The sequence below is a fragment of the Kogia breviceps genome, chromosome 17 (assembly GCF_026419965.1).
Source record: "Kogia breviceps isolate mKogBre1 chromosome 17, mKogBre1 haplotype 1, whole genome shotgun sequence".
NCBI lineage: Eukaryota > Metazoa > Chordata > Mammalia > Artiodactyla > Physeteridae > Kogia > Kogia breviceps.
The window spans coordinates 26,892,863-27,037,041 of record NC_081326.1 but is presented as its reverse complement, the minus strand read 5'-3'; the positions used below and the strand labels follow the sequence as shown (position 1 = coordinate 27,037,041).

Sequence of the window (144,179 nt, the reverse complement as noted above, 5' to 3'; positions counted from 1 at the left end):
CTTCAGTGGAAATAATTTAGATGTTTTAAAATTAAAAGTGACTAATATACGTTTATACATGTATAAAAGCACATAGGAGAATTCTTATTCTAGCACATTTTTATTCTACATTGCAGTTTACAGTGATCAGCTTTTGTTAAGTTGTTGGTTAAAAGAGAGACATGAGGCTTTAGCGTAACCCTTAATAGTAGGAATAAATTTCTTCACTGTATCATCTTTCTATCTCAAGCATTCCCATCATCACTGTGGACTCATCGAAAGAGATGATGGTTCCAGTGACTTTCACTGTGGTTATCTGTTCACTCTGGAGGATAAGATGGCTACAGATATGAGCCATTTCACTTTTCCAGAATATTTTCTAACATGACCCACCTGGGATTTCCTTTGCCAGTATTCTGGGGATTCGCTTTACCTTCCCCTGTTTCTTTTGTCCCATGTATTTCTCTTTTTCAGCTTATTCTTTTGTTTTGGAAAGGCATATTATTTTGTAACTTCAAGAAAAAGGTAATGGGAGGCAAATATCATGAGTTATTGTAAGTATGTAAATGTTTATTTTATTTCCTCACTTAAGTGATAGCTTGCAAGTAATAGAATTCTTTGGAAATAATTTTCCTTCAGAATTTTGAAGGTAGTTTTCCACTGAATTCTAACTTCCAATGTTGCTGTTGAGAATTTCAAAATCATTCTCATTTAAGAAATTTCTTTTTCTTGTTTAATTGCTCTGGCTAGATATTGTAGTATGTTCTAATTCCTAATCCTATATATGTGATCAAACACCTGCTTTTCCTCCCATCCTGAAAATTTTTAGGTTACTTTTTTGGTCTCCAGTATTTTAAAAATTTAATGGTAATGCATTTTTATGTGTCTCTATTTTCACTTACTGTGTTGGTTCTTCAGTAAGCCCTTTCAAAATGGAAAATATTCTCATTTGGTTTGAGGAAATTTTCTTGGGTCATTTCATTGATAAATTCCTCCTTTCTATTTCTGTTGCTTTTTCTGGAATTTTTATTATTTTTGTGTTGAACCTCCTGAACTTGTCTTTTGATTTTATCTCTTCTCACCTATCTTTAATCTCTATTTATTTGTTTGTTTTTACTTCTACTCACTGAAGATTTCCTTATGCCTCCCTCCTCCCTTACTTTATTTATTTTTATTTTTTTGCGGTATGCGGGCCTCTCACTGTTGTGGCCTCTCCCGTTGCGGAGCACAGGCTCCGGACGTGCAGGCTCAGCGGCCATGGCTCACGGGCCCAGCCGCTCCGCGGCACGTGGGATCTTCCCGGACCGGGATACGAACCCGTGTCCCCTGCATCAGCAGGCGGACTCTCAACCACTGCACCACCAGGGAAGCCCAATGGCTTCTCTCTGTTGTGGAGCCCGGGCTCTAGGCACATGGGCTTCATTAATTGTGGTACGCAGGCTCAGTAGTGGTGGTGCACGGGCTTAGTTGCTCTGCAGCGTGCAGGATCTTCCTGGAAAAGGGCACGAACCCGTGACCCCTGCATCGGCAGGCAGGCTCTCAACCACTGCACCACCAGGGAAGCCCTCCTCCCTTACTTTAATTATCATGTTTTTAATTTCTAAGGCCTTGTTTGTATTAATTTTTGGTACTGTATTGTTTTTGGTTCACGAATGCAATATCTTCAAGTATATTTCTATTTTTCATGTAGGATTAGAGGCTTTCCTCAGATGTCTTGTAAGCATTAAGTGTCTGCTCATAATTAATAATAAGGGACCAGAAAGTTTATGGAAAACTCCAAATGTATGCATGAGGTTTACAGACTCTACAATTGACTACTATATATATGGTGATGTGGGTGAACAAATTGTTAAGGAACCCTCAAAGTCAGAACCTGTAGATCTTTCATCTTGGGCTAGTCAGTTTCCCCAGAGAAGTCTCCTAATCTCCTTAAAGGGCAGGACTCTGACTGCTGGGTACTGAGAGCTGAGCTGGGGACTGGGACTAGAGTGTGCAGTCTCGGCATTTAGTTATCAGTGTATATAAACTCATTAAATCTCTTATTTTCACATGGTACTTAGAACTTCAACTATGCTGGTGTCTCCCAGAAATTAACCTGCAGTCTTTTGCTATGGTAGCGCAGGAGCAGTTCCCTAGGAGTTAAGGGTAGAACTGGGAATCTAGAAAACATTTCCACTTATGGAGTAAAGTGATCCTCTTTACTCAAGTGCTGTAACTGCCGCTGCCCCAACTGTGCTTAATTCCATTAATTTATATGATTCTTTTGAGCATTCTGTGGAGTAAATCATCTTGTTTCTCAGCTTCTTCTACTTTTAGTTCAGAGACCCACATCTGCAATGCATCTTTAATGCATTTGCTTTCCAGTTTCCAATATTTTGTTCCTCTCCTCTTTTCCCCTTCCTCATGAGGTTATTTATTTTAAAATTTTCTTTAGTGTAATTTTACTGGGATTCCAGAAGAGGGGCTTAAGTAGACATTTCTTCAGTGTGACATCTTAACCTAAGAATTAAAAAAAATGTGTTGCAAAGATTTTTTTTTAAACAAATAACATGTCAGTCAAGAAATCTGAATTGATAAGACAAATTCTGAATAAAGTTTAAAGGAAAGGCATTGAAAAAGATTTAACTTAAAAATCTTTGTCTCAGTGATTGTTTTCAAACAAAAATAGAATTAGTCTACATTATCTTGTTTCATGGTGTAGCACAATATTTTCTTCCCTTTTAATGGCTGGCCTCATTCTCAGGCTAAATTTGGTGTCAGTAAATTTACATATGGCTGACAAGGCAAAAATCTAACAAGATGTCCTATAGTTTTATCACTCTCCAGTTCCACATATTTACGTTAATGGTGCATTCAAAATTTCTATCTTGGTTAAAGTCTTATGGAGGATGATGTGTCTAGTAAGCAAGTTAGAAAATTCTTTATTACCTGGAATCTATGAGTACTTTAATGTACAGGGGAGATCCAATAGGTTGCCCCTTTCTCCCTTGCTAATCAAAAGCTAATTTTATTCAGTTAAAAGGCAAAATCATACTCATCTTCAGGGAATGAATCATAATTGTTCTTGGCCAATCCCTGTAATTTCATGCTTCTTGCCTGTGATTGTTTAGGGGTGGGTGTGAGAACCTGGTTTTGCCAATGAAATGTAAGGGAGAGTCTGATGTAGAGTTTATGAGAAAGATTGTTCTCCCTGATTAAAAAACAGAAACCAGAACAAGTTCTCTGTCCTTTCCTTTCTTGGATTTTGTCATGTAAATGTGGGATGCTTGAAGCTGTGCTGGTCATCTTGTAACCCTGAGGTGAATGTCAGAACATGGAGGAATGGAACACTCATATGGTAAAGCTGAAAAATTAACCAGCTCTAAGAACTGCTTGCCTCCAGACTTCTTTTTATGTGACTTAATTTAATACGCTGATGATTTAACACAGTTTTACCCAGTTATTCTACTTTAAGCCAAAAATATTTTAACTGGCAAAAGTGGTAAAATGCAGGGTGTTTGGTGGTCATCAGATGATGAGGTGGTAATCAACATCTTTAAACCTGTTTTATCATTTACAAATTGGAGTTAATACCCCCCACTTAGGTTTTTTTAGGAGAATTAAATGAGGTAGTACATTTAAAATGAGATAAGGTGATTTTTCTCGGTTACTGGCACTGGGTAAACTCTAAATAAATAGTAGTTAACATTATTTTAAATTCATTAAGACCTTTACCTCCTTTCATTTTAATAACTTTCTTAATAATACTCATTATTTGGCCTAATGAGACTATACACTTTGGAGGCAAGCACAACCTTATATGTATTTTTTCACGTCCAGTATGAGGCACATGATAAATGCTCCAAAAAATTAATAAAACAAGTGAACATAGTAGGCGTATGATACATTCATTAAATCAATGAATCATTCATTAAGTTAATGAATCATTCATTAACTTACTGAATAAAAGAATAAATGGGAGTGAGTAAGCTGGTGAGTGTCAATTGTTCCCAGTGACTATTGGTTGCCCTAAAATGTTAGAAGAAATGGTGACGTGGTATCCAAATAAATTCTGTGAAAAATTTGATAGATATAGTTCCTCTAGAGAACTTTGGATAGCATGATAATGTGAACTCTTCATAGAACACTGTGTCATGTCTCTTACGACTGATAGAGTAGTTCACTGCATCATGGGAAATTATCCTGGAACTCCTCATGGGAAATCTCTTTGAATTGTGTTAAGGACAGACCTTGTCTCTCACTCTATCTGGAATTTTATCAGAGAATCTTACAGGCTTATGTAGCATCAAATTTTAATTTATATAATACACATTTAGCATTTTGCCATAAACAGAACTCCTAAAAACAAATGGAATATACCAGAGAGGTTTCCACAGAACAAGGTGTTCCTCATAAAAGCCTGTGACCTCTGTAATTCTCTTCCCTTTCTGAACTAATGGGCTCATTCTGGGCACGAAGCAGAATTTCAACTCCAATGCCATCATCTGCTGGTCCCAATCTTATCACAACAGTTTGTATTTTCAAAGGAAATACATAAAATTGAAAGATAATATTCTTTTCTTTTGCCCACAGGAAACATGTACTGTGTTTTTCACTGAAAAATTCTCGCTCACGTAATTCTTGACATCACAACCGATCTCAAAGCCCATTCTTGTTTTGGAATTTTTTAAAAGCTTGATTGCAAGTTCTGCAGAAATCATAATGTAAAAAGCAAGAACTCAGAACTTCATGATGTTTTTGATGCTGGTTCAACAGAATCCAAGGTACCACAGGTCAAAATAAAGGAAATGACTTAAACCAATGATTAAATTTGTGTGAAGTCTCCTGGAAATAAGTAAATGATTTATGTCTAAATATTTTATGAACCTAAAGGCTAAATCTGAGAAAAATGCCTTTGAAAGGCCAACGTTATCAAAGAATTAATGCTGTAGTTTCTTTGGTCGCTCTTCTGGAAAGCCATTGAAAGATTATGGGCATACATCTGTGGTTAAGGGGAAAAAGCCACTAATGGGACAGTGTCAAACAATTTCTTCATCTTGTAGATAAGCTGAAAGATAGCCCTTGTTAAGTCTTTAAGCCCCAGTTGGTGGAAGACTCATCTTGTGGTCCGATAAGGACAAATGTCTATTCACAAACTTGTGAATCAATAATGACAGAAAGCAGAGTGTGGTTGATTTAGGCAAAACCGGACTGCATTGAGGAACTTTTCAGCTGTGGTAAAATTAGTACAAGGAGGGCTTAAACTCTAGTGTGAGAGAATACTCAGCTGAAGAGTTTGTGAAGCAGGGTATGCAAAAAGTATGAGAATGACAGTTTCACTCTCTGTATTGTAGTTGGAGATTTTGTTTGCATGTTCATGATGGAGGTGTGCATGACAATATCTTATCCTCGTAAAATTGTTGCAAAGCTTTAAGTAAAATTATGTCTATCCTAAAGACTCAGTAATTGTCATTATATGTGCAGCAAAAATAGTTATTCTACAGAGGCAATTATTTAGATTATCTTTGGATCAGACAGCTATGAAAGGAGCAAGTCAGCCATTCTATCTCAGACATCGAAGATTTACTGATTCTGATTTTTATAACAAGATAGAGTGATGCAAGAACACTGACATTTAAAGAGAGAATTACCTTTCATTCCACATCTATCAAGGCTTCTTTAAAAGCACTAGAAAATATTCACCAAAGTTGAAGACAACGCTGATCATTAGACTTAGAGTTCATTGCCATATAGTGTGTCTGAGATTGTGCAGAAGTTACCTGGTGGCCTAGTCTGTCTCAAAAACTCTCCCTTCCACTCTTCTCCTCCCCATTACATCTTGCCAACTTTAAATTGCATTCTTTCAAAATTTCCAACAAGGATTAAGTATGGTTGGCTACTTGAGAAAAACTTGAATATATTAAAAGACATATTATTTTCAAAATTTGAAGGGTGCACTTTAGACAGAACACAGAAAAACAGAAAGAAAAGAAACTCTTTCAAAGTTGCATGGAGGGGCACAGGAAGATATGAACCCATCTTCAGAAACAGGAATATAATTAACATAGCACAAAGACAAAAGCATCATCTGGGACCCAAAGTCAAAAATAATACATTTTCTGAAAAAAATATAAAGGTAAGTCTTTCAAGGACTCATTTAAAATTTGTATTTTCTTCTTATCTTGGGAATGACTATTTTCTCAACTTGCTTTCTTAGTGGTGAAAATGATTTCCAAATGCTTGACTTTCTTTTAAAAGTTATCTATCTGATGGAGAGGACAAAATGTCAATGTGTCCCAAAGTTTTTATTTTTTTAATTTATTTTTTATTAAAAAATTTTTTTTTTTTGTCCCCAAGTTTTATTTGTTTGAGCCAATCTCAAGAAGCAATTCTTTCAATCAGTATAAAATTCTCATCTTACTGTACCCTAATATTTCCATCTTCCTACCTGAGCTCTTGCATTTGGATTTTTTTATTGGTATTTCAAATTCAGCATGTACAGAAGATTGAACATCTTCTGTATCAAATCTTCTCTACTTTTACCTCTCAGTAAGTGGCATCAATGTCTTTTCAGCAATGTAGACCCACACTTAAGAGCCATCTTTGAGCCATTCCCCCTCCCTCCTGCATATTCAATTGGTTATCTAAATTCTATTAAATCTATCTTGACAGTGTTTCTCACATTGCTTCTTTCTTTTCTGTTGCCACATCTACTTTCCTAGTACAAGTCCTTAACTTCGGACCACCAATTCTAGGGTGTTTTCCAACAACAAATTCTTTTTTTTTTTTTTTAGCAGTTGCTGCAATATGCTCTTGTGGTATAATAGACAGATATTTGGTCGTTGTTCCCCATCCCTGGCACAGAGCTCCTAAAACCCTTGGAGTTTCCTGAGTGATAAGAGTAAAAAGAAACTTCTTTTGTTCTAATGAGGTGACTCTTCGGGATCCCTAGATATCTTCAGGATGGGGTTTGGTCATCAGAAAGACCAAGCCATGATTAGAAGCTTAGAACTTTCAGCCCCACTTTCCTAGCCTCCAGGGAAGGAAGGGGTCTGGAGATTGAGTTAATCACCAATAGCCGAATTTTTAATTAATCATGCTTATGTAACGAAACCCCTAATTGATGGGGTTGGGAGAACATCTGGGTTGGTGAACATATCCATATGCCAGAAGGGTGCACACTCCAACTCTAAGGTGACAGAAGCTCCTGCACTCAGAACCCTTCTGAACCTTACTCTGTGTGCCTCTTCATCTGGCTGGTCATTTGTATCTTTAGAATATCTTTTATAATAAACCAGTAAACATAAGTAAATTATGTTTATTTATGAATGGCAAATAATTGAACCTGAGAAGGGGGTCATGGGAAGCCCTAATTTATAGCTAGTTGGTCAGAAGTATGAGAGATCCAGAATTTGCAACTGGCATCTGAAGTGGGAGTGGTCTTGTGGGTCTTGTGGGTCATATGGGTCTTCCTGCTAACACTCAGGACCCGAATAAAAGGGCACCCAATAGGGTCTACTGACCATTTCCCAATCTTTGACAAATTTTCCACATATTATCCATCTTCATTTCACATAAAATGCCAAGAACCAGCACCTTGTGAATATCAGACTGGAAAATGATATACCATTGAATATGTATTATTGCTGCTGTATAGAAAGTATAAAATAAATTTGAAATCTGGAAAAAATCCATAATTCAATAACCCTTAAAAGTGTATTTATTATATATTCTACTAAACCTGGACCATATATTGAATTCTAAGCTTGTCAGGCCTTTAACTTTTTTAGTAGCATTATTTGAAAATCCTTTTAGTTCCCTGGAACAGGCAAACTAAGATCATCTGGTTTTAATTAGCTTAGCCAAGACATAATGAGTTAAGATGGTCAGTGAAAATTAATACCAATTTTTAGGGAATAAAATAAATCATGCTCTGGTCCTTTCCAAAATACCTTTTTTTGATAGTTATGACCTCAAACAAGCTAGTTCTCCTAAATGATTCAGTAAATAAACTTGATCTTACTCAAAGCTTCTCAAAAAATTTTAACCATGGAAATCCTTTTAATTGTACTGCCTATTAAAACAAATGGTATAGAATTTGGAAACCTTACACATAAAACAATACGTGAAAAAACTTTGTCTTATAAAGTAAAGAAGAGACTCAGATGATTTTTTTATTCAAGGAATGTTTATATGCCCACTATTTGCCAGGAAAAAACTTTTCAGGACTTCAAATGTAATCTAAGGATGGAAATGGGAAATAATCTGATAAAGAGGAAGCTACAGCATCAGAGCCCATTCAACATGATTAATCCTGTCTTCGCAGTGTTGCTTTCCTTGTACCTGGAGGAAATACCATGAATCAGTGTAAACTTTACATGCTACAGTTTCAGTTGAGATTAAAGACAGAACTACCAAAGAGGCCAGGTCAGCATCGTACCTCATGTAGGACCAAACTTATCTCTATAATTGGCCCAGTTAAAAATTACTTCATCAATGAATTTACTTAATATATTTATAAAAAGAGAATCCAAACTTATTGACTTTACGCTTAAGAGGAAAACTCAGATTAACTGGTTTTAGGTTCAAGAAACTTTTCACAACTGACTTCCTGCCAAATTGTTAATGAATATGCAGACCTGATCAGATGTGCAACTTGGTTTGCATTTCCCTGAATGTTATCAATGATGACACTGCACTGATTCATCTATCTAACTAACCTTTTTTTGGGCCAGAGAGCTTTTCAAGGGATGGGGCCACATGTCACCTTCACAAGCAAGAGTCTTGGGAACTGTTCCTAACTGATATTGATGGTGGGGTTGCAGAGGTGCTCCAGCCCTGCTAGCAACCCACTTCCAAACAGCAGCTGAGGAGCTGCAGGCAGGGCCCGCCTTACAGCCCCTTATGCTGGTTGGAGGAAGCTGTGGGAGAAAGCTTGGAGCAAAAGGAAGAAATGTGCAGGCTGATGAGGGGCAAATTCGACTTTGGAAGCCTTGAGATCTCTTCATTGCCCCTGGAATTCTGCCATGGGGGGGAAAATACATCCTTGCTGGATGAAAGGAAATGTTGAATTTAACTCATCTTTAATCCTACATTACCATTAGCATGGTCCTCATCAATGTGTAATCATTGAGTGCCTGCTGAGTACATGCCCTTTAACTAGGGAATATGCAGCTCTTACAAACCATGGGAAAATGATGGAGAATTTTTAGGAGATTTAACAGAGAAATGACTAGTCACATATTAAGCATAAAAATTATATGTAAATACACACACCTGTGTAAAATGAATGAATACTGAGAGCCGAATGGCTATTTTGGCTTTGAATTTGTGTCTAGACTTGAAATGACACGTTCAAATTGAGAACAAGTAATCATCAGTTTATGGTTAAAGCAATATAATATTTTTTTTAATTTAGTAATCTTTTTCAAGAGTTACTGAACTAATTACTGTTACATTAAGCTTAAGAAATAAATGCTATTTAATAAAGATGAGTTGTGGAGCTATTTTAGGTCCTCAGAGTGCTATGTTCTTTAAGTCCAGAGCATTATTATGATACTTTCTTCCCACCAGTGGTCCCATGAATCTCTGAGACCACTCTGATAACACGGACAAAAACTGTTGGTTAATATCTGTAGGCTCTCTGGCCTCTTAATTACAGGCAAACTCTTTGGAAATGGAAATATTAAGGGCAAAGTGAACTAGACTTATGGTCCCCTCAGAATTCTGGTTCTCTAAACTTCTCGGCAAGTTAACTCAAATAAGATTCAAACAAGGAGGAGGTTAGAGAAAAATCATATGCCTTTTGGGGAAGAGGAGCTGCTTCCTTTAATTTGAAATCTTGCCTCCTCTCTGTCTGGGAGTTGTCCCCTTGTAACACCCCTGCCCTCCTCTGGCTCTATCCTAGGCCTGGTTAAAGGCCGTGGGCCTCTGCCCCTGGTCACCAAGGTAGGCAAGTTTAACTAAGTGCAGGCTCACTCTTTACTGCCACCCGCCATTCAATACACAGAATAGTTTTCTCAAACCTTGTTACACAGCTCAGTGCAATTTAAGAATGTTGCCAAATATACACCAAATATGACTTTTCCCAAGGTCCAGAGAGATAGCACATAAGAAGCTAAAGCATTCCTAAAAGAGCCCCTCTTGGACACATTCACGTTCCTCATCTGGCTCCTTCCATTCCATGTTTCATTTTTCTGACTTCTGCTTTGCAAATATATACCCTCCTTTTAGGAAATGTGCCTCTTAACCACAGAGGTCGACCTCCTCCCCACAATCCATTCTTCTCTTCCACAGAAGTACATTTTTTTTTCAAATCTGAGACATTCATTTCAAAGTAACATTCTTGGTGGGTTGGGAGAGAGAGTCAATAGTCTGTGCTGACATTTACTAAGTAGCTTGGCAAGAGCCAGGATGGGCATGTGTCCTCCAGGACCAGTCAACCTGAGAGAGCACTGTGAGTCCACGGAATGACAGCTTCTTTTCCCAACTGTGCAGTGAGGAATATTTAAAACACTCCCCCCCCCACACACACAACCTCCCAAAGCACATCTCAATTCTGATAGATAGTGAATTCCAATTCTACAATAAAATAGAGAAATATTTTTCTCATTCATGACCATACTTCACATTTTTTTAGGCTAAGCAAAAAATACTATTTCCCTTCTTCCATCATTTTAATGACTAATGCCTTTTCTTCACAAAGACCCTACCAAAGGTCAGAGATTTCTTTAGGTTCTCCTGGGGGTAGAGAGGAGGTTTTGTTCTTCAAGCTACCTTTTATTTTTCCAGTTACATTTTTAGCACAATAACTTAGGAGATTCATTAATTCCTCACTTATTCACTGATTCATTCAACAGACATTTGTTGAGTGCCACTATGAGCTACTTGGTACTTGGGGGAAATATGAACATAAACAAGATATGCTTTCAGTCCACAAATAGCTCACAATGTAATTAACTATAATACCATGTGGAAAGTGCCATAGAAGGTGCTAGGTGGGCATGGAGGAAGTTCCAATTAAATTTTCCTTGGAGAGTCATGGCCCTATTTCCCATTTAGTTTCATTTGATAACGGGAAGTAGCAATTCAGCTGTGAGAGAACCATTTCTTTTTTCATTATTATATATTTGTACTGCACTATCTCTCAGAGTTCATATCTGGATTTTGGAGAGGTATGTGTGTTCCCTTCAACAATCCTCTGTGTTCAATTGGAAGAAGAAATTGCCATGCCTTCAACTTAGAGTGATGGGTGACGCTGCAAAGGATGACTAGACTCGAAAGACCCCAGTCATTCATTTTGGAAATGAATTGTGATACTATCTCAAGTGGAAAATAGAAAAAACTAATAAAAATAGAAAGAAATACACTTGTTCAAAAAAACAAAACATTTTTATACACTCAGTCATATTGACATATTATTTGATCATTTTCGAGGTATCCTTATAGGCATCACATTGTTTTGAGACATAAAATCCACGTGAAAGCAGGTGTTTATTCAGTGGGTGTTTATGGAGCACCTACTCTGTGCCAGGCACTGCTAGACATTGAAAATATGTTGGGTCAACAGAGTCACTGATATCTTGGAGTTTGTAGGCAGGAAGAAGAGCCAATATATTTGCTAGTTCTTAAATAGGAGGAAGTATGACTTGTTAGAGGAGCTTAAAGGTGGTCAGTGTGGTTGAAGCATGGAGTGCAAGAGGGAGTCTGAGGCTGGAGAGAGGAATAGGCAGTGGTTTGCTGGTAAACTTGTTCTCCCAGAAAAAAAAAAAAAAAAGCTCTGCTTTTCTAACATTAGCCAATTTCCATAGGTTACTTGTTCCTACCACATGCAACTTTAAACTACCAGTGATTCAACCATCGGTTTGCAAAATTCCAGAAAATTTAACCATATGCATGCTAGTGCCAGCCAGCTCCAACACACCCCTTTTCTCATCCAGGGGCAGATCACTGAGGTCCTTGTATGCCATGACAAAGAGTTTATTATCTTGAAAAACACATCAAGCCATAGAAGGAATTGTATTTTTTAAATGTAACTTTGGCGATAGTATGAAGAAAAGATTGGAGAGAAATAGGATAAGATGTAATGAAATAAGTTCTGAGGCTGTTGTTGCAGGGGCCCAAGTGACAGAAGATGATGGCTTGGACACGGGTGATCAGGTGATGCAAATGGAGAAAGAGAAATAGAAAAACTCAAAAATGTTTTGAAAGTAAAATCAACAGGACTTAGTGATAGATTAGGGTATTAAAGAAGAGGATGGTGTCTAGTATAATATATAAGCTTCTGACTTGCAAAATTGGATGGGTGGTTTGGTGGTGAAATCAAGACAGAAAACCCTGGGGGAAAAGATCATGAAATCAATTTTGGATCTGTAGGTTTTGAGTTGCCTTTCAGATCTCCAAGTAAAATGTTGAGTGGGCAGTAAGATATGCATATTTGGAGATTAAGGAGAAGTCTGGGCTAAAGACCTCTAAAGAGGTTTGGGAGTCAAGGGCTCAGTTAGATGAGAATTGATACCACGTGCTTGTATCATTGCCCAGGAAGAAAATATAGAGTGAGAAAAATGAGGGCATCTAGGAATAAGCCTGGAGGACTTACAGCATTTGAAGGTCAGACAGAAGAGACTAAGCCAGCATGAGGGACCCCCATGGCCAGCAGAGTAGGAGAAAGGCAGGAGAGTGTGGTGTCACAGAAGCTGAGATGGAGACAAGGCTTCAGGATGAACGGAAGGAGCAATATTGCTGAATGTTGATTGAGGGAAAAGCTTGTCCAAACTCACCCTGGGAACTGGGAGCCAAGCATTCTCACTCTGCGTTAGCCAGGAACAAAATCTCAGTATAGTTAGGCCAAATAGAAAGAAAGATTATTACAAAGATACATAGATTTCATTAAGAAATAAAGACAGGGCTTCCCTGGTGGTGCAGTGGTTGAGAGTCCGCCTGCCGATGCAGGGGACACGGGTTTGTGCCCCGGTCCGGGAGGATCCCACGTGCCGCCGAGAGGCTGGGCCCGTGAGCCATGGCCGCTGAGCCTGCGCGTCCAGAGCCTGTGCTCCACAACGGGAAAGGCCACAGCAGTGAGATGCCCGCGTACAGCAAAAAAATAAAATAAAATAAAAAAATCAATAAAGACAGAATCTGGAGGATTGTTGGGAAATGAAACTGGAAGCTCTTAACTTTTATTATATGTCATTTTATTTTATTAGAAATGTTATAGTATATTTAATATATTACATATAATTATATTAACATTAATTGTTAGTTTACTATGGGTCAGACACTGCTCCATTTTACAGGTGAGAAAACTGAGGTTTAAAGAGGTAAAGTAACTTGTGCAAGGTCACGCTAGTTGATAAAGAGCTAGGGCTCAAGCTTAGGTTTAAGTGATTCTGAAGCTCATACTCTTGAAGGGTATACAGGTTGGCATGAATCGAGGTAGCTACTCACTCCATTGCCCTCTTTTTCAGGGGTCCACAGTCACTTCTGCTTCTCTCCGTAGGAGTCCTCCAATCTCTTCTTTTTGATGGCTGGCTTCCTCAGCTTTAGCTAGCACATCACCCATCATAGTCTCAGCCCTGACTCTTCATGAGCTCAGTCTCTGCACAACTAAATTACAAACCCCACAAAAGAATAAGATCAGATCGGCTCATCTAGGATATAGAAGGAAGCCAGGTACCCTTTCATGAACCAAACAGTGTGGCCAGAGATTGAGGTCAGAGAACAGTAGGGATTTTAGGCAGGGACTGTTCCTTCAGAAGAGAGCCATGGGCATATAGAAACAAGACTGTCATCGGAGATACATTCTCAAGTTCTCAGTCTTTTGGTATCTTCAGCCTTTCTTTTGGCTTTCTTCCTGAAACATATAAGCATGATGCTGTCAGTATTAATTGAACACTTTTGATGGTAAATGACAGAAACCCAGCTAGAATTTACTTAAGCAGGAAGGGGATTTTTATTATAAGGATCTTGATGATCTCACAGATCTCAAGGGAGAGAATGTTGCTGGGTCTCAGGAACAACCAGAAGCAAGAATCTAAAATGTTGCTAGTACACTGACCTTTTCTTTCTTTCTGTCAGTCTTTAATCTCTATATTCCTCTTAATCCTAACTTCATTTGTCTTTCTCATTGCAGGTTGCTTTTCAACATATGATGTAAAACGTGGCTGCCAACTTATTTTACAGCTTATAGTTTCAACCACTGGAATGAAACTGACTTGCTATTTCTCTGGTAGGAAACCTACAACTCCCATGGTAGGGATACTCTGGCTCACTTTAGTAAATTAGCCACTCCTCATTCATACAAATGATTCGTGGGGTTGAGTTCTTTGGATCAATTTGGATTCGATTTACCCTTGACCAATTAACTCTGACCATGAAATGGATTCTATAAGAACATGACATCTCAAAAAAACCCCATAAAAACCAAACTGCTTTGGGAGGAGATGGGAAAAGGGAAGAGTTTTCAGGAGAAGAAGTTTCCTCCATTGTCATGTTTCTGATGGGTGCCTCCCTCCGCTGCAGCTTGCACATGGCCCATTGAAGTCTGAGCCCTGACCCTTCATGAGCTCCATTCCCATGACAGTGCTGAGCTGACTGATTTCACCTCTCACCTTCCTTTTCACAGCCCAGCTTGTTGAAAGCAAAATCTATATTCATATTCATTTCCCTTATCTAAAAATCAGTTTTCTATCTACTGTAATTGGACTTACATTTTCATCACTCCAAGAAACTACGTTTGCCAAGGTTGTCACTGACTAATTCAGTGAATACTTTTCAGTCCGTACCTCATAAGAACTCTCTTCAGGTCGTGTCATTGTTCACAACTCCTGCGTGGCAGAAATTTCCAGGTTGCTTTCAGGATCTGTTTTCCCCTTCTTAGTAAAATAGGGCTCTATTTTCAGCTGGACTCATGGTTGCCCAGAATTTGATGTACATTTCCCAGCCTCCTTTAAAGGCAGATGTGGCCATATGGCAAAATTCTGCCGATAGAGGGAAGAAGTGTAAAGTGTAGAGTAATGTCTTTCAAGGGAGTAGTGCTCCCTTCTTCATTGAGTCCTCCTTCCCCTGAGATGAATCTTGAGAAACCAAGTTGGACTATCAAGATGCTGGGCAGAATGCAGAAACAGCTGGATTATAATGGAGCCCCCATACTGGTACCAGCTGCTTAGCTCCACACCTAGTCTATGTAAGAGAGAAATGTAACCTGAAGCTAAGTCTCTTCCTAACCAATATGTACTCTTCCTTGAAACTCTCTTCCCTTTCCTCTGTTTACTTTCTGTTATATCTGCTCTTTACTGGTCTTCCTCCTATTATTATTTTTTTTTTGAATTTTATTTTATTTACTTTTTTATACAGCAAGTTCTTATTAGTTATCCATTTTACATTCCTCCCATTATTCTTGACTTTCCAATTCAGTCTTCTTTTCCTTGGTCCCTCCCTTAATTATAGTCTCCAGGGTTCCATTCTGAGGTCTGTACTTATTCAAAATATTCTATGTATGAAACCTCATCAATACCCACACTTTGAATGGCTATCTTATGCTGTTGACTCAGAAATATCAATGTCTCTCTTCTGACTCCAGACTCATGCATGCACTTGGCCTCTGAATGGCTTCAACATTCTCTTCAGTTCCTCCTCCCAGTTAGTGACCCCACCATTTAGTCTGCTGCCTGAGAAAGAAGACTGAATTTCCCTGGACCTCCCTTTTCTGCTCTATTGCAGCTTCCATGTAGCAGATCTTCTTCTCTTGTTCATACTCTTTTCCACCTACTGGAGAAGACCAAAGTGGTCATTCTGAAAACAGCATTGACATGTCACTCCCACAAATCACAACTCCTTTACTGACTCTCTGTTGCCTAAAGCATCTGGTCCATAGACCTTAATATTATATAATAAAAACTTCAGGGATGTGCCTTTTCCTCCAGACTTATTTGCAGCAACTTCCCCTTCAGATTCTCAAACGCCAACAATATTGAATTATTCAAATCTCCCCAGTGAGCCACACTGTCTCTTACTTCTACCCTTTGTATGTATTGTATGCTTCGAAAATGCACTTTTTCTGTAGGGCATGCCTCTCATCTCCATTTCATAATGAATTCCCACTTATCCCTCAAGACTCAACTCACAACCTATAATGGAAAATAATCTGAAAAAAATTTATACAGATAACTGAATCACTTTGCTATAAATTTGAAACTAACACAAGTAAATCAATTATGCTTCAACTTTAAGAGAAAGACAACTCAAAGATTCTTTCCTCTGAAAATCTTTCCCTGACATCTTCAGGTATGTGTAGATTGATACTTTTCTTCAAAGCTTCTAATAATTTCCTAAATATGCACAAGCCTGAATTATATCTGTTATGATGCTAGTCATTACGTACACATCTGCAGCTCTTACTGGAGTGAGAACTTATCTTTTTATTTTTCATTTATTTTAAAATTTATTTATTTTTGGCTGTGTTGGGTCTTTGTTGCTGTACGTGGGCTTCTCATTTCAGTGGCTTCTCTTTTTTTTTTTTTTTTTTTTTTTTTTGCGGTACACGGGCCTCTCACCGCTGTGGCCTCTGCCGTTGCGGAGCACAGGCTCCGGACGCGCAGGCTCAGCGGCCGTGGCTCACGGGCCCAGCCGCTCCGCGTCATGTGGGATCTTCCTGGACCGGGATACGAACCCGTGTCCCCTGCATTGGCAGGCGGACTCTCAACCACTACACCACCAGGGAAGCCCAATGGCTTCTCTTTGTTGTGGAGCCCGGGCTCTAGGCACATGGGCTTCATTAATTGTGGTACGCAGGCTCAGTAGTGGTGGTGCACGGGCTTAGTTGCTCCGCAGCGTGCAGGATCTTCCTGGAAAAGGGCTCGAACACGTGTCCCCCGAATTGGCAGGCAGATTCTTAACCACTGCACCACCAGGGAAGTCCCAGAACTTATCTTTTTATACCTGGAGTTTTGTCTTCTCCCTGGCACACTGTAGGTATTTAATAAAGTGCTGAAATTATTCATTAATTTAAAAAGATAAAAATATAGGAAAACCAAGCGTTTGTTTATAGCTCCATGAACATAGAGCCTGATTATGACATCACCAATAACAGTAGATGGAATGGGGTTGCTGCTCAGTGCACAATGATTCTCTGAGTGACCTTGACCATATTCCCTTCCCTTTCACTCTCTACCCTTTATCCTTGGCAGTGGCTGTTAATCCAAGGGTAGAGATGCTAACTGTGCCTGGGCCAGTAGGATGTTCCTTCCCCAGACATTTGACAGTGAATAGAGATCTGAAGAAACTGAAGCTTCTCAGAGTTGAGTCACCTGATGTGAGTCCTAAGAGAGGAATTTCATGAGCAACCAACCTCGGTGATTTCCCTGGATCTGCTCTGATTTCTGTCCACTGCAAGGTCTGTACTGCCCTTCCTTTGATTTTGTGAGCACCTCTTTAACACACTCTCCTAATTCATTTGGATTAGCTAGAGTAGGTTTCTTTTGCTTGGAAAGAAACTTAACCGAAGTGCCAATTATAAAAGTACTGAAGGACGGCAAACATGATTGGCAGGTCCTCTGTTCTCTGGGTTAATGATTAGGTTCTTACAAACCCACACAGTGAAGATCTTTGAGCAGACAGATTTTATAGCCCTCTAAGAGATTAGATTTAGCAGAAACAGAAGGGGACAAATACACAATAATCTTTTCCACAAACCATAATCAACTCAGTTTAAAGCATTTTTTCCTTTTCAGGTGTCCTATTCTCAAGTTTTTCATAAAAAAGATTATATCTTTTCCCTTTCAAGAAGCTGACTTTTCACTTCAAATTTAAAACGTCACATCAAGTTAGTAAAGAATTTGGCCTTAAATTGTTCCTGGAGATTAGGTCTACTTTCCCTCAATGCCAGTTAAAATGACATAGTCTGACAGAATGTAGTATCTGATGTTTCCATAGCAGCTGGCACTAAGCAACTTTGCTTACTAATTAGCCTCACAGTACAGTCTGAAATACCCTCTACCCAAAGACCAGAGGTTAGAAGATACAGCCTTTTTGTAAACATAACTTTATATGACAGGAAACCAAGAAAAACAAAATTTACCCGGACAAAACAGAAAGGGGAAATGTGCTCAGCCAAAGCGTTAAATTCAGGCGGAGAGTTGGCGAACACCGGGAAGAAAATATCCTCTCCTGATTTGTTAACACACACATACTCAGTGGAATACTTAATAATCAGAAGTAATTAAAGGCTTGTTTTTGTAATGCAGTTTGGCAGCTGGCATCTCCAATACCCGAGGTCTTTAAATTTTGTCACAAGACATGATTTAACACTGATTTACAGGACATATCCGTCTGCTGGTTCAGTGACACCACTTCCTGTCAACAAGAACACTAATATTATAAAACTCTTCATGTACCCAGTGGTTATTTAACAAAGTAAGCTCAGCTCTCAGGAAATAGAAAATAATCCATCAAGCCAAAGGGCTTAGTGAGAATTCAAAGCTGCATCATAACACCCAGGTACTTAAGCTTATCCTGAGCTCTATTTACGTATCTTTTGGACCTAATTCTAATTGGTATAAAAGTATAGTTTTATTGCTCCACTTAGGTGAGCAGCAAATCAGATACGGTAGAAGGAAGCTAGAGAAAAGTAATAAAAAATAATTTCTATTACACTGACAGTGAGAGAAGGGGCAAGAAAATTATAGAAAAATCAATCATAAGATTACAAAACATGGACTTGTCTGGAGTCATTTCAAAGAAAGGCAAATGGACTTATTCAGCTTAGTAACCCTAGAGGCAACTCTGTATTATTATTGTTTTTGGCCTTTTTTTTTTTTTACCCCTTTTTATATTCTGAAATTATAAGGAAAGATACTTTCTAACAATAATAATTTTAGAATGGCAGCTGTAAATTTAACTCCTGGACATAAGTACATACTGTGCACTGAAAACAAAAATGCAACAGCACCCAAAGAGAGGGCTATGGAGAGAATAATTGCACTTGGGTGGGCCCTGGTGTGAGGATGTGCCTGTAAGCATCAGGCGAGAGGGTTGGGGCACAGCAGAGCACATTCCAAATGCTGGCTGCTCTGTGGATGCCCTCACCCTTCCTGGTACAAGGAGGTGTTCTATGTCCTTGGAAACTAAGCAAGAGCAGGACTCCAGATGTCCAGGTGCCCTGGGACCTCTCTTCATCTCAGACTTTGTGACCCCACAGATACTTTCTTAAAAAGGTAAATCATTAAAATATAAATTGTGAAGAAAAAACAACCAAAAAATGGAGAAGCAGGAGGTGGAAGGAAGGATCTCAAGTCGCCGAGAAGAGTTTCCATCCAGTGTGGAGGCTTCTACTTAAGAAAGTAGGGACATATTTATGTAACTTTCTATTAGAATTTATTGTAAGACTGAGTTGAGGCCTGGGGAGGGGAGGAGACTAAAAAAAGAAGAGCAATGCGTCCCAGGAAACATAATATGTGACATGACTATGGGCTAAGTGGTATTGCAGCAGACATGCAGTGAAGGACTTGGAGATCGAAGGGCAAGGAGAGCTGGAAGCAGTAACTGGAATTGCAAGACCAGAACACGAACTGCTCTAGGAGTTTGGGGAAGGGAGTCCATGGACTGGAACCAGAAGAAATTACTGTACCCAAGAGACCATATAGTGTTGTGCAGGTTGATACGGAAGGTGACAGTCCTCACTTATTAGAATTAATTAATCCGCAGCCAACCTGGGAATTAAGTAAAATTATTTTGGTCATATATCTGTATATGTCAATATCCAGTAGCAAAGTTTGATTTTATTTAAAAGCATGTATGGGGCTTCCCTGGTGGCGCAGTGGTTGGGAGTCCGCCTGCCGATGCAGGGAACGCGGGTTCATGCCCCGGTCCGGGAGGATCCCACATGCCGCGGAGCGGCTGGGCCCGTGAGCCATGGCTGCTGGGCCTGTGCGTCCGGAGCCTGCGCTCCGCAACGGGAGAGGCCGCAACAGTGAGAGGCCCGCGTACCACCAAAAAAAAAAAAAAAGCATGTATGATTGATTTTAAGCAAACATTGTGTCGTGAACTAATGGAGACACAAAAGCAATTAAAAGATGGTGCTTTCAACCTGGTGACTGGGACAGTCACATGCACAAGTCATTCAAATGCAGGTCTGTCCAAAGGAGGTATGAATAGGACATTTACTGAGCTCCTACTTTTTGCCAGGTTGTGTACTAAACATTTAAACATATTATTTAATCTAAATTCCATAGCAATCTTAAGGAGTAGTTATAATTCTGTCACTTTCACAAGTGGGGAAACTCAATCTTAAAAGTTCAGTAACTTCCCTAAGGACACGAAGTTCTGGAAGCTAGGGAAGATATATTCAAATTGATGAATCTCATACTCGTTTACTCAAAGGCTTTTCTGCTCTAAACAATTAATTTCTCAGAGTCTAAGTGTGTTTGTTTGATGCCTAACAAGATTGAGACATGTATTTATGAGGCTCTTGTCTGCTGTGCTCTGTCTAGCAGAGTAAAGACCTCTGTTTTGGAGGATGGTGCAATGATATTAAGAGGGAAGGACCTCCATGGAGGACAGGCCCCTCTCTGTTATCCTGAAGGGTGACTATAGAGGATGAAGCTCACCTCTGAAATCACTTAAAACTTTGGTTTTTTAAACCCTCACTGCTTGCTGCCAGAAAACTACTAGAGCTCATCACTGAATTCAGTGAAGTTGTAGGATACAAAATTAATACACAGAAACCTGTTGTATTTCTATACACTGACAACAAACTATCAGAAAAAGAATCTAAGGAAACAATTCCATTTACAATTGCATCAAGAAAGAATAAAATGCCTAGGAATAAACCTCCCTAAGGAGGCAAAAGACCTGTACTCTGAAAACTATAAGACACTGATGAAAGAAATTGAAGAAAACACAAAGAGATAGAAAGATATACCATGTTCTTAGATTAGAAGAATCAATATTTTTAAAATGACAATACTACCCAAGGCAGTCTACAGATTCAATGCAACCCCTATCAAAACACCAATGGTATTTTTTCACAGAATTAGAAAAAATAATTTTAAAATTTGTATGGGAACACAAAAGACCCTGAATAACCAAAGCAACCTTGAGAAAGAAGAATGGATCTGGAGAAATCATGCTCCCTGACTTCAGACTATACTACAAGGCTACAGTAATCAAAACAGTATGGTACTGACACAAAAATAGACACATAGATCAACGGAACAGAATAGAGAGCTCAGAAATAAACCCACACACTTATGGTCAATTAATCTATGACAAAGGAGGCAAGATTATATAATGGAGAAAAGACAGCCTCTTCAACAAGTGGAGCTGGGAAAACTGAACAGCTACATACAAAAGAATGAAATTAAAATATTCTTTAACACCATGTACAAAAACCTCAAAATGGATTAAAGATCTACTTGTAAGACCAAATACTATAAAACTCCCAAAGGAAAACATAGGTAGACCACTATGACATAAATTGCCGCAATATTTTCTTGGATCTGTCTCCTAGAGTAATGGAAATCAAAACAAAAATAAACAATTGACCTAACTAAACTTAAAAGCTTTTGCACAGCAAAGGAAACTATCAACAAAACAAAAAGACAAGCTACAGACTGGTAGAAAATATTTGCAATGATGCTACTGACAAGGGATTGATCTCCAAAATATACAAATAGCTCATACAGCTCAATATCAAAAAAGGCAAAAAATACAATCAAAAAATGGGCAGAATATCTAAAGAGACATTTCTCCAAAAAAGACATACAGTTGGCCAAAAAGCACATGAAAATATGCTCAACATCACTAATTATTAGAAAAATGCAAATCAAAACTACAATGAGGTATCACCTCACACTGGTCAGAATGGCCATCATTAAAGTGTCTACAAAAAACAAATGCTGGGGCTTCCCTGGTGGCGCAGTGGTTGAGAGTCCGCCTGCCGATGCAGGGGACACGGGTTCGTGCCCCGGTCCGGGAAGATCCCACATGCCGCTGAGCGGCTGGGCCCGTGAGCCATGGCCGCTGAGCCTGCGCGTCCGGAGCCTGTGCTCCGCAATGGGAGAGAGGCCACAACAGTGAGAGGCCCGCAAAAAACAAAAAAAAAACAAAACAAAAAAAAAAAAAACAAATGCTGGTGAGGGTGTGGAGAAAAGAGAACCCTCCTACACTGCTGGTGGGAATGTAAATTGGCACAACCACTATGGAGAACAGTATGGAAGCTCCTTAAAAAACTAAAAATAGAGCTACCATATGATCCAGCAATCCCATTCCTGGGCATGTATCTGGAGAAAACCATAATTCAAAAAGATACCTGCACCACAATGTTCAATGCAGCACTATTTACAATAGCCAAGACGTGGAAGCAACCTAAATGTCCATCAACAGAGGAATGGATAAAGAAGATGTGGTACATATACACAATGGAATATTAGCCATAAGAAACAATGAAATAATGTCATTTGCAGCAACATGGATGGACCTAGAGATGATCATACTAAGTGAAGTAAGTCAACAGAGAAAGAGAAATATCATATGATATCACTTATATATGGAATCTAAAAAAAAAACAATGTTACATATGAAATTATTTACAAAACAGAAATAGACTCACAGACATAGAAAACAAGCTTACTTTTTTTTTTTTTTTTTTTTTTGTGGTACGCGGGCCTCTCACTGTTGTGGCCTCTCCCTTTGCGGAGCACAGGCTCTGGACGCGCAGGCTCAGCAGCCATGGCCCATGGGCCCAGCCGCTCCGTGGCATGTGGGATCTTCCCAGACCAGGGCACAAACCCGTGTCCCCTGCATCGGCAGGCGGACTCTCAACCACTGCGCCACCAGGGAAGCCCCCAAGCTTACTTTTAAAAAAGGGGAAGGTGGGAGGAGGGATAAATTAAGAGTTTGAGGTTAACATATACATACTACTACATATAAAATAGATAACCAACAAGGACCTACTACTGTACAGCACAGGAAACTATACTCAGTATTTTGTAATAACCTATAAGGGAAAAGAAACTGAAAAAAAATATATATATATGTATGTATAATGGAATCATTTTGCTGTACACCTGAAACTAACACAATATTGTAAATCAACTATACTCCAATAAAAAGTTGTTTGTTTTGAAAATAAAAAAAACCCACTCCCACATAGTATCAGAGCAAATAATGCTCTTTGAGGTATCCTTGTCTTAAAATAGTTCTCCATAACAGTGAAGTAAGTTCTGGAGAAAGGACTTCAGACAGATGGTCAGAAAAGCAACTAAATAATGAATAGGATGTGCAAAATATCTTCATCTTGATTACTTTCCTTCAACTAGGGCTGTATTTCATGTCTTCCTAAGTTTCACTAAGTTCAAGTATTAGGACTGTTGAACTGGTTTATTTGGGGAGTGTCTCTTTTGGAATGACACATTTGAGAAACGTTTGGCAGATCAGATTTATTGTTTAAGCACCTAGGAGGAGCGGGTGTCATTGAGGAAACACAATGCTATTCCTCAGTGAGTGTATTTTCAGCATTCCTCACCTCGAAAAAGAATTGCATAAGGACAGAGGTTTCATGAGGTTTCATAAGGTTTCATGAGATCATGCGGCTCTCAGTCTGTGTTTGGCCATGGTTTACCTAACTTACACCTGAAGAAGACGGCTGTGGAACAGCCCTCTTTCTCTCCCCAAAGGTTCCACATTTAAGAAAATTGTTTGTTTGGAACAGATGCCTAAATACCACCTAATATCAGGAAACTATACTAAGAGTATGTGATAAATGTGAACCCCCCAAAACAATTATTTCCAAAATCTCAGCTACTCCTTTAGTTGAAAGTAACCTTCTCTGAGTGCCTTTCTGTTCTTGATGGGATGAATGGGGTGTGGCTTGGTGCCTGGTGGACAGAGAGACACTCAGTAACGTTTCAGTCATGTCGGGACTTTGCAATTAACCTTAAACTCCACCTGCAGTTGTTTGAGATAATTTCCATTCCTCTCCTTTTTCTAAATATCATTCATCTTTTCCCCTCTTAATATATCCATTAATTTTCATCACTAAAGTGGAATATTCTATGCTTTTGCTATTATCTACATGCCTTGAACCCTTTGAAGGAGAGAGATAACATAATTAGTTGAATAAACACACAGTGCATGGCAGAGTAAACCTCATTTGATAATTCAGTCTAATTGTTTTCTCTTTTAATATGCTGCATAAATGAGGGAAATAACCAGTTCTTTATGTATTGTAAACCCCTGTGAGTTTCAAGTTAGATGTTAAGGGTTTGAGCAGGCAGGCAAATTGGATTGAGGGTAATTACCCACCTTTACCGCAGTGTTCTGGGAACACCAGGGAGCAATTTTGGTTAATTTCCCTGTTCCTCTGGTTTGTCCTTTGTGGACACCTGTGTTTGTAAGCTGCAGGAGGTAGGCTCCATTTAGTTAAGCAGTTCTTGGCTGAAATGTATTTCTGTGATTGAACTGGATCGGCTTCTGCTGTGGTTGTGCTAAATGTGATTGCAGGCAAAGATGGCAATCTGGCTGCTCTGGCTCTCGGCGCATGCTGTGCTTGGTGTGGATCCTGGGTCAGTTTTTCCCCTTTTGTTGCAAGGGTCAGGGGTGGATAGTGATGCAATACCTGTCCCGCATATGGGCTTATTCATTCAACAAGTATGTGTTAGATGCCTGCTATGTGCTGAAGATCTCACTTTGGTCCAGAGGAGTCAGCAGGCTCACCACCTTCGAGTGTGTTTCTGTTTTCACTGATTGAGGAGGTGACAATCTTTCAGACTCAGTCGTTTTGGCTTTTCTATCTTCCTGGGCACTGAAAATATCTGTGTCCCAAAGGAAATTTATGGATCCCTGGCCTAGTTATATTGTGGCTTTTCCTACTATTAAATTAAGTACACAAGGAGGACATTAGACTGAGATGGTCCTAATACCTTAGCAGCCTTTGTAAGCAAACCAAAATTTAGACGTGTAAATGCCTCATGGTTAAGAAATAAAAACCTGAGGACAACGCATCACAAACAGCCAAATAAGCTTTCCCAAACAAGGCAGACACATAAGCTATAGCCATTCAAATAATTTCCTTCCTTTGCTTCAGCCTTTTCTCTATAAGTCTTTCTCGAGAACTTAGCTGCTGTCAGTGGAGCATGCCTAATTACTTCGTTTGGACCTGCCCAAGTGAAATCGATTTTGCTTAAATAAACTCTTAAAATTTTTAATATGCCTCAGTTCGTCTTTTAGCAGTTCTTGCTTCGAATCTATGAATTTTGCAGGTGGAAGAATTTGTTCATTCATTCATTAAACAAATATCTATTAAGGGCTGCCATATGCCAGCCTCTGTGCCAAATACTGAGTATACAGCAGTGATGAAGAAAATAAATATACTGCTCTCACAGAGCACAGTTGGTGGGGGGGACCAACATTACAAAACAAACAAACTAATACATTTATGGTTACAAATTGTGGTAAGATTTACAAGGTAAAGAACAGGGTGATTTCAGAGAGACAATACAAGGTACCTCCTTAAGATTGAAAGAAGTCTTTGAGAAGCTGAATATGCATGATGGTTGTGTACTGGTGGTTTTCACAATTCCAAAGATAGGAAAGGTGCCCACTGGAGCTGGGCAACATGGACAAATATGATTCTAAAACCTGAAGGAAAGGTGTAAGCCATGTGAGAATCCAGTGGAAAAAGATTCTACGTAGAGAGAACATGGTAACCCCCACATGAGGACAAGTTCAGAGTATTGGAAATCTGAAAGAAGGCCAGTGAGCATGGGATAGTGGACAGAAGGAAACCAAAGGGAGAAGAAATTGGTAAGGCAGCAAAGGCCTGACCATTCTGGGCCTTGTAGGTCGTAGTAAAGTTTTGATTTTATTTCAAGTGCAGTGAGAAACAATGGAAGAGTTGTTTTTTTTTATTAAAGGGTTATAAGGTCTTAGGTCTCTCAGTTGTAGTGGGGATAATGACAGACTAGAGACAGTTAGAGGTTTATGGACCTAATCTACACAAAAGATGATGAGGGATTAGATTTAGGTGGTGGATTAAAGAAATATTTTTCTTAGTAGAATTGGGAGAATTTATTTACGGGCTGTATATGATGGGTGAGGGAGATTAAGATGTCATGATATGACTTAATTATTAACATTTTTATTTATTTATTTTCTTTAATGTTTTGGCTGAGTTGGGTCTTAGTTGAGGCGTGCAGGATCTTTGGTTGTGGCACAGGCTCTTCATTGCAGCACGTGGGCTTCTCTCTAGTTGTGGCGCACGGGCTCCCAAGTGCGTGGGCTCTGTAGTTTGCAGTACACAGGCTCTCTCTTTGAGATGCGTGAGCTCAGTAGTTGTGGCATTTGGGCTTAGTTGCCCAATGACATGTGGGATCTTAGTTCCCTGACCAGGGATCGAACCCGTGTCCCCTGCATTGGAAGGCAGATTCTTTACTGCTGGACCACCAGAGGAGTCCCAGTTATTAACATTTTAAATGGAAAACCTTAATAAACCAAAGCTTTCATAACTAGCATTCCAAATAATTTTACGTATTGGGCACTTAGTGTTGAACAATGGCAAAATTATTTCCCAAATTACCTTGGGCATGATATGGCCTGGTACTCAGTAAAGACTCAGTGCTTAAACGATTAAATGATTAGATAAAATAGGTAGTGTTTCTACTATTCTAGTAATTTATAAAAGTAAATTAACAAATTTTTAAAAAATGCTTCTTCTTTTCTCAAATATTAGTAGAATAATAAAAATTATAATTTCAAACGTTTCTGTGAAATGCCTTGGCAGGTCAATTGCTATCAAATCCAGAACATTTGTTGCTATTGGACTAGAGGAACAGTTTCCACTAGGCTGGGTAGCTGGTGCAATGTGACCCAGGGCTGCTGCTGGTCACCTCTGACCCGACATGGGGAAGAGAGAGAAACAATTTTTAATGAAGTCTTTGAAGCCCTGGGTCCAGTTCCATGAGGTCTTCAAATTCCCAAAGGCATGAGATGGTAAGTTTCCTTTTCGTATTTTAAGCTAGTTTGACAGGATTTCTGTCATTTTTCACAGAGCATATTTGGACCAGACAAGAACCTCAGTCTTAAACTGGAGGCTGTAACTTAAAGAGAAAAAAAAAAATGAAACCACCATGAAGAAATATATATATATATATATATATATATTTGTATTAAAAATATATATAAAATGGAAGAGACAGGACACTTGAGACCTAGTTTTGGCTCCCCTACTCTTAGCTCTTCTGACTACAGTTTCCTTATCTGGAAAACTAGTGTCTATTCTAGTTCAGTTGATTATACTTATAGGTCAGCAATTATTTTCAACCAATCTGCAAAGTTTTCACCTACTTTACTTACAAAAGCCCCAGTAGCATTATTTAATGTATTTGATGGATATGAACATCAATAGTTTTAAGCAGAGTTAGATGCTTTAGCCTATAATGAGAGCAAACTGACTGTGACCCCTGTCCCTCCATCATCTCCACGATTGCCATGACTGAACTTGCTGGCCAAGAGGGGAGCACTTTCCACCACAGCAACAGTTTCCATCCCAAAGTTACTTGCTCAGCTGAACAAGATGCCCTTCTAAGAGATGAGAGGTGTACATGAGTATCTCTATTTTATTCATCAAATTAAAATCCTTTCCCATCTATTACTTTCTAACCTGTCATTTTCTTTCATTCCTCAGCCTATGCAATGGAGGTTTCTAATCTGAGTGCATAGACTTCTAGGTTGCTCATGAGTGAATTTTACAGGATCCATAGTCTTTTCATATACTATGCAAATTTTTAGGTGAATGTGTAATGTCTATTATTCTAATGGAAGGTATCCACAGTGTTCAGATTCTTAAAGGGTTATTTGAACCCAAATGATTAAAGCCACTGTTAACAACTCATGTTAAATTCAGTGGCTCAGATAATCCTGGTATTTCACAGAATTACCTCCAGCACAGGGAACAGTTGAACTGTGAACTGCTAATTCCTTATGATACGATTTATGTTTATTTATTTGTATGTGTGGATCTTGCATGACTTTCCTCTGATCTTTCTACTGAAAAGCCTTTCAGGCTCTGAAAGATTTATTCAATATAAACCACTCATCACACCACCAGGGTGAATCCTTGCACACAACCATGTGATCTGGACCCTGGGAGCTGGGATTGATGGTCACCCACCCTTCCATGTCTCCACACATCTTTTTTTTTGGTGGTACACGGGCCTCTCACTGTTGTGGCCTCTCCCGTTGCGGAGCACAGGCTCCGGACGCACAGGCTCAGCGGCCATGGCTCACGGGCCCAGCCGCTCCGCGGCACGTGGGATCTTCCCGGACCGGGGCATGAACCCGTGTCCCCTGCATCGGCAGGCGGACTCTCAACCACTGCGCCACGAGAGAAGCCCCCATGCCTCCACACATCTTAAGAAATATATTATTTTTTAATAGATCTTTATTGGAGTATAATTGCTTCACAATACTGTGTTAGTTTCTGTTGTACACCAAAGTGAATCAGCCATATGCATACACATGTCCCCATATCCCCTCCCTCTTGAGCCTCCCTCCCATCCTCCCTATCCCACCCCTCTAGGTCATTGCAAAGCACTGAGCTGATCTCTCTGTGCTATGCTGCTGCTTCCCACTAACTAACTATTTTACATTCAGTAGTGTATATGTCGGTGCTACTCTCATTTCGCACTAGCTACCGCCTGCCACCAATTTTCTTCAAGTCCATTCTCTATGTCTATGTCTTTATTCCTGCCCTGCAACTAGGTTCATCAGTACCATTTTTTAAAATATCTAATCATGAAGATCACTAAAATATCAACCATACATTTCCTTTTAATTTTCACTTACATTTGGAATCTAAAAAAAAAAATGTCAATCTCATTAGAAGCAGAGAGTAGAAAGTGATTATCAAGTGCAGGGAGTGGTACAAATAGGGAGAGGTTGGTAAAAAGATACAAACCTTCAGCTGTAAGATGAATAAGGTCTTAGAATCTAATGCATTACATGGTGGATATAGTTGATAACACTGTATTGTATAACTGAAGTTTGCTAAGAGAGTAAAACTTAAATGTTCTCTCACACACAAGAAAAATGGTGTTAAACTGATGGGGGAGAATCCTTTCACAATGTCTATGTCTATGTATGTCAAATCGTCATATTGTACACTTTAAATATCTTACAATTTTATTTGTCATTTATACCTAAAGGAAGCTGAAAAAATAAAAATTCCTGATGTTGCAGAAATAAACTGTAATATATTACTATTTCACTCGTATTTAAATAAAAACCAGAAAATTAAAAATAAAACCCAAACTGAAACAAAGCAAAAATTTTAAAATGGTGAACATCTTACACAATGAAATATGCATCTCAGCATTAACAGTGAAATAGAGAATGAGCTGCTTTAATTAAAGAAATTCCTACAAAAGAAGAATGTATAAATGATTTAAAATCTAAAACTGCTGTTTTGTTCAAAAAATGACAAATGTTATAATGACTGTCACCTCTGAAGAGCTAGATTCAGTGTCAGTGAACCTGTTGATGCCAAATCTTATTGGAAAACAAGATGCCACATTGTCACCTGGAGTTGCTTGTTCATATCTGGCCCTGAGGATGTCATTTCTGTCTCTGAATGGCATAGAGGTAGTCCCTCCAGGCCAGAGTCATGACTCATTTGTAGGTGATATGTGCAGAAAACCACACCTGCCCCGACCACCTGCAAAGATGGCTGGAGAGTGGAAGGCTTAGGCAGGCCTTAGAACGGACTTCAGAGAGGCCACAAAACCCTGTAGGACACATTCAATGGATGACTACTGAGCACTATTGTTCCGTGTGTACTACTGCATGAAAGCATCCCAAACTCAGTGGTTCAAAACAACTCTTTTATCGAGCTCAAGGATTCCATGGGTCAGTAATTTAGGAAGGACTTGTCTAGATAGTTCTCACCTGGGATTTCTCATGCAGTGTGGTCAGGTATTGGGCTTGGGCTTTAGTATCTGAAGGATTGACTGGGCCAGACATGGCTGCTTGTTGATACGATTGGTTGGAGCTCTCCTGGGACTGTCATATTTGTCTATACCTGGACTCTCCATGTGGTTTGAGTGTCTAAACTTGGCCTCTCTATGTGGCTTGGCTTCCTCACAGAATGGGAGGCTCAGGGAAGCTGGATTACTTACGCTGTAGCTCAGTACTCCAAAATCCAGTAAGCAAAGGAAACTGCATTGCCTTGGAAGTCATACAGCACTGCTTTTTTTTTATTTTGTTGATTATGAGTTAAGTCACTAAGACCAGTTCACATTCAAGGAGGAGGGACGAAGACCCCATCTCTTGGTGGGGGAGTTTTAAAGAATGTGTAGACATGTAAAGCCACTGCAACCAGTCTCAATGATAGCCCTCTCTATTGATTGGTAGCCTAGTTCTTGCTACCTGAAATGGAGACCTAATACTTTCTTATTTCTTTAATTAGTTATTTATTTTTAAAACTTGTTTCCAACTTTGTCAATAAGAGAGCCACACTGGCTGGAATGTTAACAACATTCCCAGGGATATCAGAAGTCTGCATAGAGTTAATGATATTACGGCTTGTCAATGATCCTAGTCTTTGAATGACATTTTGTGGATCTGGTCAGAGTGATAATTCTCTGGGGACAATTCCTTTCTAATATATTGATTGACACTAGTTTCATTGTGCATCTTCTTAACGTATCTCTTTTCTTTCCAAAGAGAATTCCAACTTGACCAGCTAGATTTCAATTAGTGATCAAGCTGGTTGCGGAAGCAGAAAATTGCAGCACAAAGTGACTGAGGAGAAAGCGGGAGGAGGGTGAAAAAGTAATTGATGGGAGGCCAGATAGAATAATGAAGATGTAAAAGAGGAAAAACAGGATGGGGAATTGCTCAGGGCAGGTGGTTTGGCCGTTATGATAGTTTCTGCATCCTATTTTCATATTGATAAAGCTTATAGATTTTGTGACTATGCAGCAATCCAAAATGTCATCAAAACTCCTAACATCTGCTCTTGTGAGACATAAGGGATGAAATCACTAAGAATGATACGGTCTGATCATGTCACATATATTCCTCAGCAATTCTATTCCCCACATATTAGTATTAATGCCTCCGTTTGTGAAAGGGGAGAGAAAATGACTCAAAATGACTGAAATGAATCAAACAATGAGAATTTTGTCTGCTGCTGAAACTAAGACAAAACAGGGTGAAACTGCAATCGTATCCTTCTCATATAGCTACGTCTTACCTGTGAGATCTGACATTAACAGCATTTTTCAAGTGGTAGGCTAAAAGTTACTACTAATGAAACCCCTCAAATCTGATCATCACCAAGTCTTTCTTCACTCTACAAAGATTTATTTCCCTTTCTCAATGTCTTATTACATTGCTGGCATGCCAATGGTTAACTCAACTCCTCCACTATCCAGCAAGTTAGCCTTAGTCCAAACTCACCCAGATTCAAAATGGTCATTTCCTTTTACTCTCAGCATTCCTAAAGCATTGCAACAAATAAAAGGAAGGCATTTTTTTCTCTCTCAGATATTCGCCAAATATCCTGAGAACTGCAATTGCTAATTTTGAATCCCCTAGCACCGCAAATTCTCCTAACTGCAAAACTTTCTTAGAGATTTAACGGGTTCCTGCCCACGGAGAGACTGATAAAGTACTTTTGAACCTTTGAGAATGACGCTAAAAGGAACTGGGTGAAGGAGGGTGGCATGGCTGGAAGTCGGCACCAGCGCACATGCAGGATTGGCTGCAGACTGAGAGCAATCTTGGGTATAGAATTCACTGGAATGCAATGTTCCAAGACCAACTGCAGCAAATTATACAGGTGGAAATATGACAGATTGATGAAATACTGCTGGGAGGAGGGTGGGAAAGGGATGGTAAGGAGCCTCAGCTTCGATCACTTAGAAAAAGAAATACATTTTTGTCTCATTGTTTTCTACGTTGCTTTATGTGCCTGATTTGTTGGCCTCATTTTCTAGCATATGTAATGTTTTTCAAATATCCATATTCTCCAGTGTGGACTAATTGTCTGAGGTAAGACACAGAAGTCAGATCCCAGGAACACTTAAAAGCTGTAAGTTCAAGGCAAGTTCTACAAATTGCAGAGCGTGCATCCCCTTCTCTGATAGGGGCACATCCTACGTTATTTGCCTCATGAGGTTATAGGAAATTCATCTCTATTCACACAATGGTTAGACTTGTTGGCTAGGGAAAGGGTTTGGGGGATTGGCGGCTTCATTGCTCATATGGAGGGAACAAGAGAAGTATCATCAGCCTGTGGCCTTGTGGCACATGAAGGGCCCCCACGCATGTCATGCAGAGGTGGGTGGGAAGGGCTTAGTCTGAGAATCAACTTTCTCTAAGCTGCCTCTTTCCTATCAGCATCTTTGCTCTCAGCCCTTAAAGAAGCCCAGAATTTTACCCCCATCCTCACCCACCCCCACTGTAGACACCATGGGTGAAAATGTAAAATGTAGATGTCTCCTGACATCCAGGCCTCAGAGTGGAAGACAGCAGCTGCATGCAGGGGCAGGAACAAATCAGGGAGGATGCTTTCCAGACCAGAGGCCGTACATGGGAAGCAGGCTCCCTGGGTCCAGCTGATGGATCTGCACCGGAGCCCTGCGCCAGCTGCAGCCTCCCTGACATCAGAACTGGGGTGTGGCCTAGGCTTCTCGCATAGCTGAGAGGCTAGGCACTTGGCTTTCTTTCTTTCTGGTATGAACTGCTGTTATTCCTTATGCTGAAACATTCCTATCACTAAAATTATGCAAATGTTCTACAAAAAAATTTCTGAAATTTTGCAGAAAAATTGACTTACTTCTTGGTCTTTGTGCCTAATTCTAGTTACCAGTATATGTATATTCTCTGTAAATATTCTCACTTGAAGAACTTTCAAATATGTATATATGTTTAATTTTTAAACTATAGCAAATACAGATTTTTCTATTTAGGAACTTTTTTTTTTTTTTTGCGGTACGTGGGCCTCTCACTGCTGTGGTCTCTCCCGTTGCAGAGCACAGGCTCCGGAAGCGCAAGTTCAGCGGTCATGGCTCACGAGCCCAGCCGCTCCGCGGCATGTGGGATCTTCCTGAACCAGGGCACGAACCTGTGTCTCCTGCATCGGCAGGCGGACTCTCAACCACCGTGCCACCAGGGAAGCCCGGAATTTTTTATTTTTGAAGAAACACTAGAGCAGTGTTTGTCACTTTTTCTTTTTCTGGGTAGTTCTCTGCACTGGTTCTACTGAAGTTTTATAGAGAATCCATATCCTATAAACCGAACCTGTGATTTATGCTTCTGAATGAATAAAATACAACTAATGGAGTTACTTTCTTCTCAGGCAAAGTATGAAGAAACTGCAAGAAAGAGAGGTATACCTTTTATTTAAAGAAAGTTGTGAGAAAATTAGTTATAAGTGGTAGCCTTAATAACAAATTTAACACTACCTGCATCTATGGAATATGCTTTGGAATTATGTAGCTTTCCCGAGCCTACCAGATCAAAGTGTATTAGAAAAAAATATGGTATTTTCCACCATATGTGGTCCATGTTGGCTATCTACAGCTCTGGATTTTTGTGGACCTAGGGAAGGGATGGACAGTTAAAAAATAAAGGAGACACTCAGTATTTGGGCCTATGGAGAATCATGGGAAAGCAAAATACTTTTAATAGATTTGATTTTTAAAAGAACAAAAATAAGAATAGGAAAAGTACCATAGGGTTAATTAAAATTAATGTCTAAGGCAAGGTGAAGAATGAGACATAAATGTGGAAGCAAGATTTAAGGCTTCTGGAAAAAAAAGAAATGCTTTGTTTCAGGGTTGGCTTGCTGCATTTCCAGTCGGTCTGCAATTCATGAAGTGAAGTGTAGCTTAGTTTTGTGTGATCTAGATAATATAACACGACTCCTATTTCCCTCAGTAACTTCCTCTTAACATTTATGATTTTCTGCATTTCAGGCCCCTCACTGGGTTATAAGATTGGAATATAACTGTTAATTTTAGTTCGATGTCTTTGTGAGATGCATTCGGCTATCCACACGACGTTTCTCATTTCTTGTTCCTTCAGCTTGGTGTATGCATAAAACACACCATAGTGGAATTGCCTGTTGAATGCCAGCACATTCATCTGTACCTGGGGAACGAAAAAAAAACATGGACCATCAGCTCTTCTGGAACATACTACTTTAATGAAATAATAATAAGCTACAGACTGGTTTGTGCTTGTGCGGTGCTTATCTGCATTTAAATAGACAATTTCTAAATTGTGTCAAAGAAAGGAAAGCAGTAGGAAATTCAGCAAGTCTAAAGGGAGAGCGTCACTCTGCAGAGAAAGGCAGACAACAGTAGTTTTAAAAAGTAAGTTTGTAAAATCATAAGACAAGCTCCAAACCTCAGCAGCACTGCTAGCACCAAGATTCCTAGGAGGACTTTGGAGTGTGTGTGTGTGTGTAACTTTGTAGTGATATTTATTTGGCTTCTAGCTAGTAGGCTGGTCTCATTTAGATAAAGTATTTTTCCTTGGCCACAATTTTAAAAATTTTAAGGTGGTTTTTAGGCGATTGAACTCCCTTCCAGGGTAATGTCACAGGCCTCTGGAATTTGGACCAGGTGATATTATGAGTTTCCTTAGGATGCTCTGCAGCAACTTGACATACAGTTGAATAGTGTTTTTCTGCAGAAAGCAGATCAGTAAAAGAAAATTTTCAAAAAACATTTAACTGGGGTGCAGTCTGAAATGGAACAATTCCTTTATTCTTTTCCATTTAGAAAAAAGGAGAAGAGGTACTGAGTACCACATGTAATTCTGAAAACCTCAAGCAAAGCAGTCAGGAAGGGGAGGCCCCCTGCTCTTAGAAACAGCCACACATTTTTCCTGCCAAGGGCAGCTCCTTTAACAGCCGTCTTTGCAGCAGAAGGGCAATAGTGTGGAATTTTAAAACATCCCTAATATATGGGAATACTTGCAGTGTTTTTACTTCTTTCTAGAGAATCGCTGGAAAATGTCTAGAGTAGGACTTACAGGAAGACCCCCATACTGCTTTCTCAAGCCAGTTTAACCCTAAAGTGTGGGTGAATTTCGGGGTTCTCTGTTAGTTCCAATCAGACTGAGATGGAAGGACCAGTGGTTTTAGGGAAATGAATAAAGTGCACTAGAAAAAAGTCTCCAGATTTGGGGGACTTCACCTGGCTACCCTTCCCCAAAGTCCTCTTGTTGTGCACTTCAGTAGCTCAGGAATTGGCTATAAACGGATCAAGTATTCTTCTGCCTTTTCAGGGTAAGAGAATAATCTAGACGGGATGGATTTCCATGCAAATAATTCCTAAGTGTTCTAATCGTGCGCAGAAGTGATAAATCCTTCTTGAAAAGGGGATGGATTCGAGAGGGATACACTTAACAGGGTGTGCCCCCTGGAGACAGTCAGTATCTGATCATGAGAACATCCTAGCTTTGTTTCTCTAGATAATTACAGAATGGCTGCCCTACTTCCAGAGCTTTGCTATGTGCGTATCTGTCTGGGTATGACAATCCCTCAAGAAGTCATATGTGAACCACAGTGCCTTGACTCTCCAAAGCAGAGATACTAACTAATACCCATTCAAACTATGAATGTACATAATCAATTGATCTGATCAACTGTAAAAAGAAAACCCAAGTAAAAAAAAAAAGAAATACCAAGACCCAGAGTATGAGAAAAAGATTGTATAAGCTAGCAGCATTTCCATTTACATCATACCTCACGCTCATAAAACACATCCTCCAATGTCTTTCCCCCACTGCCATCACCTACAGCCTCAAACAAAGGCTTGTATACCTGAAAAACAAAGACAATAAATTGTTTTTTTAACAAATTTTCATTTTTTTATAAATATAAAAACTATATTTTTCCAGCAATATAGAAACTATGCACCCATCTTAGAAAATCTATCCAGAAGGCCTGGATTTTTTTTTTGTAGGATCTTTGCCTTCTTGAGGAAATACCAAAAAATCCAAACAACGAGAGTACAGATGGCATTCCATCCTATTGGCTTGTTCAGGCCTACAAGGCAAGAGGCAAAAGCAGTTCTACTTTCAGTGTACACTGAGCTGATTTCCACATTTGATTCTTAGGGCTAGTTAGACACATTATAGAGGCTAAATGAGTGCTTGTGGTTTAATCAGTATGGCTTCATGGGTTCTTTGAGATGACAACTGACTAAAATTCATTATGGAATTTCAAGTGAGAAAGGGGTGGAAATTGGGGAGAAACTCAAATTTTAATATTATGCTAAAGAACCTCTTGCAGTGACACAAGAGATGTCACAAAGGTTCACACATTGTTTGCTGGCTTATCTTTCCTAGAGGGTTTTGGAAATCCGTAAGCAAAGATAAGAGGGGTGTCATTCCAGTTCTAGAAAAGCTACCTGGAGGGTCTGTATGTTACTGTCTGCAGGTCAGAAGGAACGGTACCAGGGGATGAGGTTATAACCTTGAGCTGAGAAGCTTCAGGCTCTCTAAGAGCAATTGGGTGCTGGAGCGGGAGAGGACATAGTAGCCCTCTTTCCTCTCCTGAATCCTGGCCACTGAGCAAAGGGAGTGGTATAAACAGTATGTCCATATTTTCCCCTGTCCTTCAAGTAGACAGTCTGTACCCAACACTGTTTGCCCAATGGGCACTTGAAAGGATGGCTGGGTCAGGCTCTTTTACATAACTCTGGCATGAGCTCACATTTCCAGAACACTGCACCAGTCCCTTGGGGAACTTGCTTTATCAAACACTTCAAAAAAAAAAAGGCTCAAATGACTGTTCCTTGGAGATTTAAACAAGTACTTGCTTGGCAGGAACCTTAAAAAACACCAATAGCTTGGGTTAGAAACTCAGCGTATTTCTCTGGGAGAGACATTACAGCAAGAGATACTGCTTTCTATCGCACAAACATTATAAATGTTTTAGATAAGAAGTGTAAATGTGATGTGCGGACTTCTAAAGTACATGTGATGAAATCACACAAGACATTAAACACATACTCCGTAATGGTCCGCTACTCTCTTCATTTGCTCGAAGTCCTCTGCTTGGGCCAGCAGGCGCAGTCCCTCGGGATACAGCTTGCCACAGGTCGGGTAGAGGGTCTCGCGGTCCTCTTTGCTCAACTCGGTGCCAAAGGAGTTAAGAGTGATGATAAAAGCACGTCTGTCTGCCTCAAACTGAATTTGCACGACATAAAATCAGTGCAATTGAACCATCTACTAAACGCTCTAGACAAATTCATTTCCAAAATGATTTGCTTTCCTTTCCTGATCTACATCTAATTACAATAGACATGTGTTATTAATGTTCCCGTAGTCTCTTCCTGTAAAGGAGTAACTCTGCTTGCCAGAGAAGGATCACACAGCAGTGACAACAGCCCAGGAGCCCAGGACTTCCCACTAAACTTCACTTCCCAGGCTCTCTGTTATTACTCATGTGTCTCTTTCACGTAGGCCACTAGAGTCTCAAATGGGTCTTCCATAATAATTGGAATAATACCTACTCGCTGGGGTCGATTCAGAGACAGAACAAGGTAATGTAAATAGAAGGACCTAGCAGAGTGTTTAGCACAAAATGTGCATGTCATGCATGTTAAACATCCCTTTCTGATTGTTGATGTCAGTAGGAGTTTTTATATAATGAAACTGTGCTACTTACCATTGGTTTGTACTTCCCTGGTTTTGCTTTTCTTCTTTAAAGTTCTAGGTTAGATATCAATAAATTTAAGTCTGTAGCTAAGAATTACAGGGCTCGGGACAAGTGATCTTCCTCTCAGGGCCTCAGTTTCCTTATTTGTAAATGGTGGGGTTTGGCTACACGATCTCCCAAGTGGCTCACATGTACTTCTGGCCTGTTTTCTCTGTGTTGAGAACCACTAAGCACCCGAGCTCCCAGCCCCACGTCAGGTCTCTCTGTCTTATCTAACCACGGAGTCCTTCTTTTTTGTGTGTGTGGTATGCGGGCCTCTCACTATTGTGGCCTCTCCCGTTGCGGAGCACAGGCTCCGGACGCACGGGCTCAGCGGCCATGGCTCACGGGCCCAGCCGCTCCGCGGCATGTGGGATCCTCCCGGACTGGGGCACAAACCCGTGTCCCCTGCATCGGCAGGCGGACTCTCAACCACTGCGCCACCAGGGAAGCCCCAACGGAGTCCTTCTTGAAATTGCCTTCTCTTCCTTTGGACTCCTCTTAGTTTTCCTTCTACCTACTCTGACCATTTCATCTCAGTCTGTCCTCCACGGGCACCTCCTCTGCCCACCATGGGAGTTTGCCATGATGTCCTTGGGCTAAGAAAGCCTTCTCCATCCGCCCAAAGCAACCTGCACTTACCACATTATTTTAAAATCTGTGCGTGTGTCTTTCACCCCACCACACTCTAAAATCTTTGAGAGATCATGTCTCTCTTGTTGATTGTTCATTTTTGAATATCCGGTGCCTGACACAGGAAGATCTTAACTGTTTACTAAATCCAACGGAATGGTCCACGGTTCTACTATGGTTCTACTATTTTAAAAATTCTCTAATATTCTCTACAATGTTGCTATCCAAGGTGTGTTTCAAGGATTAGTAGCTTTGACATCACCTGGAAGCTCGTTAGAAGTTCAGAATCTTAGACCATAGTCCAGACCTAATAAACCAGAATCTGCATTTTTAACAAGATTCCAAGCTCATTCATATGCACACGAAAGTTGAAATGAATTGCTCTACAATACTATTTTTGACTAATTAATAACAAATCCAGACTTGCAACAGATTTTGCTGGAACTCTTTTGTTAGAACAGGTGTTTCCTATCAGTACAGTGAGAGTGGGTTCCTTCTGACCATTTTGATTGCTGTCATGGAAATTATGGGTGCGCCAGAAGCCAGGAGTGGGCTTATTTGAAAGCAAAGGCAGCTGCCTCCCGCTACTGAATATAACCAGTCCTGTCAGTAATTTCAGACTTTCCAGGGATAAAAGAAGAAATGCAAGAGGGAGATTTCATGGCAATAAAAAAAACCTTGAAATAACAAATAGGGCAGGAGGAGCGACAATGGAGTTAATTGTCCCAGATGATCTTCAACATCCTTTCTAGTTCTAGAATGTTAGAATGATAAGGAGAGAAATAGGGCCAGGTAGGCAGCACTGCAGGAATGCAAGGCAGAGGAGGAAGCTGCATGGAGTAGAGCGTGACATTTTGGTGGAATGGCCATAGCTCAAACCCTGAGGAAGCAGCTGGAGAGGCAGGATGGACAGGTAGCTGGGGAGAGAATAGGAGAGGCTTCAAAAGCTATGCCAAGAAGAGAGGGCTTTGACTGATGCGGCTGGTTACCTGAACATGCCACACACTTTCCAACTTCTTGTCCTGGTTAATACTTGTTCCCTGTGCCTACAGAGCAGATACTCCATCCCACCTCTCCAGGTTGAAATCCTACCTGCATTTGAGGGTTCCATCAAATGCAATCTTTTTCATAAGAAGCCCTTCTCTTTCCTCTCTAATTAGATATGATTTCCTTTGACTCCTTATTATACTTTAATTTCCCTTTTATTATAACTGTCTATCTACTTTACTACTTCTAGCCTAGAGGCTGTGTGTGTGTGTGTGTGTGTGTGTGTGTGTATTCTCTTAGTGAAAAGAACTATAATTTTTGAATTGTAAAGGAGCTATTCTGTCTTTGACCATCCCTAAGCAGACAGTTTGCTATGACGTCTGATTATGGAGGAGAGTAGATGGGGTGGTACTAGTTTCCTGTAAGCCCTGTATCATTTTCAGAGGGCAGCCAGCCTGTGTGGTACAGTGTACGTTGGATGTCTTTCCTTTCACTCTACCCTTCAAACACTCATGCATTTTATTTTTATTTTTATTTTTTTTTGTGGTACGCGGGCCTCTCACTGTTGTGGCCTCTCCCATTGCGGAGCACAGGCTCCGGACGCGCAGGCTCAGCGGCCATGGCTCACGGGCCCAGCCGCTCCGCGGCACGTGGGATCTTCCCGGACCGGGGCACGAACCCGTGTCCCCTGCATCGGCAGGCGGATTCTCAACCACTGCGCCACCAGGGAAGCCCCACTCATGCATTTTAAAACCATAACTTATTTTTTGTTGTTGTTGCAAAAGATAACCATGCAGTGTTGATATATTCAAAACCATTATCCGTTGCTCATGATGGAGTTGGGCTCATTGAGTCAAAAATTCTGGCCAGTTCCTTACAGGAGGAAGGGTCTCCTTGGTGGGAGCAGTGGATAGAGGGGTCGATGGCAGTGGAAGAGAGTGAAGTGAACTGGGACCAAACCCAGCCTTATTAGCATGTATACTGACCGAGGGAGATGAAACAAACATATTCTGTGCTTATTTTTCACTGCTTCGTTAACCTTACAGACAGAAGAGCAGGAATAAGAGGCAAGCAGTATACTGCAGCACATTTGTCTGGAACATAAGTCAATTTCTTTTTTTAAATATGAAGCTACAGTCTTGTGATTAGGTCACATTTTAACCTGCAAGCCTAGGTTAATGCCCTCTTCCACTGTATTCAGTCTTTTAAAGTCTCCTGTCAAATGAGATCAAATGAGAATATGGAAGAACTTCAGAAACTGTAAGTGCTCTATAGTTGAACAAATAAAAGGGGAAGTAATTACATGATCTGGTATATTTATCTAAAACTGACAAGCCTCTTCCAATCATATCATTAGAAATGTTATAACTGCATAACATACATAACTGATATTTTTATATAAACGTACAAAGATAGTTAAATGGATTTTTATTTTTAACACAGCTTGAAAAAAATCTAATCTAATAAGGTAGTATCATGGGTATAGGAAAGGGACAAAGAGAACACAGCGTATCCTCCTGGTGATAAGTATTCTGCTAATACTGTGCTATCCTTTTTACATTTACAAAGACATAATTCTTATTTACTTCTGATTTTTGTAGCATGTGCAGTATGATCTTGCTTAAGAATTAGCACAGAAGAGCAGTTTTAATACAAAAGAACTGTGCAGGTGAATTTTTTTCTTTTTTTTTTCTTTTTTTTTGGCGGTACACTGGTCTCTCACTGTTGTGGCCTCTCCCGTTGCAGAGCACAGGCTCCGGACGCTCAGGCTCAGCAGCCATGGCTCACGGGCCCAGCCGCTCCGCGGCATGTGGGATCCTCCCGGACCGGGACACGAACCCGTGTTCCCTGCATTGGCAGGCGGACTCTCAACCACTGCGCCACCAGGGAAGCCCCAGGTGAATTTGATGTAGACGTAATTTAACATAGATAAACATATAAGAACTGGAGCCAGACTACCTGTATTCAAATCCTGACGCTACCACTTACTAGCTGTTTGACATCAGGCAACTTACTAGCCTTCTCTGTGCCTCAGTTGTACCTCCTGAAAATGAGGTACTAAACTACCCATCTCATTGTGCTATGTTGAAGTCCAAGTGAATTTGTGTATATAAAGCACTTAGGATAGTATCCGGTATATAATAAATGTTAGCTATTAATAGTGCCATTGTATACCTCTGTAAGGTTATTATTATTTTTTCTTTCTTTTATTGAATGAAAGATTCTTTAAATACTAAGTGCTTTACAATTTTGAAGTTTCACATTTCATATAATCCCAGAATAACCTTTTTTTCCCCCCTTCCCCCTATATTACCCCTCACCCACTCCCTCTCCCCACTGGTAACCACTAGTTTGTTCTCTATATCTGTGAGTCTGCTTTTTGTCTGTTCATTTGTTTTATTCACTGGTTTGTTGTATTTTTAAGATTCCACATGTAAGTGAGATCATACAATATTTGTCTTTCTCTGTCTTATTTCACTTAGCATAATGCCCTCCAATTCCATCCATGTTGCTGCAAATGGCAAAATTTCATCCTTTTTTATGGCCAAGTAGTATTCCATTGTATATGTGTACCACATCTTCTTTACCCATTCGTCTGTTGATGAACACTTAGGTTGCTTCCATACCTTGGCAATTGTAAGTAATACTGCTATGCACATTAGGGTGCTTGTATCTTTTCAAATTAGCATTTTTGTTTCTTTTGGCTATATACCCAGTAGTGGAATTGCTGGGTTATATGGTAGTTCTATTTTCAGTTTTTTGAGAAACCTCCACATTATTTTCCACAGTGGCTGCACCAATTTACATTCCCAACAACAGTGTATCAGGGCTCCCTTTTCTCCACATCTTTGCCAACATTTGTTATTTGTATTCCTTTTGGTGATAGCCATTCTGACAGGTGTGAAGGTTATTAACTTTAACATTAATCTTTTCCTACATATTTTGTAGGTATGAAGTACATGAACCATTTCTAAACCACAGGAATTATGCCATGTAGAAACTACATTTTTGAACCAGAGATAATGTAGCTTTTTATAGTGTGGCTAGTAGTTAAATTTATGAAAAGAAAGAGAGGAGCTTCATAGAGTCACTAGGCTGCTTGTGTTATGTTATCAGCATGTCTGGAAGAGACTAACTCACTTTCAGACAATTAGCATGCCATGAAAAAAATGTTATTTATCGATGCCCCCTGTCTGTATGTATAATATAGATAAAGACAAAAAATATTTTTTTGAGTTCTCCAAGGAGTTCTTACTTCAAGGACTGCTTTGCCCTTAAAGTTTTAACAGCATCTTTAACTGTAAAATGTTAATAATTAGATATTTGAGGGGAGCTAATTTTATCAAATGCAGTTTCAGAACATTTGGTTGAAATATATGCAGATGAGGTTATTTCAGGTTTTTTTCTCTTCTTACCCAAAGCGTAGTTCTTATCAGGCTTTTCCGGAAATCAGAAGTCACTGAACAGCTTAGATATCTACCCACCAGTGTAGAAGCCACTGTAAACATATAATCTAATGGTTAAAGATATTCTTTAGACAAAACTTTGTTTCACAAGGCAAAGCAAGAGCTTTTAAAGCCCAGAATGGTTTTTTGTTTGTTGTTTTTTTAAGATCCAAGTGAGGGCTTCCCTGGTGGCACAGTGGTTGAGAGTCCGCCTACCAATGCAGGGGACGCGGGTTCGTGCCCCGGTCCGGGAAGTTCCCACATGCCATGGAGCGGCTAAGCCTGTGAGCCACGGCCACTGAGCCTGCGCGTCCGGAACCTGTGCTCTGCAATGGGAGAGGCCACAACAGTGAGAGGCCCGCGTACCACACACACACACACAAAGATCCAATAGGAAGACAGCAAGAGCGATCTATGTCAAATACTAAGTGCAAACTATGCCCAGAATTCCCCTCAGACCATTCTGATCTCTGGCCTGAGTCCCTCATGCATGTGCAGATTGACATTGCAAGCAAGAGGGCCTGTGGGCACAGATGAAATCTGTGATGATAAAGAGGAATTAAAGAGGATATAACATCAATTAGAGAGGTTGGAACCAATGGTGGCATCTGACACATTGTGAGGTTTAAGTGGGCATGCCAACTGTGAATCACTACTCATAGAATCTTCTTGCCAAGAGCGGGGATGCTCAACGGTTGTTTGGGGCAACCTTTATTTTAGGATTTATATAAGGAACCATGCCCGCAGTAGACTTTGTTGCCAAGTTGTGGGGGTCCCCAGCTGCCCAATGTTGGGAGGGAAGTTGGTGATTATTATAAGAGTACCTATAGTGCACCAATTGTCCAAAGCATACTAAATTTTTAGCTAATTATAATCTACTTTCTTCATACTACATCAAAGTGAATCTTGATCAAACTTCTATCAAAAGCATTCTTTGCTAATTCCAGAATAACTCTTCTATGTAGAAAACTAAGAAAATACCTCTTAACTGAAGACATCAAATGATATATGTATAATAAAATATACTGCTATTTTATTTCTAAATAAAAGAACTTCTAAGATTTAAAAAAATTGGTAGGATTATATAAATAAAAAGTGTATAAGCACATTATTTGACATAAAAAAATTCAAGGACTCTTTCTTACCTCAAGAATGGGACACATAATTTCTGCTGTGACATCACCATGATTCTTACAGAATTTATAGAATGCCTCGATGTAAGACTTAAAAAAAAGAAAGATCATAAGGCAAGAAAATGAATATATTTTCCTTTTGGAAATTTCTAGATCAGCTTTTCATGGGTTATTAAACTCTTTAATGGAAATTGAATTACTTCTCCCCTAGGGAGATATTTTATAATAAATTTGGTATAAACTTTCACCTCGAAGCACATTGCACAGCCTAAAAAAGGAACTCCATAAAAGAACAAAATTGTACTTATTATAGCTTATAATTACTCAACAAGCACTTTTTGCATGCCTCTTGGATTATTTCACACTGTTAATTCTTGCTATTCTAACAAGAGTGCCAAAGTCTCTTATGAGCTCTGTGAATAAGTCTAGATTTGGTCCTATACTGATATTTAATGTCTCGTAGTGCTCAGGAGACACATTTAGGATGGCATTGAGCACGGAAAATACACTGGAAAGGCAGAGTCTAGGCTGTAGAGGCAGCCTGTGTTTGAATCCCAAATCTGTTACTTACTAGCTAACTGACTTCTGCCAAGTAAATTTACCTCTCCATGCTTCAGTTTTCTCATCTGAGGAATGCGGATGGCACATAGTTTTGCCGTGTGGATTAAGTGATCTAATGCCTATAAATGCTTACAACAGTGCCTTCTGTTAGCTATATCTCAGGGATGCTTCCTCTAAGCCCATAAGTCTTTATATAAGAAGGAAAACTGCTGCAATGCAATGCTTTTGAGAGGCCCACATGTTTCAGCATAAGAAGCTAGATATACAACATGGCAATGTATACATATATGAAAAAATATATATATTCATTCAGGTACTCTGTGAGAGTGTCCAAAGATGCTGTAGTGGTGTGAGTGAAACTGGATAGATTTGGCTCAGCCCTTATTACACAGAGTGACTCAAATGGCAGCAGCATAGTCCAGACAGACAGCTGGTCAGATTATACAAAGTGGTGCCTATGATGTTGTGTCCACAGATGGTCATCTTGGTATGCTGCACACTGTCAGTAGATTAAAATTGTGTGGACAGGTTAACTGTGAAATTCAGGGACTCTGTTAACAGGATTGAGGACAGAGACGGACACTACATAACACAAGGTTCACTATGTATGCTGGTTCTTTTGAAATGGATTCATATGGTTCACTGCACTCATCTATCCACCCACCCATCATCCATCCATCCATCCATCCATCCATCCATCCAATGGACACCTTTTATGTTCCAGGCACCATGTAAAGAGTTAAGGATACAGAGAAGCATGGGACCCTCTCAAGGATCTTGCTGGCTGGGAGAAGTTGACATACATGTATTTAACTAGAAGACAGGCCAGGACTAAAAGAGCTTTGTCTCCAGTATGCCTAGCTTCATAATTCCGCAGCTGGCTAACAGGCAAGTAACACTTACTAAAGAGCTCTGGTTATGATGTATTATGTAATAAAGAAGAACATGATATTTGGGGAAACAGTTACCTTGTACAGTTTATTGCGCAGTATTTCAATATTCAGTTCGTCTAGAGCATTTTCAGACATACAGTCTTGAAAGAACGGAGCTGAAAGCAGAAATTATCATACAAAATAAATTAATCAAAGCATGATTATAAACTATAGGAAATGTCTCCTGAACGCACCACTCTCCGCCCACCCCTAACTAGGACACTGTAGAGTGGCAATCCACAGACTCGGTGAGGCTCACAGTGATATTGACAAGAAGCGTGATTACTTAGGAAGCATTTGCTCTGTGCAAGCTGTCACTAAACGCTGAATATACCTGAACTTATTTAATCCTCACAAGCTGGAACTACTCACTTTATGGTTTACTTTTTGAAGCCCCCCCCCGACACACCCGCCTTTAGATAACAGTAATATTTACCATTTGCAACCTTACTATGTGCCAAGCATTGAGATGTATTAAAACCACCTTAGTTTTCAAGACTCTGTTATACTAAGGTATTATTGTTTTTACAGTGAGGAAAGTGGAGTGAAATGAATTGTTCCAAGTCACCTGGCTGGTGGTGGGCAGAGCCTGTCATGCTTAGGGATATCTGCTTTCAGACTCACCCTCTTTCTGCCATGCTATGCTCCATTAGCACTGGACACTTAATAATGATGTAATTTTTTTCTTTTTAAAATTTGTTTTAAACAGCAACTATTTTGATGAATGATCAACAGTGAATAACTATAATCCAGGTTTCCTGACAATACCTGTATAAAATTATACCATTAGTATTTTAAATGCTACAACTGTCGTCAGTGCCAAATTATAATGAAATTATTACTCATTTCATCATTGCTTCAGGTGATTAGGCTCCCGAGCATCTCAGAAAAATGGCATTCTTAAATTTCCTAAAACAAAATGTTTCCTATATGCAGCCTTATTGAGACAGAAATTTAAAATGAAAAGATAAGGAACTAAACAGATGAAACTCAGCTAGAAAATTAATTTTTTGAAAAATTACAAGTTCTATCAATTATTTGTTAGGGTCAGGAACAAAGTACAGGGATTTGGAGGTTGGGAGATGATTTGTAGCTGGTTCTCAGCTACAAATGGTTTGCATGTCATCTGGTATACTTCATTGTCTTGATCTGAAAAACGAGGGGGCTGGACCAGATGATTCTTTAATGTCCACTTCACTTCTAGGAATCTGTATAGTATGACACTATATTCATGGAGAAAATTGTGAATTGAAAGTGCATTTTCTAATACTGTGATAACATACACAAGCAGCTGTGCAATTATTTATGCATTCGTACCTAATGGTGTTTCCACCAGAATGGCATTAAAGAGATCAGAAGGTGTCTCTGCAATGTTGACTGCTTCCATTTCTGTGAAACGGCCCAACGGGTGGCACTTCACCAGAATTTCTTTCACAGATTTTTTTTGCAATGCACCGTTCATCAGTAGAATCACATTGTCTATCATGTAACTGCACCTGGTGTAGAAGAGGGTTCAATCGTTAGGAAAACAGTTGCATGAGAATAAGAAGCATCCCTCAGGTAAAAAACAAAACAGAAAAACCCCCCACATTTCAGGCACACACGCTTTCATTAAGGAAATATCTATCTCCTTTTATTTTAAACTCTGGGTTTTGAGAGATGTAGGTGAGGTAAAATATCTCACTCTCAGAGGGTACCATGGTTTGAAAGATCATGTTCACAGTTATAATACCTGACTGGCGGGACCACACAGAAGATGACCCTTACACAGTAATTCCCAAATGTGGTGGGTGGGGCAGAGAGTAGTGAGGGTGTTAAATTGTTTGGTTTCTCATAATGGACTATGGGCTTAAAAAGTTGAGAAACACAGACCTAAAGGGTTTCATTCTACTTCAAAAACTGACTATTTAAATCTTTGATGAAGCCCATCGTTGAGTATTCCAAGTTTTAAATATTTAAAAATAAATAAAAATATTGATTAATTTTAATATTTAAACGTTTTATGTATTAAAATTAAAATATTCTGTTTTATTTTCCTCCTATGAGAACAGATAGTCAACTTTCTAGCTTTTTCCCCTCCCAGAGCCCCAAGAATCCATAGGTTCACACTTCACGTGATTTCTCTATATAATATAAGCTCTACCCAGTATATTCCAAGCAATGAGGTCAAGAAGTAAGAGAGACATAGTCGCTTCCTTTACAGAAAATACAGTTCAAGGGAGGCACTGGTACATTGCAATGCAGCCTACAGGCTGCATAAAGGAGATTACAGGGTGGTGTGGGGATTCAGAGCTGGGCACTAAACCAGTCTGGGATCAGACTTCCTAGGGAGTGACTTTCAAGCTGCAACTTGCAGAATGATTAGGAGTTGTCCAGGCAAAAGCAGTGGCTGGGAAAGAGTTCTTCCAGGCAGAAGAGGAGCATGTGAAAAGCCCCAGAGACAAGAGGGCCAGGAACAAGGATGTTCTTTTGCCTGCTGAGCACTGGGGGTGGGGCCCGGGTTGAACTTGCAAGGTCCTGAAAGACAAGATGAGGAATTTAGATTGAGGGCGATGGGCGACGCTGAATACTTCAAGGACAGGGGGAATTATGATCTCTGTAGATAGAATATGCATTAAAACAGAATAAGAGGTAAGCCAACACTGATATAGTAAAGTGCTTTACAAAAGTTATTTTATTTAATCATGATAATTACACTGTGACGATGACAGGTACTATTATTACCTCCGTTTTACAGATGAGGAACTGGAGGCCCAGACAGGTAAAAATCTCACCCATAATGACACAGCTAACAATGAAGAGGGCTGAGAATCAGACTCAGACAAGGCTGCTTCTGAAACTTTTCTCTTAACGCTCAGATTATGCTGTGTTTAGTTGTCAAGGATGACACATAGGTTTCTAGGTTTAACAGTTAGAAGCCGGAGCCATTTATTGAGATGAGAGCACTGGAGGAAGAACCGGTTGTAGTGGGAGCTGATGCTTTGGACTGAATGAGTTTAGATGCCCAGGAGGAGATGCCAAATAGGCCTCAGACGTCTAAGTCCTGAAGAGACAGCTGTGGACCAGAGACATTTAGGGAGCATAGGCAGGGAGGGGGTGCTAGTTTAAAGGGGGAAGCAGATGTCTTGGGAATGCTTGAGACTACATTCTAGAGTGTATGTCAAGAGTTCTGTCCTGAGAACTCTGGGGAACCCCAACATTTAAGGACCTTGACAGAACCTGAGAAGGAATGACCAGATGGTAGGAAGAAAACCAGGGAAGAGGAGTCTAGGAAGAAGAGGTTAAAGGCCACAGGAAAGTCAAGGTAGACACTGAAGCAAGGGGTTCTCAGGATGCAGCCACTAAGAGGTCATCTGGCACCACAAAACATGTTCAGTGGAGTTTGCTTGTGGAAAGGAAAGGGGAGAAGCCAGAAACCTGACCACTGTGTGTTTAAAATGAGTGGGAAGTACAGAGGTTTTTGGTTTGTTTAATTGTTTTGTGTTTTAAAAGAGTTTAAACTATAAAGCAGGGGAAGGTAACTGTATGGAGACCCGGGGGCCAGAGGAGCTTTGGACTTTCAGTTTTGGTGGTTTTTTGTTGTTTTTTTTTAAGATGGGAGAGAAGAGAACACGTTTAAGAGCTGAGGGGAAAGAGGCGGCCAAGAGGCTGAGGTGGTGGCTCAGAAGATGGAAGGGACAGCCAAGCGATGAGACAAGGTCCTCCACGTTTGGCAGTGATGAGACTCAACCGCTGCACAATTTAGGCTTGAAAAGAACACCTTTCACTGGATGAAAATGAACCTGGCCACTTAGAAGCACTGTCACTGGAGTCTGGCTGCAAGGGTTACTGACTTCCTGTGCAGGAATGCGTTTCCAGCAGGATAAGAATCTCCTGCATTGCAATTGAGCTTCTGCAATGTACCCCAATAAAATTTTTCCCTAAAGAAGTTTAGAAGAAGGCAATTATCCCTTTATAAAAAGCACATGACTATAAAGTTTCTTCACTCCCCCAAGCAGCAGTACCAAATTTGGACATTATGGAATTGTAGCACCCTTTTTATCTCTTGAAAATGATATTAAAATGGAAGTGCTTATTTAACTGTCCCCTTATGGCTCAAAAGCTATTACCTGAGAGGGGAATTGCCAGCACTTAATAATCCTTAGCAGACCCCAGATGTTTAATTGTTCCCCCACAGCACCCCTGTAATGTAACAGCATATGAGCCGCCAACATTCCCAATGTGCAGAAGACTATGAGACCAACGCTGACAGGGGCAAGCAAAGAAGTCAATGCTGTGAGAATTTAGCCCACACGTAACACTCAAGTCTATGCCTGTACAGTGTGTGGGGGGATGTGCACACGTGTATGTGTGCACACGTGTGTCTGGAGTGCTTTTTTTTAAAAGTTAATAGAGAGGCTAGGCCCTCTATTGCAAACAGCAAGGGCTATGGAGATTCAATTGTTTCATTTCAACTCATTTAAGTGGCCTTGTTTCTAAGATGGGACAGCAGTAGCAGTTCTCATAGTTTTGTTCAGAAAATGAAATGAGACTCAGGATTAGGCCCATGGCAGGGGAGAGGGGTAACTTTCCTGTCCCTCCCTCATCTCTGTCACATAGGCACCAGGTATATAATTATTATTGGCTGTCTGGGATGGCGGGGGGATAATGTGCCCAGAAGACAGCTTGCTCTTTCCAGAGTATAATCTTGATAGACCTCCAGGGCCCTGCCTCCAGTGGTTAGGAAGGAAATCTCTACTGGCGTTGCTTGAGTAATGTTTGAGTTTAAAGACATCTGCGTGCTCACTTAGCTCAAACTCATGTTTTAAATAACTGTGCTTATTAGTAGCAACAGAGCCAAAACTAGTGCCCACTCTGTTGGCTTAATTTTTCTCCCACTCATGGTCTAGACAAACATCTTCACTTCTAGCCCCTTCTAAATATTTTCTTCTGTAACTTTGATATTGGCACCTGTGAAAATCATGAAGTCACCTGAAATTGTAAGAGTAAATGACACTATTTCAAAAATTTTAGGTTGTAACATTAATTTTTTAAAATGCCAACGCTTCTTGAGGTTGTTGCTATGTGTCAGGCATTACATGCATTATACTACATTACATTACACACATGCAATATATTATATGCATTACATGTGTGTTCCCATTCAAGCCTCCCCACAAGTCAGTGCTCTAAGGACCATTATTACCACCACTTTACACATAAGAAACTGAGGCTTTGAGGGGTTCCATGCCTCATCTAAGGTCACACTGCTGGAAAGAGGCAGGGCTGGGACCCCACAGCCAAAGCCCCAGCTCCATGTTGGATTCAGATAAAGCAGCTCCAGCCAGAAGATATTTTAACATTTCCTTTTGGAGTTAGCACTGACCTTTTTCCTTTTGCTCCCAAACTTATTTAAGGATCCTGAAGCTAACTAAATTACATTTCTTATATGATAACTACCTCATCCTGGGCGAATATAACAGTCGCTAAACGGTCAGATAATGTAGAGCCATAATTTGGTGACTTAGAGGAACTGTTCTATGGATAAAAATTTTAAGTACTTAAGTGTCATTAGCAACGGCTGAGAAACGACCGTCATTCTCTGAGCACTTTGGCACGATACAGTTAGACAAAGAGAGAGAGGTCTTCTGAGAACACAGGTGACGTTAAGGGCAGAAGAAAGGTGTCAGGTCCTTTCTGAAGACACAGCTACAAAGATAGTGGGCACAGGTAAAAGCCAGAGGATTTTACAAATCCTTTTAGGATTCTCTCGTCAGATTTGGGGCTGAGCATATACCTGCACTATTTGACCCTCCCCAAAACATATTAATATGCAAGGTATACGAAAAGGAAAACATTCATCAATACAGTGACATGAGGGAAACAGATTTCAATAAATTTCTAGAAGATCTCAAACAAATTGAATCTTATTGATGGATTAGAGCAAAAGAAGTCACTGATGAGAATGTACACATGATAAAGCAGCGCAGAGCTGGGAAATTATCAAGAAAAGTGTCAAGCTTGGATTGGTTCAGGAAGAGAGATAAGGATTGGGCTAAATGCAAGAGGTCAGGGAAATTAACTACAATGACTTTCTAGGGAAGTGACCTCCCAGGTGGGGTAAGGCAGCAAGTTTGAAGAGCTGTTGCGCTGGAACAACATAAAACAATTGTTGAAGCTATGCACTAACTCATTTAAGTTGATATATAAAAACTTTTATTATAAGTTTAAATACTGCAAAAATATTTCTGGTATATTGTGAATGTCAGTATTTAAAATGAACCTGTTAAATCAGTCAAATTAAATTATCCAATGAAGTATCTGAATACCCACTTGCTAAAGACAGATTTTTGTCCCCCTAAAATTCATGTTGAAGCCCTAACCCCCAATGTGATGGTATATGGAAATGGGGCCTTTGGGGCTATTAATTAGGTTTAAGTGAGGCCATGAGCGTGGGGCCTACATGATGGGATTAGTGTCCTTATAGGAAGAGACAGACACCAGAGAGCTTGCTCTCTCTCTCTCTGCTACGTGAGGACATAATGAGAAGGCAGGTGTCTACACGTGAGGAAGAGAGCCTTCCCTGAGGAACCAAATTGGATGGCACCCTGATTTTGGACTTCCATGACTCCAAACCTGTAAGAAATCAATTCCTGTTGTTCAAGCCACCCAGTCTATACCATTTTGTTACAGAAACCCAAGCTCACTAAGACGCTACAACTATTCAATTATAAATACATAAACAAAAGGAAATTATGTTGTTCCTTTTTTTTTTTCTGGAAATGTTATTTCTATTCCAATTCTCTGATGAAATTTTACCTTAATATGGCATTTATGTCTTTATGTTGAAAGTCTTTTATGGCTCTCTATAACTCTATGTACATATAACTGAATGTTAATTTTTCATTTTCTGTGATCACAGCCTTCAAATGTTAGAAGAAATTTTATGAGTTATTATTATGATTACTACTATGTGGGCACAACAGCATGGTATAAATTTTTAAAGCTTTTTATCTTGAAATAATTAGATTGACAGGAAGTTGCAAAAATAATACAGAGGTCCTATGTACTCTTTACCCAGTTTCCACCAGGGGTTATATCTATATAGCTGTAGTGAAACATTAGAATTAGACAAGTGACATTGGTACTCTGTGTGTGTGTAGTTCTGTGTTAGTTTATCCCATGTGCGTATTTGTGTAACCACCACCACAGTCAAGGCAAAGAACTACTGTATCATCCAAAGATCTCCAATGTGCTACCCCTTCAGTCACACCCTTCTCTTCCCACCCATTTCCTAACCTCTGGCAAATACTAATCTGTTCTTTCTGTAACTTTGCTATTTTGTGACTAATATTTAACAGGAATTGTATATTATGTTACATTTTGAGACTGGCTGTTTTAATTCAGCTTAATTCCCTTGAGACACATGTAATACATACAAGTTGTTGCATGTAAATAATTTGTTCCTTTATTGGTGAGTATTATTCCACAGTATGTGTATACTTGTTTGTTTAACCACTCACCTATTTAAGGCATTTGGTTTTGGGTTTTTTTCCCCCCAGATTTTGGCTATTATAAATAAAAACTGTTATGGAAACTTGTGTCAGTTTTTACATGGAAATAAATTTTAACTTATCTGGGATAAATGCCTAAAAGTGCAATTTGATTTGCATGGTAAGGGTATGTTTAGTTTTTTAAGAAACTGCCAAACTACTTTCCAGAGTGGCTGTACAACTTTTAGTGAAGTGTATAAACCTTACCTCTTTTAAATCTCCTTACCTTCCCTATTTATAATAGAATTGTCTTAAATATTTCCTCTGCATACAGAAAGGACCACATCAGACTAGTATTAATTTTTGCTTCAACTGTCAAATATAATTTACAAAATCAAGAGGAGAAAGTCGATTGTATTTACCCATATTTTCCTCCTTTTTATTGTTCTTTTCTGTTGTTTCAGACTCCTTTTATCATTTCTTTTCTGTTTCAAGAACTTTGTTCAGCCATTATTTTAGGGTAGGTCTATGGGCCACAAATTCTTAATTTTCATTCATCTGAGACTGTTTTGAGTTACCCTTCATTCTTGAAAGATATCTTCATTGTATATAGAATTCGGAGTGGACATCGCTTTCCTTTTAGCATTAAAAAAATGTTACACCCCTTCCTTCTGAACGCCATGGTTTCTAATGAGAAATCCACCATTGTTCACGTGGCTTTTCCCCCACAAGTGTCACAGCTTTCAGGCATTTTTGTCTTTGTCTTTCAGAAGTTTGACTATTATGTGTCTTGGCTTGGATTTCATTGGGTTGTTCTTGTTTGGGGTTCACTGAGCTCCCTGAATCAGTAGGTTTGTGTTTTGCCAAATTTGGAAAATATTTAATTACTGTTTCTTTGAATACATTTTCAGCCTTTCCCCTTTTCTCGTCTCCTCCTGGGACTCATTGCTGCTGTGTATTTTGAGTCCCAGGAATGAGGGAGAGAATGGAGTTGGAGGAGTCTTAATCTAGAAGGATGTAGAGGGAAGAACTGGAAGCTTGAAATCCAGAAGCATGGAGAAGGCCTCTGTGCCCACCGAAACCCCCCAGACCCCCCAGTCACCCCTGCAGACTACTTCTGCACTTCCACAAACTAAGTAGAAGGAGCCACTTGCCTCCCATCATATCAAAGGTACATACTATTAGCATAGTTTATGACTGTTTGTGCTGATCTTGATCACCTGGCTGAGGCAGTGTTTGCCAGATTTCTCCACACTGAGAAGGTACTGCCCCCTTTTCCCATATTTACTCTTTGGAAGAAGTCACTATGTACAGCCTACACTTAAGTAGGGAATATGGTTCCCCTCCTTGAGGATGGAGCATCTACCCAAATTATTCTACAAGGGAGATTTGTCTCTTCTCCCTCATTTATTAAGTTATCCAATCATTTATTTAGACCAGGATGGTCTCATAAATATTTATTTTACATTTATTTTATATTTGGGGTGATAATTCAGTACAACTTCCTTTATTTTGTTGCTCAAATTGTTCCAGCTTTAGCCACTATGGGCTCTTGCAGTTGGCTCCTGTGTGCTCCTTTAACATACCCAACCATTGCAGGTTTTTTGTTTTGTTTGTTTCGTTTTTCATGTCCTCATATTCTGGCATTACAAGACAGTTTAAGCTCATCATGTATATTTCTTGCCTCAGTCCTAGAATTAGCTTTTTCTCCAAGGAACGCTGATTCCCTTTATGGGAGAATGGTATTAGAAACCGAGATCTGGGCATTAGGTGGGGTATTTACTAGTGTGGTTTTAATTGTAGGCATTCTCAGCTAACAGCAAAGAAATATACTCATACCTACTAAGCAAGGATTCCATCAGAGTATTATTCTCACTCAGTAGGTCTCACTTCAAAAACCTTACCCATGGCCACACTTCCTTCTACCACCTAGAAGTATACTATTTGCAAATCTTCAGCTCCAGGCAAAACGTCTTTCTCCAGCCTCAGATCCATATTCTTTCACTTCCTTTCTGTGAATATGATGACCTGATTTTCTCATAGGCACCTCAGTCACACTATCTCAAAAATCTTCTTGCCCCTAATCTCTCTCCTTCTTCTGGAATCTCTATGTTTATCAGCAACCTCACTACTCTTATTCCTAAAAATCTCTCAATGGCTTCCTTCTGCCTTTAGAATGAAACACAAGTTTCTCATCATTGTATTCAAGGCCCTTCATTTGTTGGTTTCTGATTACTTCTCTGGCTATTGATGTGAATGATATCATTAAAAAGAAAGTATATATTTAAGAAGAGAGAATAGAACAGACCCCAAAAAACTTTTAAAGGGTGGGAAGAAGACTTTGCAAGAAGAATGAGGAAAGGCCAGGATGGTAAAAGGAGCCCAAAGAGAAAGTGTCATCACAGAATGCACAGGATGAGGACATCTACTGTGAATACTGTGGTGAGTTATGAAAAAGCTGAAAATATATCCATTAGACTTAGTAACTAGAGTGGTTTCGAGGGTCTGGTGAAGTAGAAAATAAGACTGGAGTGGGTTGAGTAAATAAGTGAGAATACAGGAGTAGAGACTATCCTTTTTAAGAAGCTTGGTATCAAGAAGTGGGAAAGGGTAGAATACCATTATCTTCACGTGGTTGCTGTGTAAATTAAATCAAATCACACATATGAAAACAGTTTGGAAATCATAAATTGTCACGGTAAAAGGAGCCCAAGCTTTGAAACAGATAAGCCTAATTCTAAGCCCAGCTGTTACTTAAAAACCAGATTAACAAGAGCTTCATTTCCTCATCTTAAATGGAAATATTTATTCAACTTGAATGGTTGGTACCAGGATTAGTCATAAATATGAGAGCATTACTGCAGTGCCTCCTGCAAAGAAGGAGGGTCATACATCCTTAGAGGAAGTTAATTCTCTATAAACCGGACCTTGGAGGAAGAGGAGGAGAAAATTATAAGACACATACATAATCTTTAGAGTAAAAAATTTGCAATGTTCATACTCTTTCATCGAGTCTGAGATTTCTACATCTCTGCACTTTTACACTTAGTTCTAGTTAACAGAATCCTTTCTAAATTTACCTATTGCCCTTAGAAGATAAGGGTTTAACTCCTGGTATGGCGTGGAGACAAGAAGCTGAGTGGTACAGTCATTTGGAAGACAGAACATCCACAAGACCATAAATCATAATACCTGTTGGGATACTCACCTTCAGGTCTGATTTATACCTTTCATAAAATCTGTTACCATCCTGTTCTACATTTTATAACCCTAGAATTATCCTTGTGTGGTCATTATTTTATATGATGTTTCCTTTAAGATATCTGAACTTCAAAATATTTAATGTTGGCTTCCCTGGTGGCGCAGTGGTTCGGAATCCACCTACCAATGCAGGGAACACAGGTTCAAGCCCTGGTCTGGGAGGATCCCACATGTCACGGAGCAAATAAGCCCGTGAGCCACAACTACTGAGCCTGCTCTCTAGAGCCCATGAGGCACAACTACTGAGCCCACGTGCCACAACTACTGAAGCCTGTGCACCTAGGGCCCGTGCTCTGCAACAAGAGAAGCCACTGCAATGAGAAGCCCGTGCACCGTAACGAAGAGTAGCCCCCGCCCCACTCGCCACAACTAGAGAAAGCCTGTGTGCAGCAATGAAGACCTGATGCGGCTAAAAATAAATAAATTTTTTAAAAAAATTAATGTTTTCTCTTTGGAAACATAATCATTAATCTCAAAACAATGCTGGTTAACTCATCATAAATGATAGCTGCTTTTATGTATATAAAGGCCTGAACCCCTTTATTAAGATGGAAGCACTTCATGACTCAGTCTGAATCCTCCTTTCGGGCACGACTGGATAGGAAATAACTTGGCAAATTTGGAGATGACAAGAGATTCATCATCTCCAAGCATTGTGACTAAGGTTTGGTTTCATCACATGAGCCACACCCTGATGTCAGGACTGGTTCCTTCTACCGAAGTGGCTGGGTCAGCATCCTTTCATATGCAACATATAATATAGTGTTCTCAGTGATAACGATGCTGTTTTCGGCGAGCAGGACTGTGATATGATTCTAGGTCACACTTGTACATATGGAAAAATACAAGATCAGGGACATAAAATGCACGATCAAGAGTAATCGTTCATGGAAAAGTATAGGGATGTGTGTGAATACATTAGGTGTACGTAAGTTACTTCATTCCTGAATGAAACTCCTCAGTGAAAGGTGCCGATCCACCCTTAACAAGCCCACCAGTTATTTACTGTCACATGGACAACAGGGCCATGTTGAAAGTATTTTCCCATGTGTTAATTTTCAAATGAGAGTTTTCCTTGATTGTATTGATAAACATTTCTGATATGCCCCAGACTTACTCAATCCAGTGCTAATCCCATATACTCAGATGGGGCAGCCCTGCCATTTAGTCTGATGTACTAATAGACTGTTGAGATTTAGAATATCCCCATAAACATACTGCTCCCTCTTGAAATCTGACATTTTGGTTAACATTTCTTACTTCCCTGAAGTTTCCCATTTTTTAAATAGAGGAAGTGAAAATTAAAACCATTTTTAAAAGCAATTAATTTTGCTGTCACACTCATTTTTTTTTTTCCTTCCAGGAAAATAAAAATACTGAGAAACTACTAAGAAGTCAGCATTGCTGTAATAGCACATTTAGAACAAAAATGCTTATCATTATGCATTTCCCAAACCCTTGGTAGCTCTGGAATCTTTAGAAAACTCTTTTCTCTAGTACTTAAGATTCTCTACAATCTTGGTCTAACCCATCTGTTTGGGTTACAAAGTTGTCAAACTTATTTGTCCTTTTCTCTATCAGTGTCTGTTCCTACTCTTCTCTATATGGATAAAGCACCCCTTCCCCACCAATTGCTAAAAGCTGAGATCTCTCCCACCCTTTAAGGCCAATATTCAAATATTCCTTTTAAGCTTTTAAAATGTCTCTAGCTAGAAGTGATTATCTTTTTTCTCTCTCTAAATTTCTGTATTTATATTTATCTTGGTGTGAAATTAATTTTCAATATATATTGGTGGTAGCAATGGTGAACATGAGCAACAGTTATAGCCCATTCATTCACAAATAGTTATTATATATCTAAAGATCTAAGACCTGGATTCCTGCACTAATTTTGCCACTAATCAATTGTTCTTGGGTAAGTGATTTTACATGTTCAAGTGTAATTATTTACAGATAATTCCTACTCATCTTTATTACTTATAATATCCTTAAAGATAAGGACTTTGTTCAGTACATTTTTTTTTTCATTGTTTTGCCTTTAATCACATTTTTAAACACTTAACATATGAACATCTGTTCCCTGATGTTTCGTCTCTGTGGGTCTGTCATCCTCAAAATGAAAGTCCGGAATCTCCTGCACTAATTTTAAAGTCGGGCTGGACGTTTAGTAATGAACAAAGCTGCTTAAATTTCCCTCTAATTCTGTCTAAGTCTTCATGAAGTTTATCATAAGTAGGGTCATCATAAGGGAATTTCTGAATCATTCTAATCAACGATTCTAAGACCTTCATCTTTTTGCTGTCTTTCTCAGTGGCGCAGCCATGCAGGAGACATCTCCAAGCAAAGGCAAAACCTTGGTAGCACCCGATCTCAGATCCGATTTTAGCTCCATGTAACGTGCCATACTGTCTTCCTTCAATCATACCCAAACTACTTCCTTCTTCATAGCCTTTCTGATAACCTTCCCCGTGAAACCTCTCATCCGCCATCACGATGCCGTCGAACATGTCCTGACTCCCGGCCATGGCGGCAGCCGGCCCGCCTCCAACCCCAGCCCCTCAAGCTCCGGCGCCAAGCGCTGCGGCCGCAGACCCAGGAGCTCCCAGTACATTTTTTGTACTGAGGCCTGAACCATACTTGCTCAGAACAGGGACACACATTGATGATTTTTTTCAATTGATGAATAAATTTTTCTCTATGTTCAGACAAATATGTTAATTCTGATATTCCCTGAGTAAACAGAATCAAGAAGATAACTGGCATTTTTTCTAGGGGTCATAGCTGCTTATTCCTTGCTTTTTCTATACTTTTCTACTGAGGAGAATAACATTAGTGAGATTGCTCCAGTGTTGCCCCTTCTCTAGCACAGTATGTAAATATTACAGAAATTCATAGGAAAACACCAATGGAGTGATACTTCTTGCTCATTAGGCAGTTAAACATGCTGTGTCTATAATAGCCTGTTCTCCACCTAGTCAAGAACAGTGGCTGGTAAATCTCATCTTTGTTATGTTCAAAACACCAGTCACAATAAATTTTGGAGAATCTTATTTCTTCCAATGAGGAAAGAAAAAAAGAAACAGCTGAGAGGACAGGGAGAGGTACAAAATTTTCATACATTGTTGGAGCATGGGAGAGCAATCTGCTAATATCTATCAAAATCTAGAACTTGCACAGCTGCTGACAAAGCAATTTCACTTCTGGGAATCCAACGTAAGGAAATTCTGGCATGAGGAAGCAAATATATATGTACAACGATGTCTGTTGTAGCATTACTTGAAATAGCAAAGAAATAAACTATATGGACAAAAGGGGGATGATTAAATAAATCATGGTACATCCAACACAATGCGATACAATATATGCTCTAAAATAAGATAGATCTATATATACTTATGTAGAAAAATCTTAATAGATTACATAACAAAGACAAATTGTAGGCAATACATAGTATAATCTCACTGTTCTAAAAAAATAAAACCAACTATGTATATTTATATTTATTGGTTTAGATATAAACATATGCATATATATAAAACTTTTTTCACATAGAAAGAAATTTGCAAAGGCATGCATAAAACTTACGAGTGTTTGCCTCTGGGCTTTGGGAAATGTGTACTGGAATATACTCTTTACTTAGAAAATCTCTGTTCCGTATTTCTAAAAAGCCATCTCATAGGATTGTTGTGAGAATTAAATAAATTTAATACACGTAAAGTGATTATAAAATTGCTGGCTTGTAGTAAGCACTAAATAAATTTTTTAGTAAAAACTCTTTAAAAAAAATATACACACGTGCCTCATTTTCAATTAAAAAGAAACAAAATAAGACAAAATAAAATACAACTAAGGCAGTGGTTATCTGGATAAGTACCACAATGGATTTCAGTCTCTCCAGGGTGTGGAACAGCCTTAAGTCTTTTACTAAACAATTGCTGGGGAAGGAGCAATACTTTGGAAAACAGGTTGCTGGGATCAATCATGCCCCCTGGTGGTGGATTGCTGCTTAGCCAGAAAGTTAGCAAAGCCAAGGATAGAACCTGTCCACCGTGGCCCTGATGTATCAATATTATATGTTCTGTGGCATCCATTACCTTAACATCGTTAACCCTCAGACACCACTTTTGCTGATGTCAAGTGGCATCGGCGACCCAACAGCCAAACTGTTTAAGCCTGTGTTTCTGCTCGCTCTGCTGGATTTGCCTCCTGCTCACGTACAAACAGGGTCATTCTTCAGGCCTCCTTTATGCAACCTTTTCTCACTTTCACAGGTGACTAGACCCCAATGCAAAAAGTTAGCTACATTTTTTGAGTATATGTGGATATGCTGTATGTGTGGATTCATTTGTGTATTATATATGTGCATATTTTTCCATCAGCCAGTTTTGTGGATGTGCGATTTGTAGTCACACAGGATTCCACACTTAGAAGGGCCCTATGCTTGGTTTAATTCTCTGCTGTTGTTCTCCTGAAATTACTAAACATTTTTTAACAAGGGCCCTGTATTTCATTTCACTGGGCCTCACAAAGTAATGTTCTATTTTCAATGAGACTCACAACTCTAAATTTAATATAATAATTATTATTTTAGATGAGGAAACCAAAGTTTTGAGCAATTCAGGAACTCTTTTCAGGGTCTCACAACTGGTGTATTGTAGACAGAGAACCTACCTACTGGCTGTAAGAATTTCTCATGTGCATCAGGGTCACCTGATTGAAAGGCTTATTGAAAGTGCAGATTCCTAGATCACAGTCCAGAACCTACTGAAACATACTCTTTAGAGGAATGGTCTTAGAATCTGTACCTTAAGTAACTCTTCTACTGGCTTAGAGAACAAAGTCTATATTCAATTCATCTCTAATCTTAGAATCTAGCATACGCCTTCACTCATAGCAATAACTTAATAAACATTATGCTGATTAAGTATCCTTCAGTTACAGATCGACCAAGCATCACTTTTGCAGAAGAGCACCAGTGGTTTTCCATTCACGTGATTGAGAGTTTTATACGAGGAAGCCTTTATCAGCAGCTAGAGTTGAGACATTTTTGCCCTGCACTTGTTCCCCATTGAACATTCACATGGATAGAAAGCCTTTAAGTTGGTGCAATCTTTATATTTCAGAACTTTTCTGGCCAAAGAGTCAGAATCACAAATGAATAGTGCTGTCGGTCTCTCATAATATTATTGGGAATTTGATTCTTGAAATCAGAATTTAACAAATTAAATACTATGCAGACTTGGAGGTAAGGAAGACACAAAACATCTAGAATGTTCATGACCGGATGGAAGGCTATATAAACATTTAAAAATACTAGAGGGGGAAGGGGCTGAGAGGATGAGAGGAGGTGGAGGAGGAGGAGGCATGGGCTTGCGCTGCTGAAGTCCATTCACTCGCTGGCCACCTCCTGACAAGTAGAGGGGATCCACTGTGGACCAAGGAAAGTGGAGGAGCCTGGTGGCAGCCACCCCCTCTTCTGCACTTCCCTGCACTCTCATCTCTCTCGGCCTTGGCCTGTGACACAAGAAAGAGATGCTGGTTGCAAGTTTTGGAGATCCCTGTTTTTGATGGAACGCAGTTCTGTATAATTTTCATAAGATTCCTTGGCAATAACATACACTTGTGATGGACCCTAGAAATACTGCTATGTTAGGATTGGGTTCTGATTCCGAAGGATTTTCAAGAAAGAGTCCCTCTGCCATAGTACTGGCACACTGGTCAGCAAGAGAGAAGTAGAGGTACAGAACAACACAAAGGAAGAAGAGGACCTTCGCAAGTGGAATCGGGAAAGAAACATCGAAGCAGGGAAAGACGATGGTTTGACTGATGTACAGCAACAGTTTTCAGTGAAAGAAACACACTTTACCGAGGGAAATTGAAAATTGAAAATTGGCCTTCAGGCTAAGAGGACTAAAAAACCTCCAAGGAACTTAGAGAACTATGTATGTCGACCTGCCATAAAAACAACTATCAAGCACCCAAGAAAAGCACTTAAAAATGGGAAGATGGGCTTCCCTGGTGGCGCAATGGTTGAGACTCCGCCTGCCGATGCAGGCGACACGGGTTCGTGCCCCGGTCCGGGAGGATCCCACATGCCGCGGAGCGGCTGGGCCCGTGAGCCATGGCCGCTGAGCCTGCGCGTCTGGAGCCTGTGCTCCGCAACGGGAGAGGCCACAACAGTGAGGCCTGCATACCACAAAAAAAAAAAAAAAAAAAAAAAAAAAAGGGAAGATGACAGATGAAAAGAATGAACACTGTCATTTCAGTGGTGTCCGCTGATGCGCAAACGTTTACAATTTTGATGAACTCCAATTTGTCTGTTTTTTCTTCTATTGCCTGTGCTTTGGTGTCATGGCCAAGATATCACTGGCAAATCTAACATCATGAAGGTTTTCCCCTATGTTTTCTTCTAAGGGTTTACAGTTCTGGCTCTTATGTTTAGGTCTTTGAGAGATTTTCAGGTATCCATCTCACCCTGAACTTGCTCCCTGAGTTCAGAAACTGATTAAGATAGCAAGGCATACTTTGGACATGTGAAATTGTTATCAAAAATGTAATGTATAAGCTATGGATATTGGACTAGCAACTATTATTTTGATTAGGTAATACACTCCTATGATTCAGAATTTAAAAGATAAAAAAGGAAACAATAAAACATTGTTACCATCATTACCCTTCTCTCCCCTGAATACTCAAATCTATTTCAGAATCTCCTTTTAGGCAATCATGTGATAACCCCCTACTAACTATGATAGCTAGTTAAGCAGAACAACAATTTCTCAACCCAAATGAAGAAAAGTGTTCTGTATATTGAAATTATCTTACCTGGAAAATAAATAGAAACAAATTGTTTGGAACCAAAACTGGTGCAAAGAAACTTCCAGGAGTGTAACTCCATCAGTGCCTTTGATATCTCCCACAAATATATATATATATATATACACACACACAAACAAGCAAATACATGCAAAGCCCCTCATTTAAAAATATAAATGGTACCATACTGTAAAAAAAAAATTAGAAAAACTTACTTGAAAAAAATGCTGATATTAGATATTTTAAATTAAATTATTTTTACATGATTTTCTTTTCAAATGTATAGAAAGGGTATTAAAATATGTCAAATCATGTTGAGATTAAGAATGATTAATTTATTCATATAATTTTATCTAACTTAAATGGGCTTATTCTTTTTGATTAGAAATAACAAAATCCTTTTTCTGACTTGCAAATCTTTCTTCCCTTAGCTTAGAATTCCCAGGAATCATTGACTGTTTTCTCTCATTCGTCATAAATCAAGATACTAAATTCTGTTGTCTACCTCTCAGATGCATCTAACCACTGTCCCCTCCTTCTTAACTCTACTATCAATATTTCCACTCTAAACTTTAAAAATAGCTTCCTCTATGGTTTCTCTGCTTCAAGCCTCATTTCTTCAACACATCTTTCACAATACCAACAGAATCATTTTCCTAAACTATGTATCAGATCATTAACCCTCACTTTTCAAGGCCATAAGAGTTGAAAAGTAAAAACAAACAAAAAAGTAAAAGTAGCACCTTTGAAATGCTATTTGGAGAGCCCTGATGTCACATCTTAGCATCTCTACTACCTACTAGCTACAAGGACTTGGGCACTTGAAGCATGAAATGGTAGGCTTTCTGAAAAGCCTTCCTTGATTGTTACTTATAGAGACTTAGGCCAGAGCCCTAAATCAGGCCAGGCTCTTGACTCTCGTTCCCCAGTCCATGCTCCTGCTCTTGTGTGGGCTCCAGCCACACCTGAGATGACTTATCTCAAGATACACAATCTTATCATGCCTCACTGATGTACATGTATTCCTTTAATCAGATGCCCACTGAAATACTGGTTCAAATTCTACTTTCTTTGCAAAACCTTTTAAAACCAGATTTAGTTATTTCATCCTCCAGACTCCTCTAATTGAATGTTCAAGTCTCTGTTATAGCTGTTGCTTAATTCTGTCATCTTTTCACCCTTTGTGGACACAGGTGCCTGCTCCATTAGAATGTAAGTTCTTAGTGACTCACAATTAGGTCATTTATGTTTTGACTAACAAGTGATGGGGTAACCAACTCCTCCAGTTTGCTGAGGTTTTTCCTGGTTTGAGCATCAAAAGAACTCGCCCTGAGAAACCCTTTAGGGCAAACCAAGGTATACAGCCTCCTAATGTATAGCACAGTTCAAAGCCTACAGAAGGGTTATAAAGTGTCACTGGCATAGTCAAGAACTTTGGTTAGCTTTCATAAATGAATCTCTAAAGATTTTCTTCACTGTGTGGTCCTTAACCTACAAGTCTTGGTCGATGTTACTGTGAAGTATTGAATATTATATTTCCTTGGTCATCCTATATTGAGAAAATTTGATTATTTCAAGAGATTAAAACATTCTTAAAATAAAATTAGTATTTTGAATATTAAAATGTTATTCTAGTCAGATGGCTAATCTCAAAAGATAGGAGAAATTGAAATGCTGCTGGAAAGTGTTGACTAGGAGGGAAGAAAAATAAAACAATCCAGCCTATATTACATAGTCTCTTCATTAAAATGCTATTGGATTCATTCCTTTGTTTCACACCACTGTGTATGATTATAGTACATAAAACCTCCAGATCTTCCTGCTATTAGGCATTTAAAAATATCCATTCCAGATTTTCAAAACAAGTTTTACATATACAGTAATTATATCACATGCATGTGCAATGCTTAGATTATATTTATCATACCACCTTAAATTTAGACCATCTCTATTAGGATTGACTTAATCATTTTCATAACGATGCCCTGGGCATTTCCTAATAGGGCAGGAAGTAATTCTATTTGATGGGAGTTCACAGGTGCTAGACAGACACTTGGCTTTGCACCATGTTCTAAAAGAGAAATAAGAAAAATAGTTTCAGAACTACTGGACACCTGTCCTGCACACATACCTTTGTTACCTTTTGTTATGGTAACACATCTTTAGGTTCTGCAGAGCACAGCTGGATGCTGCCAGTGTTGGCAAGTCACATGACATGGTGGAACAAACCATGGATTGAGATTCAGAAGACCTAGGTTTCAGTGTAGTTGACCTCTCTGGTCTCCAACAAGGAGATAATCCTATCCATGTAATTAACTGTGGTGAAAAACTCATAAGAATAATTGTGGAAGTGACTTCCAAGTCATAAAGTTGAGGCACCATAATGGGACATTTTTAATTAGGGGTGTACATCAGAATAACCTTCATGCCTTCCAAAATACAAGCGGGTCCCTCTCCAAGGCCAACTGAATCAGAATCTCCAGGGATAGAGATCAGAAATATTTTTTAAAGGCCCACAGATATTTCTGATTTACTTACCTTTTTATTAACTATTGGGCCAATACAAGATCATTAGTTTTCTAGAATGATGGACCTGAAATCAAATCCCTTCCAAATCTCTTAATAATGTTGTGACTTTGAATTATACATTAATATGTTGAGCCTCAGTTTCTCTAGTTTGAAAACTGGAAATATAAACACTTCTTTGTGTAGAGATGTAGGTAAAACATCTAGGTCAGATGTCTGATAAGTAACCTAAATACCTGAAGATCATAAAACAAAAGGGAGTGTTGGCGACTGTGGCTAATTGGAGGATGCAAGCCTTGATTAAATATATTTTGAAAAATTACCGTAAAGACTGACCTGGTCACACAAAATGTAGCTGCAGGCATGAAATTTGGTTTTTACCCCTAACATACTGGCCAGTAAATAACCAATTCTCAAGTACTATATAAAATATAAAATCCTGAACTGTCTGAAAGTATGTTTCTATATGTATGTGTTAAGATACTGCTAAATACAGGATTATATACTGATTCAGCAAATATTCAGTGCCCATTATGTACTTGTAAGTCCAGATAGAGATACTAAAAGAACTAATTCAAAGAGTTTACAGCTGAGAGAGAGACAGAGAGGAAGAGAGAGGCAGAAGATAAAATAAAACATGTCCATTACTAACAATACTGATACTACCAAAACTACATTTCCACGTCTTATTTTTTATTAACGTTCTACCCAGGTATTTGTGACTGTCTGAATTCTTATATACAGTTTTTAAACATCACTAATGACTAGAAATATTTGGAATTTTAAGTAATTTTTTTTAAAAACAGAGTATATTTTAACTAGATTGACATGGCAGTTTGTTGTGAAATAAGAAGGCTAATTAATGCTAAGGCTCCATCCAGGTTTAAGATTCTATAATTAGGAAGCAATAAATCATGGAATCATCACGTAAGAGGAACCACTGACCAAATGACTCAGAGTTATTCTTAGAGCTGGAGCATCTCTTCACATATTTGGGGAAAATTTTCATCATGTGAGATCGTCTTGCAACCTAAAAAGTACAAAGCCTGGCAGCTTTCTCATTCTGTTAAAATTGGACTGTCCCCTGTCATCATCACAGGTCAGATTTTCCAAACTCATCTAAAATCTGAGGAAAATAATTTTACAAAGCCTACTGCTAATATTTATTTCAAATCATGACTCCTCCACTTTTTAGATCTGTGACTTAGGCAAGTTACTGCACTTAAGTTTTCGTTTCCTCATCATTAAAATGGTGATGATCAGAACTGAATAAGACTTGTCATGAGGGTTAAATGAGACAATGTTTGTAAAGCACTTAGCAGAGCCTTGGCATATAGTAATAGTTCACAAATGGTGTCTAGCATTTGGATGATCATTTTTACTGTTACACAACTATGGCCATGTTGTCTTAAAGCTCAGGAATCTTTAATGTCTTCATAATTACCCATGCCAGACATTTTTGCAGGAGGCTTCCCTGCTTGCAAATCCTCTCTCACAGGCGGCCATTCAAGATTAGATATAAACTCGGATCTGACTCAGTCCAAAGCTCAAGTGCATTCTACTTCACCCCAACTGTTATGGAGAGAAATAAATCTTGGGAAAAAACCTGGCCTTTTCTTTTGTCTCTCCTACCTTTGGGGTTTCTGCTAAAGATTTTATTTTTAAGGAAAGGTCTTGAAGATACAAAACACACACACACACACACACACACACACACACACACGAAAAATACTCTGATGTGATAAAGGCCAGCTTCATTAACCTGACACTGAAGACTCCATTATCTGGTTGGAATTTACTTCTCTAGCCTCCCTTCCCCATTTCTCTCCTTCCCTTTTTGCACAGCCTACTCCAGCCAAAACTGACCAGTTATTCCTCATGCAGGCAGAATCCTTCCCTCTTCATGCGCCAGATGTTCAGCCTTCTCCGGAATCTCCAAATTCTACTCCATTTCCAGGCTTGGCAACAATGTTGGCCCTTCCAGAATTCTCAAAAAAAGTGCTTGGGCTTTAGACTGAGTCAGACCCAAGTTCATATGTGATCTTCATACCTGACTAGTTGTATATTGGTGGAGTCTTTAAAAATGTCAGCATCTGTGTCTTGCCTATAAATAAAATTCTATACTATAGTGCTGATAGGAGGATTGACTGCACAACCAAGAAACATAGGCACTAACAACATGTCTCAGGGACATCAGTGGTTACTTCCTGCCTGGAATTATGATCACTTCTTCTACTTGCTTATGTACGGAAATGGTACAGAACAACTGGATCACTATGTGGGAAGAACAATTTGAGCTGGATCTCTAGTCTCATTCCTTACACCAAAATAAAATTTTAGATGAATCAAAGTCTTAAATGTAAAAAATGAAACATCAACAGCAAAAAAATGGAAGAAAAGACAGGTGAGTTTATTGATGAGTTGGAGTGGAGAAGGCCTTTCTAAGCAGGACACAATAGTCAAAAGATTGTACAATGAAAAGACTGCCGATTATAGCTAATTAAAATTTTTCAATGTTCCTACAGCAAACAAACAATATAAAAATAAAATTATATCAAACTGAGAAAATACATTTTCAACCCATATGATGAAAGGTTAACTTTCTTAATTTAAAAAGAGCTTTTATATATAAACAAAAAATGCTGAATACTCCAATTAAAAAAAAATAGACAAAGTATTTGGTCAGGTAGCAAATAAAAGTATTTGATCGGGTAGCAAATACACATGAGTAGTTAAGTGTGAAAAGATGTTCTCTTCTGCTAAAAAAATAATATAAATTAAAGCAAAGAGATACAGTTTTTAACCTATTGGAAGGGCAAAACTTAAGAAGGTAGTATGTGATGTTGGTATTGGTTAGGGCCGCAGGCCTTCTCATGCACTGTTGGGATGGTTCAACTTAACAAATTTTGTTAAGATAAAAACAGGACATTCCTTTGATTCACTACTCACACTGCTAGAAATTTAGCTTAGAAATAAATTCAAGACCTACACAGTAATAAGCTAGCTGCAAAAAGTTTTGTAATTAAAAAAAAGTTAGGGGCTTCGCTGGTGGTGCAGTGGTTGAGAATCCGCCTGCCGATGCAGGGGATACGGGTTCGTGCCCCGGTCCGGGAGGATCCCACATGCCGCGGAGCGGCTGGGCCCGTGACCCATGGCCGCTGAGCCTGGGCGTCCGGAGCCTGTGCTCCACAATGGGAGAGGCCACAGCAGTGAGAGGCCTGCATACCGCCCCCCCCCAAAAAAAAGTTAGTTAGTTGTTAATATATGCCTGATAAATGGAGTCATGATATGTACCAAACACGGACTTCTATGCAGTTATTTTAAAAAGTATGACATTGACGAGGATATTTCTAATATTAAGTGGGAAAAAACTGATTCTGGTGGTATAAATTGAAAATGTGGGGGTAGGGTGGGTTGAGTGTGCATCAATATACATATACAATGTACATTTTTTTTAGAAAAATAATAAGAAACTGAGAAGTACCTACTTTTAGGGAGCAGAACTGAGTGGGGAAGGTGGGGACATGTGGAATAAAGGGATATTTTTATTTTTATGCCTTTCTCAACCAGTCGAGGCCCTGGATCTAGTAATCATAACTTTGTATATTACATCTAAATTGTATATACACTATAAACAGCTCGTTTATTGTGGGCTTTTGTTCCCAGTTTGTCAGCTAAGACAACTAGAAAGGCCCACAGTTTTGAACGCTGGATATAATCTATTAACTGGATTAAGAAATACAATTTGCTATTGTGTAGAAGTTCAAACATTTTTTAAAAAGAAGGGCCTTCGAGAACACCCACCAAATGCTGGCAGAAGACCTCAGACCTCCCAAAAGGCAAGAAACTCCCCACGTACCTGGGTAGGGCAAAAGAAAAAAGAATAAACACAGACAAAGAATAGGGACGGGACCTGCACCAGTGGGAGGGAGCTGTGAAGGAGGAAAGATGCCCACACACTAGAAGCCCCTTCGCGGGTGGAGACTGTGGGTGGCGGAGGTGGGAAGCTTAAGAGCCGCGGAGGAGAGCGCAGCCACAGGGTGCAGAGGGCAAAGCGGAGAGATTCCCGCACAGAGGATAGGTGCCGACCAGCACTGACCAGCACTCACCAGCCCGAGAGGCTTGTCTGCTCCCCCTCCGGGCCGGGGAGCTGGTGGGGGCCGGGAGCTGAGGCTTGGGCTGCAGTCGGATCCTAGGGAAAGGTCTGGAGTTGGCAGAGTGAAAAGAACCTGAAGGGGTTAGTGCGCCACGGCTGGCCGGGAGGGAGTCCGGTTGAAGTCTGGAGCTGCCGAAGAGGCAAGAGACCTTTTCTTCCCTCTTTGGTTTCTGAGGCACGAGGAGAGGGGATTAAGCGCGCCGCGTAAAGGAGCTCCAGAAACGGGCGCGAGCCGCGGCTGTCGGCACGGACAGTAGAGACGGGTGTGGGACGCTAAGGTTGCTGCTGCCGCCACCAAGAGGCCTGTGTGCGAGCACAGGTCACTCTCCACACCGGCCCTCCCGGGAGCCCGTGCAGCCCACCACTGCCGGGGTCCTGGGATCCAGGGATAGCTTCCCCGGGAGAACGCGCAGCGCGCCTCGGACCGGTGCAGCGTCACGCCGGCCTCTGACGTCGCAGGATCACCCCACATCCGTGCCCCTCCCTCCCCCCAGCCTGAGTGAGCTGGAGCCCCCGAATCAGCTGCTCCTTTAACCCTGTCCTGTCTGAGCGAAGGGCAGACGCCCTCGGACGACCTACACGCAGAGGCGGGACCAAGTCCAAAGCTGAACCCCAGGAGCTGTGCAAACAAAGAGGAGGGGGAGGTCTCTCCCAGCAGCCTCAGAAGCAGCGGATTAAAGCTCCACAATCAACTTGAAGTGCCCTGCATCTGTGGAAAACCTGAATAGACAACGAATCATCCCAAGTTGAGGAGGTGGACTTTGGGAGCAAGATATACTATTATTTTCCCCTTTTTTCTTTTTGTGAGTGTGTATGTGTGTGCTGCTGTGTGAGATTTTGTCTGTATAGCTTTGCTTTCACCATTTGTCCTAGGGTTAGAGTGACCAGTTTTTCTTTGTTTTTTTTTAATAGAAATTTTTCTTCTTAATAATAAATTTTTATTTTAATAACTATACTTTATCCTACTTTTTGTCTTCTCCCTTTCTTTCTTCCTTCCTTCCTCCCCTCCTTCCTTCCTTCTTTTCTTGCTTTCTTCCTTCATTTTTTCCTTCCTCCATTCCTTTCTTCTTTCCTCCCTTCCTTCCTTCCCTCCCTCCCTCCGTCCTTCCTTCCTTTTCTTTCCTATCTATTTTTTCTCCCTTTTATTTTGAGCCGTGTGGATTAAAGGCTCTTGGCGCTCTAGCCAGGCACCAGGGCTGTGTCTCTGAGGTGGGAGAACCAACTTCAGGACACTGGTCCACAAGAGACCTCTCAGCTCCACGCACTATCAAACGGTGAAAATCTCCCAGAGATCTCCATCTCAACACCAAGACCCAGCTTCACTCAACGACCAGCAATGAACAGTGCTGGACACGCTATCCCCAACAAAGAGCAAGACAGGTCTACAGCCCCATCCATTAGCAGAGAGGCTGCCTGAAATCATAATAAGGCTACCAACATCCCCAAACACACCACCAGACGTGGACCTGTCCACCAGAAAGACAAGATCCAGCCTCATCCACCAGAACAGAGGCACTAGTCCCCCCAACCAGGAAACCTACTCAAACCACCTAACCAACCTTAGCCACTGGGGACAGCCACCAAAAACAACGGGAACTATGAACCTGAAGCCTGCAAAAAGGAGACCCCAAACACAGTAAGATAAGCAAAATGAGAAGACAGAAAAACACACAGCAGATGAAGGAACAAGATAAAAACACACCAGACCTAACAAATGAAGAGGAAATAGGCAGTCTACCTGAAAAAGAATTCAGAATAATAATGATAGTAAAGATGAGTCAAAATCTTGGAAATAGAATAGACAAATTGCAAGAAACAGTTAACAAGGACCTAGAAGAAATAAAGAGGAAGCAAGCAACTATGAGCAACACAATAAATAAAATGAAAAATACTCTAGATGGGATCAATAGGAGAATAACTGAGGCAGAAGGACAGATAAGTGACCTGGAAGATAAAATAGTGGAAATAACTACTGCAGAGCAGAATAAAGAAAAAAGAATGAAAAGAACTTAAGACAGTCTCAGAGACCTCTGGGACAACATTAAACGCACCAACATTGGAATTATAGGGGTCCCAGAAGAAGAAGAGAAAAAGAAAGGGACTGAGAAAATATTTGAAGAGATTATAGTTGAAAACTTCGCTAATATAGGAAAGGAAATAGTCAATCAAGTCCAGGAAGCACAGAGTCCCATACAGGATAAACCCAAGCATAAACACGCCAAGACACATAATAATCAAACTGTCAAAAATTAAATACAAAGAAAACATATTAAAAGCAGCAAGGGAAAAACAACAAATAACACACAAGGGAATCCCCATAAGGTTAACATCTGATCTTTCAGAAGAAACTCTACAAGCCAGAAGGGAGTGGCAGGACATATTTAAAGTGGTGAAGGAAAAAAAAACCTACAACCAAGATTACTCTACCCAGCAAGGATCTCCTTCAGATTTGATGGAGAAATTACAACCTTTACAGACAAGCAAAAGCTGAGAGAGTTCAGTGGCACCAAACCAGCTCTACAACAAATGCTAAAGGAACTTCTCTAGGCAAGGAACACAAGAGAAGGAAAAGACCTACAAGAACAACCCAAAACAATTAAATAAATGGTAATAGGAACATACATATTGATAATTACCTTAAATGTAAAAGGATTAAATGCTCCCACCAAAAGACACAGACTGGCTGAATGGATACAAAAACAAGACCCATATATATGCTGTGTACAAGAGACCCACTTCAGACCTAGGGACACATACAGACTGAAAGTAAGGGGATGGAAAAAGATATTCCATGCAAATGGAAATCAGAAGAAAGCTGGAGGAACAATTCTCATATCAGACAAAATAGACTTTAAAATAAAAACTATTACAAGAGACAAAGAAGGACACTACATAATGATCAAGGGATCGATCCATGAGGAAGATATAACAACTGTAAATATTTATGTACCCAACATAGGAGCACCTCAATACATAAGGCAAATACTAACAGCCATAAAAGGGGAAATTGACAGTAACACAATCATAGTAGGGGACTTTAACACCCCACTTTCACCAATGGACAGATCATCCAAAATGAAAATAAGTAAGGAAACACAAGCTTTAAATGATACATTAAACAAGATGGGCTTAATTGATATTTATAGGACATTCCATCCAAAAACAAAAGAATACACATTCTTCTCAAGTGCTCATGGAACATTCTCCAGGATCAATCATATATTGGGTCACAAATCTAGCCTTGGCAAATTTAAGAAAATTGAAATCATATGAAGTATCTTTTCCGACCACAATGCTATGAGACTAGATATCAATTACAGGAAAAGATCTGTAAAAAATACAAACACATGGAGGCGAAACAATACACTACTTAACAACGAAGTGATCGCTGAAGAAATCAAAGAGGAAATCAAAAAATACTTAGAAACAAATGACAATGGAGACACAATGACTCAAAACATATGGAATACAGCAAAAGCAGTTCTAAGAGGGAAGTTTATAGCAACACAATCATACCTTAAGAAACAGGAAATATCTCGAATAAACAACCTAAATTTGCACTTAAAGCAATTAGAGAAAGAAGAACAAAAAAACCCCAAATTTAGCAGAAGGAAAGAAACCATAAGGATCAGAGAAGAAATAAATGAAAAAGAAATGAAGGAAACAATAGCAAAGATCAATAAAAGTAAAAGCTGGTTCTTTGAGAAGATAAATAAAATTGATAAACCATTAGCCAGACTCATCAAGAAAAAAAGGGGGAAGACTCAAATCAATGGAATTAGAAATGAAAAAAAAGATGTAACAACGAACACTGCAGAAATACAAAAGATTATTAGAGATTACTACAAGCAACTGTATGCCAATAAAATGGACAACCTGGAAGAAATGGACAAATTCTTAGAAATGCACAACCTGCTGAGACTGAACCAGGAAGAAAGAGAAAATATGAACAGACCAATCACAAGCACTGAAATTGAGACTGTGATTAAAAATCTTCCAACAAACAAAAGCCCGGGACCAGATGGCTTCACAGGCGAATTCTATCAAACATTTAGAGAAGAGCTAACACCTATCCTTCTCAAACTCTTCCAAAAGATAGCAGAGGGAGGAACACTTCCAAACTCATTCTATGAGGCCAACATCACCCTGATACCAAAACCAGACAAAGACGTCACAAAGAAAGAAAACTACAGGCCAATATCACTGATGAACATAGATGCAAAAATCCTCAACAAAATATTAGCAAACAGAATCCAACAGCATATTAAAAGGATCATACACCATGATCAAGTGGGGTTTATTCCAGGAATGCAAGGATTTTTCAATATATGCAAATCAATCAATGTGATACACCATATCAACAAACTGAAGGAGAAAAACCATATGATCATCTCAATAGATGCAGAGAACGCTTTTGACAAAATTCAACACCGATTTATGATAAAAACCCTGCAGAAAGTAGGCATACAGGGAACTTTTCTCAACATAATAAAGGCCATATATGACAAACCCACAGCCAACATCGTTGTCAATGGTGAAAAACTGAAACCATTTCCACTAAGATCAGGAACAAGACAAGGTTGCCCACTCTCACCACTCTTATTCAACATAGTTTTGGAAGTTCTAGCCACAGCAATCAGAGAAGGAAAAGAAATGAAAGGAATCCAAATAGGAAAAGAAGAAGTAAAGCTGTCACTGTTTGCAGATGACATGATACTATCCATAGAGAATCCTAAGGATACTACCAGAAAACTACTAGAGCTAATCAATGAATTTGGTAAAGTTGCAGGATACAAAATTAATGCACAGAAATCCCTGGCATTCTTATACAGTAATGAAAAATCTGAGAGTGAAATTAAGAAAACACCCCCATTTACCATTGCAACAAAAAGAATAAAATATCTAGGAATAAACCTACCTAAGGAGACAAAAGACTTGTATGCAGAAAACTATAAGACACTGATGAAAGAAATTAAACATGATACAAATAGATGGAGAAATATACCATGTTCTTGGATTGGAAGAATCAACATTGTGAAAATGACTACTACCCAAAGCAATCTACAGATTCAATGCGATCCCTATCAAATTACCACTGGCATTTTTTACAGAACTAGAACAAAATATTTCACAATTTGTATGGAAACACAAAAGACCCCAAATAGCCAAAGCAATCTTGAGAACGAAAAATGGAGCTGGAGGAATCAAGCTCCCTGACTTCAGACTATACTACAAGCCTACAGTAATCAAGACAGTATGGTACTGGCACAAAAACAGAAATATAGATCAATGGAACAGGATAGAAAGCCCATAGATAAACCCACACACATATGGTCACCTTATCTTTGATAAAGGAGGGAAGGATATACAGTGGAGAAAAGACAGCCTCTTCAATAAGTGGTGCTGGGATAACTGGACAGCTACCTGTAAAAGTATGAAATTAGAACACTCCCTAACACCACACACAAAAATAAACTCAAAATGGGTTAAAGACTTAAATGTAAGGCCAGACACTATCAAACTCTTAGAGGAAAATATAGGCAGAACACTCTATGACATAAATCACAGCAAGATCCTTTATGACCCATCTCCTAGAGAAATGCAAATAAAAAGAAAAATAAACAAATGGGACCTAATGAAACTTAAAAGCTTTTGCACAGCAAAGGATACCATAAACAAGACCAAAAGACAACCCTCAGAATGGGAGAAAATATTTGCAAATGAAGCAACTGACAAAGGAGTAATTTCCAAAATTTATAAGCAACTCATGCAGCTCAATAACAAAAAAACAAACAACCCAATCCAAAAATGGGCAGAAGAACTAAATAGACATCTCTCCAAAGAAGATATACAGATTGCTAACAAACACATGAAAGAATGCTCAACCTCATTAATCATTAGAGAAATGCAAATCAAAACTACAATGAGATATCATCTCACACCGGTCAGATTGGCCATCATCAAAAACTCTAGAAACAGGGGCTTCCCTGGTGGCGCAGTGGTTGAGAATCCACCTGCCGATGCAGGAGACACGGGTTCGTGCCCTGGTCCGGGAAGATCCCACATGCCGCGGAGCAACTGAGCCCGTGAGCCATGGCCGCTGAGCCTGTGCGTCCGGAGCCTGTGCTCCGCAACGGGAGAGGCCACAACAGTGAGAGGCCCGCATACCGCAAAAAAAAAAAAAAAAAAAAAAACTCTAGAAACAATAAATGCTGGAGAGGGTGTGGAGAAAAGGGAACCCTCTTGCACTGCTGGTGGGAATGTAAATTGATACAGCCGCTATGGAGAACAGTATGGAAGTTCCTTAAAAAACTACAAATAGAACTACCATATGACCCTGCAATCCCACTACTGGGAATATACCCTGAGAAAACTATAATTCAGAAAGACTCATGTACCAAAATGTTCATTGCAGCTCTATTTACAATAGCCAGGACATGGAAGCAACCTAAGTGTCCATCAACAGATGAATGGATAAAGAAGATGTGGCACATATATACAATGGAATATTACTCAGCCATAAAAAGAAATGAAACTGAGTTATTTATAATGAGGTGGATGGACCCGGAGTCTGTCATACAGAGTGAAGTAAGTCAGAAGGAGAAAAACAAATACCGTATGCTAACACATATATATGGACTCTAAGGGAAAAAAATGTCATGAAGAGGTTAGTGGTAGGATGGGAATAAAACACAGACTTACTCGAGCATGGACTTGAGGATATGGGGAGGGGGAGGGGTGGGCTGTGACGAAGTGGGGGAGTGGCAGGGACATATATACACTATCAAATGTAAATTAGATAGCTGGTGGGAAGCTGCTGCATAGCACAGGGAGATCACCTCTGTGCTGTGTGACCGCCTGGGGGGGTGGGATAGGGAGGGTGGGAGAGAGGGTGATGCAAGAGGGAGGAGATGTGGGAGCATGTGTGTATGTATAACTGATTTAGTTTGTTGTAGAGGGAAAACTAACACACTATTGTAAAACAATTATACTCCAATAAAGATGTTAAAATAAAAAAAAAAAAAAAAAAAGACAACCCTTAGAATGGGAGAAAATATTTGCAAATAAAGCAACTGACAAAGGATTAATATCCAAAATTTATAAGCAATTCATGCAGCTCAATAACAAAAAAACAAACAACCCAATCCAAAAATGGGCAGAAGAACTAAATAGACATTTCTCCAAAGAAGATATACAGATTACCAACAAACACATGAAAGAATGCTCAACATCATTAATCATTAGAGAAATGCAAATCAAAACTACAATGAGATATCATCTCACACTGGTCAGATTGGCCATCATCAAAAACTCTAGAAACAATAAATGCTGGAGAGAGTGTGGAGAAAAGGGAACCCTCTTGCACTGCTGGTGGGAATGTAAATTGATACAGCCACTATGGAGAACAATATGGAGGTTCCTTAAGAAACTAAAAATAGAACTACCGTACGACCCAGCAATCCCAATAGTGGGCATATACCCTGAGAAAACCATAATTCAGAAAGACTCATGTACCAAAATGTTCATTGCAGCTCTATTTACAATGGCCAGGACATGGAAGCAACCTAAGTGTCCATCAACAGATGAATGGATAAAGAAGATATGGCACATATATACAATGGAATATTACTCAGCCATAAAAAGAAATGAAACTAAGTTATTTGTAATGAGGTGGATAGAGCTGGAGTCTGTCATACAGAGTGAAGTAAGTCAGAAGGAGAAAAACAAATACCGTATGCTAACACATATATATGGACTTTAAGGAAAAAAAAATGTCATGAAGAGATTAGTGGTAGGATGGGAATAACACATAGACCTACTAGAGCATGGACTTGAGGATATGGGGTGGGGGAAGGGCAAGCTGTGACAAAGTGAGAGTGGCAGGGACATATATACACTACCAAATGTAAATTAGATAGCTAGTGGGAAGGTGCCACATAGCACAGGGAGATCACCTCTGTGCTTTGTGACCACCTAGAGGGGTGGGATAGGGAGGGTGGGAGAGAGGGTGATGCAAGAGGGAAGAGATATGGGAACATACGTATAACCGATTCACTTTGTTGTAAACGAAAAACTAACACACTATTGTAAAACCGTTATACTCCAATAAAGATGTTTAAAAAAAAAAAAGAAGGGCCTTCACACTGAAAGATTGGAACCACTGGTGACGTAAAGGGATAAAAATAAAACACATATAACTGTGACGGGAACTCCTTATGCTGTTGAAGAGGAATCAGGAAAGGGTAGGTGTGGCTTTAAGAACGATTTGTGATATTTCAACCCTACCCTGACAAGCGATCTGAAAATGTCGCATAATATCTACCTTCACGGCTTCCCTGGTGGCGCAGTGGTTGAGAGTCCGCCTGCCGATGCAGGGGACCCGCGTTCGTGCCCCGGTCCGGGAAGATCCCACATGCCGCAGAGCGGCTGGGCCCGTGAACCATGGCTGCTGAGCCTGCGGCGTCCGGAGCCTGTGCTCCACAGCGGGAGTGGCCACTGGCCACGACAGTGAGAGGCCCACGTACCGAAAACAAACAAACAAAAAATACCAAAAAAATGTCTACCTTCAGGCATCAGCAGTACTTATTTTTTAGAATGAAAACTGAAAACACTGCTTTACAAGGAGGCCATCGCCACCTATCTAATCATGTTTATAAATAAATGAAATCTATATTCTAACAGTGAAAATGCAGCTATGTGAGCTTATCACTTGCTCAGATTTGAATGTATTCAAACTTTCAAACAGTAGAAGAGGTCTTAAGCCTCATGTCAGCCTAACACCCCACCTGTTAACTGTTTGGGGTTGTTTGCACAATCACAGTGCGAAGGAGTAGGGCCTCCTGCTATCACTTACGTCATGTATGTGAAAAAGGTGCTCAGGGGCTCCAGGGAATGATTCCGGAAATACTCAAATTCTCTGCATAGCTTTTTTCTCATCTCCGTGTCAATAATGGAAACAGCAAGAGGATTTGTTTGGTTAGCCAAGAAGTTGCCATAATCAGTGGTCTGGAGATGAATTTTCAGATCTGAAATTAAATGAAACCCCAAATCAGGTGAAATTTTGAACATGCATGAATAACCTTTACAACATTAATTGAAAGTATGGTAACTTTATGACAAATGCATATTTAATCATTATCTTATTTGACCTTAATATAAGGTCTACATATGATTTAGATTTGAGCATCAATCTCTAAAGCAATAAAAAATTCATGTTAACACAGTCTAGTACTATATAACAATTTTTAATTACCTGAAAAAAATCTAGAATTATTTAGCACAGCTCAAAAGAACATAAAAAAAACCACCTAGTCCAGAGATTGCAAATTCGTTTTACCTGAGCCAACTTAGTCATTTGAAAATAGTGCTAGGAAAACTGTTTGAGGATATTAAGTCTCCATCTCAGCTTGATGGAAAAGAAAAGTTTAATACTCATATTTACCATGGGTATGGGAGGGCAGCCACCAATATCCTTTGGCTACAAATGAAGAAGCTGAGTTTCAGCAGGTCTAAATGGGAGTTATATAGTAGTGGAGCTTAAACTAGGAGATGGGTCTCCTTACTCTTGAATTCCAACATCATTTCCATGGGACCATGCTAGATGTCCTTTAAATGGCAATGTTTTTGGTTGCCAGATAATTTAATTGATTTCCAACTTCATTTATTGTCACTTCATCCTGAACAAACCATTTGTTTTCCAGCCCTACACTTCTGTTAATACGGATCCCATCTAACTCTATAGAATTGGCCCCCTCCCCTTTTCAGATTGCTCATTATAATGTATCCTTCAGCATTAAAATAATAGTTACCAGTGATTGAGTGCTTATTGCGTTATCAGGCATTGTATCAAGTGTGTATTATCTCATTTACTACTCATGGCAACCCTATGAGTTAGGAATGATTTTTAGTCCTTTTTACACATAAGAACCCTGAAGCTCAGAGAGCTTAATAGCTTGCTCAAAATCACGTTGATAAATGAACTCAAAGCCAACCTCATATATTAAAAATCTGTAATTTATTGCCAATCAGTTAAATCAGATTATCAGTTGTTCTGTAAAGCCTTAATTCTGTCTGGCAGAATTATTCAATCTCACGCTGAATTTCAAAGTACTTGGGTAATATTTCTAGCACAGCTCCTGTCCCAGGATATTATAAAGTCTTAATATGTTAACTCTAAAAATGCAGTTCTGCTTTCTTAGTTATATCTTTTATCTTTTGGTTCCTTGTGCAGTACCCAACATATGAGTGTTCTTAAATATCTGAATATCAAAAATGTCTTTGGCACCATCTAGCACACAACCGGAGACAATATAGCATCCTGGAGCTTACTGTATTTTTCATTCAAACATTTATTAAGCATCTGTTATGTGCTGTTACCACAGGAGGCCCAAAATGGACAAGACATATTCCTCATCTTCAAGGAAACTCACAATCTGGTGGAGGTAGAGGCACGACAAACAGATGATACAAACAACTAAGTTCAGTGATAAAGATAAGAACCTTGATTTATGGGAACGTAGAAAATAAGAGCAAGATGCATAGGGATGAGAGCAAAAAAACCTAGGAGAGTTTCCAGAAGAAGGTTAAGCCAGAGGTGAGCCTTAAGGTGCTATGTAAGAGAGCAAGGAAGGCATTCCATGAATTAGTATGGGTATGGTGGGTGCAAGAAACTCAAAACAGTTCAGTGTGGTTTGAAGCACTGAGTGGGAGAGAAGGAGGGGTAAGAAGTGAAGACAGAGAAATAAGCAGGGACTGTCCCCAGGAAGGCTTGGTGTGACTTCCTTGATCCTGAGGATAACAGGGAGCTCCTGTGGGCTATGAGCTAATTGCTCTGTAAGCTGGGGGGAGGGTGGATTTGCAGTTAGGCACTCAAGTGGTTCTTGAGTCTCTGAGATTCAGCAGACAGGCATTCTTCCTCAGTGTCTGGAGTAGATCATGCATCAGAAATGCTCTTCATCTGATTGACTGCAGAATTTATTTGCTCAATTACCTATTTAATTAACTTAATTTAAAAAATCATACTCTTTTGCTATGTCTTCTTTGGCTTTTATTTTGACAGTCAGATTTTTATACAGTTTGACAGTTTGCCTTCTCAGCACTGAGGAATATTTGCCAACAGAAGTGACACAAATGGTATGTCTTCCAAAACCATGGTATTGCTCATGTGACATATGTTTCTTTTAAGCAAAATAACTTCCAAACCTTTCAGCTGCCAGTGAGATTCTGATATTAAATGCCTCAAGTGTTTCAGGGCTTCCCTGGTGGTGCAGTGGTTAAAAATCCGCCTGCCAATGCAGGGGACACGGGTTCAATCCCTCGTCTAGGAAGATCCCACATGACGCGGAGCAACTAGGCCCGTGAGCCACAACTACTGAGCCTGCGCTCTAGAGCCCAAGAGCCACAACTACTGAAGCCCGCGTGCCTAGAGCCCGTGTTCCACAACAGAGTAGCCTCCACTGGCTGCAACTAGAGAAAGCCCGAGTGCAGCAGTGAAGACCCAATGCAGCCAAAAAGAAATAAGTAAAATAAATAAATTTATTTTAAAAAAATGTCTCAAGTGTTTCAGACCCTGTAAGCAATCTTGTAATACTGTGCTCGGTGGAGAGACAGCTGAGATAGAAGAAGCCCTGTCTCACCAGCCCCAAGATGATCCAAGGGACACTTGCAATCAGATCCTAAGAAAATATTAAGACCTGAAAAATTTGCTGAGATAATACCATTATCTGTCAGTAATGACAATAATGCTTATAGTTTTATAGTTTTTAAAATAGGATCACATATTTTTCCTTGCATTTCCCTAAATGCTTATCTAAATAGGTATGTGATGAATAGAGCTTTGTGGTCAAATACATTTGGAATAAAAAGGCTTCTTAACTGCAGGAACTGAAAGCCTTTAATACATTAATTTGAATGATTTCTTTGGAAAGAGTATGGAACCTCCCAAGCCACCAGAAATCAACGGAGCCACCCACAGAGCTCATTTCGGAAAATTACACTCTTATGCAGAGTAGTGTCAAGTGGCATTTTTTCTTTTTTTACTCAAATGAGGAACTGTGAGATCACTACCAACTAAATCAATGTTATAGGTCCCAGATATAATAACATAAAGGGAACAGATTGAGCTATTATAACAAATATCTGAGTATATCACCCAGAGTAATGTATATGCAATGTGCCCGCATGTGTGTACACAGGGTCATAAAGTAAAAATGCATCTTCTGTGGGTTGCAGTCCATTGGGTTCAGGGAATTATCTGAGATCTCTTGGCCAGTGAGGCAGGACAGCTATCTGGTTGTTATTTCTTCTTTATTAATTTGTTGGATAGATTTTTTTTTTTTCTGTGCAGCTTCCTGTTGATACTCTATAAAAATGAATGTCCAGACCTTTCACACTCCAGGTAGATTATGCCAAGGAAGCACCTCCAGAGGTACCTGTGAAGGGTGCTATCTTTGAGCAGCCCCCTGCCTCTTCACCACACTTCGCTGGCGTTGAACTTATGAAAGTTATTTGACCTTTCTGAACTCAGTTTCCTCATCTACAAAATAGGTATAGAAACTATGCTTTGGGGTGGTTGTGGGGATTTAAAAAGATGATGTAGGTGAAGAGCCTCTTTTTCCCTCACTTGTACCCATCTACTTCCAAAGTAATTCAATTCAGCTGGCTAAGACTTTGATTTTTATTCTCTAAACCAGAATTTTCTTAAATAATATACTGGAATCTACCATCATACAATTACTCAGATTTTAATAAATATATCACGATCTATAAAACCAGACACTTCTTCCTCCATTTTTGCTAATGTACTGACATTCTCATGGTGATAAAACTTCTAGTCCTCTTTGATGCTTTATTAACTCCAAATCCCCTGCATTGTTCCTGAATATCTTCCTGGATTTCCTCTCCTTATATCCCCCATTTAGAATGACCATATCATAAACCTAGCTCACCGTGGCAGTCTCTTAATAGATTCTCCCAGGCTTGTTTCTCTTCATGTACTCCATGCCTCAAAGAATATTTCCTAAGAAATGTTTTGATCTTATAATGATCCTATAAGTAGCTTGGAACTACTGAGTTTTAGGCAGATTAAAAGCAACTTGCATAATATTTGCAGAGTATTTTACCATTGACAATGATTTTAATATACATTATCTCTCAACCTTAACAATAATCCCCATTTCATAGATGAAGAAACCGATGCTCAGAGAAATAACTTGTTCATATTTTCTGTGCTTACAAGTATTTGACTGAAGATTCAAAGGTACCTCCTCATCCAATATTTTGAAGCTCCATAATTAGACTTTCAAGGGCCTTCAAAAAATTTCCCAACCTAAATTCTTGCCATATTCTCCAAGTATGCTAGTATTGCAGCCAAACTGCTTTACTCCTCACCCATATGCTTTTATTGTTTTCTATCTATAGTTCATTAATTCTCCCCAAGAAACTAGAGTGTCTTGCCATATCAACTCCCCTCCACCCACCTCCTATTCCTTATCACACTGGCATTTTCCCAGCCTACTGTCTTTCAAGATTTGGTTCACTTTCAAATATATTTTCTATCTATAGGTTTAAACTCTTCTTGTATTTTTAATTGTTTATTTATAGAATGAATATTTCCAAAACAAACCATTGCTTTTGAAGGCGAATAGAATCAGCTACTTAGAATCGTATACTAAATACTATTAACCATAACCAAGAAATGGAAGGATTATTTTAGGAATTCAAAAGTCCAGCAGAAGAGGGTAAATTAATTCTTGTTGTATATACACTGCAGTTCAGGGGGCGTTCTTACGATTTCCCAGGAATTCTTATGGTTTACAGTTTACAAAACATCTTCAGAAACTTCTAATTCCCCTGGTAACTGGGAGTTAGGCCAGGGAGATACCATCTAAGCATCAGATAAGAAAGCACCATGACTAAAAGTTAAGCAGCTGGCTTAACACCCAAGAGCCAGAAAGTAGAAGAGCCAGGACTTAAACTCAAACATGCAGACATTTCTAATGTGTATTTTCAGATTCTTACTATGTGCAAAACATAGCCTTGGGCTAGAGAAGCTAGGAGACAAAAAAGTATAAGGTGTGGTTTCTACCCTTAAAAAAAAGTCTTTTTAAAAAAAATTCAGGTTTATTGACGTATAACCAACAAACAAAATGGTAAGACATTTAAAGTGTACATTGTGGTGATTTGATATACATTTACATTGTGAAAGAATTCTCCCGCCTAGTTAATTAACACCTCTATCACCAGACATATTTATAGTTTCTGCCCTTAAGGCTTAAATTGAGGAGGGGATAGATTCATTTATTAATTCAGGAAGTAAGCCCTTAACTGATAATTCAGGGGACTAGAAAGATAAACTAGACAAATGTCCTGCCCCAGGGTGACATACTTATGCAAATATCACAGATGCTACACAGAATTAGGTCCATTACAAGGTACAATAGAGCACAAAATTAAGATTAGTCAATTCTGTCCCAATAGGGATACAGTAGAAAAGGGTTTATTGAGAAATTGACTCTGAAGTGGAGACTTTAAAGAGGAATGGGTGTTCTCCAGGCAAGCAGGATGGTGAATGGAATTTGTGGCTAAAGGAATAACTGTAGAAGGGCAGAAGGGTTTTGAGGAAATGCTTACCAGCTAGAGATAGGACAGACTGCTCCAGCTTTTAAACTGAGTGAAGTTTATCCTGCCTGATGAAAGTATTTTTGAACAGAAAAGTGATGGTATTGTATATGCATTTTTAATACAAGGCAGAGAAAATAAGTACTATAATTAGAAGTACAAATAATGTCTAAAGGAGCTTGGTGAAAGTCCTTTGAAATAAGAGTCTTCCTTCTATATGAATTTTTTAATTTAAAAATAGGTAGCAGGGGGACTTCCCTGGTGGCACAATGGTTAAGAATCCCCCTGCCAATGCAGGGGACACAGGTTTGAGCCCTGGTGCGGGAAGATCCCACATGCCGCGGTGCAACTAAGCCCGTGCGCCACAGCTACTGAGCCTGCACTCTAGAGCCTGCAAGCCACAACTACTGAGCCTGCATGCCACAACTACTGAAGCCTGTGTGCCTAGAGCCCGTGCTCCTCAACAAGGTAAGCCAGCGCAATGAGAAGCCCGTGCACCGCAACGAAGAGTAGTCCCTGCTTGCCACAACTAGAGAAAGCCTGCGCGCAGCAACGAAGACACAACGCAGCCATAAATAAATAAATAGATAGATAGATAGATAAAATTAAAAAAAAAAAAAGGTAGCAGGTATAAATACAGGTAAACAATGAAAGGTCTCCTACTTGTCACCTCCCACCACTCATTACTAGCCCCAGTAAATTACTAGTTTTATAGTTTCATTTGAATCCTTTCACTGTTTCTTTGTATCGAGACAATCATATAGAAAATATATTTTAAATGTATCTGCCTTTTTCAGTAAAGAGTATCCGTATGCTACACAGTTCTTCCCCTTGCTTTCCTCACTTAATACATCTCAGCTATCTTTCCATATAGGCCCTCTTAGAGTGTGTGTGTGTCCTCATGCTTTTTTCTTTTCTTTCTTTCTTTTTGTAGCCGCAGAATATCCCATTACGTGACTGTTCCATAATTTATCTAACCAGTTCCCTGCCAATGGACATTTGATTTGTGTTTCATTTTCTGCTATTCCCAACAATGCTACATGAAGTACCAGGTCAAGTGTACATGCATTTGGAATTTTGAAGTCCAACTGCTATCATTAAGGGTTCTTATTTTTTCAATATTTTTATTCTCTAGAGTTGGAGGCCTTTTAGGGCAGGGACTATTTCTTTTCCATCTTTACTTCCTCGGCTCTAATGAGAAAGTGCTTAATATATGAATTAATTCCCATGTGAAGGCACAGTTGGAAAGTAATGAAGGTCATGTCCCTTGAAAAGGAAGTAATTGTTCGTGAGCTATAATCATCTCTCATCCTCTTCCCAAAAATGATGGCAAAGAGGATGAGGTAAAGGCTGGGTCCAGAGCACTCTTACCACACCCTGAGAGCCAGAGATCACTCTCACCATATATTTTAGAAAAGGCTATTTATTACTAAATTCTAAAGCTATGAAGTATTCATTTTACCACTTTATCCTTTTCTGAAGAGGAAAGAATACTTACAAAAGTCTTGTTTGTAATTACAAAAAAAAAAAATCTGATGAAAATAGCAGTGTTGCCATGAAAAGACATGGAGGGATTTCAAATGTATGTCACTAAGTGAAAGAAGCCAGTCTGGAAAGGCTACATACTTACTGTATGATTCCAATTATGTGACATTCTGGAAAAGGCCAAACTAGGGAAGCAGTAAAGTGATCAGTGGTTGCCGGGCTGGGGGTCAGGGAGGGGGAGAATAGAGTATAGAGGAATTCTAGGGCAGTGAAAATACTCTGTATAATGCAATAGTGGTGGATACACGTTATACATTTGTCCAAACCCATAGAATGTACAACACCAAGAGTGACTGAAATGTCAACTCTGGACTCTGGGTGATTACCATGTATCAGTGTAGGTTCACTGATTATAACAAATGCACCACTCTGGTGCGGGATGTTGATAAGGGGGAGGCTATGCATGAGTGGGAGTAGGGGTTATATAGGAAATCTCCGTCTTTTCTCCTTAATTTTGTTGTGAACCTACAACTGCTCTAAAAAAAGTTTTAATTAAAAAAATTAGCAGTGGGCTTCCCTGTTGGCGCAGTGGTTGAGTTCGCCTGCCGATGCAGGGGACGCGGGTTCGTGCCCCGGTCCGGGAAGATCCCACATGCCGGGAAGATCCCACATGCCGTGGAGCAGCTGGGCCCGTGAGCCATGGCCGCTGAGCCTGCGCGTCCGGAACCTGTGCTCTGCAACGGGAGAGGCCACAACAGTGAGAGGCATGTGTACCGCAAAAAAAAAAAAAAAAAATTAGCAGTGTTAATTCTTCTAAATACTATTTTATGTCCCTTTAACATTATTATTTTGGTTCAAGTTAATTTTAAAGAACTTGTTTTAAAAGTTACTTTTTAAGAATTTTCTATGTGAATATAGGCTCCAAGCAGTACCATCGACACAGGCCATGTGAACTGGCTTCCTCTCCTGTCCTTTGGAAGGACTGAGTCACAGAGTGTCCTAGTGACTGGTTCAGGTCACTGTTAGTCAGGGTCAGGCCTTGGCGTGGATGAGTATTTCTGACCACACTCACACAATCATAAATACTAGGATTTTTCAAAGCTTTTCTGGACAATTTTCATATTTCTCTCTTCCAAATTTACCTGAAACCTTATATGTTCCTGGTAAGTGGTTCAAAAACAACTTGTTGGTATCAGGACACTTTTCTTTTAAAGACTAGAGGACTTCAAAAGACTAAAGGCAAAGATAAGCTTTGCCAAGTTAGCTTTCCTTTACAGACAATGCCTGCTTCAACACATAGTACTATCCTGACACTGTTTTACCTACTCTTCTTTACCCATAATTTGTATGGTGCATATTATGTGAGAAAGTAAACAAATCCTAAAATCCTTAACTTCTGTCCCAGTGAGTGTCCTTGAGTTCTTCTCTTCATGTCTTAAGCCAGCTCAGAAGGTTGGCTGGGTTTCTCTCAGTACATTCACAGATGCAACTGTTGCACTGCTTTTCACAAGTCATTTATTTCCCAACATCTTATAAAATAAACAGGCAGGGCAGACATTATTTTCTATATCAAAATGGAGCTGAGAGCAACATGGACCTATTTATGTATCTTCCATTCATGCTCAGGAGGCAGACTATTAGTAAAAAGCAGATGCAGATGTCTGCATATCCCAGCCCTGACAAGGTGGTTAGATTAGTGACAGCCACTCTAAGCCTCAGAGTCCTCAACAGTTAACTGAGGACATGAAACCCTTACTTTATTTAGATTGATTTTCTCATGCATCATTTTAACCTATAGTTTGATGGCTCATATTTGATATTCCTAAGAGTCTCCAAACAGATTGGCAATAGATTCAAACACAGTTGTAAAATGAATGGTTGAAAATATATATATATATATATTAATGGGAGGAAAGAAAGGTAGAAACCATGAGATAGAATGACAATAAAGCAATAGTATATATAAGAGGGTTTCTTACTCGGGGTGCAGGATGACTTCAGGTGGTCCATGACCACCTGTGTATGCATGTATGTATGTATGCACCTGTGTGTATTTTTCTAAGAAGTTCATTCTTCGGGTCTTCAGAAGGGTCTGAAACCTTTCCTTCTCCCCCAAACTGAAGCTGAGAGTGGTTTCTCTCTGAATTCTTTAGTGAGCTGGCTTAACCTTGCTTTGTATCATGAAGACATTTCATGTATTGTTTATGTTTAAATTTGCATTCCTCAGCCCATTTAAAAGCTTGACTGAAAACTATTGAGAGTTCATTCAAATGGCTTCTCTTAGAATTCATTATGCTCTGTGTTCACTAATTTTTTCTACCTTAATTTATGCTGATTTTATATATATGATTAACATTCTCCAGACACCAAACTCCTAATTAAATATGCTGAAGTGATTTAGGATTTGGGATTATATTGTAATTATTTGTAGCCAACAGAATTAGTTATCATCTACAAGATTTGTCTAGCTGTTTCCATTGCTAATGAAAGGAGACGGTCTCCCTCAACTTGGGCAGGTCTGCCTTAACTCTGGCTCTAACTGGTCAGAACCATAAAGTGACTTCAGGACCATCAGCCCTACTTGAGAAGCCTGCAAAGTCACCTCCGAGTTTTTGTTTTATTTTGCCTTCTAATACTCTTCTTGGCAGTCTTGATCCTTATTGCTTTCTTGTTTTTTCTAGAATAATCTAGAAGTTTTAAAGCACCCTATTATTGACATTATTATATTAATTTTATAAGCATGTTTCAAAGTAAACAAATGTAGTGTGTTTTTTTTTTGTTTTTTTTTTTTTGTGTGTGTGGTATGCGGGCCTCACTGTTGTGGCCTCTCCCGTTGCGGAGCACAGGCTCCGGACGCGCAGGCTCAGCGGCCATGGCTCACGGGCCCAGCCGCTCCGCGGCATGTGGGATCTTCCCAGATCGGGGCACGAACCCGTGTCCCCTGCATCGGCAGGCGGATTCTCAACCACTGCGCCACGAGGGAAGCCCAAATGTAGTGTTTTTAATAATAAAAATACTATATATTTAAATGTGAAATCTTTGGTAAGCCTTTGAAAATACTGTAGCTTAAAGATAATTTCCAGAGACTTCCCTGGTATTCCAGTGGTTGAGAATCCATCTTGCAATGCAGGGGACGCTTGTTCAATCCCTGGTTGGGGAACTAAGGTCCCACATGCAGCGGGGCAACTAACCCTTTGTGCTGCAACTACTGAGCCCATGTGCTCGGGAGTCTATCTGCCACAACTAGAGAGAAGCACACGTACCGCAACTAAGACCCCACGCAGCCAAAAAAATAATAAATAAATAAATATTTTAAATAAATAAATTTTTTTAAGAAAAAGATAATTTCCAGAATGGGGGGAAATGGGGAGAAGGGTATGAAGTGTTGATTATACAAGATGAATAAGTCCTAGAAATCTACTGTAGAGCATAGAGCCTATAGTTTACACACACACACACACACACACACACACACACACACACACACACACACACACACACACACACACATATAGTAATAACAGAGGGCAGGAGGAAATCTTTGGAGGTGATGGATGGGTTTATGGCATAGATTGTGGTGATTTCCCAGGTGTATACCTATCTCTAAACTCATCAAGTTGTATACATTAAATATGCACAACTTTTTACATGTCAATCATACCTCATAAAGTGGTTAAGAAAAAGAGATAATTTCCATTTGTAGAGTGCTTCACAGTTCTTAACACATTCTCTCATGTACTGCCTTATTTACTTCTCCAAGCAACTCAGCAAAGCAGGCGTTACCATCAAGTTTTACAAATAAGGAATCAGGCTCAGAGGCTTTTAGCGGCAAGTCACCTACCTATTCCTGGCAGAGGTCAAAGTCAGGACTTTTGAATCTAGGATGGCCTCACCACACACCATGTCTCTTGACTTTTTTCTTAAGCTCCATTAAAGACAAACCTCAAATATACATACTCTCGTGTTAATAGATACTGGTAAGTAGAATAGAATAAAATTCTCTAGACCAAGGTTTAGGGTTTTGTTTTTGGCCATGGATCCCTGGACTGTTTGGTGATATCTTTCTCAAGATAATATTTATAAATATGTAGAACGAGGGACTTCCCTGGTGGCGCAGTGGCTGGGAATCCGCCTGCCAGTGTAGGTGACACGGGTTTGAGCCCTGGTCCGGGAAGATCCCACATGCCGCGGGGCAACTAAGCCCGTGAGCCACAACTACTGAGCCCACGTGCCACAACTACTGAAGCCCACGCGCCTAGAGCCAGGGCTCCGCAACAAGAGAAGCCACCTCAATAAGAAGCCCGCTCACAGCAACGAAGAGTAACCCCCGCTTGCCGCAGCTAGAGAAAACCTACACGCAGCAACGAAGATCCAAAGCAGCCAAAAATAAATAAATAAATATGTAGAACGAAAATACATAGTATTACAAAGGAAACATAGTATTTTTAAATATAGCTATTAAGATATGTTAAAATGTGTAATAACGTGATTCTTTATTAAGACATTAAATATCAAGGATGAGTGCAATATCTAGTATAATTTTGAAATAGTGAAAACATAAATGATATCTCAATGTATCTGCAAGAACTGTACGAGGATATGAAAACACTGAATTTCTGTTGGTGACAAAGTACTAACCGCCGTGATTTGTTGCCTACATTCATCATGAAAGAAAATGCTACATTTTACTTAGAGAATACTGAAAGTAGAGGTGTTATTCTTTTTCCTCGTCCAAGTTCATGGACCCCTGAAGTCTGGACCCTGGGCCTAAGAACCCGCCCTGGACTCCCAGGCCCCTGGTCCATGCTTCCAGTGGGCAGCATCAATCCCCTTTTTCCTTTCTAAACGGTGAGAAGAGCGGCGCTTACCTTCCAGAGTCTCACACTGGACCAGGTTGCTGTAGTCCTGCTGGGTCAGGAGGCCGGCTTTACACCCTCGCACCAGGCCCTCCAGGTAGCCATGGTCCGCGTTGAAGTACAGCTCGGCGCCCTCAAGCATGGGGAAAGCGGTCGCGGCCGAGAGAGGCTGAAACTGCTCTGCGTCCCGGGCAGACCCCGAGGACATGCACCAGTCTGGAAAGAGTGCTAGCAGTTCTCCGGGGTTACCGGGAAGCGATCTCTCAGCTGATAGTCGGGGTTTCGTGACTAGTTTCCTCCGCTTTCAGTGGCTTTCAACATAGCCTGCACAGTCCTGTTTTTACATCAACAGTGAATCAGCTAGATAACCCGGGTGCACCCGGGAGCAAACCCTTGCTGGGAGAGGACGGTCGTGAGAAGGGGGGGGGTCAGGGCTCTTTCCCTGCGAGAGCAAATGACCCCTTCCCTGCTCTGCTATTGGAACCCTTGCTACAGCAGAATGTTGTGTAAACATTCCTTCCCCATCTGAGCTTTCAATTGTAAATTACGTTTGTCCTAAGTGTCCTGAGGACTATCAGTAAGAAAGAAGAGAGGGCTTTTTTTTAAATTAACTTATATGTAAATAGAGCAAAAGTGAGCAGGCAGTTTGGAGAACCCTGAGAAGTTAATTCAACAGCAGCACCGTGTTTGTAAAACCAATGACTAGTAATGCCTTTACCTGGTCAAAGGTTCTCAGCTGCTTCCCTCCCCGCGCCCAGTCTTTAGGCAGAGACCAGAAAACAATCCTGGGAGCTGATACACAGTGTTGTGATTCTTAATAAGCCACTACCTTTGCAAAATCTGACCCTTTACGAGGCGCTCTTCATTTTTTTTTTCCCATTTGGATCTCAGGATATTCAGACGAGTATATGGAGTGATAGTATTATTACTCAAATCACAAATAAGGAACCAGCTCTCAGAAGTGGGGAGGCAGCTCAAAATGCACAGCTTAATTAAGCCAGGAGGTAATTGTTGTTTCATGCTCCCAAAAGGAATGGTGGTTTTCCCTTACACTTAGCTCTAAAATTGTATCAAATATCCTGAACACTATTTTACATATGTAGTATTTCACTTTCATATATATACTGTGTCAATTTTTTTTTTTTTTTTTTGCGGTACGCGGGCCTCTCACTGCTGTGGCCTCTCCCGTTGCGGAGCACAGGCTCCAGACGCGTAGGCTCAGCGGCCATGGCTCACGGGCCCAGCCGCTCAGTGGCACGTGGGATCTTCCCGGACTGGGGCACGAACCCGCGTCCCCTGCATCCGCAGGCAGACTCTCAACCACTGCGCCACCAGGAAAGCCCGCGTCAAATTCTTAATTGAAGTTAAGGTGCCAGAAATTCTCCAGTCTCTTCTCATCCTTTGTCAGTACGTGTGTCTCCTCGACAATCCATTTCTGAGTATTAGACAAGAGCTCACTTTCTGGCCCTGGAAGGGGCCCGTCCCCCTTCCTGTTAGAGTTACATTGTGAATTGCAAAAAATTTGAAGAAATAGTCTTTCAGTATTCAAAAAACTGTTTTATTCATCAAAGAAGTCACACACATTTCACATGAATTCATTGTTTCATTTTTGTCCTACTCATTAATGTAAATAAAAATATCAACCAACAGTCATTGGAACTACACTTGTTTGTCAATTGCAACCATAGGTTGCCTACAGATTCTAGAGTTGAACAAAGATAAATGAAAGCATACTGTGAAAATCAATGGAATATATGGGATTTGTAAGAAAGAGTATTATTTTATTGTTATTTGTAAATTGGGTAATATGCATCCTTTATATCATAAAATTTATGATAAACATATATACATGTTTTGGGGAGAGAGCCAGTTGTTAAATATCTAGAGCACTACACAAAGTCTTCATAGTTTTGCTGAGAACTAGCCCTGAATGTCCACATGCTCAAAAAAGAATGGATTTTGTGTGAGTGTGTGTGAAAAACTTGTTTGCCATATTTTATATTTATAACTAGACAAGTTCCAATGTTTCTTTAAAATGATAGACATCTACTTTCTCCACTACTATGAAATTAGTGGAGGAAGCAGGCAAAATATTTCCTTTTCTTCACATTACTCTTCTAAGCTAGCAACAGCAAAAATGTCTCATTCCTGCTAAAGGTACTTATCAAAAATGAGATCAAACTCATGGGGTATGAGAGGAAACCCAGCACAGTGACAATAATCTGGAGAGCTTCTTTGTAAATGGGTCCTTCTGGTGAAAATGTAATAAAAATCTTCATTTCAGTGTTTAAACTACCAATGATGCTTAGGAGAGTGGGCTTTGGAGTGTGACAGAGTATGAGTTTAAATGACTTCCTCTCTCTGAGTGCCAGTGTTTTCATGTGTAAAATGAAGATAATAACACTCACCTCAGTTTGTCGTAAATAATAAAGGAGATGCAATCCCTAATATGCTTAGTAGGTGTGGGCTTGTGTGCTAAGAAGCTACTGCAATGGTTTCTCTTCTTCCTCCTGTTACTACAAACTGTAATCCTAATTCTTTAACTACACTGAGTTCCTGAAAGCCAGGAAGAGTATCTTATCATCTTTCTGTCTCTCAAGTGCCTAGTAGCATGCCTTGAGGGTGAGCAGAGATTCAAATAGCTGTTTGCTGGATAAAATTGCTCTTACAGAGTCTTTAGTTCCACGTTTCTCTAGGAAACACTATATTTGGTAATTGTATCCGAAGAATGAAGGTATTGCGGTTTTGTAGCAGGCTATACAAATGTATGTATATGTGTATGTATGCTTATCTATATAGAATATATAGGACTTATTACAAATTTCTGTCAATTTTCAGAGCTCCCAAGAGCCATTAGCTTCGTAGCCATTCCGAACCAAACAGTCCCTCGGAGTGTCTTTAGAGGCCGTGTTGTGTAGGATACACCTTGGAGTGGGCCCAGGATGCCATCCTCAGTGACAAAGTCAAAGGCCAAGTCCAAGTCCTTTCCTAAAGCTATCAGCACTTCAAACAAACAAACAAACTTTAAACCTTTTTATTATGGGACATTTCAAACATATATAAATGGAAACAATACTTTATAATTAACCCCCATGTATCCATCACCCTGCTTCAATAATTATTCACTCATGGCCAGTCTTAGTTCAGCTTTACCAAGGATCAGGAAGGTTTTTCCCCATAGGGCCAAATAGTAAATATTTTAGCCTTTGTGGGCCATACAGTCTCTGTTGCGACCACTCAACTCTGCCTTTGTAGCGAGAAAGCAGTCATAGATCCCATAAACAAATGAGCCTGTGTTCCAATAAAACTTTATTTACCAAAAACATGTGATTTCCCTGGTAGTCCAGTGGTTAAGAATCCGCCTTCCAATGCAGGGGACATGGGTTCGATCCCTGGTTGGGGAACTAAGGTCCCACATGCTGCGGGGCAACTAAGACCACGCACTCTGGAGCCCTCCCGCCACAACTAGAGAGAAGCCCCCAGACCCGATCAGCCAAATAAATAAATAAATATTTAAACAAACAAACAAAAAAACAGGTGGTGGGCCAGATTTGGTCTGGGCGATCGTTTTTGGCCCTGCTCTATAACATTGCCCACTTCCTCTCTACCCTTAATTATTTTCAAGTAAATCCAAGATATTTTTTATCTATAAATATTTCAGTTATCTCTAAAAGATAAAAATCCTTTAACAATAAGATAATATTGTTATATATACTGTATTACATATTATAATATAATCATGACTCCATTGTACTTGAAGTTATTCCTTAATATTAAATATCCAGTTAATGTTCAAATTTTCTCAGCGTAATTTTTTTATACTTGGCTTCTTGGAATGAGGAGACATTATAATTCGGTTACATGCCTCTTAACTTTCTTTTAGGTACACCTTCCCTCCCACTAGCCCTGCTTTTTGTTTGAGACACTTGGTCTCAGGTTCTGGAGAGTTTTTCACAGTTTGGAATTTGCTGATTACATCCTGAGGTGTCATTGAACTTGTTGATCTATCTCCTGTTATTCCTATAGGTTGGTAGTTAAATCTGGCCACTAGATCACTTTCATGTTAGATTTTTTAAAAAAAAAAATTTATTTATTTATTTTTGGCTGTGTTGGGTCTTTGTTTCTGTACGAGGGCTTTCTCTAGTTGCTGCGAGCAGGGGCCACTCTTCATCGTGGTACGCGGGCCTCTCACTGTTGTGGCCTCTCTTGTTGCAGAGCACAAGCTCCAGACGCGCAGGCTCAGTAGTTCTGGCTCACGGGCCTAGTTGCTCCGCAGCATGTCGGATCTTCCCAGATTAGGGCTCGAACCAGTGTTCCCTGCATTGGCAGGCAGATTCTCAACCACTGCGCCACCAGGGAAGCCCCATGTTCGATTTTTTTGCAAGAAAACTTCACAGCAGTATTGAATGATTCCATCAGGATGCATGTAACATATATCTCTTTCTTTTTTTTTCTAATTTTTTTTTTTTTTCTTTTTTTTTTTCGGTACGCGGGCCCCTCACTGCTGTGGCCTCTCCCGTTGCACAGGCTCCGGTTGCGCAGGCTCAGCGGCCATGGCTCACGGGCCCAGCCGCTCCGCGGCACGTGGGATCTTCCCGGACCGGGGCACGAACCCGCGTTCCCTGCATTGGCAGGCGGACTGTCAACCACTGCGCCACCAGGGAAGCCCTCTTTCTTTTTTTTTTATGTCAGATGCCATTTATGATTACCACTTAGGTCCACTGTTTTATTTAGTCACAAAATGATTATATTTTAGTTTATCATTCCTTCTTCATTTATTAGCTGGAGAACTATATAAAAAGAGACTTTTCAACAACAACTGTTGGTTACCCTAGTTTACATTTCATATAAGAAAGCAGGATAAATGCTTAACTCATTCCATTTACTTACCAGTTTTCCAAATAGCAAGTTGGCTCTTAGCATCCTCCAAAAGTGACCAATAAGGGGTTTTTTTTCAAAATAAAAAATATTATTATTAACATATGGATTTAAGCATAGTCATCCTGTTTTCTGATATAACCCCAGTAGTCTTTGACAAATTCCTTGCTTTCTGTAGACAGGCTGTTCCATGCTCATTTTGTTCAATTTTTACCCTGACCTGGAATCGGCTATTTCTCCAAGGAGCTCTGCTTTGACATTGTGGTTCTTAATGCGTTTTGGCAGAAAGGCAAAGTCTCCGCAGTGGAGTGGGCTGTTCAATAAGTGGTGTGATCGCCCCGCACTGCTCACTGGATGCTAAGGTCAGTACATGCAGGTGGCTGATTTCTAAGAGCACATGGGCCCAGTAGAGACAGTGCCTTTGTAGATGGGTTTGTGGTTACCTCTCCTTAACTGTTTTCTCCAGTACTTAAGTTTTCTGATTGGAATATATCAAAACAGAACAAACCTCCCATATCAGTCCAAAAAAAACCACATCATGCTGAAAAATTGAGTTTTAAAGCCACATGAACTTAAATTCTGTGTACGTTCTTCAAGAATCCCAACTTGATTAAAGTGGGCTACAGTGAGAAAACCCAGAAAGCATGTGACTGAATTCAGGACAAGAACACTGCCCTTTCTTACAAGCCAGAGTATTTGCCAACTGTCATCAGCATCACTGACTTTCTGGGCCACTTCAGCATGAAGGATCTTTCGTTTGAGGTTAAAAGTGGGACCACTTACGCTTTGCTGGTTTTGGATAATTTAAAGTTTTAAGGGTGTTTTAATATTTTCTTCTTGCTAAAGAGAATACTAAAAGTACTTCACATGTTGGCTGGTGAAGAAATCAGTTTTGTCAGTGATTTGTAATGTGCTGTTTGCCTTAATGATTCAGCTTTTATACTTTATCCCAATTATAGTTTTGCTTTTATATGTTAATTAAGCCTGGACCCGATATAGTATGTGTCTTCCTTCATAATAGCTTATTTGTTCTTCAGTGACCCTATTTAATTTCTTATCACAAAATCTGTTCTAGGGCAAAATTTTTAATCTGATTAGAAAAGTACAAAAACCAATCATCACTCATAATACTTAGATAAAATACTTATGTAAGTATAACTCTAAAGCAAAGGTTAAAATCCTGTTTATTTAAAAAGATTAAGGGCATTAATTTACTTTAATCCAAATTCTATATTCTGGCTTGCAGAGAAACGAATATCTACCTGAGAAAGATGATTATTTTCCCTTATATTTTGTTTAGTCTTTATCGTTTTCTGCTCTGCTTACCAGGGCAATGCATACTTTTTGCTAAAATTTTAACTGTTACAGGAATATATGAGATGAAAGTCCCTCTAAAACCACTCTGAAGAGACAACCACTGACAATAGTTTGGGGAACATTGAAAGAATGTTATTTAAACTCCAAGATATTTGCTGCTCATGGTGCCAGGATTAATTTTTCAAAGGGTCATTTTGGTTTTGAACCACAAGGGGCCGTCATAATATTACAGCAAGCACCTTTTCACTTAATTTACCTGTCAAAGAACAATTCAACAGAGTAAATCTGAAGGTATAATTGGCTTTATTCAACAATTCATGAACCAGGAAGCATCCCATCTGGTAACTAACTACAAGAGCGCTCCCAGGAGTGGTACAGGCAGAAGGCTTTTATAGAAAGAAGGGTGGGGAGAGGAAGTCATTAGTAAAAGAAAAGAAAGGATTATTTTGGGCCAGGACAACTTATTTTTGGAGGGAAGAAGCCCAGAGGGTTTTATCATGAAGACTGCGTCTTCTTCTTTTGGGATGGGGGGTGGGGGTGGGGTGGGGAGCAGGCCAACATGCTGAGTGGAAAATTCCAGCTGCGTGATTAAGATTACATTTCTGAGGCAGGTTGAAACTGCAGTTAGGTTAGCTATGAAATCTAGGTGGCATCATAGGCTTTCGCAAAAGTGATGCCCTTTGGGGCCTGTGGTTTTTCTCTTTAACATACATTACCTATAAATTTTTCATTTAAAAAAGTCGCACTGCGGCTTACACAAGTGACTTCCTGTTGTATATGTTAGATGTTTTTGGACATCTCATTAAGTGTCATGGTGTCCTACTCTCTATCTCTTGATGGCTCAGCAAGCCATCACTGGTCTTCTTCTCTTCCTCTTAAATAGCAATTTAAAAAAAAAATGTTTTCATCTGTTATTTCAGTCTGGTTGCATTTACCCTACATGTTCACTGCAACTTATCTTGTTTTAAGGGTCTGTAAACAAGAAGAACAGAGTGTCTGTTGTTCATCATCCAGTTACACGAAGGGATAAGTTGCGATCCACTGCAGTCACCCACCGACTGTACGCCCTGAATTCAGGGAATTCAGGATGGCAGAAACAGGATGAGGCATTCCATGTTTAGGATTACCGTCCCTACATAGTTAAGATGCATATCTAAGGAAGAATTTCAGTGACCCCAGATTCTTGCACCTTCCCATACATAGAAAAACGCTAAACTCATTGACGTGAGATATCTGCTTTTGTGATTAGCAATAATTTCTTACCAACATGAACGCATGACTACATGTATTCCCCAGACCCAAATTCATATTTATACTGGCTCTTCAGAGCAGTACCTCCGAGCTATCTGCGAGGCTGTCTCCAGGCTATGGTCCTCAATAAGGTTCCCAAATAAAATAAAACTGAGCCTTCTCCCCTGCTGCCCTTCGCACAGCTTCCCGCTGGACTCGGCAGTTCGCTGAACTGCACACGAACTTGCCCGCTGGCCGCGTGCCCGCGGGTCTGGAGAAGAGGCTGTGCGCGGCCACTGCCGCCACCCTGGGCTCTGTCCCCGCCCCGGCTCCCCCACCGACCCTTCCTCGCCCGCCCGCCCCACTGCCCGCCGAATTTAACCTCCAGCTCTCTGTGACCTCGCGGCCCTGTCCCCCACATCCGCTCCGTGTCGCCTTGCCCAGTCAGGCCCCCGAAGTGACCTCCGGCCGGTGCCCCCAGCTCTAATCCCTTGGGGCCCGCGCATCTCCACCCCGCGCTCCCGCACTCCGCGCGCCCCGGTCCTCAGCACCATCCCGGCCTACACCGGCTTCAGGTTAAGCTTTCGTGTCCCCGCAGCGCGTGAACGTGACGGTGCGGTCCGGCCTCGCCACACCGGTGTACGACTTGGCGGATCCCGGCGCATAGCTGCTGGTCTCCTCCATCGGTGTGATGAGCACCCCGCCTCTTCGAGTTCCTCACCAACTGCGCGGCCGGGAGCAGGGATCCCACCTCAGGCCCCTCCTAAGTTTGGGGGAAAAATAAATTTCTCATCCTGTGCAAGAAGGATCTTGTGCCCCAGGGCCCATTGACCCCTTGCCAAGCCCAGCCCACCCACCCACCCGTGGTGGAGCCACCTTGAGAGTGGTGGTGGAATTGAATGAATTCCTGGCTCTGCAGCGGTTCCTGTAACACCTGGGTAAGGTGTGGCCTGTTGGACCTCAGTGTTTCCATCTGTGAAGTGGGAAGGCTGTCCTTTAACCACTCCCTGGGGGCACTGCGTGGCATGGCACTATACCGTACCTGCCCTGGCACCTGGCAGGGTGGGATGTTTTTACCCTGACAAAACCAAAGCCACTTATCATCTGCCTTCAGACTTCTCCACATCTTAGGAAAACAGGAGTAATTTTCTAGAACTTCTCCAAGCAGGCCAGGGGGAATTCTGGGTATGTTCTGAAGCTGCGACCTTTGGGTCCCAGGTAAGGTTCCCCCAGGAGGGCCACGGAGTAGTGGAAAGAGGAATGTCTGGAGACCTGGGTTCTGGGTCCCGAGCAGCTGGGGGATCCAGGCAAACCTGGAAATGAACCATCTCTGGTTTGTAGCCTTCTTTTCTGTGAATAGAGAGGCAGGGATTAAATGATTCCCGAGAAGCCCCTACAGCTCCCAAACCTGGGGTTCTGTGGCAAGGTTAAAATTTCTTCCCGGGTGAAAAATATTCCTGAGCCAAGTCCATGCCTGCGAAGTACTAAGTGCATGAGAAGCTTGAAAGAACCTTCCAGAATGGAGCCTTCGTTGGCCCAGAAAGGCTGGTGAAGAATGGTCACTTCTGGGGGGTGCTCAGACCTGGTCCTCAAGCTGGGGAGCGATAATAATTCTGACAATGATAAGTAATGCATAATTTACCACGTGCCAGATACTCAATAGGTAACTCACATGCATGATTCCATTGGATCCTTAGAAGTTTTGTCCCCGTGTCCACACCCCTCATGCGGACATGCCATCCCCATGAGGTAGATACCTCCATTATGCCTATTTACAGATGGGAAAACTGAGGTTGTCACATATACCTCCTTGGCCCCCGGCTATCCCAAGTATCCTGTTTCTTCACAAAGAACTTCCTGTCACTTCTGTGAGAGAGACACACTCACTCCACAGACATTACGGGGGTGGGGGTGGGAGTGGGAGTCACCCTGTGCTTGGCCTTCTTAAGCAAGGCTTTGCGAAAACAGGCGGCTGGAGCACTGCACATGTCCCCAGGGGGCCTGCAGTTTGGAAGAGAGAGGGTTCCCCTGTGAGCCCACAGACAGCATACAGTGACCCCTGACATGCCCGCTGCCCTGTTGGGGGTTGGAGGGAGAGCATTAATGGGGTGAGGCAGGCTTGCAAAATGCCTGGGGGCTAAGGCAGGCTGGCCTGGGAGCCCATGGTGGGTGTGCCTGTCTCAGGGTCTTGGAATGTGAGGCATTAGCCCAGGAGCTGATGACATCTTTTTCTCTGTCCCCTGAAGGATCATTATCTGCTTTCTTCCCCTGGTTCCCAGACAGATTGGCAAGAATGGAACAGCGGTGACTTCTTTTGTGATTGGCATGGAGGGTGTCCAAGGCATCTGTGAGCTGGCAGCCCCTTCCAGAGAGGCCTCCTGGCAGAGTGAGGGCCTGGTGGATACCAGCTTCTGGCACCCCCATATGCAGACATGCCTGTGACCTCTCAGTCCTCTTCCCCATCCTCTTGACAAATAAACGAAGAGAGCTTTGTCTCTCAAACATGAAAAAACTAAAAAATAAAATAAAATAAACCTGAAACTTACTGCTCTTAAGCTGTGTGTGTGTGTGTGTGTGTTTTCTTTTCAGTCGACAGTTTCATAAGAGATGTTCTGTGGGGGTAAAGAAAAGCTCGGTGTAAAAACAGGTTAGATAGTACATCCCACCCTGGACAAAGTGCATGTTGACATACTGAAGTCTCTGAGCAGTCCTTTGGTGATTAGAACCACTTAACTTTAAAACAGCATTTTCCAAATAATTGATTAGACAATGACTCCCTTCGTTTGGATAATTAATGTCTTTAACAACCTGAAGAAGTAGTATTCTTTGGAATAGTATTTGAGAAATTCTGATTTATAACATTAATTTTTAAAAGTTATAAAACTCGTATATCATACTATTGTATAAATATTCATGTTTCACTTGAAGAAATTATCTATTTTTGAATTCACATGTATTTTAAAAGGTAATAACCTTACAATGTTTTTTTCTGCCCTCCAAATGTTTCTCATTTTTATTTTTTTCTGTCTCTCTATTTATTTATTCATTTTCGGCTGCGTTGGGTCTTTGTTGCTGCACACAGGCTTTCTTTAGTTGCGGCAAGTGGGGGCTACTCTTCATTGCAGTGCGCGGGCTTCTCATTGCGGTGGCTTCTCTTGGAGCACGGGCTTTAGGTGTGCAGGCTTCAGAGCTTGTGGCACCCGGGCTCAGTAGTTGTGGCTCATGGGCTCTAGAGCACAGGCTCAGTAGTTGTGGTGCACGGGCTTAGTTGCTCGGCGGCATGTGAGATCTTCCTGGACCTGGGCTCGAACCTGCGTCCCCTACATTGGCAGGTGGATTCTTAACCACTGTACCACCAGGGAAGCCCTATTTTTTTCTATCTTGATGGCAGACATCCCAGGATCTGTCTTGCTACAGCAGTAAGCTTGTATGGTAATTACATGAGCTAATGATGGAAAATTCACCAGTGGGAATAATAAATGGCATTGTTATGCTGAGAACACTGTTTCTATTAGAAAATATGAGCTAAGAAAAATGAATTATTAGGTAGAAAGGTTATTTTACATTATTATAGAGGTCATTGTTATACATTATATTTACATTATTAAAGATGTCACAGAAGAAAGATTTGTAATCAGAGAGAGTTTTATACAAACAAACCTTATAATCTTAGAATAGGAAGGGATATTATCAGAGATAATTTGATAGAATGTCATACCAACTGAAGAAATAAGGAGGAATTCATGGCTTTTTGTGTCTAATCATTAAAGAATCTGAAAAAGAAATTTCTTGATTTAAGAGTTCTCCAAATGCTACATATAATAGAATTGTAAAACGTATGGAAAATTATAAAGAACTTAGGAACATCAAAAACAGCCTTCTTACGTCAAAGAAAGGGAGACCCAACTTCAAAAAGTTAAGTAATTTTTTTAAAAAACAGACGTTACAAATCAGTTATTGCAGATCTGGAGAGAAAGATATTCTGACTCTAGGTTTATGATTAATTCTACTATTTGAAAAGTGATTTATAAACTATTCATAGTTTTATACAAATATGAGTGACCTTAGAGCTGTATTCTGAAATGGGATTATTCTTTAGGGGGGAAATACCTGTACTTCTCCATTTCAACCACTAGATAGCAGGCTACTGAATAAAACACTATGGGATTTCATAGGTCTAGAGTGGTAAATAGGGTCAATGAGAAGAATGGCAAATTGCAAAGTCACAAAAGACAGGAAGTTTTAAAGATTTGGATGAGTTGGGATTTACTTGGGGAGAATGAGGCCGTAACTTTCCCCTACTTCTAACGCAGGGAGAGCCAGGTCTAATGACTCTTGAACCCTGAGATATAATTTGCTTTGGTGATCTCAAATCAGTGCGGTGGGTAGAAAATGAGAAACTGTTCAATCAAAAGTACAGAGGCTGATTACACAGTACATTTCAACATCACAATGTATCCAGTGTAGGAGTCCTTTCTTTTTTTTTTTTTTTTTTTTTTTTTTTTTCCGGTATGCGGACCTCTCACTGTTGTGGCCTCTCCCGTTGCAGAGCACAGGCTCCGGACGCGCAGGCCTAGCGGCCATGGCTCACGGGTTTAGCTGCTCCGCGGCATGTGGGATCTTCCCGGACCAGGGCACGAACCCGTGTCTCCTGCATCGGCAGGCGGATTCTCAACCACTGCGCCACCAGGGAAGCCCTAGGAGTCCTTTCTGAGTTCATTGCAAAAGGCAGAAACAATAAAGGAAAAAATTAAAAGACTTCTCTAAATATTTAAAATATCTATGTGTTGAAGGGGATGGTGGTGGCACATCCCATGTCCACCACACAGTGGGACTGAATATTCAATAACAAAAGCATATTTAATTAAATTGTGGAATATCTACACGATGGAATGATGGTTAGCCACTTAAAAACATCTTTTAGATTTTTTTTTGACATGGGAAATAAAGATACTGATCGGTGGAAAAAAATTACATTGCATTATATATACCATGCTATTTTTAGGAAATAACAATATACAAATATGAAAAATAAAGATATTTATATACATCCATAAATTAAAGTGATTATTAACAGTCAGCTTTCTTTTTGTGTTTTCAGAAAGGTTGCGCTAATCACGTATTACCTCTGAAATTGGAAAACAACAAAACTAAACATTAACAGAAGGGTTGGTAAAGCAACTCCTTTGCCATAATCAGTACCCGATGCTCCCCTGCTGTCCACTGTCCACGCCATTCAGAGCTTGCCCAGCGCTCTTACTCTCTCTCTCTCTGTCCCCTTCTCCTGGTGGTGGCTACCTCATATCTGTTTTCCCTGGAGGTGATGGCATTTGGTTGGGGTCTATGAATTTACTGTTTAGGTGCCCAGTTTTGCCATTTATGGGTAATAGCACTGAATGTGGTTATGATTCTTTGATTTAAATTTCAATGACTTTTAGATTTGAATGTCTAAAACAGTATTTTCAAATTGTGGTTTATAGACCACTTTACACTGGTTTGTTAAAAGTGCAACTTCTTGGTCTTTTTTTCCCAGGCTCAATGAATCTAAAATTTTGGGAATAGTGTTCTGGAATTTACATTTTTAACTAGCTCCCTGAGTTTGCTTTTTTGTTTTTTTGTGTTTTCAATTAACGTTTATTTATTTATTTACTTATTTTTGGCTGTGTTGGGTCTTTGTTGCTGTGCGCGGACTTTCTCTAGTTGCGGCGAGCAGGGTCTACTCCTCGTGGCGGTGCGCGGGCTTCTCATTGCGGTGGCTTCTCTAGCTGCGGGGCATGGGCTCTAGGCGCACGGGCTTCCAGTAGTTGTGGCTCGCGGGCTCTAGAGCTCAGGCTCAGTAGTTACGGCCCGCGGGCCCAGTTGCTCCGCGGCAAATGGGATCTTCCCGGACCAGGGCTCGAACCCGTGTCCCCTGCCTTGGCAGGCAGATTCTTAACCACTGCGCCACCAGGGAAGTCCCCTGAGTTATTTTTATGCACATTAAAGTTTGAGAACCTTTGGTAATGGCTGAGATCAAGCGTGAGAAAAATGAGAGTAAAAATATCAAACTAGTGAATGCTTTTAAAGTCTGAACATTTTTTTTTTTTTTTTTGGTGCTAGGCGGGCCTCTCACTGTTGTGGCCTCTCCCGTTGCGGAGCACAGGCTCCGGACGCGCAGGCTCAGCGGCCATGGCTCACGGGCCCAGCCGCTCTGCAGCACGTGGGATCTTCCCGGACCGGGGCACGAACCCGTGTCCCCTGCGTCGGCAGGCGGATTCTCAACCACTGCGCCACCAGGGAAGCCCTTAAAGTCTGAATATTTATCAAACTCCTCATCTGACCTATTTTTCCAGCAGATGCTTATATATTCAATATTTTTAAAGGCACAAAAACATATAGGGACAAACTAATAATAATAATTTAAATAATCTAAGCACTCCCCCACCAAAAATTTACTATTTCATGAAAGCACCCACTATGTATGTGGCAATTGAAGTGAATAAACCAAGAAACAATGTCTTAAAAAATAAAATGAAACCAAACAGCATTTCAGAAATAAAGCTTCACATAATGGAGGAATAAATCTGGATTTAAACATCCTCTGCTATTCCTGACGCCAAATGCCACCTGACAAATTTGGACACCAGAGGAGTTGATGACAGGGTGAAGAGATTAAGTTTTGAAAGCTTTCACAGCTGTCTTTTCAGCTTGACCATGGGGTCCTCTTGGGCGCAGGGCTGTGTCCCACATTCTGAGACAAACATTTGGAAGGAAGCTGTTACTTCCAATTTCAATCCATAGCAGGTTTCTCCAAAATGTTGGAGAGAGAAAATTGGTCACAGACTAACAGTCAGAGAGAAAAAGCATTGCCAAGGATGGGTTGATAGTGTCCTAGGAAAAGAAAGCTATTTCCCTGGAGAGAAAGGCTTGTATGGGAACCGCGATTATAAGAGAAGTATCAGGTTGTGGAAATGCCCCGAAATCACAAGTCAATCAAAAACCAAGGTTCTTTTCTCTGTTAACTTTTTTTAGAGTCTTGGTTGAATTAAACATGGCAGCAGGGAAATCCAGGGCATGTTTCAGTAAATTGTAAACAATGTTGATTTATTTAGGTTAGAAATCAGTCTCGAAGCCACTGGTTTTTGAAATGTTTATGAAAACTGCAAATATTTTTGGAATAAAAGTTTTGATTTTTGTTTGTTAAAATGCTCATTTAAAAATAGTTCATTTAGCTGTTCAACTATGGTTTTCTTTTCATAACAATTGTCTTGATACTTGATTATCTATGGCAGCCATGAGAACTGCACCTTGAGAAACTCCTACTAGAGGAAGTGGACTGACTGAGGGCCCAGCCAACTGTGCATTTTCGCAGAGGTAACCTCTCTGATGCCCTAGTGTGGTGGACATACTCAGACCTATTATTGAGAGACAGGGGTTGCTTCTCAGCTCACTTTGTTAAAGTTTGAAAGCTACTAAATTCAGGGGAGATTTGTTATAAAACAAGAGATAACTAATACAACCCCTTAAAGCCATTTACTTATGTTAGCTTTTAGTGTACTATGTAGTTATTATATATAATATATTACAATAATGATATTTACTGGGCATTTATAATGTTCCAAGTACTGTTCTAATTGCTTTACATGAATGGAGTTATTCACAGCAACCCTATGACATTTGTGTTATTATTATTTCAAATTCATAGATAAGAAAGCTGGAGTGATGGAGAGGCTAGGTAACTTTCCTAAGGTCACAGCACTGGTAAGTGGTGCAAACGGGACTTGAACTTGGAAGTCGACTTTCAGAGCCAAGCTCTCCTGAGGTGGCAGTCAAGCTGTCATCTGGGGTTGTCGTCATCTCGAGGCTCAGCTAGTTTGGGAGAATCTGTTCCCAAGTTCAGTCACATAATTGTCAGCAAGTCTCTGTTCCTTGCTGTTTGATTTTTGGCCGGAGGCTTCCTTCCACACCACGGGAACTTATCTCATTAGTGAGATTACAAATGAAATCATACTGTATAGAGTTTGGTGTTTTTACCCCACCCGGAAATATATTGTAAATATTTTTCCAGGTAACTAAATATATTTCTAATCATCATTTTTTTTAAAGTTTGGATGCAAATTGTCAACTTGAAAAGGCAGAATTCTTTGAGGCAAATCAGCTAAAATATCATGGAAAAACTCTCACTTTATCTTCTTTGATTTATGCACAATATCAGGGAAACTTCACTCATCAGTTGGCTGTCGACTTCTTTGAGTCATTACTATTAAAAAAAGCAAAATTTGTGTTTTTACTTGACAGCAGAGATCTTACCTGCAATTTATTATTATATACTAACGTTTATCTTCTTTTTTTGCAATTATAAGATAACTTATAGAACTTGAAATTCTTCAAGAGCTAAATACTCTTTTTTTTCAGTGCTAAATGTAGAGCTATGCAAATTAACAGGAATGATTCACTACTATAGTGGAGACAAAATATTTTCAGTAATTGAAAATTTCGTACAGACTTGTCTGAATTATTATGCTTTTTTTTTGGTGTTATGATAATGAAAAATAGTCTGCCAAGGGTAGCAGGAACGTTTCTCTCATCTCTGAATTTCACACAAAGGCGTCCTACTTAGAGGTTCTTTATTATTGGTTTATGAGAAGAAAGCTCAGAGAGGAGCTTTGCACTGTTGGTTCCACACTTCACTCTGTACGTGAAACTGGCTTAAAAGAGCCCCATGCTAGTTGCCATTACAAACACAAACCCAGCACCTTGGGGAAAAGGAAGTCAATAAGATGAACACCTACACCTTCAAACTGATGTTTCAGGCATGAGATCACTCTAGAGAAAATTAATCCCAGTAGGTGGGATCTAAAGAAAAGGAAAACTTGAAAAACAACAACAAAATTGCAGCTATTCCAAGAAGAACTCATTCTAGATGAAGCAAATTCTTCATTTTTATCTGTTAACTATGGCTTTTGGTTATACTTTTTTCTTCTTCATCTAAAGAAGAGAGTATAGAATTGTAGGGCTTCCCAGTGTATCACTCCTTGTGACCTCCCTAATTTCTTGCGTTGCTCTCTTTCTTTCACTGAAGTGTACTAAATACTTACAATAGAATAGAATACAAAAATTCATAATATTTTTCTGTTTTCCACCAATATTATTCATGTAAGAGAGAAATGAGTTTTCCCTAAATGATAGTGTCTTTACTGAGTTTTATTTATTTATTTATTATTTTGCGGTACGCGGGCCTCTCACTGTTGTGGCCTCTCCCGTTGCGGAGCACAGGCTCCGGACGCGCAGGCCCAGCGGCCATGGCTCACGGGCTTAGTTGCTCCGCGGCATGTGGGATCCTCCCGGACCAGGGCACGAACCCGTGTCTCCTGCATCGGCAGGCGGACTCTCAACCACTGCGCCATCAGGGAAGCCCTTTACTGAGTTTTAGATTTGGCATAATTCTGTAAATCCTTTCACTGCAATATTCTTTAGGGACTGGATTATAACTTGTTGAGTATATCTTTCACACACCAAGTTACTTAGTTGACTCAATTTATAACATATAAGCCAGAGTGTTAATCTAGGAAGTTCCTATGGGTTCAGAATCTCTATTGCCTAGGACTCAATGTGCCCTTCTAACTCTGCTTTTTAAAAACTGGGTATAGGAGGGAACCCAGCACTGAGTGATTGGAGCTATGCATTATATATTGTTTTGAACATTATGGCTGACAATTTAATGAGAATTTTTGACTTTGGGGTACTAAGTGGGAGTTGAGGATGAGGTAAGTTCTTTTTCTTTAGAAACTGGAGGTTCAATTTATTTAATCCTCTTCAGAAAACACCACTAGAGTAAAGTTTAGCACAGAATCAGATGTTGAACACCATTTTCATTTCTTCAACTGGTGTGAGTGTTACAGGAAGCCATTTATAAGCACTAAACACAAGGACATAAAAATAAAAGTTCATTTTAAATGGGCCTTAAGTCTAGGGCTTCCTGGTGGCGCAGTGGTTGAGAGTCCGCCTGCCGATGCAGGGGACACGGCTTCGTGCCCCGGTCTGGGAAGATCCCACATGCCGCGGAGCGCCTGGGCCCGTGAGCCATGACCGCTGAGCCTGCGCGTCCAGAGCCTGTGCTCCGCAACGGGAAAGGCCACAACAGTGAGAGGCCCGCATACTGCAAAAAATAAAAAATAAAAATAATAAAATGGGCCTTAAGTCTAAAACTTACTTGAACAATTTTATTACTTCAATTAGGATAAAATATATAATTTAAATAACTATAAATAATTAATGTGTAAATAGCAGGTGGTCCCAAACAATGTTTGCGTGGTCTCCAAAACAATGAGGCAATTATGCACAATAAAGAGAAATGCACACAGGAGACCCAGTAGGATGCTATTCTACACATTACTGATCGTTTTGGAGGGGTTAGTTGGACTAAAAGAACACACTGAAGATGTGTGGTTAACATTTTAAAGCTTGGTGAAAACCCTTAAAAGTTTTGAATGCGTGTAAGTAAATTTTGTGTCCCGGAACGGGATTTATACTGTCAACAACATTTCCATTTAAGAGTTGGTGCTTTCCAAAAGAGAACTAACCAGTGGTTTCTATTTACTGTTTTCATTTCTAAAGAGCTTAAAACCCAGTGATTGTATTAGCCAAGTTTCAAGGAAAATTCAGGCTTAGTAGGAGGATCTTGACAAAGCTCTCCCTGCTGGGCGGCCAGCTGCCTAGAGGGACTGCCTCGCGGGACTGAGGCAGGCCGTTCACCGCTGCCCAGGGCCAGGATTCACGGTGGACGCTTCCGATCTGCTGGGCCGCATGTATCCTCACAGCCCTGTGCTCCGGACCAGGAGAGCTTGCTCTTTGAGCAGCACGCGAACGTTTTACTTCTCTCCATCTCCTCCCCTTTCTTCTCTTTTCCGTTCTGCTTATTTTGCCTATTCTGAGAATTAGTTAAAAACTTGAGACACAAAAGCACGAATTCTTCACCTGCTTACAACCAACTTTCTCTCTTTGTTTCCCAGTACCTGGCGAATCTTGAGATTCATGAAAAGTCTATTATTATTTGGCACTTAAGTTCCTTTTGCAGGGCGGGCTCATTTTCTCTAAGCTAAACCCAAGTCATATTTTAAATTTTCCTTCAAAATACAGTTCTTCTGGGCAAATCCATGACTAATTGATTCATCACAGATGGTCTCTGTTAAGCCAAACTAAACATTAAACGAAATTAGAAAGGATATGACCATTGCAAGAGCACTAGACTGGGGGACTTGGCCCTCACTTCTGGCTCCACAACCTCTGAAGGGTACCTGATCTTGACGTGCCTGGCTGGTTTTGACTGAATTTCACTCCCCACGCATCAATTATATACAATTTATCAATGTAAATTATACATAGTCAGTATATTGATATCTGACCAATACATAAAATATCATTTACTAAAACGATATGTATAACATATAATATATACTCATGTATAAATAATTATGAAAACAAGGATGAAATAGACAAAATAGATTATATAATAATTACAATTAATAATTAATATTATACATAATTAATACTATTTTTTCCCCCCCACAGATTTTACCCTTGTATTTGCCAAGTGTATGGGCTGGGTTCTAGACAGAGTTTTTCTGTCTCAGATGCATCACTCAAGAGGGTGAGGCTCATGTGTCTTACAGATGTAGGAGTTATAGCAGAGTGCCAGACACAGACTAGTGTGCTCAATTAATGCAATAGAGGACAGTGATAGTTTATACTTTAAATATTATAAGCTCTTAGAGCTTAAAAATATTATATTTAATGTTCATATCATCTGGATATGAGTGTGCTCTGCCTTGGAGACATAAAAGTCCTTTAGAAGGAAGATCTCCTTTCTAAACTATATAACTTTATATGTTCACGTCCTCATTTCACAGATGAGAAAACTGAGCCCTTGAGAATTAAGCCCAGGCTCCTGACTTCTCGGCCACTTTGCTTTTACCACGTCAAGCTCTACTGTGGATAAGTGGTCAGTGCGGATCAAGGCGGCCGGACTGTAGGCCGGGCCTTCTTCCTAACGAGGGTCCCTGGGCGGGGCGCTCAGTTCTGCCCCCTCTGCTAGCCGGGGATAAGTGGGCGCCCGCACCGGGAGCCTCGGGCCCCACTCCCCGCCGTGGCCATGGGTTGTGGCGCCAGCCGCCCGCGTCAGCCCTGGTAGAGCGCGAGAGTCAAGGCCAAGGCCGCCCCGGAGTCTCAAAGGATGCAGGCGGTCCGCCTCCGCGCCAAGTTCGACCCCCGGGTCCTCGCCGGGTAAAGCGCGGCGTGAACTACAGGCGGAGGGGCTGGGCTGAGCAAGGTGAGTCTCTGACCGAGGCGACCTTAAAGTTCCCCTCGACTTGACCGGACCTTAGGCTTCTTTCTGATCAAAGGCCCCAGACCTCCCTAAATCGTCTCTGCCCCTTTGAGATGTAAATCTTTTACAACCCAGGAATGTCTTTCTCAAGGACCTGGGCGCCAACCTTTTGAAATGTAATCAAAGAAAGATCGAGGCTCTATCTACCAGTCTCTGTGGGAGGGTAGGAATCTCACTTCCATGACACCCCTTCCTCCCCTAGTACCCTTTAGTAATTTCCTACAAGCTCACTCCAGCCTTAACAACTCTCTTGCCTTGTGTTTCAACAGTTGAGTTCAGTTTCTCCCCTCGCAGTAGTTTTGACCCCTCTTGCAACAGTCTGGAATAAAGTCTTCCTTGATGTTTTTAGCAAGTGTCCAGTGCAATTTCTCTTTGAAAGAGGGGGGGAAGGGCTGAAGATAGGGAAAGTTCAAGACTAAAGAAGTAGGGACTTCCCTGGTGACGCAGTGGTTAAGAATCCGCCTGCCAATGCAGGGGACATGGGTTCGAGCCCTCGTCTGGGAAGATCCCATATGCCGCGGAGCAACTAAGCCCGGTCACCACAACTACTGAGCCTGCGCTCTAGAGCTCGGGAGCCACAACTACTGAAGCCCGTGCACCCAGAGCCCATGCTTTGCAACAACAGATGAGAAGCCCGCGCACCGCAACAAAGAGTAACCCCCACTTGCTGAAACTAGAGAAAGCCCGCACACAGCAATGAAGACCCAATGCAGCCAAAAATAAAAATGCAGCCAAAAAAAAATTAATAAATTTTTTTAAAAAAGACTGAAGAAGTAGAAGGAGCCTCAGGGAGGAGAGGGAGAGAATCTCTGACCTCAGAGCCCTGGGCAGGAGGAAGGCCTCCCACCCACACAGCCCCTGGAGGGGTGGAGTGGGGGGAGGGTTGCCATAGATACACTGGGGCTGGGTTGTGTGAAGGATCTTCTGTTACATTCTAGAAAAGGAGATCATAACTAGTGGAATAGAAACAGGGCTTTGAATCAACCAGACTTGAGATCCACTCCTGTCTTTTCTATTGTGTGGCATTGGGAATGTTCCTTAGCATTTTTCCTTCCTCAATTTCCGCCTCTGTAAAATGGGAATAATAATAATTGCCTCGTAAGAATGCTGTGAGGATGATTAAGTAATATATGTAAATGATTCTGCACAGTGCATGGTGCAGGTCCTCATGTAGATACTGTTATTGTCTGCATAAGATGACCATGTAAGAAATGAGCAAGGAAGGCTGGCTGGTTGGTTGGCCTGAGAAAGAATTTCCTCAGAGTGCCCCATGTTGGCCAGGTGGAGGAAGGACATCATGGAATCCCCTCCACTCTGCAGCGTTTGGTTGGACACAGTGGTAGATGGCTTGACTGGATTCTCAGGGATGCTTCTAGTCCTAGGATTATGTGCTCACCTCATCACAGTGTTATTACCAGAGTCTATGCAGAGCCATTTCCTGGCATCCTTGGGAAATTCTGGTACAAGGATGACTTGAGGATTAGTCTAGTATCTGCTAAGCTTAGAGAATAACAAAGTTGGCTGATGCAACTGAACTTGAATCAGAGGGGATATGGGGTCTTGTCAAGACTGAATTGATTGGGTGGTATCTCTGGTCATCTGTGGCCAGGGGGTCTGGTCTAGTCTTTATCCTCCCTCATAACCTCCACCTCCAGGTTAGTCCCAGACCCTTAGAATATTACAAAGTCATAGAAGTAGAGGATCTCAATACTGGAAAGCTTTAGAGACTAACTAAAGGCTCTTCTTTAACCAATGAGGAATTAATTGAGCCCCCAAAGGTTAAGTGACTTATCCAAGTTGGTGACAGAACTGGGTCTAGAACAGTTGTCTTTCCTCTCCATTGTGAGCCCAAATGATAGATGATAGAATTTAAGTCTGACTATATTCATTTTCTTCTTGGGAGTTCATTACAATTGCTTCTGTCAAACTGGTTGCAATATTATTATTGTTTCCGTGTTTCATTTTTTAAAAATCATGTTCAGTTTGTGGCAGCTGAGGTCAAAGTAATAATTTTGTTTCTTATCATCTCTGGGATGATGTAAAATTGCATGACCTATAAACCTGACTTTGAGGCTGCTTTGTGAGAGGGTGGGAGTGGAGGGTGGAAGTGGAGGAGGTGGATTGGCCTTGTAGATGCATCCTCCCATGCCTGATTCCATTCTTCATGTTTTCAAAATAAGGTGATAATTTGGAAATAATATTCATTCAGTGAATGATTCTCTCATTCAACATTTATTGCTGTCTGCTCTGTGCCAGGCACTACACAAGATATAGCCACCCAAGTCATAAAAATAGTCACCATTGTCATAAAAATTGTCACATCCTCATAAAAATAGTCACCATCCATGGCCATCAAGGGCTCACAAGCAAGGCCACAGCTTCAGGCTTTTGTTGTGGGACGTTTGTTATCTGAAAGCATTTATTTGCACTATAAATTTTGGCTTAAAGCTTACTGTTTCTTCCAATGCCAAATTACTGGCATTTTTTTAAACATTTGGTTTATGAAGGCCTGTAACAGTGTTGAATAACACTCCTTTTATTTGAGTGAGAGTATAGTTCCTTAGAAATGGTAATTCGTCTGATAGCTGATGATTAATCCCATGAGCAAATGAATTTTCCTGCAGTTTTGAGGGCATAGTGATAAATTAGTTTTGCAAAGTGCTTTCATCGACATTAGAGGCAATGTGTTGGTCTGCAAAGCAACAGAATTTGAAATGCCTGTGATTATCTTCAAAATCACACTGGGAGTGCATGTGAATAAAAAAAGCAGAGTTGGAAAGAGAAGAGGGGACAGAATCCATTTAAGATTACTAAATTGCTATCTGTTTTGATAAGGTAATTGGCCAGAAAATTAAATGCACCATACAGAACAAAGCTATTTTCTGTAAGCTGGTACAGCCAAATGCCATTTTTATTCAGTAAGCACAGGAATATAACGAATAAGTAAGTAGACAAATGAAAAAAACTACAGGAAGAATAAACTCAGCAAAAAGAAGTAAGGCTGTTTAAAGTACAGATTGATATTTGCATTTGAATCTTTGGTATTCAGTATGTGAGTTAAAGAATTACCTTCTCCCTGTATCCTCCGTGAGTACATGCCATTCGCTGGCATTCTTACCTGGGAGAAGTTTTAGTAAAGTGGGAAAAGCACCAAATTATGATGCAAGTAAGGAGACCTGGGTTCTAATCCTCACTCACAAATTAAACAACCAATCAGCTAACCTGATTGGTTTTACGAATGTCTTCATTTGTAAAATGAGGGGTTGGATTAAATCATTCTCTAATATTCTTTCCAGCTTAAAATCATGATTCTAAGTCAAGCACTTTCTCAACATTTCTTAAATAAAGATAGAAGGTTAAATTTTGATAGGATTCTTAAATTCACATAGACATTAACACAGGTAACTAAAGTTTAAGATCCCTAGCCTTTGAAATCCTAGCTGACTTCCTGGTCTTTCTGAGAGATGATTACTTTAAACATTACTGACATACATCTCAGGTTAAAATTTTGTTGGCTGTGTAAAATTGCAAGTGCAGTGGCATCAGGTAGGGGGAACTATGAGAGCTGCTGGCTGCGAGGGGGTCCTGACACCACCACCACCCGTCTTCTGAAAGCTGCACTTATAATAGCGCAACCATGCTGACTTTCGCAATGGTACATCTACTGAGGAGCGACTTGGGGCGATACCTTGGGTGAGATACGAGTTATGCCTGGGACTGAGAGCTCACAGTCTAGTAACATGAGGAAGCCTACTCTTTGTACCCTGTCTCCTGATATGGTTTCCTCCATCTTTGGAGAAGTTTTAAATAGGATTAAGCTTCTTTTTTATTCCCTCCACCTGGTTTGGTGGTTTCTGTTGCAGAATGATAAAAACAAGAGTTGGAGGGAGGAAAGAAAATGGTAGATGGAGGTCCCAAAATTCTTCAAGGAAATTTTGGAGAAATGCATTTGAAGGAATTGGATTTAAATCCCATCTATTGCAACTATCAATACAATCTGTGTGGCCTTGGGAAATAACTTAACTTTTAAATATCACCCAGCAGGAATTTTATAGGATAGGATTAAAAAACTAAAATTCCTGGCACATAATAAATGTGTAATAAATGGTAGCTATTTTTATTAAGATTATTTACCTTTCTACCAACTAATTACTTTTATATCACTTGCCTCCATTTCCAAAGAGGATTTGGGGTAACTTTCGAAAATAATGAACACAGTTATGCAAGGACATTGGATGGGGGGAATATAAAGCTAGAAAAGATGATATAAAGCATCTAATTAAATAATTTTGAAAATCATCACTTCAGAGGGTAACAGATTTATTTGGTTTTTCTTCCATCAGATATGATATCAAGGCTCTTATCAGGACAGGCAGTTTCAGCAAGTTTGTCAGAGTGGAGCAGAAGACCACCAAGAAACCTTTTGCAATAAAAGTGATGGAAACCAGAATGAGAGAAGGCAGAGAGGCGTGTGAGTCTGAGTTCTCCATCCTGCGGTGGGTTAGCTATCATTACATCGTGCAGCTCCTGGAGATCTTTGAGACCCAAGATCAAGTTTACATGGTGATGGAGTTGGCTACAGGAGGGGAATTCTTTGATGGACTCATCTCTCAGGGATACTTTACGGAGCAGGACGCTGTCAGAATCCTCCACATGGTTGCTGATGGCATGAGGTATTTGCAACGCATTGAAAATAACTTACAGGGACCTAAAGCCCGAAAATCTCTTGTGTTATCACCCAGGTGCAGAGTCAAAATTTTTTATCACAGATTTTGGTTTGGCACACTCTGGGAACAAAAAGGGTGACTGGACAGTGAGCATGCTCTGTGGGACCCCATATTAAATAGCCTCCGAGATTTTGCTAAGGAAACCTTACACCAGTGCAGGTGACATGTGGGCTTTTAAGGCCCAATCACGTATGTTTTACTTCGTAGATTCCTGCCTTTTGATGGTGAAAGCCATATGAGACTTTACAGGGAGATTCTGAAAGGCAAATATAATTATACAGGAGATGGAAGCGCTCACTTTCTTTCTACTGACTTGGTCTTGAATAGGGTTTCTCAACCTTAGCTCTATTGCTATTTAGGGTGGGATGATTCTTTATTGGGGGTGGGGTGGGAAGAGGTGATGGGGTGTCCTGTGCATTGTAGGATGTTTAGCAGCATCCCTGGCCTCTACCAACTAGGTACCAGTAGGTACACTACTAGCAGATACCGGTAGATACTGATTTCTAGTAGCTACACTAGATACACACCTTCCCCCAGTTGTGACAATCAAAATTGTCTCCAGACACTGTTTTTTTATTTTAAAAGAACTATTTTTATTTTAATTTTATTTTTTTGGCTGCTTTGGGTCTTTGTTGCTGCGCGCGGGCTTTTCTCTGGTTGCAGCGAGCGGGGGTTACTCTTCGTTGTGTTGCGCGGGTTTCTCATCGCAGTGGCTTCTCTTGTTGCCGAGCATGGGCTCTAGGCACGCGGGCTTCAGTACTTGTGGCTCATGGGCTCGTAGAGCGCAGGGTCAGTAGTTGTGGCGCACAGGCTTATTTGCTGGGATCTTCCTGGACCAGGGCTCGAACCCGTGTCCCCTGCATTGACAGGCGGATTCTTCACCACTGCTCCACCAGGGAAGCCCTGTCTCCAGACATTGTTAAATGTCCCCAACGGGGCAAAATCACCCCTGGCTGAGAGCCACTGGTCTCAAGGTAGCAAGAGCCTCAATTACTGAGTTGTCTGTGGTTAGCACATGACATTGACAGTCAAGTAGATGAGTGAGTTTGCTGTTGTTTCTCGAATCATCATGCAGAGCCTGAGCCAGCTGAGTAGATTAATGTGTACTCAGAGGCTCAGCATGCTGCTTGGGTGTTTGATGAGAGATTTCCTGCCTTGATTCTAGATGATCCACACCCTTTTTTTTTTTTTTTTTTTTTTTTTTTGCGGTATGCGGGCCTCTCACTGTTGTGGCCTCTCCCGTTGTGGAGCACAGGCTCCGGACGCACAGGCCTAGCGGCCATGGCTCACGGGCTTAGTTGCTCCGCGGCACGTGGGATCTTCCCGGACCAGGGCACGAACCCGTGTCTTCCGCATTGGCAGGCGGATTCTCAACCACTGCGCCACCAGGGAAGCCCAATCCACACCCTTTTTGAGATGTAGTGTTTCCTCAGTGAAATGTTTAACTTCACAGTTTGCGTAAAATATTTATCCATTGTTTAAACTAGGAACTCCCAGTGTTTATGAATGTGTTAACTTTTTTGTTTTGTTTACGGAAGGAAAGTTACCAATACTTCTCTGTGGAAAGCCTGACAAAATAGGAAATTCACTTCATGTTGAGCAAATTTATTTTATGTTTAACTATAAAAGGGCTTTTTTTCCCTCATAAAGAAAAGTATGGATAGTTTGATTTTACCTACTTAAACTGTAACATCTATATGTATAACATCTTAAGCAAAATTGAAAGCTAAATAACAAATTAAAAAATAATATTGTCTGTACTCTGACAGATTTAATATCTTATACTACATGTATATGTTTAAAAAAAAACTGATACAAACTGACAATTGAGAACTGAGACTTACATAGGGAGATAGGAAAGGATGGGAAGAATTCACAAACAATGTAAACCACTGATTATTAAAAGCTTGAAAAAAATGTCTAGCTTCACTAATGACCAAAGAAATGCAAATGAAGGCAACAATGTCTTTTCTTTGTCTTTCAAACTGATAAAGATAAAAAAAAAAAACACTCAACTTAATTCTACTCATTGCTGCTAAGAGTACTAAGATTAGCCCTGTTATTCACTACTGGTAGAAGATGAATTGCTGTAGATTTCTTGGAAAGTAGCTTGAAAAGATACATCTAGAACTTTTAAAAGTTTCTGTATTTTGATCTACTAATTCCACTTTTAAGAATCTAAGGAAATAATCTCAGATGCAGCAAAGATTTCAGTGTCAAGAGGCTCATCTGGGCTCTACTACAAAAGTGGACAATTGAAAAGAACGCTAAGAGAATGTTTGAATAAATTATTGAACATTCATACGGTAGTCCCTATATACATGTTTAAAAATTATAAGGATATTGGAAAATATTTCCAATATACTGCCAAGTTTAAAAAAAAACACAGAATACAAATTGTGTAGTATTAACACAAATGGTATTAACACAAATCATGTGGGAAAACGTATGCAAAGGAAAAAGTCTTTGAGGAAATACAGTGTAATGCAGTATAATGTTAACAGAGCTTATCTCCCGGTTTACGGATTATGTACCATTTTGGTTTTCCTCTTTATAGTTTGAGTATATCTGTATTTCTGTTTTGGTTTTGTTTACAAAGAACATATATTTCTGTTTTGGTTATCTCTTGCCGAATAACAAAGCTTCCCTAAACCTAACGCCTTAAAATAACAACCATTTTATCATAACTCATGATTCTGTGGGTTGACAGGGCTCAGCTTGGTGACACTTCTGCTCCACATGGTTCTTGACTGGGATGGAATAGCCTTGATGACCCCTCAAATGGCTGCCCTCTTGGTGGGAAAGCTGGATTAACTAGGTCACTGGGACCACCCAGCCTTTTTCTCTCTTCTCTCTCTGTGCATCTCAGGGCCCTTTTCTCTTCATGGGGTTTCTCCACGTGGTCTCTTCATCAGGGCAGTCAGATGTTTTACATGGAGGTTTAGGCTTTCCAAAAGGCATTATTCCAAGAGGGAGACAAGAAGTCGCCAGTCCTCTTCAAGGCTGAGCTTGGAAATGGCACAGCATCCCTTTTGCCTCATTCTATTGGCTACTGTGAGTGCTAGGCCAACCCAGATACCACATGCAAGGAGACCACATAAAGTGTGGCTCCAGGGGGCCTGGTCCATTAGGGCCACATTTGGACTAGATATCACAATGTTTTTTTTTTTTAATGTGCAAATATAATAAACAATTATTCTATTAAGAGATCCTTTTGTCAGGTTTAATTCAGAGGGTTTCTAACATCAGGTTCCTCAGAAGGCAGCCCTGAGAAGAGGGTTCATGTACAAGTAATTTATTAAGGATAGACTCCCATGGACACAGGTGAGGGAACCAGGATGGGTAGGGGAGGAGGCCTAGGCCATGGAAGAGAGCCTCATCCCACAGCATTGTTCCAGCCTGAGGCAGGTGACCTAGGTCTTCACTCCCACCCCTCTCTGCTGACCCGTGGGGGTGGTGGTGATAAGAATGCTGTGGCCAATACTCACTGCTCTCTGGGATCAAGGCAGAATGACCCCCGAAGCCCAAGGGTGATGCTGAAAAAGATCGAGGTGCTGAATTTCAGAAGCAAAGCACTCCAAAAGAGAAGAGTATACGCACATACCGAAAAGAGGGGCTCAGCGGCAGGATGGAGCACTGATATCTCCATGATGTCATGCTCTGTTTCTTGAGGAAATGCCTGTCTGTAGCCCCAGAGTACTGAAAGCACATACCACAGAGCAGAAGTGCAACTGCTTTTAATAACTTATTGGATTTATATCCCCTTGGCTGTCTTCCCCCTGCTTGTCAGCCACACATGTCTACATATTAACATTTTCTTTTAATATTACCAAGTGTCTTTGTTTCTCACAGGTCTAGAGTCAAGGAAGTCCATGATTGAGATGCCAGCAAGGTAGGTTTCATTCTGAGGCCTCTTCTCTTGGCTCACAGGCAGCTGCCATCTCACTGTGTGCTCATTTGACCTCTTCTTTGTGTGCATGCAGAGAAAGAGAGAATGAACTCTCTGGTGTTTTTTTCTTATGAGGACACTAATCCTATCAGATCAGGGCCCCACCATAATGACCTCATTTAACCATAATTACTTCCTTAGAAATTTCATCTCCAAATACAGCCACACTAGGGGTTAGGGCTTCTCTATATGAATTTTGGAGGGACACAAACATTCATTCCATAACACCAAGGAACCATGTCGATAGACTCAAATAAGGGTATCAGCATGTTTCCTCTCTCATAATATTGTTGTCTATACCTATCAAGAAGTCTAGTAATTTCTAAATGCACCAATTTTATTTAAAAACCAGGGTGACCATCAAGTCTGGAAGCATAGGTGTGATAGACAGAAAAATGCCCCCCCGCCCCCACAAAGATGCCCACATCTTAATACCCAGAATCTGTGGCTATATTACTTTACAGGTCAAAAGGAAATTTGCAGACATGATTAAATTAAGGGTTTTGAGATGAGGAGATTATCTTGGATTATCTGGGTGGGCCCAATGTGATCACAAGCGTCTTTATATGTAACAGGGAGGAAGAAGGGTCAAAGTTAGAGGACATGTGAAGACAGAAAGATAGGTTGGATTAATGTGTTTTGAGGGTGGAGGAAGGGGTCACAAGGAGCCAAGAAATGTGGGTGGTCTTTAGAAGCAGGAAAATACAGGGAACAGATTCTCCCCTAGAACTTCTGAAAGGAACACGTCTTTTCTGACACCTTGATTTTAGTCCCTAAGATCCATTTCAAACTTTTGACCTGCAAAACAGTAAGATGATAGATTTGCATTGTCTTTTTAAAAAGTTCTGTTGTCTATAACTGAAATTCCAGGTGTGACACATTGTGTGAATCACTTCTTTTCTCTAGAAGTCAGATGGAAGAGTGAAATAAATAGGATCAGAACATCCAGAGATCTCTTATGGTGAAGAAGAGAGACATATTTAATATAAATAGCTGATATTTTACTAGACACCTGGCAGATCTGTACTCTAGTCTCACCCATGTCTAGGCAAAAAATTAGCTATAATGTTAATGTTTAATTTTTCTTGATTTTGGTGTGAAATACATTCCTTTTCATGAAGCTTTTATGATCATTCCACTGTTGTTCTTTCCTTTTCTGAATACTGTTCAGGATTACCATAAACTTCTTTTGTTTTGACATTTAATCTATGTGTCATCTTTCTAAGATATTGTAGGCTCCTTGAAGGCTGGGATTCTGTCATATTTTTCGACCCGTCTCCAATATTATATCACAAAGAGGTAAGCATGGACAACACATTTCTTAAAACTAAATTGCTTTTAAAAATTGAGATTTTGATTTATACCTACATGAGTAAATGGATGTCAACCATCACTGCACTGAGCACAGAATACAAATTTTAATTTATGGTATGGTAGACTATTAGATAACTCATATTTTTAGCTGCTGAATTTATTAGATTCATTCTGGAATATTCGGGTGGTTTAAAGGCTGCATTTGTTTTACTGGGTTTGCAGGATAGAGCTGGGGGTTCCCCATTCCAGGTGCTCCCGGCAATGCCTGAGGAGCAACCAGGGTAGCAAGACACAGCACATGGTGGAAAAGAGGTGGAAGAGAGCAAAGAGTTCCTCCCCACTGTGTGAGGGAGATCTTTGCTTATCTACTTGGTCACCAATGCCATCTTGATGGCTTTCAGCATGGTGGCAGGGCTCGTGCTGGAGTCTCATCCATAATTCTCCTGGAGACCATTTGATGCATGCTTGTGTGTCTCCACCCATTCCTTCTTCCTGGTTAGGCTTTCTTTCTGTTAGGAATCAAGCTCAGCTTGGGGAATACCCACATGAAAAATGCTCAGTGTCCCTGCTCTTAGGGATCTAGAGCTTTTGTCTGACAGTCCACATATTACTATGTATCTCTTCAAATATGAAGGCTGTGATACACATAGGAAAAAAGGCTCAAAGTCCATGGAGCAAGGGAAGAGGGCCTCTCACTGTGTAGGAAAGCTGGGTCAGATTTCCTGGAGAAGGGGACATTTGTGCTGTGACTTGGTGGAAGAGTAGGAGTTTGTGAAAGGGAGATGAGCACATTCTAAGTAGGCAGAACAACATATGCAAAAGCACAGGAAACGGAATAAGTTGACTAGTAAAAAATAAGGCTTTTAGAGCATTTGTGTGCATGTGAATGCATATTTATATGAGTCTTTTGTAAAGTAGTGTAGTGTAAATGTTGACAGCACAGTCTGGAGCGATACTGGCTGCCTTTCACTCCTAGCTGTGCCATTTACTGTGTAACTCTTCTGTATCTCAGTTTCTTCATTTGTAAAACAGAAATAATGATAGTGTCTGCCTAACAGGATTGTTGTGAAGATCAAATGAGCTAATAGATGTAAAGTGCTTAAAATAGATTTATATGTTAGTACGTATGTAGTCAGTGCTATATATGTCAGTGCTATATATATATTTCTGTTATTATTACTATTAATATGGGAAACATTGGGACTGAAAGTTTGAATTTTGCTTAAGCAACATATATATGTATATATATATGTACATATGTATACATATTATATATATATATGTACATATGTATACATATTATATATATATATATATATATATATATATGGAGGGAGAGAGAGAAAATATATAGTTATCAAGTGTACCTGTCTCACCTTTTAAATGGAATAGTGAGAAAAGTGTGGTGTTAGCATTTTAATATTAATGATAAGTCAATTACACATTCTTGCCAATGAGGTGAGAATCACATATTTTGCCTAATTATCTCCACTATATCACAGTAATCTTTTTTTTGGTGTGAAGTAAATTGATAATAAAGTGAGTCATAACTATATTAGCTAGCTGACAAGGATAAACACTGGTATTAAAAAGATATATATATATATTTTAAAATAAAATATTTTATTTGTTTTTGGCTGCGTTGGATCTTCGTTGCTGTGCGCGGGCTTTCTCTAGTTGTGGCGAGTGGGGGCTACTCTTCATTGTGGTGTGCGGGCTTCTCATTGCTGTGACTTCTCTTATTGCAGAGTACAGGCTCCAGGCTTCAGTAGTCGTGGCTCGTGGGCTCTAGAGCACAGGCTCAGTAGTTGTGGTGCATGGGCTTAGCTACTCTGCATGTGGGATCTTCCCGGACCAGGGCTGGAACCTGTGTTCCCTGAGTTGGCAGGCAGATTCTTAACCACTGCACCACCAGGGAAGCCCTAAAAAGATATTTAAAAAATAACCCACATGGAGTTTAATAGAAAGTGGTGCCCATATGCTTAGATTCACCTACGATTGCTGTACTGTTAGGAAAAAATTTACTGATATGTTCCCTTGGAAGGAACAGATCTGATGGATTATGCTCACCAGCCATGACCCCAGTTTCTTACTATCTCCTTATCTTCACTAGTTTCTCACATTTTTTCTTTACTATATTTCTCCTCTGCTCAGGTTATTAAGTAGGAAAAAAAAGGAAAGGAGAGCAGATGATTTGGTCCTTTAACTACCGTTCATTCTCTTTCCATCCTGATTAGAATGCCAATAATGAACATTACTCTGTATCTCAGGCCATAATTCTTGTAATTTGGTTCCTATTCCTGTGTTTTAGTGCCTAAGTACTTCTGCTCACAAAAAAGTGGTGCTTAATATTTCTTTAATGATATTTTTACTTTAAAAGTTGTTTTACAGAAAATAATTTAAAGATTATAAATCTTTCAAATTGGACTTCATTTTCTGCTTGTCACTTTCTTCATCTCTTCTCTGATTTACCTTAAATTGAATGTATGTATATCTTCTTTTAAACTCAATCACAAATAGTGAGTGTTTGTAAGAATTGAAACAGAGGAGGTTCAAAATGGCGGAAGAGTAAGACGTGGAGATCACCTTCCTCCACACAAATACATCAGAAATACATCTACCTGTGGAACAACTCCTATAGAACACCTACTGAATGCTGGCAGAAGACCTCAGACTTCCCAAAAGGCAAGAAACTCCCCACGTACCTGGGTAGGGCAAAAGAAAAAAGAAAAAACAGAGACAAAAGAATAGGGATGGGACCTGCACCAGTGGGAGGGAGCTGTGAAGGAGGAAAGGTTTCCACACACTAGAAGCCCCTTCGTGGACGGAGACTGCGGGTGGCGGAGGGCGGAAGCTTCAGAACCATGGAGGAGAGTGCAGCCACAGGGGTGCGGAGAGCAAAGTGGACAGATTCCCGCACAGAGGATCCATGCCGACCGGCACTCACCAGCTTGAGAGGCTTGTCTGCTCACCCGCTGGGGCGGGCGTGGGGCTGGGAGCTGAGGCTCGGGTTTCGGAGGTCGGATCCCAGGGAGAGGACTGGGGTTGGCTGTGTGAACATAGCGTGAAGGGGGCTAGTTTGCCACAGCTAGCCAGGAGGGAGTCCGGGAAAAGTCTGGAGCTGCTGGAGAGACAAGAGACTTTTTCTTGCCTCTTTGTTTCCTGGTGCGCAAGGACAGGGGATTAAGAAGGCTGCTTAAAGGAGCTCCAGAGATGGGCATGAGATGCGGCTCTCAGCGTGGATCCCAGAGACGGGCATGAGACGCTAACGCTGCTGCTGCCACCACAAGAAGCCTGTGTGCAAGCACAGGTCACTACCCACACCTCCCCTCCCAGGAGCCTGTGCAGCCCACCAGTGCCAGGGTCCTGTGATCCAGGGACAACTTCCCTGGGAAAACGCACGGTGCGCCTCAGGCTGATTCAATGTCACGTGACCGCTGCCACCGCAGGCTCGCCCTGCATCTGTACCCCTGCCTCCCCACGGCCTGAGTGAGCCAGAGCCCGAAAATCAGCTGTTCCTTTAACCCCGTCCTGTCTGAGAGAAGAACAGACACACTCTCGTGACCTACACGCAGAGGCGGGGCCAAATCCAAAGCTGAAACCCGGGAGCTATGCAAACAAAGAAGAGAAAGGGAAATCTCTCCCAGCAGCCTCAGGAGCAGTGGATGAAATCTCCACAATCAACCTGATGTACCCTGCATCTGTGGAATACCTGAATAGACAACAAATCATCCCAAATTGAGGAGGTGGACTTTGGAAGCAATTATATATATATATATATATATATATATATATATATATATATATATATATTTTCCCCTTTTTCTCTTTTTGTGAGTTTGTATGTGTATGCTTCTGTGTGTGATTTTGTCTGTATAGCTTTGCTTTTACCATTTGTCTTAGGTTTCCGTCTGTCCATTTTTTTTTACTTTATTTTATTTTATTTTACCTTCTTCTTTCTTTTTTTTCCTTGCTTTTATTCTGACCATGTGGAGGACAGGCTCTTTGTGCTCCAACCAGGCGTCAAGGCTGTGCCACTGAGGTGGGAGAGGCAAGTTCAGGACACTGGTCCACCTCACAGCTCCACGTACTATCAAGCGGTGAGAATCTCCCAGAGTTCTCCATTTCAACGCCAAGACCCAGCTCCACTCAACGACCAGCAAGCTACAGTGCAGGACACGATATGCCAGAAAACTAGCAAGACAGGAACACAACCCCATCCATTAGCACAGAGGCTGCCTAAAATCATAATAAGGCCACAGACAAACAAAAATGTACCACCAGACGTAGACCTGCCCACCAGAAAGGCAAGATCCAGCTTCATCCACCAGAACACAGGCACTAGTCCCCTCCACTAGGAAGCCTACACAACCCACTGAACCAACCTTAGCCACTGGAGACAGACACCAAAAACAATGGAAACTACAGACCTGCAGCCTGCGAAAAGGAGACCCCAAACACAGTAAGTTAAGCAAAATGAGAAGAAAAATGAGAAGACAGAGAAACACACAGCAGATGAAGGAGAAAGGCAAAGACCCACCAGACCTAACAAATGAAGAGGAAATAGGCAGTCTACCTGATAAAGAATTCAGAATAATGATAGTAAAGATGATCCAAAATCTTGGAAATACAATGGAGAAAATACAAGAAACGTTTAACAAGGACCTAGAAGAACTAAAGAGCAAACAAACAATGATGAACAACACAATAAATGAAATTTAAAATTCTCTAGAAGGAATCAATAGCAGAATAACTGAGGCAGAACAGATAAATGACCTGGAAGATAAAAAAGTGGAAGTAACTACTGCAGAGCAGAATAAAGAAAAAAGAATGAAAAGAATTGAGGACAGTCTCAGAGACTTCTGGGACAACAATAAATGCACCAGCATTTGAATTATAGGTGTCCCAGAAGAAGAAGAGAACAAAAAAGTGACTGAGAAAATATTTGAAGAGATTATAGTTGAAAACCTCCCTAATATGGGAAAAGAAATAGTTAATCAAGTCCAGGAAGAGCAGAGAGTCCCATACAGGCTAAATCCAAGCAGAAACACACCAAGACACATATTAATCAAACTATCAAAAATTAAATACAAAGAACAAATATTAAAAGCAGTAAGGGAAAAACAACAAGTAACAAATAAGGGAATCCCCATAAAGTTAACAGTTGATCTTTCTGCAGAAAGTCTGCAAGCCAGAAGGGAGTGGCAGGACATATTTAAAGTGATGTAAGAGAAAAACCTACAACCAAGATTACTCTACCCAGCACGGATCTCATTCAGATTTGACAGAGAAATTAAAAGCTTTACAGACAAGCAAAAGCTAAAAGAATTCAGCGCCACCAAACCAGCTTTACAACAAATGCTAAAGGAACTTTTCTAGGCAAGAAACACAAGAGAAGGAAAAGACCTACAGTAATAAACTGAAAACAACTAAAAAGATGGTAATAGGAACATACATACCGATAATTACCTTAAAAGTAAATGGATTAAATGCTCCCACCAAAAGACATAAACTGGCTGAATGGACACAGAAACAAGACCCATATATATGCTGTCTACAAGAGACCCATTTCAGACCTAGGGACACATACAGACTGAAAGTGAGGAGATGGAAAAAGATATTCCATGCAAATGGAAATCAAAAGAAAGCTGGAGTAGCAATTCTTATATCAGACAAAATAGACTTTAAAACAAAGACTATTAGAAGAGACAAAGAAGGACACTACATAATGATCAAGGGATCGATCCATGAAGAAGATATAACAATTGTAAATATTTATGCACCCAACATAGGAGCACCTCAATACATAAGACAAATACTAACAGCCATAAAAGGGGAAATCGACAGCAACACAATCATAGTAGGGGACTTTAACACCCCACTTTCACCAATGGACAGATCATCCAAAATGAAAATAAGTAAGGAAACACAAGCTTTAAATGATACATTAAACAAGATGGGCTTAATTGATATTTATAGGACATTCCATCCAAAAACAAAAGAATACACATTCTTCTCAAGTGCTCATGGAACATTCTCCAGGATAGATAATATCTTGGGTCACAAATCAACCCTAGGTAAATTTAAGAAAACTGAAGTCATATCAAGTATCTTTTCTGAGCACAACACTATGAGACTAGGTATCAATTACAGGCAAAAATCTGCAAGAAATACAAACACATGGAGGCTAAACAACACACTACTTAATAACCAAGAGATCATTGAAGAAATCAAAAAGGAAATAAAAAAATACCTAGAAACAAATGACAATGAAAGTATAATGACCCAAAACCTATGGGATGCAGCAAAAGCAGTACTAAGAGAGAAGTTTATAGCTATACAAGCCTACCTTAAGAAACAAGAAACATCTCAAATAAAAAGTCTAACCTTACGCCTAAAGTAATTAGAGAAAGAACAAAAAACCCCCAAATTTAGCAGAGGGAAAGAAATCAGAAAGATCACATCAGAAGTAAATGAAAAAGAAATGATAACAAAGATCAATAAAATTAAAGCTGGTTCTTTGAGAAGATAAATAAAATTGATAAACCATTAGTCAGACTTATCAAGAAAAAAAGAGAGAAGACCCATCAATAGAATTAGAAATGAAAAAGGAGAAGTAACAACTGACACTGCAGAAATATAAAGGATCATGAGAGATTACTACAGGCAAATGTATGCCAATAAAATGGACTACCTGGAAGAAATGGACAAACTCTTAGAAATGCACAACCTTCTGAGACTGAACCAGGAAGAAATAGAAAGTATGAACAGACCAATCACAAGCACTGAAATTGAAACTGTGATTAAAAATCTTCCAACCAACAAAAGCTGAGGACCAGATGGCTTCATAGGCAATTTCTCTCAAACATTTAGAGAAGAGCTAACACCTATACTTCTCAAACTCTTCCAAAATATAGCAGAGGGAGGAAAACTCCTAAACTCATTCTACGAGGCCACCATCACCCTGACACCAAAACCAGACAAAGATGTCACAAAGAAAGAAAACTACAGACCAATATCACTGATGAATATAGATGCAAAAATCCTCAACAAAATACTAGCAAACAGAATCCAACAGCACATTAAAAGCATCATACACCATGATCAAGTGGGGTTTATCATAGGAATGAAAGGATTCTTCAATATACACAAATCAATCAATGTGATACACCATACTAACAAATTGAAGGAGAAAAACCATATGATCATCTCAGTAGATGCAGAGAAAGCTTTTGACAAAATTCAACAGCCATTTGATAAAAACCCTGCAGAAAGTAGGCATAGAGGGAACTTTCCTCAACATAATAAAGGCCATATATGACAAACCCACAGCCAACATCATCCTCAATGGCGAAAAACTGAAACCATTTCCACTAGGATCAGGAACAAGACACGTTTGCCCACTCTCACCACTATTGTTCAACATAGTTTTGGAAGTTTTAGCCACAACAATCAGAGAAGAAAAAGAAATAAAAGGAATTCAAATCAGAAAAGAAGAAATAAAGCTGTCAATTTTTGCAGATGACATGATACTGTACATAGAGAATCCTAAAGATGCTACCAGGAAACTACTAGAGCTAATCAATGAATTTGGTAAAGTAGCAGGATATGAAATTAATGCACAGAAATCTCTTGCATTTTTATACACTAATGATGAAATATCTGAAAGTGAAATTAAGAAAACACTCCCATTTACCATTGTAACTAAAAGAATAAAATATCTAGGAATAAACCTACCTAAGGAGACAAAAGACCTGTATGCAGAAAATTATAACACACTAATGAAAGTAATTAAAAATGATACAGATAGATGGAGAGATATACCATGTTCTTGGATTGGAAGAATCAACATTGTGAAAATGACTCTACTACCCAAAGCAATCTACAGATTCAATGCAATCCCTATCAAACTACCACTGGCATTTTTCACAGAACTAGGACAAAAAATTTTCACAATTTGTATGGAAACACAAAAGACCCCGAATAGCCAAAGTAATCTTGAGAAAGAAAAATGGAATTGGAGGAATCAGGCTCCCTGACTTCAGACTATACTACAAAGCTACAGTAATCAAGACAGTATGGTCCTGGCACAATAACAGAAATATAGATCAATGGAACAAGATAGAAAACCCAGAGATGAACCCACACACATATGGTCACTTATCTTTGCTGGGTCATATGGTAGTTCTACTTTTAGTTCTTTAAGGAACCTCCATACTGTTCTCCGTAGTGACTGTTTCAGTTTACATTCCCACCAACTGTGCAACAGGGTGCCATTTTCTCCACATGACCATACGACCCAGCAATCCCACTACTGGGCATATACCCTGAGAAAACCATAATTCAAAAAGAGTCGTGTACCAAAATGTTCATTGCAGCTCCATTTACAATAGCCAGGACATGGAAGCAACCCTACTGTCCATCAACAGATGAATGGATAAAGAAGATGTGGCACATGTATACAATGGAATATTACTCAGCCATAAAAAGTAATGAAACTGAGTTATTTGTAGTGAGGTGGATGGAACTAGAGACTGTAATACAGAGTAAAGTAAGTCAGAAAGAGAAAAACAAGTACTGTATGCTAACACATATATATGGAATTTAAAAAAAAAAGAACGAAAGAAAAATGGTCAGAAGAACCTAGGGGAAAGACGGGAATAAAGATACAGACCTACTAGTGAATGGACTTGAGGATACGGGGAGGGGGAAGGGTAAGCTGGGACAAAGTGAGAGAGTGACATGGGCATATATGCACTACCAAACGTAAAATAGATAGATAGTGGGAAGAAGCCACATAGCACAGGGAGATCAGCTCGCTGCTTTGTGACCACTTTGAGGGGTGGGATAGGGAGGGTGGGAGGGAGATGCAAGCAGGAAGAGATATGGGAACATATGTATATGTATAAATGATTCACTTTGTTATAAAGCAGAAACTAACACACCATTGTAAAGCAATTATACTCCAATAAAAATGTTTAAAAAAAAGAATTGAAACAGTGGTTCATCTCACTTTGACTGTGTGGATGTTACCCTTGGCATAAGGGATAGTGATTAGAGTGGAAAATAGCTATTGCCTTCCTTGATTATGTTACACTTCTTGATGTTGATCTTATCAGTGGAATTCATGGAGTTGAGGGGAAAAGAACTATTTGCATAAAGTTTTCATAAACTTAGAAATATCTGGATTTAATATTATATTTATATTATGGTTTATGAGGCTTATAATATAGGAACTAGTTCTAAATGTATTTTGTGTATGGAAGAATGGGGCAACTGATGCTTTAGCATTCAAAGGCCAATTCAATTTTTTGTTATTTTTCTTATCATCTTTTTTTTGAGGATAATCTCTGCCCAATCCTTTTAAAGTTTCAGCACTTTCTTTATGAGTGAAGAACTAAAACCATCCCTCCCCCCATGTCAAGAGCCTCAAAATTATCCTCTTAACTTACAGAAATATCTTCTTTATGACCCTCATGTAAGATTAATTGGCTCTTTCTCCATTTTTTTATTAGATGTCACTTATAATAACTTGTGAATGTTTATTCACTTTTTCAGGGTTTACAAATGTCCCAACAGATAGAGCATTGTGACATAATTAGTCAAATCTTGACTTTGAGCAGTTTCAGCTTTGGCAAATATAAGACGTAATTTGAAGTCTGCTTTGAATATTTGGAAGAAGAAAAGCTTAAGTATCTATGACATAAAGATGATGTACAGAATCTCTTGCTTTTTGAAATGAGGAACAATGATTTTGCCCAGTCTACTGCTACCAAAGTTATGGAGAGTTGTCAGTACTTTGAGGCACATTTACATAAAATTTAATTGCAAAGCTTAAGTGAAATCTTACCAAGGCCATAGGCTTAAAGTTCAAAGAAGGAAGGGAAATGCTTGTGGGAGGGTTATCACCAAGAGAAATTTTAATAAAAACTACAATTTTTGAGGGGATTAATGTTACTTTGAGTGCTCCTAGTCCAAGGATTTGAATGATAGCTTAACCATCTACCTAGAAAAATAGATGTTTGTAGTTTTATGAAAACTTATGATTAAATCCACCAGTAATTACACTTTACTTCTATAAGCTCTATATTTATCAAGTTTCAACATTAATTATAATCCTTAAATTTTTTTCTTCCAGTTTTATTGAGATATCATTGACATACCACACTGTATAAGTTTAAGGTATACAGCATAATGATTTGACTTACATACCTCATGAAATGATTTTCACAATAAATTTAGTGAACATCCATCATCTAATAGAGATACAAAATAAAAGAAAAAGAAAAAAATAATTTTCCTTGTGATGAGAACTCTGAGTATTTACTCTCTTAACAGCTTTCATGTATAACATGCAGCAGTGCTAATTGTTAAATCTCGTTGTATATTACAACCCCAATACTTATTTATCTTGTAACTGGAAGTTTCTACCTTTTAACCACCTTCATTCAATTCCTCTTCCCCCTTCCCACCTGCCTCTGGTAGCCAAAAATCTGATCTCTTTTTCTATGAGTTTTGTTTGTTTTTGAAGTACAATTGTCCTACAACACTGTGTTAATTCTTAGTGCACAACATAGTGATTCAATATTTCTGTACATTAAAAAATGATCACCATTACAATGTTTAAAATTTAAGACATTGCAGCCAGAATTTTAGGGACTGCATCTATATTGCATGTGCATGTGCTTGTGGTGTCTAGCTTTTAATAATGATTTTTAATAATGATTCTCTGTGGGAATGCCTCAAAGGAACCAAGAAATATGAAAGTTTTGACTAGTCATATAAATATTATTCATTTTTTAAACTAGTTACATAGTCAGTTTTTGTATATTTGGTAACCTTCTGCACAAGCTATTACATTACCTTTATTAATCAGTGTTCATTAAAAGAAAAGAATTAACACAGGAATCTGGAATGTAGGACTCTGTTGTCTCTTGCAGGGGGAGCTGGGAATCTCTATGGGGACTCCTGAGGCTCCTGGGAGGAAAGTGAAAGAGGCTATAGGATACAAAACTGTGGGCAACCCCTAGGTAAGAGAATCCTGAACAAATAATTTAATTTGGGAGCTGATGCATAAAATTAGAGATGCAAGTAGGGCCTGGTTGTCAGAACGAGGAAGAAGGGCAGGAAAGGATGGGGTGGAAGACAGAGCCAGTGAATGGAATACAGCAGAGAAGGCCAGGGAGCACCAGGTGAAGGGGAAGCTGGAAGACTGCTGAACAATAAGCCAGCAAGAGCCTCACTGGGGCAGGATCCAGAGAGCCAGACTCTTTCAGAGGCCCTGCACTTGGGTCACATTAAGAGAAAAGTATTCATCAACAAATTGGAAAGCAGTAAACTACTATCATCCCCTACTTCTCTGTTTAGAGGCAAAGAAGTCAAGACATCAATAGAATATGATACCATCCTTCTAAAATTATTTAATTCCTCCAAAGCTAATAGTGCAATTGCTAGTATTGAATTTTACTTTTATACCTTTTTTTGTTCTTGTTTTGTACAATTTAGCTAGTTTCTATTAGAGAGGACAGAGAAATAGGCAGAGATGAACAAAGGAAGAGAGAAGAAAGCGGGAAAAGGCCCATATTGTCCACAAATACTACAATGTATTTGTAACTAATTGGATGAGCTTGAGATGAAAGAAAGTGCTGTCTTTCTTTTTACATGGTTCATTACCGCTTCACACAGAACAGTTTTTTTTTTTAAGGACACACATTTATCATGGTAATAATAAGTGGAATTAGTCTGAGAAGTTTTGGATAATTTGCATCTTCTGGTCCTCTAAATATTGTTAGTGAGGTGTCTATAGAAGTACTGAGGAGGAAGTTACATTGTGATTTAATAGTAACCACGACAAAAGCAACAACAATCTACCTAATATTTTATACTTTGAAAACCATTTTTCACATACTTTTAAAATTTGGTCCTAATAGGAGATATGATGATCCCCAATTTTTCTGGTGAGGAAACCAAGACCTTGAGGTTTAGAGCTGAATGTGGCCAGTCAGCCTGTCTGGTCCAGACCCCCTTAACTCAATCCCCAGCTCTTTCCACATTAAGATGGGTTAACTGGCTGGCTGACAGCAGTGTCTCCCTGAGACTGTGGAAAAAAAGCCAAATGGGAATTTTCAAGTCAAAGAGTGGGAGTGGCCATGTCTAAGAAGACAAATGGTGAGGAAAGCCTCATTGGACATAACGTGGATGTGAAAGCTGCTGACAGAACTGAATGATGTCATCAGGTAACTGTTGGTCCAGAGTAGGAATTTTTTTTTTTTTTTTTTTTTGGTGGTACACGGGCCTCTCACTGTTGTGGCCTCTCCCGTTGCGGAGCACAGGCTCCGCGGCCATGGCTCACGGGCCCAGCCGCTCCGCGGCATGTGGGATCTTCCCAGACCGGGGCACGAACCCGTGTCCCCTGCATCAGCAGGCGGATTCTCAACCACTGCGCCACCAGGGAAGCCCCAGAGTAGGAATTTGATTCAACCTGTAGTGCCATAACCTGATTGTTTTGTGTCATATAACACTATTAGTTCAAAAATTTTGAGCATGCACACTCAGTTTTTATGCATTTCTAGAATATATACATGTATATATATTAATCTGTTTTATACTTTATAAAACATAGACAAAAATAAATTTTGGATTAAGAAGATAAAAATACAGTAGAAGTCTTAACATTTTTTTCCTTGTGCTTGTTTTCTTCTAATATATAACATGAAATTGTCTTCTACATACTCTCTAGTTCTTTGTGGCTCAGGGATTCTGTCATTTATAACCTGTGTTTGAATAATGAGCTTTGTCTGAAGAATTTTTTTCCAGGACACTAGTTACCTTATTTTCTGCAACTGCATTTTCAATGTATATTCATTTGGTCATCTTAATGAGCTCTCCATAAATCTCATTGCACATATTTTATATTCTTTCCAGAAAGATTCAGTTGCTTGTCTTATAATGCTCCACTGGAGACATCTAATTTAAACTTCATTTAACTAGACATGAGCCCAGATAAATATGTCTGGATCCAGGGCCAAATAAATGTCTAGCCAGAATCGGAGGACATGCCATCATGAGTGTCAGCTACTGACATGTTTTGTCTAGACTTGCAAGGTTTATGTTTTATTTTCCCTGTGTTTGGCAAGTGTGTTCATTTATTTCAGGAATTTTATTTTTGGGATAAACATTTCTCGTATCTCATTTATCTAAATAAACTGAAGGAAAAAAGAAAAGTAATTCCTTTACTGATTTCTTTGATCCAGATTCTCAGAGTGCTGAGATTGCAGGCTGTGATGTTTATGTATGGAGTTTGGTTTTTCCTTCCACAAGGACAAAGCAATAGCTTGCAAGGATTCCCTTATTTTTCTTGAGATACACATATCAACCAGAAATTGCTATTTGCAATATAGCAAATATATGGTCAGCTTTCTCAATCTCTCTCCTTTCTAGATAAGGAGGGATACAAAACCATAGTATTTTCCAGGTACGTGCTACATGTTGATAAGTAACACAGAAAACAAGTTTGAGGAAAAGCAACAGCCCTCTTGTCCCCATCCTCACAAAAGTCACTATGAATTTCTGTCATTGTACTTAAATTATGTGCAAAAGCTGTAGATTTTGCCAGAATACATCCTCGAAACATCAAATAGCTGGTTGAACATGTCATATCTCTGCTACGGGCTGAATCCTGCTTGTAAGCAACTGACTGGGAGTCATGAGGGCCCTGTGTGCTCAGAGGAAAGGCACTGTGAGGGATTCTTCCCCGAAGTCCTCTTTTCTCTCCAGGCTGTGGAGATGTAGGCATCGTAAGTCCAGAGTACGTTTTCAAAGGGAGAGAAAAGTTGGTTATTTCCCAGTCCATTCCACTTTCCATTCTAACTCATTCTTGGAGTCACAGGGGCTCTCTGACTTGACCACAATGGGGTAGATACTCCCCTTATACTGGTGGAGTTCACCAACAACAGCTGCTTCACCTTGTCCTGCTCACGTGAACAGGATGTGGAAACTTGCATCGCTGCTGGCAGCACACTGGACAGACTTCTGGAAAAGAATTCTTATTCGTTGGACAGAGAGTTTGGAAGAGAATTTTTGTGTTTGTTTTTTTTCTTTTGCTAAAGAGAGATTTTTTTTTTGTCTTTTCAAAAGTGGAATTTTACGTTCACTACATGTTTAATGACATAATCTCCGAATGGCTTATGTGAAGAAGTCATTTGGATTTAATAAGCATTGACCTTTATAATTAAGAACATGATTCTGTATGTGTGTTTGTGTGTGTGTTTATTTTATTTACTTTATTCTATTTTATTTATTTACTTTTCTTCTTAGCCTTGGCCAACTATTTCCCGCTGGGCGAAGGACTTAACAAACTACTGATTTTGGAGGCTAAACATCAAGTGTCAGCTGGGCAGGCCCTGGACCACCCCTGGGTCATCATGACTTCAGGGTCTTCCATGAAGAATCTTTAGAGGGTCATTTCCCAGAACTTCATGCATAGGGCATCTCCCCAACCACAGAGTCCCAGATCGGCACAATCTTCTAAGTGATGTTCTTATCATAAATCAAGGCATATGTGGAGCAAGAGAAACTTAAAGGTAGAAGAATCACCCCTATCTGCACTTTAGTGAACAGATGAACTTTAAAATCACTTTATCCAATTTCAAGCCAGATACATTAACTCCATTCATAGCATTACGTCAGTAGGGACAATTTCATCATGATTAAGACCCTAAAGCTCCAAGGACCTGGGAGTATGTGGTTATTGTTGGATAATGGTGATTTTCACTTTTAACATTTTTTGATCTATAATTTGTCCCATATTTATATAGGAAATATATAAATTCTCCAAAATTACTGCTGTAAATGATGACTAATATAGTAAATACTTAGTGAATTTATGTAATAGGAAAGAGTAGATGAAGAAAATCTCTTAATAATTGATGGATTAAATAAAATATGAGATTATAGGAATAAGGGATGAATATGTGAGGGAATCATGAATCAGAGACATAGCAGGCATTGTTAGATATGCGGAATAAATGTACTTATCCTGAAATTACTGATTTGCAGTTAAGACCAGTATATGGTGTTAATAACCACTGGGTAACCCTCAGGATAGTTACAAGTGTCTGTTAATTTCATATTTAGTCTGCAAGTATTCATGGAAATTGTTAATTATGGGGCATATAAAAAAGCTTAGCAGGTAACAAAATAAAAATAAACCAGTGGGACTACCTCAAACTGAAAAGTTTCTGTATCGCAAAGGAAACAACAAAACCAAAAGGCAACCCACAGAATGGGAAAGAATATTTGCAAAGAGGTTAATCTCCAATATATAAGGAACTTGTATAACTCAATAGTAAAAAACAAACAAACAAACAAAAAAACAAACTAATAAACCAAATTTTTTAAATGGGCTAAGGGCTTGAATAGACATTTCTCTGAAGAAGACATAGAGATGGCCATCAGGTACATCATCAGGGAAATGCAAATCAAAACCACAATGAGATATCATTTCACACCTGTCATTAACAAAACAAAAGACAACAAGTGTTGGCAAGGATGTGGAGAAAAGGGAATCCTTGTACACTGTTGATGAGAATGTAAATTGGTACAGCCACTGTGGAAAACAGTATGGTGGCTTCTCAAAAAATTAAAAATAGAACTACTGTATGATCCAGCAATCTAACTTCTGGGTATTTATCAAAAATAACTGAAATCAGGATCTGGAAGAGAGATAAACACTCCTATGTTCATTGTGCATTGTTTACAAAAGCCAAGATGTGGAAACAACCTAAATGTCCATCTGCAGATAAATGCATAAGAAAATGTGGTGTATACATACAATGGAATACTATTCAGCCTTTAAAAAGAAGGAAATTCTGCAGTATGTGACAACATGGATGAACCTTGAGGGCATTATGCTTAACTGAATAATGCAGTCACAGAAAAATAGATACCGCACGATTCCACTTATGTGAGGTATCTAAAATATTCAAATTCATAGAATCGAAGAGTGGAATGGTTAGTTGTCAGGGCCTGAGGGGAGGAGGAAATGGGGAGTTAGTAATTAATCAGTGTAAAGTTTTAGTCAAGCAAGTTTCTAGAGATCAGCTGTACAACCTTGTATCTATAGTCAACAATACGTAATATACTGTACACTTAACATTTGTTAAGAGGATAGATGTCATCTTACCACAATAAAATTAAGAACCGAAAATGAATTTTAAGATGCTGTAGCTATCCATCAGAAGCTTACAATCTAATTGGACCATTATTCACTGGAAAATGGGATTTTACAGAATCAGACAATAATGATATTTTTCTACTCTTAACATCCATCACCCACCAGAGTTTACAAAGGAATATGTATGTCATCATCTTGCTTCATTCTTCTACTGTCAACTCTTTTTTGGTTAGCCCAGGTTTCTTCTAGAATCATTTAATCAAATACCTTGACGGCTTTAAATACCCAGCATGGAATAATTTTAAGTGGTGTATTAAAAGAAGTAAACTCCAAAATTCAGTTCTCCAGGCAAGGGCACATATGGTCTGATCCCTTGTACAGTAAATTTTTGCAAAGTGATACAAAGACTGATCTACTATTAAGTATATCACTTAATATCACTCTTATGAATGGATAAATATAGTAAATAGTGATTCATCAGTTGACATCACTTTATTTTGTTAAGTACAATAATAAAATACTAGAGTGACATTTAGTGTAACCATAAAATCAGTCTTAATTTTCTATTTTATTTTTCTCTTTTAGGTTATATATATAGAACAATTATACGTGATATATAAATGTGAATGTTAATTAGTGACAGAAATATTTCCAGTATAAATTGTAATGCTGTATCATATACGGCAAACAGTGGTTAATTCCTTTACTATAGAAAAAATACAAATTCATTAAAAAATAGAAAAAAAATGGGCAAATGTCTTGACAGGTAGTTCATAAAAATACAAATGGCTAATAAGCATGTGAAAATGCTCAACTTCACTCAATTTAAAAATGAAAATTAAAGCAACAAAGAGTTAGGAATTTTTCACCTATCAGATGAATGCAGTTTGACACTTGGATAAAATGTCTAGGGGAGGTTGCAGGAAAGCAGACATTGTCATGCACCCTTGAGACAGAGGAGTGCAAGCTGTTTCCAGCAATTGGCAGCAGTTTCCAGCAATTGGCAGCAATTTCCAGCTGTTGGCAGCAATATCTATTCAAATAAAAAATGCAGTGGCCCTTTGACCTAATAGTGGCATTTCTAGAAATTTGCCCTATCCATATTCTTGCCAAAGTGTGAACAGATAATATGTGCAAAAGTGTATAAAGCATTGATATTTATATAAACAAGAATCCCAAGAGAATGCCCATCAGTACAGGAACTCTTTAAATAAAGCATGGTACATCTAAGCATAGGGCAACCCCACATTAAAAATGACGTGGTAGATCTGTATGTTATGTTATGTGATATGTTATTGTGTAAAATGAAAAGGCAAGGTGCAAAGAACTATTACAGTATGGTCTCATTTGTGTGAAAAATGCATTTAGAAGCCTGAAAGTTGTAAGAATTTGATGAAGATGGTGATTATATCTGGTGAAAAAAAAAAGAAGGAAGTCTGGGGTGGAAGGGAAAGGTTTATTTTCATTTTATACCTATTTCTACTTTAATTTTTTTTTTAACTGATGTATTTACTTTGTCTATAGTGAAAGAAAATCCAGTTGAAAATGCAAGTGGCAGAAGTGAAAAAATCAAAAAGGGAGAAGCTTGAATAAGCAGTCCTAAAAAAATCGGGGACTGACTGACTAAGCTGTGAAAACTAGTTCTTTATATAATTGGATGTTTTATATCTTTTCCAATTGAAATTTTTCAATTGAAAAAGTACAAGCAATAAAAGTACAAGCAATAAAAATTCTAATGCTAGACATAGAAAACAAACTTATGGTTACCAAAGGGGAAAGTGGGGGAGGGAAAAATTAAGAGTTTGGGATTAACATACACACACACACACACATATACATATATATGTGTATATATACATATATAGCACAGGGAACTATATTCAATATCTTGTAATAACCTATGATGGAAAAGAATCTGAAAAAGATTATATATATATATATATATATATATATATATATATATATATATATATATATATATATATATATCTGAATCACTTTGCTGTATACCTGAAACTAGCACAGCTTTGTGAATCAGCTATACTCCAATACAAAATTTTAATGCTAATGCTTTCAGATTTCTTAAACGATTAGAAATAGCCTCAACATACAGCTATGTTATTCTAACATTTATTGAACACAGTATTACTCTGTGCCAAGAACTATGCCCAACGCCTTTAATATATATTTTCTTGTTTACTCTTCACAACAAATTTATGATACATGTATTATTCCTAATTTGATTTTACACATAGCTCAGAGATGTGCAGTAACTTATTCATGATCACACAGCAGGTAAATAGCTCTGGAATTAGAAACTCAGAACTCCACCCACAATCTCTATGTTGGATTACTTCTAGGAGATTAGAATGCAAGAGGAAGGCTCTGAGGTCTTAGATTTTGTCCATATTGACACAAAGAAATAGTGGAATACAGTATTACCTGAAGTTATGGCATAAATATTTCTAATATCCATGGATAATTTACCTTCATGTCCTTTGCTCATGCAGGTTACCCAGATTTAAAGAGCCCACCTGCATGCATCCTCTAATCCAGGGGTCCCCAACCCCTGGCTGTGGACCAGTACCGGTCAGAGACCTGTTATGAACCAGGCTGCACAGCAGGAGGTGAGAGGTGGGCTAGCGAGCGAAGCTTCACCTGCCACTCCCCATTGTTCGCATTACCTGAACCATCTCCCCTGCCCAGTCTGTGGAAAAATTGTTTTCCACGAAACCGGTCCCTGATGCCAAAAAGATTGGGGACCGCTGCTCTAGTCCAGAGTCAGCACTGGGTTATTGTGGGGCCAACAGAGGGTGTTGAATGCAGGGCATGGAGAAAGGTTTAGGAGAGGTAGGACTGACTAGGAAGATGGGTCGAGCCTCAGATATGAACAAGGGCAGGGAGCTTGGAATCCTGGAGGCAGTCTTGGGCAGCAGGGACGAGACAAGAAGGATCAGGAACCCAGGCACAGGGAGACAATAAGAACTCAGTGCCCCAGGGGAGGAGCCTGACACTGAGTCCAGGGTTCCTCAGGGTCAGAGCGCTTGTTTACATGGTAACTAGATACCATTAGTGAGAGAACCTATAAGATGGAAGGACCGAGAGGCAGACAGTTGCTCGTGATGCCTACATTTTTAACTTCTCAAGGGCAGGGACCAGACCTTATTTTTTTTTGAAACCCCAGAGCCTGGTAATGTGCACTTAGCAGGCACTCACAGTTTGAAAATGAAATGTGGACAGTTCTCCCCCTGCCCTTGCCCCAAGGGTTCCCTGCTTAGCAGCCAAAGTTCCCATTGATCTAAATCTCTTAATCATTTGTAGAAGTTGGGTGGATGAGATGGGAAAGGCTCAAGATGTCTAGTGGGATGTACACTATGAATTTTCATGAGCAGAAAAGACACCCTTCTTTTTCCTGCTAGCTATTTGTGGACCCTCACTAACAGTCTGGAACACTTTAAAGAATTTTGAATGGAGAGCTGTGGATTAGGTAATGTCCCCTTCGCTCCAACTTTTGTAAAGTTCCTACAAATCAACTCACTTTGTTTTTAGGTGTCTCTGAAAAATTCATAGTTCTTTCACAGGCTCACTTTCTTGTTATGTTGATTTGATGTGACAAGGAACTTGTAGGTCATATTTAACATCCCAGGATGGAGTTCTTCCTGCCCTCCTCTCTCCACCACAAAGAAACAGACTAAGGAACAAATCAACCACATTCCTGGCCGTATCATTTTCTGAAATTTTATTTTTGAATAAAAAGATTTTGACAGTTCTACAAATCACGGAACTTTTTAGTCAACTACTGAGAGAAAAATATAAATTCGCAATTTTTTCATATGTGTTGACCCTCTTCTACCATCCTCTGGTGAAATTAGGTATTGCAACCAATTTTAAAATATTTGGATATTCTTCACTTGAACATTGCTAATGTGAACTGAGTGAAAAGAACACAGATTATTTTATAAAAGATAATTAAATCTCACATTTCGTTTTATATTTCTTTTCTTTACTTTTATGAAAAGACTTCTCTCTTTCTCTAATAGAGAAAACAGGTTTATCCTGAATAATAATATCAATTTCCTCTTTGATCACTGTCTAATATCCATTTAGATTTTGTCTTGTATTATTATTTGTTCTGAATTTTCTTATCTCAGTATATTCTGTCTTACCCTTTCTCCCTGTCTCCTGGTGGTTATGTGATTGTTTACTATTATCTTTGTTTTCATATTTTTAAAATGTTTGTCAGAAAGATCTACTTTCTGTGATATAAGGTTGATAACTATATTTTGAGGAGTTCTATGTTTGATTGACATAATCTGAATAATAGAAATCATGCGGGTTATGGTTCAAGATGGCAGAGTAAAAGGACGTGCTCTCACTCCCTCCTGTGAGAACACCGGAATCACAATTAACTGCTGAATAATCATCGAAAGGAAGACACTGGAACTGACCAAAAAAGATACCCCACATCAAAAGACAAAGGAGAAGTCACAATGAGATGGTAGGAAGGATGCAATCACAATAAAATCAAATCCCATAACTGCTGGGTGGGTGACTCACAAACTGGAGAACACTTATACCACAGAAGTCCACCCACTGGAGTGAGGGTTCTGAGCTGCACATCAGGCTTCCCAACCTGGGGGTGTGGCAACGGGAATCGGAATTCCTAGAGAATCAGACTTTGAAGGCTAGTGGGATTTCATTGCAGGACTTCAACAGGACTGGGGGAAAAAGACTCCACTCTTGGAGGGCATACAAAAAGTAGTGTGCCCATTGGGACCCAAGGAAAGGAGCAGTGACCCCATAGGAGACTGAACCAGACCTACCTGCTAGGGTTGGAGGGTCTCCTGAAGAGACAGTGGTGGCTCTGTCTCACCATGAGGACAAGGACACTAGCAGCAGAAATTCTGGGAAGTACTCCTTAGCGTGAACCCTCCCAGAGTCTGCCATTAACCCCACCAAAGAGCCCAGGTAGGCTCCAGTGTTGGGTCGCCTCATGGCAAACAACCAACAGGGAGGGAACCCAGCCCTACCCATCAGCAGTCAAGTAGATTAGAGTTTTACTGAGCTCTGCCCACCAGAGCAACAGCCAGCTCTACCCACCACCAGTCCCTCCCATCAGGAAACTTGCACAAGCCTCATAGATAGCCTCATCCACCAGAGGGCAGACAGCAGAAGCAAGAAGAACTACAATCTTGCAGCCTGTGGAACAAAAACCACATTCACAGAAAGATGAAAAGGCAGAGGGCTATATACCAGATGAAGAAACAAGATAAAACCCCAGAAAAACAACTAAATGAAGTGGAGATAGGCAATCTTCCAGAAAAAGAATTCAGAATAATGATAGTGAAGATGATCCAGGACCTTGGAAAAAGAATGGAGGCAAGGATCTAGAAGATGCAAGAATTGTTTAACAAAGACCTAGAAAAATTAAAGAACAAACAAACAGAGATGAACAATACAATAACTGAAATGAAAACTACACTAGAAGGAATCAATAGCAGAATAACTGAGGCAGAAGAACAGGTAAGTGACCTGGAAGACAGAATGGTGGAATTCACTGCTGAAGAACAGAATAAAGAAAAAAGAATGAAAAGAAATGTAGACAGCCTAAGAGACCTCGGGGACAACATTAAACACAACAACATTCATATTATAGGGGTCCCAGAAGGAGAAGAGAGAGAGAAAGGACCCGAGAAAATATATGAAGAGATTAGAGTCAAAAACTTCCCTAACATGGGAAAGGAAATAGCCACCTAAGTCCAGGAAAGGCAGAGGGTCCCATACAGAATAAATCCAAGGAGAAACACATGGAGACACATAGTAATCAAACTGGCAAAAATTAAAGACAACGAAAAATTATTGAAAGCAGCAAGGGAAAAACGAAAAATAACATACAAGGGAACTCCCATAAGGTTAACAGCTGATTTCTCAGCAGAAACTCTATGAGCCAGAAGAGAGTGGAATAATATACTTCAAGTGATGAAAGGGAAGAACCTACAACCAAGATTACTCTATTCAGCAAGGATCTCATTCAGATTTGATGAGAAATCAAAAGCTTTACAGACAAGCAAAAGTGAAGAGAATTCAGCACCACCAAACCATCTCTACAACAAATGCTAAAGGAACTTCTCTAAGTGGGAAACACAAGAGAATAAAAGGACCTACAAAAACAAACCCAAAACAATTAAGAAAATGGTCATAGGAACATACATACTGAAATTTATCTAAAATGTGAATGGATTAAATGCTCCAACCAAAAGACATGGGCTTGCTGAATGGATACAAAAACAAGACCCATATATATGCTGTCTATAAGAGACACACTTCAGACCTAGGGACACATACAGACTGAAAGTGAGGGGATGGAAAAAGATAGTACATGCAAATGGACATCAAAAGAAAGCTGGAGTAGCAATACTTATATCAGATAAAATAGACTTTAAAAGAAAGAATGTTACAAGAGACAAGGAAGGACATTACATAATGATTAAGGGATCAATCCAAGAAGAAGATATAACAATTATAAATATATATGCACCCAACATAGGAGCACCTCAATACATAAGGGAACTCTTAACAGCTATAAAAGAGGAAATCAACAGTAACACAATAATAGTGGAGAACTTTAACACCTCACTTACACCAATGGACAGATCATCCAAACAGAAAATTAACAAGGAAACACAAGCTTTAAATGACACAATAGACCAGATAGATTTAGTTGATATTTATAGGACATTCCAACCAAAAACAGCAGATTGCACTTTCTTCTCAAGGGCACAAGGAACATTCTCCAGCATAGATCACATCTTGAGTCACAAAACAAGCCTCAGTAAATTTAAGAAAATTGAAATCATATGAAGCATCTTTTCTGACCACAACGCTATGAGATTAGAAATGAATTACAGGGTAAAAAGCGTAAAAAACACAATCACATGGAGGCTAAACAATACGTTACTAAATAACCAAGAGATCACTGAAGAAATCAAAGAGGAAATCAAAAAATACCTAGAGACAAATGACAATGAAAACATGAAGATCCAAAACCTATGGGATGCAGCCAAAGCAGTTCTAAGAGGGAAGTTTATAGCTATACAAGCCTACCTCAAGAAACATGAAAAATCTCAAAAAAACAATCAAACCGTACACCTGAAGGAACTAGAGAAAGAACAAACAAAACCCACAGTTAGCAGAAGCAAAGAAATCATAAAGATCAGAGCAGAAATAAATGAAAGAGAAATGAAGAAAACAGTAACAAACATCAGGAAAAATAAAAGATGCTTCTTTGAGAAGATAAACAAAATTGATAAACCATTAGCCAGACTCATCAAGAAAAAGAGAGAGAGGACTCAAATCAATGAAATTAGAAATGAAAAAGGAGAAGTTACAACAGACACTGCAGAAATACAGAGCATCCCAGGAGACTACTACAAGCAACTCTATGCCAATAAAATGGACAACCTGGAAAAAAATGGACAAATTCATAGAAAGGTATAACCTTCCAAGACTGAACCAGGAAGAAATAGAAAATATGAACAGACCAATCACAAGTAATGAAATTGAAACTGTGATTAAAAACCTTCCAACAAACAAAAGCCCAGGACCAGATGGCTTCACAGGTGAAATCTATCAAACATTTAGAGAAGTGCTAACACCCATCCTTCTCAAACTCTT

The 144,179-nt window shown here is 39.8% G+C and overlaps 3 protein-coding genes across 3 annotated transcripts; 1 reads left to right on the top strand and 2 right to left on the bottom strand.

Annotated features, from left to right (window-relative positions):
• Window positions 1–33,340: 33,340 nt before the first annotated feature.
• Window positions 33,341–90,982, bottom strand: ATP6V0D2 (ATPase H+ transporting V0 subunit d2). The gene is made up of 8 exons (XM_059043570.2): window positions 90,565–90,982; window positions 78,447–78,618; window positions 46,679–46,857; window positions 45,398–45,477; window positions 43,881–43,958; window positions 36,982–37,158; window positions 35,711–35,788; window positions 33,341–34,107 (listed from the first exon to the last, which is right to left on the bottom strand). The coding sequence occupies exons 1-8, from the start codon at window positions 90,758–90,760 to the stop codon at window positions 33,946–33,948; spliced, it is 1,122 nt and encodes a 373-aa protein (XP_058899553.1). The 5' UTR covers window positions 90,761–90,982; the 3' UTR covers window positions 33,341–33,945.
• On the bottom strand, window positions 58,125–58,690 carry LOC131744212 (protein LTO1 homolog). The gene has a single exon (XM_059043574.2). The coding sequence runs from the start codon at window positions 58,617–58,619 to the stop codon at window positions 58,206–58,208; it is 414 nt and encodes a 137-aa protein (XP_058899557.1). The 5' UTR covers window positions 58,620–58,690; the 3' UTR covers window positions 58,125–58,205.
• A 16,736-nt stretch (window positions 90,983–107,718) lies between the features above and the next one.
• Window positions 107,719–134,943, top strand: PSKH2 (protein serine kinase H2). The gene is given in 8 exon segments (XM_067017315.1): window positions 107,719–107,723; window positions 109,528–109,606; window positions 110,147–110,238; window positions 114,685–115,021; window positions 115,023–115,244; window positions 115,247–115,352; window positions 134,646–134,678; window positions 134,681–134,943. Coding segments are annotated over 8 exon segments (1,137 nt in total).
• Window positions 134,944–144,179: the final 9,236 nt, after the last annotated feature.

What these genes read in the sequence shown, in the direction of transcription:
- LOC131744212 (XM_059043574.2), bottom strand. Translation starts at nt 58,619, where the DNA reads ATGGCCGGGAGTCAGGACATGTTCGACGGCATCGTGATGGCGGATGAG.
- ATP6V0D2 (XM_059043570.2), bottom strand. Translation starts at nt 90,760, where the DNA reads ATGTCCTCGGGGTCTGCCCGGGACGCAGAGCAGTTTCAGCCTCTCTCG. An exon ending in CCAGTGTGAGACTCTGGAAG is followed by an intron (nt 78,619 to 90,564) that starts GTAAGCGCCGCT and finishes ATTTAATTTCAG; the next exon opens with ATCTGAAAATTCATCTCCAG. An exon ending in TTATGTGTCCCATTCTTGAG is followed by an intron (nt 37,159 to 43,880) that starts GTAAGAAAGAGT and finishes GTGCAAATTCAG; the next exon opens with TTTGAGGCAGACAGACGTGC.